Genomic DNA, 144,179 nt, shown 5'->3' with positions numbered 1-144,179 from the left:
AATTTAAGATGCTTGGCAACTGACTCATGTTTATGACGGTTATAGTGTCCCGGGGTCACGCAATCCACCTTTTGTGACTTTCTGACAAGCAAAGTCAATGGGGAGGCCAGATTCACTTGATACTCAATAGTAGTAACTGTGAGAGGGATCTTGGAGTCCTAGTGGACAACTATTTAAATATGAGCCAGCCGTGTGCAGCAGCTGCCAAAAAAGCCAACACAGTTCTAGGCTGCATCAACAGAGGGATAGAATCAAGATCACGTGAAGTGTTAATACCACTTTATAATGCCTTGGTAAGGCCACACTTGGAATACTGCATTCAGTTTTGGTTGCCACGATGTAGAAAAGATGTGGAGACTCTAGAAAGAGTGGAGAGAAGAGCAACAAAGATGATTAGGGGACTGGAGACTAAAACATATGAAGAATGGTTGCAGGAACTGGGTATGTTTAGCTTAAGAGAAAGAAGGACTAGGGGAGACATGATAGCATTGTTCCAATATCTCAGGGGTTGCCACAAAGAAGAGGGAGTCAAACTATTCTCCAAGGCACCTGAGGGAAGGACAAGAAGCAATGGGTGGAAACTAATCAAGGAGAAAAGCAACTTAGAACTGAGGAGAAACTTCCTGACAGTTAGAACAATTAATCAGTGGAACAGCTTGCCTCCACAAGTTGTGAATGCCCCAACACTGGAAGTCTTTAAGAAGATGTTGGAAAGCCATCTGTCTGAAACGGTATAGGGTTTTCTGCCTAGGCAGGGGGTTGGACTAGAAGACCTCCAAGGTCCCTTCCAACTCTACTATTGTATTGTATTGTATACCTGTGTTACTAACTTTAAAAAACTGCTGCGATTCATTTAACAGCTGTGACAAGAAAAGTGATAAAATGGGGCAAAACTTAACAGTTGTATTGCTTAACAACAGAAATATGGGTCTCATCAGAGTTAGCCATAATTAGGAAAAATTTGGCCTATGCAGAAGCAGATAGGCTCACCCTTGAATTAAAAAACAAAGGGGAATCAGAATATTATGAAGTTTGCAATAGATTTTATTATTGGTATAAGACAAAGTGACAAGACTGGAACAAATTGTAAATAATATGATTGGATAGAAGGATAGATAATGTATTAAGCTAATGGATGAGATTATCTGTATATAATGTGATTGTATGTCATAACGGCTTCACTGTGTTGCACTATTTTAAATGTAAAAACAATAAAAATATATTTTAAAAAAGAAAGAAATGTGGGTCTCAATTGTGGTCATAGGTTGACGACTACCTGTACTTTTTTTTTTTAATAAATTTTTTATTTTTATTTTTTTTCTTTTCAAAACAAACACAACACATAACATCTTTTTTTTTGCATACTGTAGAAAGTGTATCAGTTGGTTACAAAGGGCTTTCGTGCTTCTCTTCCACAGTCATCAAGCATAATTCATATTAACTCAAGTGTTTTAACTCAGATATTTATACATGTTACCATCATCATACCTCCATTTACATTTGACTATAATTATTTAAACGCCCTTCATCATAAAATATACAAAAATTTAATACATAACCACATACTAGCATTTCATTTGCTATTTCTAAAATCCTCCAATAACACTGAATCTTTGTATCCTATTCTAGCTAAACATCCATAATATTCAATAACAAAATTTTCTAATCCTTCTTTCCAAATCATTATTTGCAATTTACATTCAATTTCCTTATGTTGTACCCATGCCTATATATACCTTGTTATCATTATCCCTCCTTTATTTAACTATATCATATATCATTACATTTCCCCCCTAATATTCAAAACTTAACTATATCTAACTTAGTTCTTTTTATTAACCTTTATATATAATCCAAGACAGTTTCTAATCTTCCTTTCATGGGTACCATTCAATATTCATATCCCATTATTACTTATCATGACACTACACATAGTATACATTATTATCATTATCAATTATTTGTTTAACTATATCTATTGTCACTAAATTTCACTAAGTTTAGCTAGTTTTAAGTTATATTCTTCCATCTATCAACCTGTATCTTTCCAATAACGAGGTAATCTCATATCTTCTGCTGTTTGTGGTATCAGTCCTCTTATCTTCTCTTTAATCAACTTTGTATGGACTCCTCTTAGCAGCTCTTTGCTTATACAGTCTCTCTTGTAATTTTGATGCCCTTCTTCTGTTTCTTCAATCAGCTTATCTATAATTGTCAGTGGTGTTATCAAAACTATTGCTGAAAAGATTTCTCTCTTTAGGTCCATAAATTCTTTTATTTTTTCTTCTTCTGTAACTTGCCATCTGGAGTAAGTTTCCCCTCCATTTAATTCCTCTTTCAATATTCCACTCTTCCCATTTTCAGAGATGAACTCATCATCATAAATATCAGCAATTTTAATTTCTTTATAATCATTTTCCTCTTCATTTTTTTGAATTTTAACTGCCACTTTCTCCATTTGATGAACGTCTTCAACTTCCCCGTCATATTTTGCTGTTAAATGGACTAAATCATCCAACTTCTGCTCAATCCTCTTGCATGTATTTGATAGTTTCTGTATTTCTGAAAATATCTTTTGCAGACTTAAAGCCTCTTTCTCCTGCTGTAATGGCACCGTTGTTTTTAACTATGTAAACACTGTTATTCTCATTTAGTAGCTTTTAATCACCTCTCTCTGGTTAGAAATACCTCAAAGGAACATCTGTTTCTTCTTATCTCTCTGTGTAAACATGCAATAAGACCTTGAGGTACCAGCCGAGATAGTCCGTGAAAAAAAGTAAAGGTGTTTTGTTTCCAATACACAAAGCCTAACTTCCGCAGTGTTAGTCACAATGCCGCAAATTCTTTCCTTTTTAAAAAGAAAGTGTCTTTTCTATATTTCAAGTTGAAGAGAAAGTCCAATTCTTAAATGAGTTAAAAAAATCTCCACAGAAATGACAGATGAGAGTTTTAGACCATAGGTTACAGAGAGTAATGAAAAAAAGGAAAATAGAAGAGAGAAAGCTTAGTTCGTTCATTTTAAAGGTCTTACATAAATTCCGTCCGTGAAGATAGCATTGAGAAAGAAAAAAGATAACCCCCTGTCAAAAACCATTCCAAATTTAATTCCGCCGCTTATTTCTTCTGTTCTCCAATTTAAATTTATTTTAAGTTTTTTATAGGCAGTCACTCTTAAAACAATAAAATTTCCTCACCAGCTGGAAACACTTTCTCTTTCCATATCCTCCCATTTTGGAGCCGCCCCGACTTCGTCAACCAAATGGCTGGATTATTTGTCACCAGCTTGAAGACTTTCTCTTGGATCAATCAGGGACTTTGCAATGTCCCTGAGATCAGCAAGACATATTCTTCCTGTTCACCATCTCTGCGGGATGGTTTAGCTCCATTTGGAACCCCCCCCCCCCCAGTGGCAAAAGTGTCAACTGCGATCTCAGAGCATTGAGATCACATGCTGTATCGTCGTGACTTCGGCCCCGCCTCCCTGTACTTTTATACTCTATATACATCAAATCTTGTTTCTGTAGTAAATACAGGTGGATTAGACATTCCATAAGCATTCCCTGAAAGAGTTAAAATTAGTTTCTCTTTTGACACTGAAAAGTCCATTGTTAAAAAATTCAAAAGATAATTTACCTGATTTAACAGAAAATATATGCACCCCTTTTTTTGGCATCAAACAAGATACCTAAAGAAAACTTCAGGAGGAATTGTGTTTATTTTATATTTTAAATTGAGAGTCACTGTAGGCTAGTTTTTTGTAGTAACTAAGTCGCATGTCAAAAAGTTCTTCATGGGGAAAGCAAAGCTATGAAGAGGGAACATTCTTGAGCTAGAAGGCAAACTTTGCTCATTAATGGCTTGTGACTTCTTCCTTGAGCAAGTACAGGTAATCCTAATTTAGTGACCACAGTTGAGACTGACTACTTGGTTGCTAAGCTAAGCAGTCACTAAATGAAACTGTGATTGTGCTTATGATCAGCTAGTTCAAGTAAGACAGGCAGAAACTATTAGTGAAAGGTGGATACCCAAGCCCTAGCCTAGCCAAATACAAACCATCACCTTAAATTGCATTCAGAAACTTATTGTCACTTGTGAAGCAGATGTAAAACGTGGCAGAACTACCAATGACCAATATGTACGCATGCCATTGAATTCTTGCAGTCTCATGTAGATCAAACTATAGTAATTGAGAGATGATGAGCAACTGCCAGCGGGCCTGTGGATGGAGCCCATTAAATGGCTCGTGTGATGTGGGGGTTATTATATTTTATTATATGATTATTCTCTTTTATTAGTTCTATTGTGTTAGATATGAGGTTTTTATATTCCTGTAAGCTGCCTTGAGTCGCCATGTGCGAATAGGCAGCAATATACATTTCCTAAAATAAAGTAAATAAACTGCTTTCGGTCTATCCTGTTAAGAATGCAGCTGGCACAATAACAACAACTGTGCAAAAGACCTGGGCCCCGGCCTGCTCTTTATGCAGGAGTTGTGAGTCCAAGAGCACCCCCAAATTGCTTGCCTGCTCTTTGGAGAAGCACAATCCCATCAAGAGCTACTGATGGTACAGTCATAGAGTGAGTCTGCTTCTGAATCCACCGCCATGTGTCTAGTTTGGATTGAGCCTGATTCCGTATTCTTATGGCTTCTGGATACTCAGTCTTCCACCACATTTGACAGAGGATCCAGGGTAGAGATATATCATCACATATTAATGTCACTTCATTCTAAACTGGTGCATGCCATCTCCCAGCAATTTTGTGTCAGCATTCAGCAGGAGAGGGGAAAAGACTGAATCATGAGGCACTCATTCCAACCTCTCTCCTGGCTCCCACTACCCTCTTGATTTTCAAGTGGAAGTGAAACCACCATAACAACTGGCTTCCACTTTCCAATCCATGCAGGCAGTCTAGAAGGATACTGTGGTTGACAGTATCAAAAGCTGCTGAAAGATTTAAGGGGACCAAAATGGTTGTGCCATCTGCTACAGGTCTTGACATGCCCAGAGTCAGATAATCTGCATCCTTTTGAATCCCTTATTGTTTCTTACCTTTTCATACTCATATTTTGTCCCATATTTCATATTACATTAAGAAATGTAATTAGGAGAATATGTAAGCTGTAAGGAGATAGCTACGGTATATAATTAATGGACAGTTTTTCAGATTACTCTTGGAAATTTACTTCTCAAACGAAGCAGTTTTTAAAATTTGGTATAAGTGAAGTAGAAGGACCTATTCCTCTTCTCCCCTCCCCTCCTCCATTATCCTTTGTTGAAATAATGAGACTAGCCCACATCATCCAGTGAGCTTCTGTGGCTGAGGGTAAATTAGAATCTCGGTCTCTTTAGTGTCAATCTATCATATTAACCACTGTCCCAAAGTGTCACAGAAACCTTTGTGGCTGAGGTGGGAAGAGAACCTGGGCCTCTTTAGTCCTAGCACATGACCTTACCAGTGTATTCACTCATTTGCAGATTCAGTTGCAAAAATCATGGCTGCAATGAACCCTGAAAACACATTGTTGGACTGACAGATTCAACATATTTGTTTCCTGGAGTCATGAAAGAAAGTAGAAAAAAAGACAAACTCTTCCAGTCCCCTAGTCACCAAATTGGAAGGTTCTTCTCTGTTCTGGGAAAGAAAGCCAGTTTACTATCAGAGGCAAACTGTGTAAATACTTCTCTACATAATTGCTTTTATTTGACCGGATATGTTCTTGGTTCACTGTAGACCATGGGTGATCAACCTTTTGGCTTGCTTGGGCCACATTGAATGAAGAAGAATTGTCTTGGGCCACATATAAATATATATAATACAGTCTATCTCCCCCTCTAAATGTATTTTAAATGTATTTTATTGTTATGACTGTATTTTATTTGCATTGACTGTACACCGCCCCGAGTCCCTTTTTGGGAGAGGGGGCGGTCTAAAAATCTAAGAAATAAATAAATAAATAAATAAAGAATATATAAAAATATTCCTAAAAATCAAATAATAGTGTTCAAAAGTTTAAGATCTTGTGGGGCCGCATTACTAACTGTCCGGGGCTACATGCAGCCTGAAACCCATGGTTTGGACATGCCCGGCGTAGACTTCACAAAAAGTTTATGAAAGTCTGGCATGATAAGAGGAATCTCTCTCACAAAAAATAGAAATGCTGTTCTTCAAATCTGCCAAATATTAAACAACTGATCCCCAAGAATAAAACTTGTTGATAAAAGAAGGAATGGGTGATGCATGCTTTTCTTCCATCATGGAAGGGAAGTTAATGGATTTACAGCAGTGGTACCCAATCTTTCTGGCTCCACAAATTGGCGGCAATGGCAGCAGGGGTGGTATTGGGGATGGTTTCACATGCACAACCTAGATTCCACACATGCCCAAATGAAGCGTTTCATGGCTACCAACCACTTCGCGCAGCCCAGTTCCCAACAGACCGTGGACCAGTACTGGTCCGTAGACCAGGGATTCGGAACTCCTGATTTACACGAAAGAGAAAAAAATGTTTCCCACCTCTTTCTATCAGTGAGATCATTAGAAGTGCATAAATTATCTGCTTTCTGTTTTGTTTTGTTTTAACCCAATGACTTGTGTTTCTATGGTTGCAGATGAGGAAGAAAGCAAAAAGATAAAAGCAGTGGACAAAGGAATACAGGCAGACCCTGAGTCTATACCAGAATGCAAGGAGGATTGTGAATGTTGTTTGGAAGATAAGTCTGAGTCTGCTGATGAAGAAGATGAGTCCCTGGATGAATATGAGCCCTATGATAGATGGAACAGTCCCTGCAGGGGATACGAAGCTGGGAAGCAGGAGGAGCAGGAGGAGGAGCAGGAGGAGGAGCCTTATGAATATCCTTCCTCTTCCCTATATGACTCTCAGTATGGCTCTAGTCCCTCCACTGTTTATGGCATGACTTCTACAAGTACATCACCCCAGTACTATGTAAAGAAATATGGGTCACATTATACATATATCGCCTCTCCTATATATGAGCCCACGAAAGCTTATGAACTGTATGATCCACAATATGGCTACGGATATTCCCCCGGCGATGACTCACAATATGAATATGAATTATCTCCTCCACCTGAGTCACAATATATATATGAAACTTCCTTGGGGCACAAGTCTCGATATAGCTACGATGGCCATTCTCCATATGAATGGCACTATGAATATGAGACTCCTCCAATATATGAAACGCAAGATGAGGACAAAACCTCCCCAGAATACGAGTCACCCTATGAATGTGATTGTTCTCCTACATATGACTGGCCCACACAGCAGAATGAGTCAGAGACCAAAGATGCTTCAACTCCTGAATATGAGATCCCCGCTAATTGGAACAAACTGCAGAAGAATTGCACATCTCCTCTAGGGAACACTGGTTTAGAAGACAAACAAGACCCTTCTTTTAGAAGTAACGATACTCCCCAAACACTGAAGGGATTATCAGATGGGCCTTGCCCAGTAGTTGAAAGTAAGCACAGTGAAGGAACACCCAACTCAAGTAGAGGCACTCCTCCAAATTCTCCCACATCTTCTGAGGAGCAAGGCAACAACCCACAGACCCAGCCACCAAATGGAGTAAGCAAACTATCACCGGATAATACTGATGGGATCCTCAGTGGCGTGAGGAAATTTTTGGATGGAACAAGGAAGCTCTTAGGTAGAGGGAACCATCTTCCAAAAGATCAATCACCAGAAGGAACCAAATGGGCCAGCCAACTTCCAAGCATAAACAGCGCACCCCATAGGGGGATGAGGCCATTGCATGGCAGTGGAGGTTGTCTTCTGCGTGGGAACAACCTGTTTTTAGATAATCTCAGCAAGCCCAGAAGGCAGAGGAGCCCAGGTATGGGCCAAGGAATCCCACCACTTCTCTCAAGAAGAGGCTATTGTACACGAGCTGGAATGACACCTCGTCTTCCAGATATTTCAAGCAGGTTCCCGGGCTCTGTAAATAGGTTTCCAGGCAGGGGCAAGTTCTCTCCCCTGACTCCCCATTCCAGCTCTACCTATAACTCCTAAACTCAGGAGTCTATTATAAACCTTGGAGATCTGGATAGGTGCTTAATAAAGGGTGGAAGTAGAAGTCTTCCTTCCAGTCCGCATTTACTGTAATTTCATGAAAGACTAGGCTCATAGAAATACTGTAAGCCAGCAACCCAGGAAGTTTTGACCAAGTTACTTAGAGTAGTAAAAAAAAAGTTGCATGATCTGTATACCTGTATGTATCTGTATTAGTAGTTAATATTGTATTTCAGATTCTGTGAGCAGATGCTGTTTGAAGAGCATTTCCAAACGGAACACATGGGCAGTGTGTCTGTCTGTCTGTCTGTCTGTCTGTCTGTGGGACATTTCTGTTTGAAAACTGCTTAGTTCAGAAATTGATATTGAAGCAGAGGATCATAAGAAATTATTGGTACTATGAGCAAGCATTTCTCCATCTTTATTTGGACCAGAGTTCCTAGAATCCTGAGGTGTAAAGATTACTACGATAGAATGATAACCACTGATATCCGTTGGTAATCTGCCTTTTGAGATTGGGGTAAAAAGCAGTAATGAAAGCAACAAAGACTTTTGCGGGGAACCACAAGGGTTACGAGTAGAACTGTGATCCAAAGTTAAGTGTTGTGTAGCTTGAGCTCAGGTATGTTTATGCAACAGAAAAAATCCACTAAATTCAAAAGAATTTACTTCAAGGTAAGTGAGTTTCCATAACATAGCAATTTTTAAAATCCCACACAACTTAATTGGAGAAAATCAAAAACATCTTAACTCTCTCAAGATTAACAGGACATAAGAGTACTTAATGTTACCAAATTATTTTTTATATGAAAGTCAAAATACTCAGGATTCAGTTTTAAAGAAATGCAGTTTGCAAGTTGCATCCTATTCTTCCTTGGCACCAGCATATTGACAGGAGATCCTCCATCTTTTCAGGAATTGCACAAGAATGTGCACTTAGGAACCACATAAAACATATTTTTGTAATCAAGGTTTAAGGTTTAAGTTACCTGGCTTTATTATCCTCATAAAGAACTACTGCGATGGACAGTAGGAGAGCGTGTTTGGATAGATTTGTCTGAATTGTATTTTCAATCTGTTATTTTCTGAGCCATAACTGGTTGTCTGCCTAGGTCTTGATGCAGATTAGAGGGAAAATGATGCATTATTAAATATTAAATAGTCATTTGAAAGAAGCGGGGACATGTGTCGATACTTTTCCACATTTAAATCAAAGATCAAGAACATCCATGTAACTTATCTCTAGAAGATATCAGCTGACAGCAATTCCTCCCGTCATAAAAATTTCACTGTAAACAAATGCTTCACTGGTTTATTGAAATAGCAATGGCACTTAGACTTATATATCACTGTTTTACAGCTCTCTCTAAGCGGGTTACAGATATCAGCATATTACCCCCAACAATCTGGGTTCTTATTTTACCAACCTCAGAAGGATGCAAGGCTGAGTCAACTTTGAACCAGTGAGATTTGAACTGCCGAACTGCTGGCAATCAGTAGTCAGCAGAATTAGCCTGCAATTCTGCATTTTAATCACTACACCATCACGACTCTTTGAAATCCCCGATTTTTAATCCTATCATTTTCATATCTTTATATTATCTACATAGATTATGAGAGTAGTGGTTTCTTTTGTTTTTGGTTTCTAATACTTTTTCTCATAACTTTCTCACCTACCCATTCAATGATTTTCCTCTTAATATACAGACCATTTTGTTCATTTTACTGTGCATGGAACTGTAGCACTTAATGGCTGATGGAACCAAGAGTTAAAGAGACTAATTTTAATGCATATTTAAATAAGAGACTTGTTTTAACAAACATTTATTTTAAACAAAGTGGGAAGGCCTGAAGTCCAGGAGACTCCAGATTTCAATATGGGATTGTTCCTAAGGTTTTCCATTTTCCTTCTATTTATAGCAAATAGGAGTTTATTTGCTTTTAGAAAAAAGAAAAAGACATTCTCTTCTTCATAGTAAGTGTTACTAAACATACAGCTCTCTTAAGAAGGCACTTCTCCCTCTGAAAAATGGGACACAAGATACTTGGAAACTGCTTCTGGATTTTGTGCTTGAGGTGGAAAAAAACAAAAATTTGAATTGGGATTTTGCTGATTAGATAAGATTAAATAAACCAGCACATATTAAGAATGTAAAATTAAAAAATTGAGACTGCAGTGATGTTATTCTACTCTATTGCACTAAAAAGAGTCAGAAGTCAATGCTTTTTTTCCCTTTCACCCTTTACTCTGCACTTATCTATCTCCCCCTTTCATTTTCCCACTATTTTCATTTTCATTTGTATTTATACTTTGATAAGTGTAAGAACATAATTTTAAAAATAGAACACACAGGCATTCACTTCATTATAGTTCAGATGGATGGCTCTTCTACTAGCAGACATCCTCTTTTGTTCATGGGAATAAATTTTAGGGAGGCCACAAGGCCAATGCTACTTCAGACTGAGCCCTCATGTTGGGTTAGACTGCCAAGCTAACTGAAATAATCACATGTGGTGATAAAAAAGGTAAAACAGCAGTACTTTTCCTCTTCCAAGCATTGGGATATTCAATGGGTGTCAAACCGGTGGCCTGCAGGCCATATGCATCACGTATAAGCCACACCCACTCCAGCTCTGTGAAGAGGAAAAATGCCACAATACATCACGTGACAGCAACACGACGACGCGAGTTTGACACCTGTGGGATATTGTTATCCAGCAGCTCTGAATTAGTCAATTCTCTCTAGGGAAGAACCAACATCAAGAGCCCCTACCTAGGGGGCTGTGATCAACTTCTGCAACATTTTGTTGAAAAATGCCCTCTGGAACATCATTCCACGCGCCCTCCCAATAAATTTGGCTATGTCGAAAAGAGCATTGAAAACCTGGCTGTTTTCCCAGATTGTGGGTTAAAATGGGTTAGTTAATCCTCTGTGTCTGATAGTTTCTTTTCATGGTTGTCTTTCTCTAGGATTTGGAGTTTTTATTTATCTTTTATGATTGTTTTTGCTGTGGGCCAGTTGGAGGCATTGTACAGTTGGACAGCTTATTAAATTTCTAACAAAGAAAACAAAAACAAAGTCATGCTCCCTATGTTGTTCTCCAAGCAAAGATAATCCATCAAGTTTAAAAAGGGAGACTTAACCTCACAGCTCCGTCTGAAGTCAGTGTGAAGTAGGCTGAGATAATTTGATTTCTCCAGAACTAGAGGAAGCCCTGCTGACTTCAGTGAGACATAACTCTTGTAATTAAATTAAAGTTGAATGAAACAGAAGCAATATGGGCCTTAACACATTTTTCTTCTCACTTTCCCCGCCTTGAGATCTATGGTTAGTTTATAATGTCCCATATGAAAAATACAAAGAGGTGACATCATAATCAGGTCAAACTTCCCATTGGTTCTTGTTTCTACTGCTGCTTTGCAAAAGAAAAGGAATTGAGTGATTGGCTATTGCTGAGTTCCTTTCCCTTTACCTTCTGATCAGTCAGCAACTGTGTGTGTGTGCAGGTGTGAGCTGACACCTGCAAGATCTCAGAACTGGGCCCAACATGCAGCCAGGACAGTTTTTTCCTCTACAATAAGGTACTCAACTGCTTTGGGTTTTGATAGATGGACAGCAAATGCGAAACTAGCCCATAAGAGAAAAAGGAAATCCAGTGGCAGGACTGTATGGAGAATTTTACATGTACTCAGCTGTGTGGATTTTTATTTTTCTCAAAGTGAAAGTAATTGTGAGAAATTTTACTTTCCTCAAAGTGTTCAATCCTCTCCCTTACAGAGACTAGTAGAAAAGTGCCCCCTATAATTGAGATCCAGAGTGACAGTTCTTTCTAGATGACTTTATAGAACATTGTATTAAGTAGGACTAGATACTTTTACAATATATATTGTTAAATGGAGTAAATAAATAAATATTAGAATAAATAAATACTTGAAAAAGAAAAAGAAACCAATAATTCAAATTCTCCTTTTCTTGGAGGTGTGTTGCTAGCATGATAAAGATTATCTTTGGTTTGTTTCATTGCGGCTTAGATTATATATTCAAATCGCGTGATTCATTGTATTGTGTGACCCCAGGGAAATCAATTTAGAAGCCAAGTTGTGCGGACTCAGCTCCGGTGTGACTGTGGAGATTAAGCAACGAAAATCTAACATGCTTTGTCCAACTGTTAATTACCCCCTTTTTCTCAGCCACACAAAAACATGAAAATCTGAAGCAGCAAATTCAATTAGGCGCTGTTCTTATCTGAAATTAATACTTCAAAATGGGCAGAAGGACCAAATAGTAATAGAACTGAACTGCTGACAGGTACAAGAGAATGAAGGGTGCTAAAAATTAATGGATTTTTTTTTAAAAAAAGTTTAATGTCCCAATAAAGACTCACAGAAAGGGTGGAGAGTGAAATGGCAGAGGATCCAGTTCATGCTGGAAATAGAAACACCACCCTACATGTGGATGGGAACCTTTGTTTTCTTCAAATGTATCTTGATTTTCCCCCCTCACTCTTCCCTTAGTCTAAGAGATTAGCTCTAGGATAGGTGTGGTATCAGCAGTTTTGTAATTACCTTTGCTCTATCTGCAGACCTTCTGTCTTTCTATCTGATAATAAAAATACTAACATTAACAGGGGACACTTAGGTTCATTCCCCCAACCCCCATGACTTTGGAGAAGCTAATATATATTTGAGTCTCATGACACTTTCTTCTCTGTGTTGTAGGATCAACTATCCAACCATTTGCTTCTCCCTATGAGCCTGCCCAACCTGGTGAATGGCCATGACCACCTGTAACTTCAGTTGAAAACTCAAAGATTTTGGTTGAATATCTAGAGACTTCTAATACATATCTGTTTGACTGTGTTTACATCCTCACCGGTTCTGCAGAAAACATCTCTTCAACATGGTGGAGTACTATGAAGCCCTGGGCCTTCCCAAGACTGCTTCTTTAGATGATATTAAAAAAGCGTAAGTACTTTTGATTTAATCAAAAATTGATTTCATCAATAACCTCTGTGGTTACCTTATTTCTAAGGGGATGTTATCCTCCAGCCAATCGACTAATGTAGGTACTTTGACAAGCAAGAAATTAGTTTTTAGTGAACCTCTTCCTGTAACCGATATTTCACTATTTAAGGCAAGAAGAGATAGGTGTGCTTTAACACTGTAGAGTTTAATTACTTTTTTGAAAATATTTCAGATATACATTTTAAGAACACTGTAGCAAGTCCAGGAATCTTATTAATCACACTAATCACCTTAAAAAAATTGACCCACTAAAAATATGTCCTAGTTTGCTAGATGGCAGATATGGGGTGTTAATAGGCAATTTTTTTTTTTTTTAAATCTCCTCTAAACAAATACAATACACATACCCATTCAGTTAACATTATCTTAATTGTATAATAGTCCTTGTGTGTAGGTTAAAAGGGAAGAAAGGCAATATCTCTGAGTTTTGTAAAGCTAATTTCAGATAGTTTGGTGCCATAAGCAAAGTATGAGATAAACTCTCCTTCCATTAAGAGTCAACAAGATAGCAGGTAGAATTTTACTTGTAGGTAAAATTGGTATTAGGGGAGCATCTTCCATCACATCCAAGAGCAGCAGGATAATTTAGGGGAAATAGAACAACTAAGTAGGACACACAACTCTGTCCTAAAGGATGGCCAACAAGGCCACAAAGAAGGCTTGAATTTTGTTACATCACCGACTGTTAGCAACTTCACTCTGAAGCAGCCCCTAATTGTGCCCTGTACAGAGAGTCCTTGATTTACGACCATGTGTTTAATGTCCATTCCAAGTTACAATGATGCTCAAAAAAGTGATTTTCATTTGGTCCTCACACCTACAACAATTCTGATTAACTTAAAAATCATGGCAAAAAAGGTAGCAAAATCAGACAGGATTTAACAACCACATTGCTTAGTCACAGATGTTTACAACCCAATTATGGTCGTAAGTCAAGGACTACCTGTAGAGGCCACCCTTAATTTGCCATACTATCATTGTGTCACCAGAGGAGCTCGCAAATCTATGCAGGAGATTTTCTTTCCTCCTTTTACTTCTGCTGCAGAAATATTTAAGGCCCGAAGTGTATAGAGATGTTGCTACCTTATTATAATAAAATGTTTACTAATTAGCCTGCTGCAAATTTCAAAATTATCTTTGTAAAATCTAATAATGCATTTGCTTAATGCACTGTAATAATACTCAACATACTGCTCTAACTGTATGCCAGACTCAAAACCACTGGAGAGAGATAGCTTCAAACAGTCCGAAGTGAGTCTACCTACTTGACCACTCCTCATCTAGTAAGGTCAGACTAGTGGAGAGGTTGTTGAAGCCTACTTAAAAGAAATAGGGGGTAAAAATCCCGTGGAGCAGTAATCTGTTCCCTTCTTTGTCCCAAAACACGAGGATTGCACAAATCCTTTGTACTTAAGAACTGCTGCCCACTTTAGCAGCTTTGTAATTTATTCTCTCTCTCTGTTTACCTACCTACCTACCTACCTACCTACCTACCTACCTACCTACCTACCTACCTACCTACCTACCTACTGTGTGTGTGTGTGCCAGAACACATACACGGATGCTAACTAATTTTGTATCTGTATCTCTGTGTGCACATGCACATTAAAGGTACAGGAAGAAAGCTCTCAGGTGGCACCCAGATAAAAATCCAGAAAATAAACAATTTGCAGAACAGAGATTCAAGGAGATTGCAGAAGCATACGAAGTACTTTCAGATAGTAAGTATTCAAGCTCTTTTCATGACTGAAACAGTGCCTCTTATGGCCTCTTGTATATTTATCTCCCCCCCCAACACCCCCCCCCACAATGTTTGGCATGTTATTATGTTCAACCAAATTCATTTAGTGCCTTTAATGTATTTGTCTGAACAATGAAGGGGGGCATTGTGACATATTGCCATAGTTACTTGTAAGTAGGTGCCTCAAGACTTTATTTCTTGTAATACTAGTGCCCTAAATCCTTAAAGAAGGGTTCATTTTTTCCCACTGAAATCTGGAAGATAAATTCCGTCAGTATCGGCAGTGGGAGGTACAATTTGATATTTGTTGCACAAACTTGAGCTTCTTAAACGTAGTTGTTAAGATTTCTTTAAAAAGTTCCTGATCAAGAGACAAACCTCTAATAATAGAAAGATGGTGAAATTTTACAGTGAGAATCTTATATGCACAAAGATAGATAATACCCACAGTGGAAGAATGAATGGAAAAGGTGAGTTAGTGGGGGATGGCAAAAATGATTGCTTTAATTAAAGAAAATAAGTTATTCATTTTTTCTGCTTGTAAATTGTCTATGGACTTTTTGCTCAAAATTGAAAAAAAAACGAGATGTTGATTTTAGGTTTGGATAATTAGAATGATTTCATAATTATAGAAATCATTTGAAATGTTATGAAAAAGTAAAATAAAATATTGCAGTTGTATTCTTTTTGCATTCTACTGCACCAAAGAAAGTCAGAAGTCATTACTTTTTCCTCTCTTGTTTTTCTAACTTTACCTTGTAATGAAACTTCATAAAAAAACTATTTTAAAAATTGTGAATGTTGTTCTCTCTTTCTCTTTCATGTACCCCTATCAAGTTCTTGTGGAACCTTTTTGAAATGCCCTTTTAAAATCTTAGATCTTACACCTGTTTCTCCTTAGTACACTTACACAAGGCCTATAGGAGAGGTTTCCAAATGCATACAATCGCATGGCCTTTCTGTCTCCCATACCTGGAATTTAAGCGGTGACATTTTCAGATTCTTTCTTGGATTCCATCCATTTGGCACATCACCTTCTTTAGATGTGGGAAGCCAATGATAGCTAATCCTATCATTTATTCCACATCTTTCAATACTTGTTCATTTCATAGAAGCTGGTGCCATTTACCCACATTCTGGAAGGTCATTCATTCATTCAACTGATCCCTGCACTGAACTCCATTTGATCAGATTCTTTATTTTTCCTTAAGACTAAGCCTCTGAGCTCAGCATGCAGGCGGCGGTTGCATTCTTTGTAGCAAAGACAGTCTGTTCAATGTGTCATTGCCCTGCACATTCATTCTTATGTGCTTTATTTATCTTGGTTCTTATGGTACTTATCAATTCTCAAGTTTAGCTGAGGATGGTGGAATACTGACAGAAAGGCGAGTCTTTCTGCATTCATTTACTATTCCACATAGGTACGGTGGTAAGGGATACAATGGCTCAGTGGCTAAGATGCTGAGCTTGTCGATGGCAGTTCAGTGGTTCGAATCCCTAGCACCGTGTAACTGAGTGAGCTCCCGTTGTCCCAGATTCTGCCAACCTAGCAGTTCAAAAGCATGTAAAAATGCAAGTAGAAAAATAGGAACCACATTTGGTGGGAAGGTAACAGTGTTCCATGCGCCTTCGTCATTTAGTCATGCTAGCCACATGACCACGGAGACGTCTTTGGAAAGCGCTGGCTCTTCGGCTTTGAAACGGAGATGAGCAACCCCCCCCCCCAGAATCAGGAATGACCAGTACATATGTGTGAGGGGAACCTTTACCTTTACCTTATAAGTATGGTGACTAGATGAGACTGTGAAATAAAGCAAGCCAACAAAAAACAGGGTTTCTGAAAACAGATGAAGAGCTAGATAAGGTCCTACTTTTCAACATGGTTGCACAATGCTAAGCCGTAATATAGTTTGGATGAATTTAATTTAGCATGGAGCAAGAATCAAGCTTGGGTTATTTGCAAACCACCGTCAATGTTATATAAACCCAGTCCAGCAATCTAGCTTAGTGTATATGTTAAACAAAGTCTTCTTTTTTACAGAGAACAAACGTGATGTCTATGACCTCTATGGTAAGGATGGACTCATGGAAAGAGGTAAGTGACATTGCAAAGAAAGCAAATGCAGTCACAATTCTAAAAGACAACACAACTGGAGATGCATTTCTTTCTCAACCTTAGGAGTGTTGTGGCCCACCAGCAACCAGTGGAGCTGGCAGCAGATTCAGACAGTGAGGAGGTTGGGGAGGAACATGGGCCAGTCCTGGAGTCTGGGGAAGGCTCTGATGAGGGCTCTGTGTTGGAGGCAGAGAGGGGGCCATTTATCAACTGCCTTCAGAGTCAGACATCAGTGAGGCAGACAAGCAGCTAGAACCTGTTCCCAGTGTGCACATGCGCAAAGCTGCTAGATGAAGGGAACAGCTAAAGAACAGGGCTCGACTTGGGAGTAAGGCCAAAGGTGGACGATGAATGGCCCTTTTAGAGGAAATAAAAGAGGAGCAAAAGGGGAGTGGAGTTTGCAGGAGACAATTAGTTTGCTTAATTGGTTCGTGACTCTCTGAGACTCCTTGCCAAGTTTTGCAGATATTGGCCTGTGAGCTCTCCAGGCCAGATAAGGTCTGTGACTGTAAATCCTCCCATGAAACACTCTGCAGGATGTGAATGAGAAGAATTCACAGTAAATTAATAAAAGGGTTTTTTGTCAGGACAAGGAGTTTGCTTCATGCTCTTGGGAAGCCTAGGTCAGAACAAAGAGTGCCCAGGAGACATGAACTTGAGAAGGGTATGGAAGTAATGATTTTAAGGCCAAACATCCATTAGAGATGTAAGGGATCCACAGTCCAAAGAGGGGGAGGGGGGGAACCACAAAGCACCAACTGTGAACTTCACGGAGTTTCAATTTTGCAGTCAGAAAGATTGGTGGGATTTTTTAGTGTTGGAATACACTGCAGCTGAATCAGAAATAAACAACTTAAACCAGGGGTGTCCAAACTTGGGAATTTTAAGACTTGTGGACTTCAACTCAGCATGGCTGGCTGGGGAATTCTGGGAGTTGAAGTCCACAAGTCTTAAAGTTCCCAAGTTTGGACACCCATGACTTAAACTGTCAGAGTCACCCAACATAGAAGTCTGGAGTTGATTCTGGAGTGATATGATATGAAAAACGTGTGCAGAAATGCCCTTTAAAAAGAGTTTCAAGAGACAGATATTCTAGTACAGCACTGGGATTTCATAATTATTAATATTCAGAACTTTGTTTAAAAAAAGAGAGCTTCCCCTGCCTTGTGTTCCCTATCCATCACTTCTTATAGCCTAGACATCTTTTTTAAAATACAAGTTTATTAAATTTCAAGAAAATGTAAAGTACAAGATAACTACAAAAAAAGGGAAGGAAGTTCAAAGGGGGGGAAGAGTTAAGAAGGGGAAATGCCTCAAATTTTCCTCAGTAGAGACAGAAATATTTAACCAGGTAATCTCTTATTTTAAGTTAAATATAATATAACTTATATCTCTAAATTTAATTATTCTGAATATCTTTTCTGGGATGGAACATGTCTCAAACATGTTTCGAAATGTGTACCTCAATCTCACATGACCTGGCAGTTCTCTGCTGTTCGTTAAAACATGCCATCTTTTACTCGGGTCACCGAGACTTTCAGCAGGATTATCGCTTTTTCCAGGTTTGTGCAGAAAAAGTAAGATGACTTTAATGAACAGCAAAGAAGCACTCTGGAGCACTTCTGAATTATTTTTGAAGTCTGCACCACCCTGATCTTTTCGTTCTTTAACATCTTTCAGGTAGGCCAGGAGGATCTGCTGGGAGCAATATTAGTTCTGAATATATGTTCCATTTCCGCAGTGCCCATGATGTCTTTCGGGAATTTTTTGGGGGAAGGGACCCTTTTTTTGGTAAGTAGTAATCCTGTTTAGTATTCAGAGAAACTCAAAGCCATCTTATCCATTTGTACATATATATAATACAGCCCAGGTTCAAATCCCAGTAAGGGTATGGCTAGCTGATGAGAGCTAATTAGCTCGAAATAGATCTATACTAATCTCCCTTTATTTATTTATCAGTACAAATACAACATATATATATATATATATATATATATATATATATATATATATATATATATATATATATATATATATATATATATATACATACATACATACATACATACATACACACACACACACACAGACAGATAGATGATATAGATATAGATATAGATATAGATATAGATATAGATAGATCAGGACTCTGCAATCTTAAACACTCAAAGAGCCATTTAGACCCGTTTCCCACGGGTCCAAATGTGTGTGTGTGGTCAACTCGACATCACTCACTCCCACCTAGTCACATGACCCCCCCAGGCCATGTCTACCCAGTGTGTTTGTGTCTGTCTGTCTGTCTGTCTGTCTGTCTGTCTGTCTGTCTATCTTTCTCTTTCTCTTTCTGTGTGCCTGTCTGTGTCTCTCTTTCTCATCTCTCTCAGGCCAGGTGAGGAGTGACTGGAAGGAGAGGGTGAGGGGCGGGGCCAGCCAGTGGTGGTTCAGCCGACAGGGAGCCAAAGCAGGGGGACAAAAGAGTCACATGCGGCTCCGGAACCGTTGGTTGCTGACACCCGATGTAGATGTATATGGAATTATACATATGTGTATGATTCATATATAGATAGCCCTTGACTTGCAACCACAACTGAGCCAAAAACTTCTGACAAGACAGTTATTAAGTGAGTTCTGCCCCATTTTGTGACCTTTCTTGCCACAAATATTAAGTCAATCACTGTAGATGTTAAGTTAGTAACATGGTTGTTAACTGAATATGGCTTCCCCATTGACTTTGCTTGTTAGAAGTTTGCAAAAGGAGATCACGTGACTGTAGGACACTGCAGCCATCATAAATATGGGTCAATTGCCCAACGTCTGGATTTTGATCAACATGACCCTGGGGATGCTGCAACAGTCATGTGTAAAATAGTCACAAGTCCCTTTTTTCAATAACTTTGAAAACATTGTAACTTTGAATGGTGAACTAAATGAATTGTGATAAGTTGAGGACTACTTGTAAGCTGCCTGTCCAACAATATACCAGAAACAAGAATGTGCTGTAATTTAGAGGAATTTTAAATTTTTGGAAAAAATATCTTGGAATTGGCACGGGCACTGTTATTATAATAACTCTTTAAAAAAAACAGTGTCTTTGTTATGTTTCCATGGTGGCTGTCCAGTCCCAGGAAAAAAACGGATTTGGTGGATTGGATTTCTTCAAAGAAATAAAGGCACAACATTGGAATTGGAATTGCCAAAACATTCAGGGGTCAAATCAACTACAGTTTTAGTTGAAGGAGGATGACAAATCTCCATTGAATATGTTGATATTTCGTTGTATTTAAGTACAATGACAATAAAGAATATACTTACTTATATAAATTTCTGCTGCTTGCTGCTCTACTTGGATCAGCCCTATTCCAACTACTGCTTTCCAATGAGCAGTTGGTTTCAGAGTCTGACATAAGCATTTATTTATTTAACCAAGATTTTTTTCACTAAGCCACAATTGGCTGGGTTGATACGGAACAATAAGTTTCAGATTCCAAACATAACAGTTAATAAAACATGGTATAAAGCCCAAACAACCAACTATATTATGGCTTTCATAGTATATCAACCCAGCTCCTAACTGCTTAGTATGGCAGACCATATCACATTGAAGCCTATCACTGTATAAAACAGCCAGAACCTCTGATCCATCACATTTTTATTGATATAAAGTACTTCAGTAGGCTTTTCTGCTTGAGATGCTAAATAATTTGGTCCTTCCTTCCTTCCTTCCTTCCTTCCTTCCTTCCTTCCTTCCTTCCTTCCTTCCTTCCTTCCTTCCTTCCTTCCTTCCTTCCTTCCTTCCTTCCTCATGTCAAATATCCAAGACCTAAATTTACTAATTTATATTTTAGGAGATCCTATGGCTTTCACTGGCTGCGTTGGAGGAAAAGGATTCAGTTTTTATTCTTCCTCAACTAACTTCTTCAATGGCAAACAAATCACTACCAAAAGGTGAGGAAGGGATTATTCCAAGAACTAACCAGAAGCTCCATATGTGCCATAACTATTTCTTTTCCTCAAATAGCTTTCAGTAGTACACAGTGGTTATAAACGATTTATGGTAAAAACCATTTCCCCCAAACTTTCTGCTACGGCTGCCACAGCTCAGCAGGAAAATCCCCCACTCCACTTGTTTCTGATTTTGCTTCTTATCACTTTGTTCAAAGTGAAAGCAACTACTTTTCTCAAAAATAAGGCGTTATTTACAAGCTCTTAAAAAAAACCTGGAACGGAGAATCTGATTTTCATCTCTGAAAAAGTATTATTTATTTCCCAGAATTATTAAGGACGGGCAGGAGCGAGTGGAAGTTGAAGAAAATGGACATCTTAAATCTGTTGTTGTTAATGGTAAGAAACTGAAACATAGAATCTTGCTTTGATCCAGCAGGACTTTTAAAAGGAGCTGTAGCCCAGACAGTTTGAAAATTTTATGCAGTTTGGAGAAGAGCTGCTGTTGCTTTGAGTAATGGAGTTTATTTCAGATACAGTATTGAAATTCTGCTTCTACTCATTAAATTAAATTCTATGTATCCACACCAAGAAGATGTTCCCACCAGTGTTGGGTTGCCACTTTTTATTATCGGTTCGGGTGGGCGCACACCACTTCTGTGTATGCGCAGAAGCGTCTGTGCAGGTGGGTGGAGCCTCCCGCCACTGCTACTATCAGTTCGCCCAATCCGGGCCGAATTGGGAGCAACCCACCTCTAGTTCCCATATATTTATTGCTTGCATACTGTCCAACATTTAGGAAGTACTACATTCCATGAAACTGTAACATGGATCCACTTAGCTCTTTTTTGCATTAATTCACAACAGATTGCCAAGATTTTAGGCTTAGACCTGGAGAGGTTGAAGGTTGAAGCTGATGGGCTTTCATTGAGCTATGTTCTATTCCCACATGGACAAACATCTCATATATTGTTTCCATTTAGTGTATAAGAAATACATTACCTTAAAGACATGAGTGTAATACATATGAATGGGCAAAAAAGAAGAGTTCTGACACAGAAAATCCAAGATGCAGGATTGGCCCAGTGGAAAATACTCCAGAGTGTTTTAGCACAAAGATTCTTTAATTGAGCTGTTTGGGTTTTTCATATGCTTGGAATAAATATTCATAAATGTATACCTGAATCACAGAAGATTTCTCCTAAAATAGTAGCCTACAATGTTAAAAAATATATATTAAACTTATTTTTTTGGGAACTGCTAAATTAAAAAAGAACAATAATCCCATGATGAAAGTAAAATAAATATATCTAAATTAAGGCTAAAATCAGTAATGGTGATCATAACAGAATAGCAAAGTTGGAAGAGACCTAGGAGGTCTTCTAGTCCAACCCCCTGCTTAGGCAGGAAACCCTATACCATTTCAAACAAATGGTTGTCCATTCAATCTTCTTAAAAACATCCAATGTTGGAACATTCACAACTTCTGGAGGCAATTTGTTCCACTGATTAATTGTTCTGTCAAGAGATTTCTCCTTAGTTATAGGTTGCCTCCCTCCTTGATTATTTCCCATCCATTGCTTTTTGTCCTGCCTTCAAGTGCTTTGGAGAATAGCTTGACTCCCTCTTTTTTGTGCCATAATAAACCACATGCTCTCTAATGCTGCAACCTGACTTGGGGTGGGTGGTTCGATTCCTGGCATTAATAGAAAAAATAGAGTTTTTGGAAAGAGTAGACTGTTTTATGCCAGAAGACCCAATAGTCTGGCTCAGGCCAAAGCAAGTAACTGTGTTCCAACTGACATTTTAAAAAATGGGGCATTTGAATGTTAACGTCAGAACTCCCTTCCTTTTTGCAGGTGTGCCAGCTGACAGAACACCCATTAGGGAAACTGGAGGGCATTTTATTCGTAGTAAGCCCACCAGGTACAGGTCTTTACCTCAGTTTACTTATGATGACTATGACTCTGATCCTAACCGCAAGGTTCTTAAGGTGAGGCGCATCTTCCCTATTAAAAATACAAACAACACAGTGAGAAGTGAATCTCCTGAAGAGGACAGTAATTGTCACACAGATAGTGAGTCTCACCAAGACGATGAGTTCCAGTCTGAGGATGATGAATCCCATATTGATGAATTCTAGCAGTAACCTCCATATAAATCAGATCTCGTATGCTGGCGGTTAGTCAGGAGGAACATATCATGCGCCGGATGTGAATACTGAGAAGACCCAGATGAGAAGAACTAATCAACGAGTAGATACCATGTGGACTCCAGGTGAAAATAGGCACCAGTGTGCTGGGGGAGACTGGCTAGTAAGAAGATGGTCCTTGAAAGAGAGGGAGAAAGAAGAAGAAGAAGAAGAGGAGCAGAATACTGAAGGATTAATGAAACCCTTAATCAGAGAAAAAGAGTTCTTTGCCAAAGGGAACATGATCACCCTCATATGTAACAAATCAACTCCACTATGGCTGATGAAGATTCTTGGGCGAAATCAAGTTCCTCTAAGTTTACTTAGCTACCAGTATAGGGAGAACATAAAATTATGGGATCCATTAGGAAGGAGACAAGCAAAGGGCAATGGGCTGTTTAATAAAGGTTGGGAACAGTGATTTTGTTTTCAGTATTCTTAATTACTTCATGTTGGAAGAGATACCTACGTTTTTTTCAGAAGAAAAAAAGAAGGTAATCATGATATTTGAGTGGGAGTTTTTTTATAATATCAAAAATAATGTCAGTAAAGCAAAATATTGTATTTGCTTGTAAGGTAAGCCTCTAGATCAGGGTCCCCAACCTCCCCAACTGGTTGTGGACCAGTACTACTCTGTGGCTGTCAGGAAGCAGGCCACAAAGTGAGCAAAGTTCCATTTGTGTACATGCAGGATCCATGCAGCTCACAAAACCACACACCCTGATCTGAGGAAAACCCACCCTCCACAGAACTGGTTGCCAGTGCCCAAAATATTGGGGGCACTGTTCTAGGTTAAAGATCATGATTGCATGGAATAGTGTGAGCATGCTTGGGATAAAACTGTCCATAATGTGCTTGTGGCATACTTGCCAAAACATGCCAAACTGACTGGGACTGCCTCCTTCATAAGCAGGGAATGCTGCATGTGGCATGGGCATAATCAAGCTTAATAATTTAGTTTACTCTTTATTATTAAAAATGTTATATGAAAGTTTTGATTGATTAAAGCTATGATAAGTGGTGGAAGTCAATACCTTATGGACCCTATTGATGTCAGTCATGGCATATGGAAGATTGAAATCTGGAATGTAAGAGGAATAAATGTTAAAGTGTTAACAAATGAAATAAAAACAAAAGTAATCTCATTGTATATTTATGGTGTGTGTGTGTATACAACATCAGTGTGTGTGTATATATGTGACTATATATATATATAGTCTTGTTGTATTCGGGTCTTCGGGTCTTTTCCCATGTAAGATCAATCTTACATGGGAAAAGATCTGAATACAACAAGACCAGCATACTTACACCCGTGAAAATCTACGATATATATATATATATATATATATATATATATATATATATATATATATATATATATATATATATATATATATATATATATATATATATATATATATATATATATATATATATATATATATATATATATATATATATATATATATATATATAAAATCAATCATATTATAGAGAGAGAATGAAAAGAGTTCCATAGAATTGTGTTGGCTTAATCAGGAATATAAGAACAAATATGTACATTTATGCTTGATGGAATGATGAAGTGGAAACAGCTGTGGATGATAAAAATATAAGAAATTACTACTGTGAAAAGAAATGACCGAAAGCTATTGTATAATGTATATGTATAGAAAAATATAATTCTAAAGAAAGAAGCAGAACACTTCCAGAGTCTTTTGTTTCCATGAAGCTGAACTATCCTTCCTTGCTACAAATTTTCCATGCAGCTGCAAAAGACTGTGAGATTCATAGAATAACTTCTCTAGTGCTTTGGATAATGTAACATCAGAGCGATGACCATACTAGAAGCAAAAAAAATTAAAAGAACGGATCTGTGTTAGTGTAAAAAGAGATAAGGCAGGTAGGGTTGGTGGGGCAGAGAGTGAAGACATCCATGCCTGCAAACGTCTGGAAAAGCAAAGGTAGGCACAGGGATTAATGAGAAGAGATAAAGCCCTAAAAAGGGAAAAATCAGCCTTGATGTTCACACAGGAACTAGCTAGCAAGTCTACTCTACCTCACATGGACGGAAAAGAAAGAAGCAGAGGAATGATCCATCAGGTCTCATGGTAGCTATAGTTTGGACTGAGTCCCAGTCCAACTTCATTGGCAGTCTGGGGCAATGCAGAGTGGACTTTCTGAAGCTGGCTTAAGAAACAGGTAGGAGCAGGACAGGAGATGATCAATTGTGTGGAATTTCCCTTACACTGTGTTTATTACTTGTGGACAACCAATCACAAAACCTGAATGCGAGTGATAGTGCCCCTGACATCACAATTAACCACTCCCTGTCATACCCCAGGTAAGAAGCCTTCAGAGATTATAACTCTGCCTACATGGGAAAAAGATAATACACAGGAAAATCTTTTTAGCACCCCAAGGTAGGACACAAGCTTCATCAGTTTGGTTGTGTAATTTTTGGAACTATCTAAAAAGGTCAGTCCTAGATTTTATTACATCACCTTGAATTGGCTGAATCGTTTTTGGGCTATTTAAAACACTGGCCTTTTAATAAGGCTATAATCACTGTTTCTGTTGGAGAGGGCCTTAATACTCATTTGAAAACAAGGCAAGCTTCATTTACAACATGTGCAGGGCTGTGAGATTCTCTGTTCAGCTTTTCTATTGGATTAGAGTGGGAAATGGATCACTGATTTCCTATTGCCACTAATGGTTAGAAATCAAGTAAACTGATCTCCACCTGCAAGTCGATCACCTGACTAGGAACCAGATCCTTCGTTTCTCTTTGACTATTGCATTTCTATCCGCTTTGCAGTCGCTCTGAGTATGGATCAGCTGCAGCTAAATGAATGAGCCAAGCTGATTCAAGAAGTTCAGAATTTTGATAAGTCTTTGAGCTTTGTCCACCTATACCTAACATGGCACAGATATGCCCTTATAATAATACTTTTTTCTGTATCTTCCAGATTTTTTTAAATTTGCAGGACTGCTCATCTTAAACACCTCTGGGTGGCTCACAACGATAAATCCAAAATCATAAAATTATAAAAACTTACAAAAACCTGGTGCCTCCATCATCCCTTTGAGATGTCTCACAACAAGCCTCAATTATTCTCGTTCTATCCAGCATCTGGTTTCTATGGTCTTCAGAAAGGTTAAGAGCAGTGGTGAAATTCAATTTTTTTTACTACCGGTTCTGTGGGCGTGGTTCTGTGGATGTGGCAGGGGAAGGATACTGCAAAATCTCCATTCCCACCCCACTCCTGGGGGAAAGATATTGCACAATCTCCATTCCCACCCCACTCTGGGGCCAGTCAGAGGTAGTATTTGCCGGTTCTCTAAACTACTCAAATTTCCGCTACCAATTCTCCAGAACCTGTCAAAACCTGCTGAACTTCACCTCTGGTTAAGAGGGTGGGGACCAGCTGATCACCAGAAAGTGGTTGTTCCATAAGATAAAAGCAGCTACATAAAAGGCATACTTCTAAGGTCCTACTAAGATTCTCCCTTATGATTTCAGGAATAGGACTCGCAATGTGCCTACCTCTCCAATTTGGTAGGAAGGGCAGATATTCTCAGAGACAGATAGTCCCATAGATAACCTTGCTTCATGCCATGTAGGGCTTAAAAGGTGATAACTAGTACTTTGCATTCACCTGGGAAGAAACTGGGACCATGAACAGGACATGGGTAACTGTTTTCTGCTGTATTCTGGACCAGTTGTAGCTTCCGGGTGATCTTCAAGGACACTCCCATGTAAAGCACTTGGCAGTAATCCAAGCAGATTGGATTTTGCCTTTATCTTGTCCCAGTCTGTGAATGGGACAAGCTTAAATCTTCCTTAACTGTACAGGTATTAATACTTTAGAAATAAAAAAAAAAGTTCTGTTTTGAGCCAGGACTTAAAGAATGCAGAAAGTAGACAGTCACTTAAAACAGAGGACTTTATTTCTGAGAGCAATTAGCTGTCAAAAGTGGCCACAAGTCAATTTTCTGGGATGGATTATTTTGTAGGAAAAATTTTCCTTTGTTCCTCAAAAGCCCACCCTCTAGGAACTTTTTGGAAACTTCAATTGGCTGGACAACCAAGAGGGAGCGCTCTGAGGTTGGGCACCTTGGAACATAGAATAATAGAGTTGGAAGGGACCTTGGAGGGCTTCTAGTCCAACCTCCTCCTCAAGCGGGAGATCCTATACCATTTCAGACAAATGGTTGTCCAATCTCTGTTTAAAAGTCTATAGTGATGGAGCACCCACAACTTCTGAAGGCATTGGATTCCTTTGGCTGGTCGCTATCACCATTAGGAATTTTCTCCTTAGTTCTAGATTGTTTCTTTTTTGGGTTAGTTCCCATCAATTGTTTCTTGTCTTGCCTTTTGGTGCTTTGGAAAATAGTTTGATCCCCTTGTTTTTGTAGGAACTGCTCAAATACGATATCATGTCACCTCCAGTCCTTCTTTTCATTAAACTAGACATACTGAATTTCTGTAACCATTTCATGTTTTATCCTCCAGCCCCTAATCACTCTTGTTGCTGTTCTCTGCACTCTTTCCAGAGTCTCAACATTTTTTTATATTGTGGAAAACTGGATGCAGTATTCCAAGTGTGGTCTTACTAAAGCGGTATAATAAAGCTGTACTAGAACTTCACGTGATCTTGATTTTATCCCTCTATTAATGCACTCTAGAATGTTGTGCTCTTTCTCCCCCTCTTATTTACCATTTCAACTGGCTTCCTGTTTAATTAACATTGCAGATAAAAGTGGCAGTCAACGTAGGGACTATAAATTAACAATGTCAACTGCATGCAAAGAAAATTTGTACAAGTTGTTTTATAGATGGCATTTTGCACCAGCGAGGTTGGCTAAGATGTTTAAAGATAAGCTGGCGAAATGCTGAAAGTGCCACCAGATACCTGGGTCATATTATCATATGTGGTGGACATGTTCAAAAGCAAAAAAAAATATTGGACAAAAATACATATGTGGCTGCAAAAAAAAGATAAAGCAGCATATTGATTTAAAGCCAGAAATGTTCTTGTTGGGATTTTTACACGAAAAATATAGTAAGGGGAAATGCATATCTAATTATTCATACATTAACTGCAGCTAGAATTGTATTTGCACAAAATTGGTCCCAATCAAGGAGAAAGAACAAACTGAATATTATATGACATGGGACTTGTTTTATCAATGATTAGATAATAAATATGGAAGTTAGAAACAGGGAAACAAAAGAAAAAGATTTGTGAAATAAAGATATCTTAAGAGAAAGAAGCAAATATTATGATTATGTTTGATATTATCATTTTAATATTATAGAATGAATGCTAATGTAATGAATATTGTTGTAAATATTTATTATTATTTTACAAATATATTTGTACACAAATGACCCACTGTTTAATTGAAGATGGAATTATTATATTAAAAAATAAAAAATTCAAAAAAAAGTGGCAGTTACATAGAAGGAAGAATCATCTGTTCATTAGGGGTGAAATCTCTATAAGGAACATTTACCTGAATGGGTTGCTACTTCTGGCCAATTTCAACCTTTTTGTCAAGTTTATTACTTTTGTTTTAGTTTAAATTCTCACCTTTTGCCCTAGAAATGGCTATGGGGTTGAGATGTGAGGAACAAGGCAAGATTGAGTGGCAGGGAAAGTTGGGCTTCCTTTTCACATTAAATTTGTTGCCCATTGCCTTGAGACAAGGCAGTAATCACATTAACTTGAGGCAGATACGATAGGAACAAAATACACCGTATTATTATAATGTTATATTAACTTCAGGATAGGTGGATATCACTTAAAGTTCAGCAGTGGGAAAAGGCCTTTTGGATTAACTGACGCAAAGCATGCCCATTCATTCAAAGACTAGCTAACTGTTATTTTCTTTTTCTTCTTTAGGGCCAGGTATTTCCAGCCACTACCTGTTCCCAGCTTGCATGAGTTTGCCAAGACATTCCAGGGTGCCTTCTGTCCTCTTCACAGGATGGATAAAAGATGGAATAGACTATTACAAGATCCTGGGGGTCGCTCCAAATGCCTCCCCTGATGAAATTAAAATGGCGTAAGTCGGTCTTCCACATGCTCAGCCTTCCAGCTTTTAGTGCCTATTGTGAGCCTGTGGACGATTCTCAAAGCCACCAAGTTTCACTATGTGGGCAGGTAGAATTTCTCTGTACTTTCTGGGATATTCTGTTTTTTATCAAGAAAATTAATCAAGTGTGTTCAATTTAATTTGTTTCAATTTCAGTAGGCATATATTTATCTATACCTTTTAATAGATTTTATTCTCTGGGTTTTTTTTTTCCTTCTTTAAATTAAAATTAGAGGGTGGGAAGGAAATTAATTTGAGGATTAAGCTTCTTAATCCAAATCAGCCAAAAGTCTGAAACATCCTTTTAAAAAAGGATCAGCAGTCTTGATTTGCCATATACAGTACTGTCAACCAACACCCATTATTCCTTATCAAAATGGCCATTGATGAGACATTGTGGGAATTACAAGCAGTAAATCCAGAATACGAAGTCTTGTGAATCCTTGTTTTTAAAACTTCAGTTTAGCAAGTTTCTTGGCAAGATCATCTTGTTAAATTAGTCATTGAAGCTGATTAAGAATTAGGCTTTTTTCTCTCAAGTGTACATCATCACTATTAAATAGTAGGGTACAATAGTAGTAGCAATCCACTAGCACAGGGGACATCATGGGAAAATCTACATGGTTTCTAAGAATCAATAATGATTTGATGGCAGATAATCAAACTACAGAGGAAAGGATAAAATAAAACAGGAAATACTGGTAGGTTTTGAGAAGCATAACAATGGTTTTTAAACAATGCTAAACCCAAATAACCAACACTCCCCCAAAAAAACCAGTCTTGGAGTGACAATGTTTATGATACCTTGTTTAGGGTGTTTAGTGTAGGTAGTCCTTGTTTAGCCACCACATTTGGATCTGGCATCTCAGTTGTTAAGTGAGATGGACCCTAAATGAAACCATGACTGTGTTTATAATTTTACTTCAGCTTTTCTTTACACATCTGTGAAGGTCATAAATGGAAGGATTGGTTAAGTTACTTCTTCATCACCATTGCAATGACAAATGGTTTCTAAAATGAGGCAATCGCTAAGCAACTACCTATATATCCTGATAACGAACCTATGGTACATGTGTTTTACCACGCATGCGCGCGCACCTCACACCTGTCAGCTGGTTTTTGGGTCTTGCATGTGCAGGGGGAGCATGCGGGAGGTGCTCCCGCTCTGCCCATTTTTGGTCCCAGGAGGCTGCAGGGAGACCTGCTAGGCCAAAAACAGGGTGTGTGGGGGGAACATGGGGGTGTCACGCACACATTGCATTATGGGTTCAGGCATGTTGGCACATGCGCTGTCGTGCGCATACACGCTTTCGGCACGCCATGACAAAAAGGTTAGCCATCACTGATCTATACTGTCCTTGGTACTAGTGAGTACCAGTATCTGTCCAATATGCTTGCTTCTGATTCTTTGAGATGTATTCCAGAATGAAAGAAAGCTTAGGATGGAATTTATAATATGCTTAAGAGACTTATTACTTGCAGCCTTCCCTCTAACTGCATAGGTACAGAATGCAGCTGAAGAAGTGGCATCCTGACAAAAACCCAGATAACAAAAAAGAGGCTGAAGAGAAGTCAAAGGAGATAATGGAAGCATACAAAGTGCTGTCAAATGGTAAAGAGCTAGCATTTTCATCCTTCCTAGATTAAACTCCCTTCAGGGGTGCCCTTACTTAGCTTTATCAACACATTGATTGAACATCATATCTCTTCCAACTTATTACTATAACAATGTTGCTTGTATCTTTCCATTTATATTGTTTTTATTTGTTTCCTAATATGTTTTGATAGCTTATTGTAACCTTGACTATCACTAAGTGTTGCATCTTTTTATTCTTGATGACTGTATTTTATTCTCCTTATGTGCACTGAGAGCATATGCACCAAAGACAAATTCCTTGTGTGTCCAATCATACTTGGCCAATAAAAAATTCTATTCTATTCTATTCTATTCTATTCTATTCTATTCTATCATTCCAAATGGATAAGTCCTAGCAATAACTGCAATGACACCTTTTACATGTAATGAGGTTTTTTCCCCCCCAATGGAAATGAGAAAGATAGAACTTTTAGGAAAATGCAAAGGCTTGCAAAGACATTATGTTTGCATGTACATAAGATGACAGCATGAGAATATGATGCGTGAGAATATGATGAGAATATATGACAGTGTGTTACTGTCCTCCATTTCTTCTTAATGCTGTTCATGGATTAGAGTGGGGAAGATATTCTTTTTTATCCTATGATATGCCTTGGCCACTCACATCAGTTGCCTTCATTTTAAAAAAATAATTCCTAAATTCCTCCTTAATTGCAGTTTTCTCTCACCAAGTACATGTATACATCCAAATTAGACTGTGTTGTTTCTCCATGTCATATATTATATGTGCATAATTATGTATGTATGTATGTATGTATGTATGTATGTATGTATGTATGTATGTATTCATTCATTCATTCATTCATTTTGTCATGTTTATGTAGTGTATATTAGAGATGGTGATCCTTTGAGAGCTGTATGCAATGAAATTTCATATTAATGTATGCTGATTAGTGTACATTCAAAGTGACAATAAAATTATTGCAAGTTTTAAGTGCTAAATTATCTCCATTTTGAAATGGCAGGTATTATTTTTCTTGATATACAGTAAACTCCTATGTTTCTCTGGTGTGTATGCGTTACTTTAATAATATAGTTTTAAAATCTTGCAAGAGAAATTCAGAAAGTAAGTCACACACCGTGAAGTTTTATTCACATGAACTTTTAGGGAGACTCGTGGTTGACCTGGATTGCCCTTTTGGGCTGTGTACTTTGAGTTTTCTTTTTGATTTTAGTCTTTTCAGTGGATATTTATGGGATGATATCATATAGAGCATATTCAGTTTGATGTTTTATGATCTCATAGGATGCAAATGTATGAATTAAATATATGACATTTGACAATACACTGAAATACATGGTTTGCCTGTAATATAAGTGAAACAATGAAAGCCTTGTAATTTGCTAGACAATATGCAGCTTAGCACGATATCACTCTATTATCCAAGAATAGAAAGGAGGATTGTGGGAAAAAGGAACAGAAGCAGGAAGAGCTCTGAGAACATCCGTCTAATCCAGTGCTTCTCCACCTTGGCAACTTTAAGTCCCGTGGACTTCAACTCCCAGATTCTGGGAGTTGAAGTCCACAGGACTTAAAGTTGCCAAGGTGGAGAAACACTAGTCTAGTCAAATAAGAGGCATGCTAGGCAGTATCAAAGAAGGAATGAGGAGTCAAAGCAGGGAAGCAGATTTTCCATCACATTTGCTGATTAATTGATCTAACTCTATCAAGAGTGCAAATGAAATGGAAAGTATGTTTTGTTTTGAAACTGGAAAAAAAACATTCCGGTCCAGAATTTCTGCTGATTCAGATTGGCATGGTCCAACAGGAAAACAAATCTGAATGTTTGGGCAGTTCTGGATTTTGAATGAAGTTACATGCAGAGAGAGCCCTGAAGGACCCTGGAATGAATAGGGTGGAACTAATGCACATCTCTCCCTCCCTCCTGCCCTCTTCAGTGCAGCCTCCCCAATTGGCCTGCTTCCTAATTTTTTAGCATCTTCTCTTCCTTCCCTTTTCTTGGCTGCTATGGCTGTTCATGTGTGACATCTCTGTACTTAAAATCCTAGTTCAGTGACGGCAAACCTTTTAGACACTGGGTGCCCAAACTGCACGTGTGCACATGCCCAATCCAAAAGGTGTGTGCGTGCAGAAACCTGTGCATGCGCGGACATGTGTGCATATGCAGCAAAGACCCAAAGACTAGCTGGCCGGGGGAGGCAAGGGCATCCCAACACTGGCAGCATGGCAAGAGGTAAGATCTTTTTCTTCCATGAGCTTCTCTTTCATCATTTGCGGTGAAACAGAAGCTCACAAAAGAAACGCCACGGAGATCTGACCTGGGGTGACGGCTCACATGCCAGCAGAGAGGGCTCTGTGTGCCACCTCTGGCACGCATGTCATAGGTTGCCATCACGGTCCTAGTTCATTCAAGAAAGAATACTATTAAATCACTATACCTTCTCTAATTCCAAACACCAACAAATAAAACACTTCACTTAAATATAACTGTTAGTCATGTATGACAGTGGCTAAGTCATTTTGGTGCTATATGTTTATGTGTTGCTAACTTTCTTAGTATTATGTTTAACTATCACAGCCAGTGATTCTTCCTATTTGTCATTAATTCTACTGAAGAATTATCCTGTAGATTGTATCAATTTCATCTCCTTTATTGTTTTTTTTTCCTGCACAAAGCTCCCTAATTCAAGAATGTGGAACAACCTGCCCAGTTGCTACTGTTTCAATTATTCCAGTATTTGCTTTTATACAGTCACTGACGTTCAATTGTGGTGAGACTTTTAGTGCATTGTCATCATACATTTTCCTCTTTCATGCCACTTTGTTTTTCCTTATTCATTTAAACCCGGCATGCGATGGCAATCTTATAGAAAGTGTTCCACTGAAAAACAACTTTGCAGAAAGTTACTTTAGTCTAGATCAGTGGTTCTCAACCTGTGGGTCGGGACCCCTTTGGGGGTCGAACGACCCTTTCACAGGGGTCGCCTAAGACCATCGGAAAACACGTATTTTTGAAAAAATACAGAAAACATAAAATAATTTTATGGTTGGGGGTCAGCACAACATGAGGAACTGTATTAAAGGGTCGTGGCATTAGGAAGGTTGAGACCCATTGTTCTAGATATGCTAACCCGGCAGTCATTCATTTTAAACAAAACTTTGCTTCTTTAGCATCTACAATGCAAGTTTAATCATTTTCATTTCTGTTCCATTCTGCTAGCCATTATTATTACAACAATTACTGTACTCTACTGTATTATTATTCAATCATTATTATGATTACAATGCCACACTCCATAGTAATATTAGTTAGCAATGTTTTCTTTATGTGAACATTGTAATTGTCTTAATTCCTCTCGCTGGAATTTCTTCTTTTTATTACTGTCCAGCATCTACAGTACTTATAACTTTCCACATTGAGCTTTTTATATTTGCACTTTTCCTTGCTGTCCCTCTGTACTGCTTTTCCTTTTGACCATTTACTCAGTTTGAAGGAAATATACCTTATTTTATTTGGCTGCTTTACTCGGTTTGCTGGTGGCTCTAAAAACAATGTCGTCTCTATTGTCCTCTTATGCCTGTTTCAAAATTGCAGCCTTATTGGCAATTCTGCCCTGCTAATTCTGGGGAGAAAGTTCAAATACAGGTAGTCCTTGACTTACGACCACAACTGAGCCCAAAACTTATGTTCTTAAGTGAGACCTTTGTTAAGTGAGTTTTACTGCATTTTACAACTTTTCTTGCCACAGTTGTTAAGTGAATCACTGCAGTTGATAAGTTAGTAACACGGTTGTTAAGTGAATCCAGCTTCTCAGATGATTTTGCTTTGTGAGAAGGTCGCAAAAGGTGATCATGTGACCTTGGGACACAGCAACCATCATAAACCGCCAAGCATCTGAATTTTGATCAGATGATCGTGGGGATGCTGCAAAGGTCGTAATTGTAAAAAATTGTCATAAGTCACATTCTTCAGTACCGTTGTAACTTTGAATGGTCACTAAATGAACTGTTGTAAATCGAGGACTACTTGTAGGAGGGGAAGAAGGCTGCAGTTTTTCCAAACAGCCTGTTCTTCTACATTCCTATCTTCAAAAAGAAAAAAAAAGAGGAAAAAAGAGGATACAAGGAATTAGAGCCCAGTGAGTTAGGCACTGGTATCTGAGAAGCTTCCAGAGAAACTCTTAAAGTTCATAAACATCTTGAAGACAATGTTTTCAATTACCAGGGGCCAAAGTCACCTTAGTTTTATGAAGAACAAGTCTTGTCAGGGTAATTTTTTGAGAGGATAATTTCCATAATGGATTGTGGGGAGGCTGTCAACATAATGTATCCTGACTTCAGCAAAACATTTGACAAAGTACCTCATGATCTGCTAATTAGCAAGCCTGTTAAATATGGGCTGAACAGCATCACAATGAAGTAGAGGCATTGTTATTGTTTGAAATGTGGTTCTCATCAAATTCAAACCTTTCTACTCTTCTATAAATTTAATAATGGTGGGTGAAGAGTCGAGAAAATAATGTATTAAGTTTCCAGATGACAAAAACTTAGATGTCTCATTGGTAATTGAGCAGCATATAAATTTAATACATTATGGCTGGTCATGCAGTCAGCCAGATGTTTATACTGAATTTGGCATTTTTGTCCATTGAGACCTTCCTAAGGACCTGGGATAGGCAGATGTTGTTGTTTAATAGTATTAAAGATATTAAAGATATTGTGCAGGATATAAGGTGTTCCAAGTAAAGCTGCCTTTTGTAATTGCTTGATGGTGATTTTATTGATGCTGATAGTGTTCAAGTGTTGCTTCAGATTTTTTGGGATTGCACCCAAGGTGCCTATTACTGTTAATACTATCTTTGCTTTCTTTTGCCACAGTTGTTCTACTTCTGTTTGCAAGTCTTTATATCTTACTATTTTCTCCAGTTCTTTCTATTTTCTTCTGCTGTCTCCAGATATTGTAGTGTTCACTATCCAGACTATTTTGTCTGGATTGTTAAATTTGGGATGCTGTGAGGCAGATGCTTGTCTGTTTGAATTCTAAAGTCCCAGAGCATTGTAGATTCATTTTCTATTACTTTGCATACATATTTTGTGGCCTCACAATTCTTGCTTCAGGTAGCGAAACTATCAAAATTGGTACTAGCGAATACCAATATTGAAAATTGTTGTGTTCCCGTTCACTAGGTGTGTTCAAGAAGAGGCCAGCTGTTGGGATACTTTAATTTGGATTTCTTTACTGAGCAGGGAGCTGGACTTGATGGCTTAAAAATATCTCTTTCAATTTTACAAGTTTGTGCTTAAATTGATAAAAGATTCAAATTGCTTGTCTTTTGGCAATCAATAAGAGATCTATTAATTAATTAAAACTAGTTTTATTCTGTAAATAACTAATTTAGTATTCAGTATAGCCCACACATTTCTGGTTAATGAATCTAAATCTAATCTAAAACTAATAAATATTGTTGCCTCTTATATTCAAATTAATCTACGGCAACTTTAAACCAAGAGCTCAACAAATTCTTTATAGATGAGTTAGATTTAGATTTCATTGTCTCTCTTTGGGATGCCTTATACAATTGTTTCTCTTTTGATTGATATCAGAGTAATAAATGACAGTGTGAGCATACCGTTAGCATTTTTAAATAATTAATCGACCCTCGGGAATGCACTGCAGATATATCCTTTGCTCAATGAATGATTTTCTCATGTTATATCTGAAGTGTAACTTCTATTACATCTGTTATAAACCTCTTGTACATACTTTCTCCTATGATCACATTATATCCTGAAAAATCTTGTCCATTTTGTTGAGATATTTGCTCCAACAACTGATCATGAGCTGGAATTAATGTATTCCATTCATAAACATGAGTCTGATTTTTTTTTGTCAGTACCACCATTCCCTCTAAAGAATGATGAGAACAGAGTATCATCTATGATTAACTTTTGTAGACAGACAGATCTTTATTTCATTCATTGACCAATAAGCGTGCAAGCAATAAAATAAACAACACAAAACTATTCTCTAATAGCAAGAACTATTAACAATCATTTGTTGGCAAAGCTTCCACATAATGTAGCCAAGTTTTGTTACTTGATTTTGATTATTTAACAGTGCAAATAAAAGCTATTCTTGGAAATTTAAATAAAAGAGGAGTAATCAACCGTTGGTGAATGACCCTGTAGACTGGCAATACAGAAGAACATGAGCTGTGGTTTCTATGGTATCCATCAGAGATGGACCAAACCGGTAGTGGCATTCAGGCCTGGGTCACAGAACCAGCAGCGACCCAGGCCCGCCACGCCCCCGAATCAGTTCCCTCGCCGCTGCTGGGCCACCGCCATTTTGGTTTTTAGTGACTGCATGTGCGCAGTTCACTGTAAATTGTTCTGCACATGCGCGAAGAACAATTTACATTGAACAGCACACGTATGGGTTGCACACAGGTTGCAAACCAATAGTAAAACTGGCAGCAACCCATCCCTGGTATCCATATCACAGGAGCAGGACCGTCTCAGGTTTCATATGGGGTTTTCTATATTTCCCGTCCAAGAGAGCTATGAAGAGGACATTAACTGGAGCTAAAGAAAAGGCTAAAGAAAAGGATTTACTTATTTGGTTATAGTCTTTGTGAACGTAGAAGCCCATATATGAATTGGGTCTTCTTTAAACACCAGCCCGAAGCTTATGATTCATTTCTGCAGCAACCAACTAGAAACATATGCAGGGCGTTTTTTGTATTTTGTGGCAATGCTGTTCCTAACTGAATCAGAATTAGAATAGAGTTGGACAGGCCTTGGAGATCTTCTAGTCCAGCCCCCTGTTCAAGCAGGAGATCCTATACCTCTTTTCCCATCGTGTGCCAAAAGCGGGGGGAGCGTAGGGGGGTTGTGGGCAAGCATGCCCACACCTATAATGCTATGTGCATGCAACCCTGTGCACGTGCATGTGCATGCAGCCCCCGCCTTCCCCTTTTGGTGCATGATGGACCTGTTTTTCACATTCCCCAGACTCCAGAGGCTTTCTAGGAGCCTGGGGAGGGTAAAAACAGCCCCCCCGGAGGCCTTCCGGAGGCTTCCCTGAAGCCTCTGGAGGGTGAAAAACAGCCGAAAAAGAAGGCCAAAGTCAGCTTGCCAGCACATGGAGCTGACAGGGCGACGCCTCACATGCTCTAACAAATGGCTCCGCGTGCCACCTATGGCACGCATGCTATAGGTTCACCATCACGGTCCTATACCATTTCAGACAAGTGACTGTCCAGTCTCTTCTTAAAAACCTCCAGTGATCAACATCTGAAGGCAAAAGCTGTTCCACTGGTTCATTGTCCTCACTGTTAGGAACTTCTCCTTAATGCCAGGTTGCTTCTCTCCTTGATTAGTTTCCATCCATTGTTTTTTGTCCTGCCTTCTGGTGCTTTAGAAAATAAATTGACCCCCTCTTCTTTGTGGCAGCCTCTCAAACACTGGAATACTACTATCATGTCCCACCCAGTGATGGGTTCCAGATCCCGTTACAACCGGTATGGTGCAACGGGGCCCAGCATCCCCCTTAGCTCCACGATGCCGCCGTGACGCTCCAGCTGCTCGGCGGAGCACTGTGCAGGCACTGTGTGCTTCATGTGCGGACACCATGCACTCTGTGCACAGGTGCCATACGCGCCGTGTGCATGCACAGAAGTGCCAAAGAGCTCAAATACAGGTTTAAGGAGCTTGGGCGGGTGGGTGGGCCCTATGGAGCACCGTACCAGAATGGTACCTGGTGCTCCCGGCAGGCACTGGTACGCCCATAACGGGGCGTACCGTCTGCAACCCCCCCAGTCCTTCTTTATATCAAATGATGTTGATGCATTTGATATTGATACAACTGATATTTGATATTGATATAACTATATCATTTAGTTATCATCAGTTCGATGATATCAAAATGTTATCATCAAATAACATTGAGTATTGATATAACTGATTTGTTATTCTTTGCATTTAATAAATTTTGCAGCATCAATGTGTTTGAACATTTAAATAATTACTGTTGCTTTGTATAAACACATGGTATTGTTCAGAATCTTGAATAACTCTACTAATTTCACCACTTTTGCACCAGGTAACTTCACGGTACATTTTTCCTTTCAGAGAACAAACGTAACCTTCCCTGTTCCCTCAGCGATAACCAGAATGAAACTGGTGAGTAATTAGCAACTTAGCTGCCTGTTGTCCAAGTCTAACTGGAGGAACACTAAACTCATAAGTGTCTCTGTGGCACTTCTCCTGATTTACAGAGTCATACCTGAGGATAAATATCAGAGGATACTTATGAGGAACAGCTGGTCACCAAAGAGATATGTTTCCTTATCACAACATGGTATAGCAACATTTAGTTAAAGAAGATATGAATGATATCATTCTGGTCAGTTTTACAATCCCCATTCCACTCTGTTGTCTTCTTTTAGGGATGTTGAAGAATGCAATAACAATACACACTACCCATCATGAAAAAAATATATATTGTGAGGGAGATGCAGGTCAGTGTCTGACAGTTTATCTTCATAGCCAACATTTTAGCCCTGAAGCAGAACTGAAATGGCAAAGTAGCTTTCATGCTTGGATCCAGCCTTGTCTTACTCCCTTGAGAATTTGAGGCATTGATAGACTGTGGAGTCCTGGATCATCAAGCCAGCAGCAAAACAATTAAAATACAGATGTGTTTTGCTTTCAAGTGACCTGGCAGATATTGATACAAAGATAAAGTGGTATGTTAATATTTTGAGCTTATCAGTTTGACTAGAGCAGTGATTGATTATAATCTGAGTATTCCAAAAGTTCCTACTTAATAAACTGTGCCCTCTGTGTCGTATTTGTGATGATTTCATGACTATGAGCTATAATATCTAACGAAGTTGTACACAGAATATCATTCCTGATCCTCCAGGCTGTAAACAATTCCTTCTGAATCCTTAACATTTTAAGGCATTATCTTGACTCTGAATATTTTTGTGAGGGCATTTATGTTTGATTTTAGAAGCAACAGGAAGAAATTGGGGTACAGATGTTTCTCGACTTACAACATTTCATTTAGGGACCATTCAACGTTTTACAATGGCCCTGACAAAAGGGACTTAAGACAGTTTTTCACACTTACAACTGTTGCAGCATCCCCATGGTCATGTGATCAAAGTTTGTATGCGTGGCAACTGGCTCATATTTGTGACGGTTGTAGTGTCCTGGGCTCACATGATCACCTTTTCACTTTTTATGAATGGGGAAGCCAAATTTACTTAACAACCATGTTACTAACTTAACATTTGAGAAACGAGATCACTTAACAAGCAGATTACTGATTTATCAACTGCAGTGATTCACTTAACAATTGTGGCAAGGAAGGATGTAAAATGAGACAAAACTCACTTAACAACTGTTTCACTTAGCATGGGAAATTTTGGGCTCAGTTGCCATAAGTTGAGCTTTATCTGCATTATCCGCATTGTGTATTTATCTAGCTAGCTCTGTTTCCTACACTGAACGTCCAAAGTAAAACATAATAAATGAAATGCCTTGAATTATCCTAATGTTTTTGTGCAATATTATACTTCCCCACTTAGGCCTTTAGGTATGGAATTCCTTCAGGGGTATACATGAGTAGGTAGACAGATGTGGTCAGGAAGAACACCACAAATATTTGCACCTGGATGGCAGGAATTTAAATGTCCTGGATTGCCCAATTTGTTCTTTAATTAGATTAAAAATCTAGTTTCTTTCAGGTGTGCTGCCTGTTCATGAGAAACCCAAGAACAGTAGCCCAAGAAAAGAGGAATCCCACACAAAATTGGATAAACAAAGCACTCGAGGAACTGAGTCCGCTTCAGAGAATGACAGCGGCTCTTGTTATGATTATGAAGATTCAACCTTTGAATCTACCAATGTGTCATCCCATTCAGAGGATAATCTCAGTGTTGAATCTGAGGAGGAGTCACACAGTGAATCAAAATCTGAATCCAGTTCTGAAATTAGTGAGTCCAGTGAACTTAGTGCAGACTCAGAATCTGAGTTTCACTATTCAGAACCTTCCAAGTCCCTTCTTATATCTGCGCGGGAGAAGTCCCAGCCAAAGACAAACCAAAGTACATTATCAATCAAAGAAGAAGATTTTCAGGCCAGGAATTATCTCAGCCAGAGGCCCGATAGAAGAAATGGATTGCAGACGGAGGTGAAAACAGGGCCTGGTGTGAAAAGCGAGCTGCATACTAAGAACAGGAAGTTCAGCCGAGAGCCTCTTAGTGAGAATAGTGAGAATTGCAATGGGAAGAGGAAGGCTCTGGCAGAAAAAAATAGGCCGTACAAAGAAAAAATTAAACAGGATGAACATCTAGCAATCCAGATTGGGAGCCCCAAGCTCCCAGAATTAGAAACCGAAGAATACAGTGGGGAGAGAAAGAGACTTGCCATTAAGAAAAAAGAGCAAAATGAGACATTTGAACAACACAGCAAGAAAAAATTTCAGAAAGGGAAGACTGACGGTCTTCCTGGAAAGCTGCAAATTAGGAAGCCTCCAACACAGAAGAGCAGATCTTGCCCCAAAGAGGAGCTGGACACCAGAACTGGGCATCCAACTGGGCAGAAACAAAGATTTGACCAACCCGATTCTTGTCCTGGATATATGAGACCTCTCAGAAAGAACACTGTTTCATTGTCCCCCCAAAGGGGAGGCCGGAATGGGAAGGCAGATGTAGTGCAATCACAAAAAAGCGAGCTGAAAGTTGGTAAGGCAAGATATCCTCAAAAGAAAGAGATTCAGACAAGGAGAAGCAAGTTGCATACCGGGAAGAGCAAGGTAAACATCCAGAAAAATGATTTACATGCTATAAAGAACGGCCAAAAAAGACAACCACCAGCTGGGAAGACCAAGATAAATGTCGGCAAAAGTGGATGGCCTGATGGGAGAGTGAAAAAACCAGCCCCTGAGGCCAGAGAGAGAGATGTGGAGAACAGCAGACCTGCTTACACATGGAAAGTACCAGCTACTGTCTGGTTTGGCCCAGCAGAAAATGCAAGCGGCTTTCCATTCGGCGAGATGACTGAGTTATTGTATGGCCAAACAGCTTTATCAGATAAAAGAAAACCATATGGAGCAAATCCAACTTTGCGTAGTAACCAGGAGCCAAACATCCAGCCATGGAGTAAAATAAACCCATTACATCTGAAGAAAAACTACCTTCCACACATTGGTGTCTCATTTCAGGAGAGGAAGACTTGGCCGCCACATATAAACAATCCCACTGAAATATGTACATCAGATGTCTCATCTTCCTGCCCAAGATGTACCCAGTGCTGGTGCAAGTGGTTTCACCATAGTCTGTGAAAATATGCCCAAGTGCTGGACACTTGTTGCAGAGAACAGAAGTTTCCACGTACAGCAGCTTTTCAATAAAGAATGGTTTGAAAGTCAAGTTTGGTTTCTATTACATGTTCCTACTCCAGGAGATAGAACAGGTGCAGCAAGGGAGCTTCTGGTACTTAGAATAATGTGAAAGAGAGAGAATGAATGCCATGTTTGAGTGTCCCTGTTTTCCTTGCTACTTAAACTAAGATTAAAACAATGCTGCATTTTTTAGATGTGGGGTTCACACGGAATGCTTATGTCTTTAATTACCCCTAAGGACATGCTCCTGTAAAAAGAACTAGAGAAGTGGTTGGGTTGATGGGCCTGGATCTTCTCACTCTCGATCACCAATCAGAAATCCCCAGCCGAGTCTCCTGTTCCCCCATCTCTATTCATTGTATTACAGACTGCCTTTGAATGTGGGTTAAGGATTTAGTTGTGAGTGGATATATTTCATATCACAAGTTAGAAATATGCATTTTGCTATATTTCCTGAGACTTTGAATGGGGGTAACAGAACAGAGCAGAAATGATTGTTCAAATTAATAATAAGAGCTCCCTCAAGATCTATTAGGTTCTCATACAGAAGGGAATGATATCCTGCCTTCAGAAATAACTCATGTAATCCAATAGGTTCACACTATATTCTGTCTTTCTAGTCTTCTAAATTGTATTCTGCTTTGAGAGGCAATAGCTCTGAAAAGCAGATGATAATGCATTCATTTTTGGTCTGAGAATAAGCCCAACATTGGCCAGAATGCTTATTTGCATTTTAAATCTGTCTTCTGCTAAGTATCTTTTTGGTGATCCAAGATCAGTATATTTTGCATAAGAAAGATTGAATGGTTAATTTAGTTCCCCATCTGGAAATGATGTATGACAAATTAATGAATGCTATACAGGTAAGTCACAATTAGTGCAAGTTTGAATAGTGTGGTATTCAGTTTAGTACAAATTATAAATTGATAGGTTGTGTTTAATGTGAACCCAAATTTAGTTAACATGAGGTGCAGTTGAGGTTCATGCATGTACAGGTGTTATTGGGGTTCTAATTGTGTGTGCAATACAGAGAAAAGGTTCTATTTGAGGAAAGCTCCAAAAAGAAGTTCATTTTGAAGAACTACAGCAGAATATAGGAGATAGTAGGTATTTTTATTTATTTATTTATTTATTAAATTTATACACCACCCTTCCCACTATCCAAAGTTACTTTTGGCAGTTTACAAAAAGTATGCTTTGGATATGAGTTTATTCTCTTTTATTGTTTTAAAAAATATATTAATAAATTATTAAAATTATGTTTAAAGAGCGTAATTGCCTATTTCCATCAAGCTGGAACTAATTACCCCATGGTCGATAGAAATATTATTCAATAGTGCAAAATTGAATAGTGCAGCCATTTTCTGGGAATCATTAATCACTCTAACCGAGGCATACCTGCATATTAGTCTTACACTCTAAGTAAAAGCAAGAGATGCTTTAAGTATTGTACTTGACAGGACACATGCAATTCAGCAACATTAAAACTTAAAAGAAACAATTATTAGTTTAATCAACAAGGATGGTGCAGCTATATTTTTTATAAGACAAGCAATGAGGATTTAGCTCCTTTAATTTTGTAATTGATGCTTAGAAGTACCATTTGTATTTATTCTTGTCATGATGTCCCTTATATTTTCCCCATCTTCTTCTATAACATTTTGAAATCTAAGATAATAGGACATTCTCTCAAATTCTAATTTCATCTGTTGGATGTCAAGATCTTTGTTCCCTTTCTGCACAGCTTCCACCACCCCCCTCACCTCCTCCACCCCCCCTTCCACAAGATTCAGTCTTTGTGAGTTCTTATATATTTGGGCTTGATTTTCTTTAATTTCATCTTTCATTTCCCTTAACTGTTTCTTGATTTCCTCCTGGCCCTGTAGAATTTGTTGAAGCATTTGTTGAAAGTCCATCTCTGTAGTCTTATGTTGCATCAGTTCTGTTATCTTTGACTGTGTGGCTGGACTGGATGTTGCGGATGTTGGAGCAGAAGTGGCAAAGCCAGGTTTTCCAGGAGGGGGTCTTTTAGATGCCATCCTTTATAACGTTAAAAGTTCAGTCCAAATATGGAGTAAGCAATTAGAAAAGAAGGGTAGCCAGGTGAATCCGGGAGCAGAATAACCAGGCAGAAGAGAATCTCTCCAATAAGTCTGGCAATAGATAGAAAATTTCCCCTAGAAGGTTAAAAAAATACCAATCCACAAGAGGTTCCTCTGGGAGACACGGAGACAAAGACCGGAAGCCTGAATTTTAAAGGTGGAGTCAGGTTTCAGAGTTCATAAAGACAACGGAAGTGTGCCATCTTGCCCTGCCAGTTTTGGGCACAGAGGCGTAACAAAGTTTTAAAAAGTTCCAAAAGTCCTCAAATCATTGTAATATGTAAAATTAAATTGAAAAGAAAATCATCTCAGCCTAAGTGAGGCTTCATTCGTTGGCTCTCCCCCCTCCTCCTTCCCCGGGGGCTGAGAGCAAAATTGTTTCTTGCCGCTTGTCCAAGGGGGGGGGGGGAAACCCCCCTCCCTCCAGCCGCACCTCCAAAATGCTCCGAAAGTTGTTTTAAAGTTTTAAAAGCTGAATCAAATCTTCATGCAAAGTAAGGGATGAAGAGAGAGGCAACCTCACCGCACCGCAGCTGCTTCCTTCAATTGTAGCATTCTCCAGTCGGCTTGTAGCGAGGCGCGAGGCGTGGAAACGCGATGCGCCCTCCGAGCTTGCTCCCCGGTGCCTTGGGCGCGCGAGAGAGCCCCCGCCGGCTGCCGCCGCTGCAGGAGACCTCCGCGATGCCGCCCCTCCGGCAGGACCCCTCTGCGGGGTGTCCTGTGCCCCCCAAGGAGTGGGGAAGCCCACCGGGGAGCCGGAGCGGGCAAAGAGCTGCCCGTCGCCGCCGCCGCCGGAACCGGAACTCCCCATTTGTATTTATTCTTATGTCTCATTTAGTATTAGACTAATTCTGAGTTAAAAAAAAGAAATATTGACCACCTGGTCATAAAATCCTTTGAACCACTGAGCAACATTTTGAGCAAGTTGATTTTGCCATGCTAGTGAAAGGACTGACATATTTAGTGCATGTTCGGAAGGGAAGTAGAAAAACTCAAATAAAAAAGAAAACAATTGTGCAAAAATCGGATAAGTGGACACTACACCTGAAATTTGTGCCATAATTTAATAGACAAGTAATTACTGTCATATTCCCACCCTATAATCATGCACATGGATAGAAAATATATACAGTCATGGATGTATGCCTCTGGCATTGCTACTTAGATAATATCTATGACTACTCTCTAGCAATGATCAAAACCAAAATAACACAACATAAAGTAACATGTCAAGAAAAGAAAGCATTCAATGCATTGCCCATTTTACTTAACTGATACTCTTGCCAAGTGCTTGCAAAGTACACACAGCTCTCTTTTGATAGAAATTCAAGACTTATTCAGGAAGGAGAAGATTCTTCATAAGCAGCCAAAGGAAGGGAAGGCACTGAAACATGCGATGTATGCAGGGATGGGCTGCTGAGGGGCTGCAGGGGTTCGGGAGAACCTCTAGCTAAGATTCTGTGCAGTTTGGACAACCCCCAAATCCCATTCCTGGCTGGCCATGCCCACCCCTCCCCTCCCAGGAGTCCCCACTTGGCCCATTTTGTATGCAGGTAAGTGAGGGACATGCACGGAGGATTGGGGAGGATGAAAAACGGGCCTACCGGAAATTATTTTCTCCTTCGCTAAACTGGACGTGAATGTGGCCAGCGCGTGATGCATCTGGCCTGCGGGCCGCAAGTTTGACAGCCCGGACCTACACAAACACACAAGGGTGCTTTGTCTTTGCTTTGACCACAACATTTCAGCCATTTTGCTACAGTTCAGAGCCAGTGGATATGGTCTGCCAAGGGGTTTGCTTGAAAAATGCTGCTCTTAATGGAATGGGTTCTTACTTAAATCCTAAACCTCTTTACTGCATGCAGTATTAAGTATAATTTTGTATCCCCTACTTTACATGTGAATCTATTTTTGCTTAACATTGGTTTTTTTATTTAAAAAATGACTTTTTATGGTATTACCACCATAATTTCAATGGATTGTAATTTAAGAGCATTGTTTATAATTTTTGCAGTAACCTCTATTTTTAAAAGAAAGTAGAACATTATTCTCTTATCACAATATCATTGTTTTCTTAGTCTATTGTTCCATTAGTTTACTTCTGTCATGTTTACACTTCTTTTCATTTGTCCGTTTTTGTTGCAAGCTGCCTAGAGTAGCTTCACGGCGAGATAGGTGGTAAATATACTTAACAAATAAATAAAATAAGTAACATCTTTTGTGGATAATAAAGCAGGGGTGTCAAACTGAAGGCCCAGAGGACAGATCTGGCCCATGGGGTACTTAGATCTGGCCCATGGGGTCACCATGGAAATAATGAAGGACCAGCTTGCAGTGCCTCTGCCAGCTAAAACATCCGTTTTTACTGGCAGAGGGTTGTAGGAGGCTGTACTAGTCGAAAACAGAGCTCAGGAACCTGTTTTCTCTGACAGAGCACTTGGGCCACAGGGGCCCCCAACACGAGTGATGTCAAGCTGGCCACACCCACCCCAGCCCCCAAAGTCAAACACAACCCTGATGAGGCCCTCAATGAAATCAAGTTTGACACCCTTGCAATAAAGTATATAAACTGAGTGAATAAACTCAGAGTGTCCGTGTGTTATTTTGCATGCAGAAACTAAGCAGGGCATCTTTATGATGTCTTTGTTAATTATAATTCTTATACCTTCACTACAGAAATTAGTAGTCAAAGCACACACTACCTATTCATTATATTCTCCTATTCATTACATGATAATCATCACTTATTAACATCTAAATCTACAGTTTGGCTTATGAATATTTATATGTTTTCAACCAAGACATGTTTTGCTCTTGCTTAATTTGTTGTTACATCAGCTGTTACCCACACAAACAGGAAAGACTTGTCTGATTCCTATCCAAACTTAGTTCTCTGTCGCTCACATTGATTCACTGTCTATATACTTATTTTGGAGACAGACATCCCTAAAGGAATGACTATTACTGTGGCTTCTCACCTTTTGGCAAATTTATTAATTTATGAATGAAACTCTCCAGCTATTGTGTTCTATCAGAGCATGCATAAAATATTCATTTAAAAATCCAGAGGGCAGGGATCAGATCCGGCCTTGAAGCTGCTTACTGAAAAGACTTGCCCCATAATTCCAAGGGGTTGTACCTCAATTCAAAGAAAATACTACACAGTGCAGGCTGCAAGACAGCTGAAGTCCAAGTCAGGTTTAAGCTGCTCTGAATCCTAGCCAGCAGTGCCCAAAATTGCATCTCTCAATGGCACATAATAAATGTTCCCCAGTTTTGAATATTTTACAGTTTCATTCATTCTTTTTGTTTTGTTTTGTTACAGAGCATCACCTATTTCTAGTTACACTTCTAAGAGAGTTATTAACTCCTGAATATAAACTTTAATGAATGCAAGTTTGGGTAATGCAATATTAAGTTTAGAGTGAACTGTAAATCGATACCGGGTCATATTAAGTGCAATTCAAAGTTCATTAATGAGAAGCTAGTTTGTACGCTGTTGTGGTCGCGTATTTAGATGCTGCTATTCTTGGACAACAGGAAGATTCCATCAGAGGAAAACAATACAAGCTCAAAGAACAAGAGGCTCATTACTAATCAGAGCAAAAATGTGATGTAAATAAATGACATGAAGGTGGTCCTAACAAAGGTAAAATAGGACAAGATCTCGGAGTGCCTGAATTTATGAGGTGCAATGTTATACAACTCAGAGAGGAAATAAAAGAAACAAATAACGTTACATCACCTTTTTGTCGCTTTGCAAACATCTTCAAGATGTTTTTGTTTGTGTGAGTTTATCGTTAGAAGGAAAAAACTCTGTCCTTTGTAAACAATAAATGTAAACAGTAAGTATATTCTTTTCGTCCCTTATTGTAATATTTCATTAATCTACATATACAAATTTATGTTTAAATATTTTCATAGGCGTCTAAAGCTCTATGTCAGTGAGGACCACGCCAGGGTTGCGTTTAACCTGAGGGGCCAGGGTGGTCCTGACTAGGGTGACCGTGGCCAGCTTGAAGTCATTCGTCTCAGGGGAGCCTGTGGGGAGCACTCTGCCAGTGAAAACAGGCTCCTGAGCTCCATTTTCTGGTGTGGCGGCTTCCTACAACCCTCAGCCAGAGAAAATGTTGCTCAGAAGGGCCGCGGGTGGCACCGCAGGCTAGTCCTTTGCTGTTTCCAGAGCCATATCTAAGCACCCCGGGGGCCAGATCTGACCCCTGGGCCTTGAGCTTGATACCCCTGGCCTATTGGTTCCCTCAAGTTGGGACTCCATTTTCTATAGATATATCATGATGAATTTGAATAATGTGACCATTTTGTGAGATTCATTAACTGCACTTGCTGACCTGGAGATCCCCCCTCTACTCCCATCTCCCTGGACCATGACCAGAAACCCTGGCTCAAACCCCTGACATCATAATCTGCACAAACTTGCCATTGGCTGCAGCACCTGCTGAGCAAAAGAGGATAAAGGTAAAAGGATGATGGAGGGCTCCCACTGTCCTTTCCTGTATTCAAGGCAGTCAAGAGGCAGAAACAGAGGCCTTTACAGGTAGGAAGAGCCCAATGCATATGGCACAATTTCATTTGTTCTTGCTCTCCTGAAACAATAAATACATTGAACACGGGTGTCTATAGAAACAAGTTCAGCTATTTTTAAGCCATGGCTTAAATATCTGGGGCAATAAATGGGAAAAAAAGTAAGAATTAGAGGCATTAGAAGGCAGAGTGGAAAAGGAAGTTTTAGTTTGGTTTGATTCTTAACAACTACATTATTTCACTTTATATTTAGCCGTGCTGTGATAATAAATCCAGATGTTTGTGAATTGTACAGATCTACAAGGCATATCTTTGATATTTTATAACTCAGCTTGCACACATTTATGTGAAAGAAAACCTCACTGATTTAAATGAAATTTACTTCACCGAAAAGAATATGTGTAATCAGTGCATTAATTAATTAATTAATAAGAACTCCTAGCTAACTTTGCAGAGATTCTAAACCTATTGTAATACAATATCCTACCCCCTCTGACTCAGTTCTTTTAGCACAAACTTATAGGGCAAATGATCTAGCTCAGTGATAGATCACATGTTTTATTAGAAAATCCCAGTCCTCAGTATTTCCAGGTGGGACTGGAAAATTTCCTGCCCCTGCAACCAGTCAGTGTTTATAATGCAGCATTAGATGAATCAACCTGATTCAGTGTGAGACAGCGTCCTATGGTGCATGAATTCTTATTGCCAATTATGGACCTGTGACAGAGGTAGAATAGACATGTGCTACATGACTGCTACCAGCAAAATAGAATGTAGAGATCAGCAATGATATTTCCCTATTTTGCAAAAGGTGGCAGATCTCTTCGTCCAGGTCTCATGAGATTGCAGTGTGTTTTCTGGCCATTGTTTTGAATTCAGAACGGGGTTTCCTACAAACGAAGAACTCTTGTAGAATGGTGAGAACAGCTTGTTCTGAACTCAAAGTAACCATTTCAAACTCAAAACTAAGAATTTTTAAATGTTTCCAATTCAAAATGTTTTCTCCACCTCTAGTGGAGCTTCAAGATAGTGGTGTGGTGCTTCAGGAAGGAAGGCTCGAAGGTGGTGGTGCTTGCCCCAATTTTTAGCTAAAAGGAGTGTGGAGGTTCAGGTGGTTAGAATGCTGGGCTGACAATCAGTAGAGACCCAGTTGCCGCCTCATGGTAGGGTGAGCTCCCATCACTTGCTCTAACTCCTGCTGATCCATCAGTTCAAAAGCGGACGACCAGGAGGAGATAGATGGGTACTACTTTGGTGGGCACCTTAACAGGGACATGAAAAGAGTCCTCAACTGGACACCCCCAGTCAACAATGATGTCACTGTTCAATCCTTTCAACCTGTTAGCACAGTGATGGCGAACCTTTTTTGGCTGGCGTGCCACAAGTGGGGGGAGCACAGGGGGGGTCGAGTGCGGGCGTGCCGCACCCACAATGCAATGCGTGACCCCCCCCAGTGCGCATGCGTGCAAAACGTGCGACCCCCCCATTTTTACATTTTTTTTTGCCCTCCCCATGCTCCAGGGGCTTTATAGGAGCCTGGGGAGGGCGAAAAGAGCTCTCAGGAGGCTTCAGGGACTGAAGTGACTTCCGGGTTGCTCGGAGGGTCGTTTTAAGCGCTCCGAAGGCATCAGGGAAGCCTCGGACCATCCCTGAAGCCTTCGGAATGCTTAAAACCACCCTCCGAGCAACCCGGAAGTCACTTCAGGGACCGTCCCTGAAGCCTCCAGGGGGGTGGGGGAGGCTCTTTTCACCCTCCCCAGGCTCCTATAAAGCCTCTGGAGCCTGGGGAAGGTGAAAAATAGCTTTTAAAAAGGTGAACTCAGCTGGCCAGCGCACGCATGCGTAATGGCCAGCTGACAGGGCAGCGCCTCGCATGCCCTGACAAATGGTTCCGCGTGCCACTTGTGGCACGCGCGCCATAGGTTCGCCATCACTGTGTTAGCACTTTAGTGCAGCGGTCACCAACCTTTCGGATCTCAGCGACCACTAAATTCATAATTTAAAATCCCGCGGACCACTAATATGAATCCAGCGTGCCACTCGCTGAAGCACCTGGACTCCCAATGACGGGATGGCGTCTTTCAGGCACTTAGCTTGGCTGCCAGTTTCTGTAACATTGAACACTCAAAGAGCCATTTGGACCCGTTTCCCACAGAAAACAAAACATCAGTATCTCTCATCTCTCTCTCTCTCCCCCTCTCATATATATCTCTTTCTCTCATCTCTCTCATCTCCTTCTCTCTCTCGCTCTCATCTTTCTCTCTCTTTCTCTCTCGCTCTCTTATCTCACGGGCCAGCCAGTGTCTTGGAGTGGAGAGGAAGTTGTGCATCTCCCAGTCACGCAGCACCAACAAGGGCCGGAAGAATCTGTGAGATCCTGTGAGATCCGCCAAAAGATGAAGCTTTGCTCCCGCTCTAGAATATGGAGCAAATCTCCATCCCCCACCCCTCCCTTCTCAAACCAGGAGAGGAGTGACTGGGAGAGGAGAGTGAGAAGCAGGGCTCAGTCAACAGGAAGCCACAGCAAGGGGACGAAAGAGTCATGGATTGCTGACACCCGTTGCTTCGGCCTGCCTGTGCCACAAACACCCCCAAAACCACAATTTTTATTTTATTTATTTATTTTCTTCGAATTTCTAGACCGCCCCCTCTCCTGAAAAGGACTCGGGGCGGTGACAACAGCAACATTACCTCATTTTGGCAGGCGAGGGCTGCACTACTCCTTGCACGTTGGACCTCCTGCAAAGTTGCAAGTTGCACGTACCTCCCTGTATGGGGGAGATTTCCAGCTCCACCACGAGCTGCCTGGCCGGTCCCATATTTCAGAGAGAGAAAGAGAGTCATCCCAGAACAGCTCCTCCACCTGAGTGACCTCTGCTTTAGTGCTCCCGACACAACAGTACTACTACTACTAGTAAATCCCTTCGGGGAGAGAGGGCGGTCTAGAAATCAAATAAAATAAATAAATAAAATAAAATGAAAAATAGTACCATATTTTGAGTGTCTTTGCTGCAGAATTCTTTTACATCTGGTGACTTACTGTTCTTCTGCAAGTTCAATTTCCCTTTCATCTTCCTCAGGAAAGTAACTGATATTTTTGGTATAGTCTCCCAGTACTGAGACCTATTTATTTAGAGCATGTGAATACTTGTGTACCTGAATGGCCAGACAGCAGTGCAAATCTATAGCGCATATCACAGTCAATTCATTTTCTCTCTTGATTTTCAGCCGGCCTCACCGAAAAGAAATAACACCATGGTGGATTACTACCAAGCACTCAACGTCCCACAAACTGCCTCTTCAAATGATATTAAAAAAGCGTAAGTAACCCTTTGCCTAGCTGTAAAGCTAAAACTATCTTCCATTTGTGTTCGGCTGCACAGTTACAGCTTTCATGACTTAAAGTCAATGCATATCACCAGTGGTGGGATTCAAATAATTTAACAACCAGTTCTCTGCCCAAATGACCATCTGGGAAGGCGTGGCTCGGTGGTCATGTGACTGGGTGAGCGTGGCCAACTCAACGTCACTCAGATCGATGGGCGCTTCGCCTTAGCTGTTATAATGTAATAAGGGTTAATCAGAGAGGCAGTTTCTGTAAACAGGGCAATAAAGATTAGGATAGAAACAACACCAGAATGTTTCCTTCCTGCCTTCCTTACAGGATTAGCCTTGTAAAGTGGGAAAATAAACAAGATTTCTTCCAACAATTGGTTCTCCCAACTGCTTAGAAAGTTAACAAACGGCTCTCCCGAATAGGTGCGAACTGGCTGAATCCCACCACTACATATCACTGTTTGCACTGTGTATGTTGAAGGTGGTTGGAATTCAACACCTTTGGGAAAGTTCCAGTTTGGAGAAGACTGTGCCAAAAACTTGTCACTTCTAAACATTCTGAACTGAAAGCTTGAATATACACCCATTTTGAATATTTGACTGTGCATCCATTTCAACTGCGTAATAGGTATCTTTGAATTTTTTGGAAGTGTTTTGAGATTAAAATGGGGATGTTTCAACCTCAAACACTTTGAAAATGATCTAAATGGCTGGTCAGGCATACGAACTAGCACTCCGAGTAAGGTGTAGTGTTTCAAATTCCAAAATGTTCAGATTCAAAACAGTTTGTGCACTCCTGCTACATATTGTATGAGACAGACAGGATCTACAGCATACAGTTAAGCATTCTTTAGTGTTCTTACTGACATTTGGACTGAGCCCAGCAGTGAAATCCTCCGAAGTCTGCTACCGGTTCAGTGAGTCTGCTACCAAATGTGCGGTTTGTGCGTGTGTGCGTGCCTGAGGTGCACCCGTGCAGTGCTAAAAAAGGAACATTTTGAAGACTTTCAAGTCTGCAAAGGTAAGTAGAACAGTGAGGGGAGGGGAGGAATCCATTGTGCCACGCGATTTAGATTAGCTAGAAAGCAGGCAATCCGACGATTCTAGCTAATATAAATTGCACATCTTAGCTGATTGTCGTGCAGCTGATTGTTGGGAATACCGAACCGGTAACATTTTTTACTACCAGTTTGGGTGAACCAGTCCGAATCGGTAGCATTTCACCCCTGAGTGAGATGCAAGAGAGGCTAATGTTTGACTTTTTGTGAGAATGCAGAGAAATTGGCTTGTAAGCACCAAGAAACACTGTTTAGCCATACATATGAAATAATAGGTACAATGGGATTACTTTTTGTAGGGATTTTGCTTGCTGTATTGCAATAGTAAGCATCTTTAACAAATGTATACATTCAGTTAAAGGGACAATTAAAATGGATGTAGTTGTGAGCCATTAGTACCTTCTGGAGAAAATTATTATCAGAGAGGCTTTTCAAGTTTCATTTATTTGGTTGCCAATTGATGGTTATCACACTGTCTGAGGTTAAAGATCTCATTGTTGGTTTAGCATGAAATGGTTTATCATAATCAGCGCTCTCTCCCTGGAATGTTCTAGGTACAGGAAAAATGCACTGAAATGGCACCCGGATAAGAACCCAGGGAAGAAGGAATATGCTGAAAGAAAATTCAAAGAGATAGCAGAAGCATATGAGGTGCTGTCAGATGGTAAGAGATCAGGAACCTTTTATGTGCTCCATTTTGTTTTCAATAGAGCTCTTCTCTGATTTACTTTACTTTAGGATGGCTTCTAGTTTTCCCTCCTTGTGTGACACAATAGTAGAACAGTACTCCACATACACAATAATTTATTATGTACTAGCCATAGCCCAGCATTGTCCGGGTATTTATTTATAGGGGGAAAATATCCAGACCAAACATAATTTCTAATATTGGATTTTTTCCCTCTTACCAGAGGCAGCCCCCTTGTGGAGTACTGTGAAGTCGTTACCATGGCAACTCCACTGCGCTGTACAGTAGAAGCCATTTTACAGCAGTACAGTAGAAGCCATTTTAAGACACAATAGGCTGTATCTTAACAGAACACACACCCCGAGGGCTTTTAGGCGTGTCTTGCCCCACAGTATTTTTCTGCAGAGGGTAAGTCATCTGTGTACCAAGTTTGGTTGAAATTGCTCGAGGCATTCCAGAGTTATGCTGGAACACACACACACACACACACACACACACAACCCATGGAGCTTTCCTTGGGTTTCCTCTCTACCCTTTGGTTCTTGCTAAGGAAGAAACAGAGAACAATATCAAGGAACTAAAAGTGATGTTGAATGTTAGCTTCTGACTACAGTCATTGGGCCTCAGTGTTGAAGGGTTGTAGAAAGGTTAGATATTCAGATGGTATTGTACAACTAGTGTAGTGAAAGGTGAATGTGCTTAAAATGGGAATTTTGACCCCTTCCATTGTCTTTGTTCCAGATTATAAGCGTGACCTTTATGACCTCTATGGAGTTGAGGGTCTTCTAAATCTAAGTACAGGTAAGCATCCTATTCTGAATGGAAGTGGGAGAGAGATCATATTCTCTGTGCATGCATTGAAGTCTTTGGTGCTTTAGTCATGGTGCTTGTTGCACAATTAGCCTCTTACGGAACCTAGTCTTCCCCATGCCACTCTTTAAGGATGTGAGTCCATTTAGCACCCCAGGGCAATATCCATCCTGTACATGACATTCTATGTTTGCATCCAGGCAATTTCTATTCTATCAGGAAATAGAAATTGAATATGTAGTTTCATGAACATTCATGTGTCAAAAAGGCCAAACTGTTCAAAATGAAGAGGATTTAATATTTAATTAGTACTTCTACAATTGCCCCCTTTGTTTCTCCCCCCCCCCCCCCCGTGTGTATGTGCGTGTGTGTGCGCGCTTGCAGGCGCATGTGATGCCCTTATTTTACAGCATCTTAAAGATGCACTCCTTTGTAGTTAGGGTTTTTCTTCCCGTCCTCCAATTCAGCATAGAATTCTCTCCGTGCTTATTCTGGCTCTCTGTTCTGACCTAGGCTTTCCCAGCAGCACAAAGCCGAATCCGATAAACCCCTTTTATTTAATTTGCAGTGAATTCCTCTCCAGCAAAGTCCCGGCCCACAGTCTTTCAAGATAGTTCACAATTACGAAACTTTTATCAGGCTTGGAGACTGGCTAGGCCAATATTTTTCAGACGCCGCAATACTTGGCAAGAATGCAGGAATGAACTAATTGTCTCCTGCAAACACTCCTCCCTTTTCGCTCCTCTTTTATTCCCAATGGGAGGGGCCATTCACCGTCCACCTGTGGCCTTACTCCCAAGTCGACCCTTGTTACTTAGCTGTTCCCTTCATCTGGCAACTCTGCGCATGCGCACACTGGGAACAGGCTCCAGCTGTTCGTCTGCCTCACTGATGTCTGACTCCGAAGGCAGCTGATAACTGTCAGATGGCCTTGGCCCCATCTCTGTCTTCGATGCAGAGCACTCATCAGAGCCTTCCCCAGACTCCAGGACTGGCCCACGTTCTTCCCAAACCTCCTCACTGTCTGAATATGCTGCCAACTCTGCTGGCCACTGGTGGGCCACAACACTCTGCTTGCAACCTGCTATGGGCAAAGGGATCATTCCCATCCCCAGCTGTCTTTAGCAAATCATCTCCTTCCTTTGGGAAAGTTGGCATTTATAATGGGTGGGTGTCTGATTTGTTTTCTGCAAGGAACGGGAGCATGCCCGAGCTCAACAGGGACCCCTGATCTGTTCACATTTCGAGATGCGGATGAGGTCTTCAGAGAATTTTTTGAAGGACAAGATCCCTTCACTGACATCCTGGGTAAGTACAGCGAGTGCATAGCGGATGTGACATTGAAACCGGCTGCCTTGGAAATTGCACTTCTAGCTCAGTATTGTCATTGTTGATGGGCACCAGGTCTTCCAAATTTCAGTGGTGAGGTCTTGGCCAGCCCTACCAGCACACAGGCATCCACGGTGTGTATAGGTAATGGATAACTTGTGCATAATGATGTTATCATGCAAATGCTACTCCTTAGATAATTGTATAAGATGTCATGACATAAGTAGATAAATATAGCATTTGTGTGATGTCATCGTTATATATTTGTCATTTTGATGTCACAAATTTGTTATGGGTGCCCTTGATTATCTTAAACAAACAGGAATTATCCTAAACTGTAAACATTCTTCACCCAATGCCCCATATTTACCAAAGGAAGAGATTTAAAAGTGGACATGCAAAATGAAGTTAATTAGGCAAAAGTCTTACTAACTACAAATAGTCACATACTAAGTACAAGAACAAGTCTCATTAGTTAGAAAATAGCTTCGAATGAGCAGTTGCTGGGGTGGGCAGGAGGGGATTTGTGGTATGAGTATCCCATAGCCTAAGCCTACTCTCCACTCAAGGCAAAATTCTGTTGAAAAAGCTACCTTGCCATCAATTTTTAAGCAGGAATCAGTTTGGTATGGTAGCAATGCTTCTTTCAACCTTGGTGCCAGACGTGGGTTCCTAATGGTTCCGAACCGGTAATGGTATGGTGGCCTGGGTTGCCAAAACCGGCAGCGACCCAGGCCTGCCATGCCCCTGAAATGGTTCCCTGGTCGCCGCCGTCACCATCGCCATCTTGTTTTTGAGTTCTGCGCAAGCACAGAACAATTTTAATTGAATTGCGCATGCGTGTGCAGCGTGTATCCAGTGCATGCAGCGTGCATCCAGCGCGCACACACAAAGTGCACACACGAGCAAACCAGCAGTAAAGCTGGCCAGAACCCACCCCTGCTTGGTGCCACTCAAATACAGTATGTGCATTTCAATTCTTAGTAATAGTCTTAGTAATAGTCATGCTGACTAGGAAGCCTGGAAGTCAAAAGCCACTTTGAAGGAGTATTGGACTAACCCTGAAGAAATCTAGCTTAAAATCCATGTATAGCCAAAGAAGGTCATGATCCTGCAGCACAATATCTTCCACAATACTGTTAGCATAAAAATTAATGAGTGTTGTATGGGCCCTGAGCTTGAAAGAAAGATGGAGTATAAATATAACCATTGAATAATTAAACATATCAACAATCAGTCCAGTCTACCTATGCATATGGGTGGGAAATGGGAAGCTCCAATTTGCCATTTGCCTCTCTGGCAACAAAAGATTTAGAGCTGCCTTGGAACTCAAGCACGTAACAATCAACAGACAAGTTGGAATTTTAGTTAGAATTAATCACATAGCAGGAAATCTCCCTGCTGAACAGAACTGGAGGATGGTAATCTTTTGCTTCAGAAAAACTTTTGGACAGTGTCCAGCCGCTGCATGTGATTTACAGCCTGGGACTCAAGAAAATTATTTAAAACATTAAAACACAAAGAAAAATCAAACAGGAGATAATGCAGTGGCATTCCTCCTTCAGTTATGTTCTTTTCCTAAAGAAAGAAAAGGAGGAAAAAATCGCTGCTTCTTCTCTACTGCAGGAAAAGGGAAAAGAAGCCAGAATATTGACAGAAGAGTAGGGGGTGTCAAACTCAAGTCCCAGGGGCCGGATCCAGCCCACGGGGTGCTTAGATCTGGCCCGCGGGGCCGCCCTGGAAGCAGTGAAGGACTGGCACGTGGCACCTCTACCAGCAAAATGGAGCTTGGGAGGGCCACGTGTTTTCACTGGCAGTGGGTTGCAGGAGGCCGTCACAGCTGAAAACGGAACTTGGGAACCTGTTTTTGCTGGCAGAATGCTTGGGTCACCATAGATGCCCCCAACATGAGTGACATTGAGCTGGCCACGCCCACCCTAGTCACGCCTACCCTGGCTCCCTGAGGTCAAACACAACCCGGATGCAGCCCTCAATGAAATCCAGTTGGACACCCCTGATGTAGAGACTCAGGAACAAGAGCAACAAAAAATCTGGCCATTGAAGCAACAAACCTTTCTCGTTACAGCATGGTTGCCCAAAGCTGTCAATATCCATGGTTGTTGTTGTCACTGTTGTTATTCATAGTTCTATTAGTCAAAATAGCAGTTATTAAATTATTTTCATATAATAAATATTTGAGCCTTAACAAACATTCAGAAACTTAATGAAGGCATCAATGAGCTGAAGAATTCAGGGGGTCCTGGATACAACCTATTATTTTGTAGAGGTTACAATGAAGGTAGCACTAATAATTAAAATACAATACAAATTGTTTACACATTAATGAAAAACACAAGACAAGGTTGAAGATAAGCAAGTTTCAATTGCAGCCAGCTATTAATAAAAAAATCCAAACTGTGCCAAGTGCAGGAAATTACAACCACATTATTTCCAGCTGCCAATGTATCAAGTGCTAGATTACAGAATACCATATATAGACATTATGTATCGCACTAAACCACATGAACAGAGGTGGGTTGCTCCCAGTTCAGCCTGGTTTGGGCCAAACTGATAGTGGTGATTTGGCCTGGCAGCAACCCAGGCTGGCCACGCCCCTGAATCAGTTCCCTGGTCTCTTCTACCATTGCCGGCATGTTTCTGCCCATGCACAGAACAATTTACAGTCAACTGCACATGTGTGAGCAATGCATGGCAGGGGCGCACGCATGCGAAGCGAATCGGTACCAACTAATACAGGAAACCATCCCTGCACACAAAAGTTTATAAGTAATGTTTTGTTAATCCGAGGAGTTATTTTGTAAATCATGTTGTGTGAACTCACCCAAATTCTAGTTTATTTCCTAGACCATGTATGAACATAGTTGTTGTTTGGGCCATTCCCAAATGGAAGTTCACCTGAATAGGCTTTTACAACCAACCAGGCCCCACCTTATCTGGGGTTCCATCAGGCCTCTTTTTAATTAACAGACATTCCAATGTTAGAAAAAGGCTTATTGTATTGCGATGTATGTTGCAACTAGCACCTGCAAACAAGATCTTTGAAGTATGTGATGTCATGCACTCTTGCAACAGTCAACATTGCCCTACGATAGCTGAGCAACAAAAGTTTAGCGAAGGTGCCTTGTCTAGAAACTGTTCTCATCTTTAGTATGTAAGCTTAAAACCAGGTCTTTCATTTAGTGGACCACTAAAGTTCAACTTTCTATTACCAGAAATCTCTTTTCATTGCAATGTACCTGTTAAAGAAATTGTTAAAGAACAAGGACCGCAAGCCCTGAGGATTCTTTTTTCTAATGTGACTTTTCAATTTGTGCCAAATTGTGTCTGGGTTACTTTGCACAAACTGTACTTGTGTTTCAGAACACGCCCAATAGTCTTTAGAAGTTGTAGGCTGCAGTTGGAGTCCAATTAAAAACAGACAAACTGTTGGGCCGTTTGATTAACTTTTGGGGTCTCTACTGCTTGGGTGAATCCAGATAGTGACATGTCATCCAAACAGTTCCAGATAGTCAAGAGCTGGAAAAAAGTGAACCTTTCTGGAAATATCCTTGATCAGTTCTTGCAAAAATGGGAGTGCCTCTCTTACAAAAGTCAACCTCCTGGATTCAAGGTTGTTAAATTTTGACATTGTTTATCTCTAAATAAAAGTCCTCAAGAGGCATTTGGGAACCAAAAAGGTAGCATACAAAATACCTGATACCTAGTAGCTGAAACCTATTTTTCCCCTTTCAGCATTGTTAATCACAACTTAATTTACTTTGAGTACAGTATTTGATCTCCTAGCTATAGGCTTTTTATCTGAATCTCAAGCCTTCATTGAAGGATGTGTTTTATCAATAACAACTTTCATTATCTGTTCAAGCTTATTTAATATAATTGCAGATTTTTATTATTTATACATCATCCAGAATCCTGAGAGCTGGATGGAATAAAGTCATAGTAATAGTATAAATCTAATGCTTGAAACAACCACATCTACCATGTCCTCATGATATCTTCAATTTATTAATTTTCTTTCTTTCTTTCTAGAAGACTTTTCATCTTATACTGATGGACCTGGAGGAATATCTACCTGGACCATGCCAGGAAGTGCTACTTTCTCCTATTGCTCCTATAATGCTCCAGGCCAGACAGGTAAGGCTCTGCATTCTCCCTTCCCTTGTTTTCTCATATGCAGAATAGTCTTTGTGCCCTAGTTGTTGTGTATGATAATTGCACAGTTTTCAGAACGCATCATTGGAGGATGGCTTCATACTGTATATTGCACCAGGCTTGAGTTTGCTCAACATGGGTTGTGGAAATAATTTATAGCTGATTAAATTTATACATCACAGTAATCCACGAACTATGCTTTCAAAACCACAATGGCTGGGTTCATATAATATGCTGAGGCAAGGCTGAGAAACCACATTATGGCTTTGAAAACGAGTTTCTGCTTTTTAAAGCCTGGTCTGGCTCTATCTACCCTTAGGGACTTATGCTATTTTTCAAATGCTTGAGTTTTTAAAATAAAATAAATTAATAAATAAATCTAATTCCCCCATTACATTTGTATTCCTCTTTGTCTTGTTCCTTGTTCACCAAAATATATTTCCCATTGACCTGGGAAAACTTCTATAATCTCTTAGGGGATTATTCAACATTTTAATTAATGACCTAGATGAAGGGATTGATGAATTAATCAGGTTATGCAGAATAAAAAAGTGAGAGGTTTGGGCAACACCCCAAATGATAAAACAAGATGCCGTTTAATAGAAAGAACTGTAAAGTGTTACATTTAGGAAGAGAAATGTAAGGTACACCTACAGGATGGGGAATATACGGCTATGAAACACTACATTTAACAACTTGGGTATGATTACAGACAATAAGCTGAACATGAATCAAAAATATGAAGCGTCTGTTAGTTGGGCTAACATAGTTCTGGAGTACACCAGAAGATGCATCATATCTAAGACAGATAAAGCCATTACCCCTCGGTACTCTATTCCGATACACATGGAAAACTGTGAGATTCTAGGCACCACATTTCCAGAAGGATTTCGGCAGATAGGAGAAAGTACAGAGTAAGGTAGCAAGAATGATCCAGGGAACTGAAGATTTATGTAATGAGAATAAGCTGAAGAAACGTAGGATGTTCAACCTACAGAAAAGACCAAACGGACCATGTTCAGCCCAGTGGTGGGTTGCTGCCAGTCCTGACCAGTTCAGCCGTACCGGTAGTGGCCTGGAGCAGCTGAGAGTGTACCAGTACAGTGGCTCGTTTTGCCCACCCACCCGCCTGCACTCTATAGCTGTATTTATGCCAAAAGGCACACTGCGCACTGGCGCACAGCATGCGGAGCCTGCGCACCCCCACCAAGCAGCTGGGTGTCGCAGGGACGGTGGATTGCGCATGCATGCGCAGTGCACGTCAGGCTTGTGCACGGACAGACCGCGATCAGCGTACCAATAGCGACGGTAAGAGCAACCCACCACTGGTTCAGCAGATACATAAAGAAAAGATAAACAAGAATATTTTCCAGGGCCCAAAAAGCTTGAACCAGAAATAACAAATAAAAAGTGCAGCTATCTACATTTTGTTTAGGTTTATTTCATTTTAAAAATATGTTTAGTAATAAGAGTGGAACAGTTTATCCTTGGAGGCCATAGGTTCTCCAGCTCTGAAGATTTTAAAGAAGTGGCTGGACAGGTTGGTTTAATTGGTCGTCCTGCACCTTGCAGAGGGCTGGACTAGATGATGTTTGTGGTGTCATCGTGACAATTCTGTGATTCTATATCTTCTATCTCTGTTTCTGTCTCTCCCCTCAGCAATAAATGTTGACTTTCCTCCGCCTCCGCCTCCTCCTCCTTCTCCTCTTTTTCCCTTTTCAGATTTCTATACTACTTTTGGCCCTGGTGCTGAATTGGGAATAGGATTTCGCTCCATCTCCACTTCTACAAAGTATGTCAATGGCAAACGGATAACCACCAAAAGGTGAGGTGATGAGGATGATCATGTAATTCTTGGGGATAGCTTGTTCCCTCAATCATTTCCACTAAAGCGAAGCAACTTTTCCAAAAAATAATAGTAGATGATATAATGCTAGAGATTAGAAGCACCAAAATACTTCCTGCTTACAGGGAAGACGTTAATACTACTGTTTAACTTAAAGCAGCTTTCTTCCAAAGGATCACTACTTTTGCCTTGCTTATACCCATATCTTTTTTTAAATGATATGTTTTGTAAAAAAAATATTGAAGTTATCCAGGAAGCTTTTCTAAATGAATATTCTCCCACTGCAACTTATTTTCTTTTAGTTTCGGTGAAGATTTCTGGTTGTCAATCTGTTTATTTGTTAATAGCCAAAAGGAGTTCTTCAGATGTTTAGTTTTATCCTTGTTCATTTTCATATTTTTCAATTAGGGATGAATAGAACTTTACCATTTATTATATTCTTTTCCCACGATCAAATTATTTGTTTAGATTAAAGTTCATCCATCAATTCTTGGGAATTTTATATAGTTGTAAGCTATAGACATGAATTAAAACCTATTTATATGTGATTATGAATACATTAAAGCCTTATACACTGGACCATATTACTATAGTCCCTTTCTGGGAGAGGGGCGGTCTAAAAATCTAATAAATAAATAAATAAATATAGCCAAGTCAAACTAATAAGCTGAACCAGGTGTGGGATTCAATTTTTTTCCCTACCAGTTCTGTAGGCGTGGCTTGGTGGGCGTGGCTTGGTGGGCATGGGAGGGTAATGTGGCTGAGTGGGCATGGCCAACTCGACATCACTCATGGCAAGGTGGGGCGGCACCACCCCACGAAGTCATGCCCACCCAACACCATTCCCACAGAACCCACAGAAAAGATTACCAAGTCTTCTAGCATTCAACCTGGCTGCCTCTCACCTCCTTCTCATGCATGCTCTGTGTGTATGAGCCTGAGAAGGAGGAGCCACATTGAATGCTGCAGAGAGAAGCCAAACCTTTCTGCCTCCTTTTGTAGCAGAACTGCTCGGAAGGCAGCTCCTCTGGTTGCCTGTCCCTTTATGGTCTCCCCTCCCTCCCGCAGTGAAGTACCTTAAAGGTTGGGGCTGGTGGCTGCCTTCTAAGCAGCTCTGCTGTGACGCCATCCCTCCGGTGCAGCAGGCCGTTCTTCTGGCTGGGTCCGGAGGCTGGCGGAAAGCGGCACCGGCAGCTGATGGGGGGCACGTGCATGGCTGACGTGAACAGGGCGGCAATGGCAGCGATGGTCATGGGACTTGTCACTGCCGTCCTGTTCTTTGTGCCGGCCGCACAAGTGCACCCCATTGCCTGCCTGTGCCACTTGCAACTGGACCCATCCAGGAGAGTGGCCTGCTATGCCGGATGCACGGTGTCACAGTGGAGCTGCTCAGAAGGCAGCCAAAAACAACCGGCAGCTGGAGGCTTCCCGCGAAAGTGTCCCTTCCCACCAAGGCGACTGGAACAAAAGGTAGGTGAGCGAGGGGGAGATCGAGCGGGTAACAAGTAGGCGGTGGCTCCAAGGCAAGGCCGAAGCCGGGGAATGGTGTGTTCCCCTGCCGAGGCAGACAGTGAGCGTGTGGTGGCTCCAGGGGGCAGGCGAGTGGCGACCAGGCGACCGGGTGGGGGGTGAGTTCAGCCAACGGTTGCTACTGGTTCGGCGATCCAGGCCAAATTTCCCCTACTGGTTTATGGGAACTGGTGCGAACCAGCTGAATACCACCTTCAAGCTGAACACTTCTGAAGAATGTGATGTATTGGCTGATAGTTCTTAGATGGAGAAAGCTACAGATGAAATCACCAATGTTGCCCCTCTGCAAGGACAGACTCGGGGGTGGGGGCAGGACTGATGGTAAGTGGCCAAAATATTCTGGGGTTGATGTTTCAGTTCCTACAAAAAAGGAAATTGGGCTGTTTTGCAGGATTCTTGAACATGGACAGGAGAAGTTAGAAATTGATGAGAATGGTTTGCTCAAAGTGGAAGACGCCCAAGGTAAGATATCTGTTCTGGAGAAAACCATTGGATATATATGTACTAGGAAGGAAGATGAAAGGGTTTTGGTGCAAATACTTGCAACAGGGGGAAAGAAGTTACATAACTCACTCTAGTTAAGGAAATTTATGGAGACAAGAGGGTACATCACCTCATTATCCAGTGGCAACTATGCAAGCACTAGATCAAAAGTGGGCCACATTCTAATCTGCGGCTCCATTCTGCTCCATGTTCTCCTGCCTTTCTCTCTCTGAATCATCATATTTGTTAGATTTTCATATCCCTGCCTGAATCTGGACGGATGGATACACACACACACACACACACACACACGGCTCAATGCTCATATTTCCCCCACAAACTGGAAGTGTAAGAAATGTTGAAATCTAACAAATAGACTTGAAAACCATAGGCTACACATTTCTGGATTAGACTGCCACGAGCCAGCTTTCCTTTATACATTTCTTTCTTGCCACCAGCATCAAGACATCCTGTAACGGGTGTTATAGGCTTCCCAAGAGCATGAAGCAACTCCTTGTCCCGACAAAAACCCCTTTTATTAATTTACTGTGAATTCTTTTCATTCATATCCAACGAAGTCTTTCAAGGGAGGATTTACAGTCACAGACCTTATCTGGCTTGGAGGGCTGCCAGGCTGATATCTGCAAAATTTGGCAAGAAATCTCGGAGAGTCACAAACCAATTAAGGGAACTAATTGTCTCCCGCAAACTCCACTCCCCTTTCGCTCCTCTTTTATTTCCTCTGGGAGGGGCCATTTATTGTCCACCTGTGGCCTTACTCCCAAGTCTGCCCTTGTTTTTAGCTGTTCCCTTCATCTGGCAACTCTGCGCATGCACATACTGGGAATAGGCTCCAGCTGTTCATCTGCCTCACTGATGTCTGATTCTGAAGACAGCTGATAACTGGCATACGGCCCTGGCCCCCCCTCTGCCTCTGACACAGAGCCCTCAGAGCCTTCCCCAGACTCCAGGGCTGGCTCATGTTCCTCCCCAACCTCCTCACTGTCCGAATCGGCTGCCAGCTCCACTGGCAGGCCACAACAACAGGAAGTGTATCCTTCCCATTTGTTCTAAAGACCAGCTTTGGATTTTTCACACTTGGCTTCTTGTGGGAAGAGAGAGCCCCTTCCCTAGTTCTGTTCCTACCCGGCTCTGAATAGTATATTTATTTGCAAGGTAGGCCAGCCTTCAATGTTGTTCAGCCAAACGATAGAGTCGATGGGCAGGCTAGGAAAAGGAATCTCAATCTCTCACATTTTTATACAAATGCTATTTCTGCAATCCCCTGTGGCTCAGGAAATCCTTCCCCTCCCCCCATTTAATACTGTAATGTGGAGTCAGTGTTAGGGGGAAGGGCTTCCTGAACCACATAGGGCAGGGGTGTCCAAACTTGGGAACTTTAAGACTTGTGGACTTCAACTCCCAGAATTCCCCAGCCAGCTGGCTGGGGAATTCTGGGAGTTGAAGTCCACAAGTCTTAAAGTTCCCAAGTTTGGACACCCCTGACATAGGGTAACATTGAAGGGAATATGAAGGGATATTGTTCTTGGCGTCCTCTTATTTTCCTCTTTCAGATCCCAGCAGCAACCTGACAGCCACAATTGAACCTATCCAGCAGGAGCAACCTGAGGTCTTGAGCTCTGCAGCAGACATGTGGGCTCTACCACGATCGCAGAGTGCTGACTTCTCTTATGCCTACCCCAGCAACGAAGACAAACAATTGCATCGGGCCATGGCCTGCAGCCTGTCTGAAATGGAGAATGTGGGGCAGTACTTAGCACTTGCCCAGGGCTCAAAGAAGAGACGGAGTACCACTCGGCGACCACACACAAGAACTCTGGGACCCGGTGAAGAAGTGGCATCTGCTCCATTGGCCATCAGAGCCAAGAGTCCAGGAGCAGGAGACAACATTGAGAAACAGAGGAAGCACAAGCCACCTGAAGTGCCAAAAGTAGAAATCATTGTTGACGTACCAAAGAGCCCAGCAGTGAAGGACCGTGCTGCCCCTAATGATGTACAGTATGTCTTTCCTGAAATTGTTCCTTCCCGCAGAGAGAGGGAATCAATCATGTGCGCCATTCTCTGAATTCAAGAACGCAGGAAGGGAACAACCTATGTCCATTAAATGTAACAATCTGGCTATTGGTATCCATAATTTCATTATTCCCTGGAGATGTTCTCCAGATGTTCCTCTGCTAAGGTCCTTCTAATTGGGAGCTACAAGAAATGTCCAAGATCAGTGAAATGTATAAATTGAATCTGGATAATTTGTCCAGAACATAGATTTTAGCATTGCACAATGTACATATCTAAAGAATTCTCAAAGAAAATGTTTTAGAGAGAATTAAGTTAAATCATGGAAGAGTCTGGTTTTCTGAAAAAAAATCCTTCTACAAAAAACAAAAAAAAGACACAACCCCCTTCTGCTGGATGAAACCAAAAGCCTGCCATATCCAGCATTTTAATCTCCCCCCAATTTATAAAAGGAGAGACATAATTCCAAAGTATTAGCATTTACCCCAAAGTACATTTTTCCACCAATATTTTAAATAAACAGGTTGTTTTAGATCCGCAGAGAATATGGTAGTGAAACCAGGCAATTAGTTTTCTGTTTGATGTCCCTTTTGCAGGGGTCTTAAAATCAGGCTTACCATCTTTTTTGCATTAAATGCTGTAATTAAATGATGGCGCAGAAGGTGTGCCTGTGACTAGAAACGGGCTGAATAAAAATTCAATAAAACTAAGGAAGCTAGCTGAACTTCTCAGCTAGAGTCTGGCCTTCCATCACCATCAAATTCTTTCACAAATAAGTATTGACAGAGTTTATGGACCACCACAGATAGCAAGTGTACAATTGGGCACATTTCTGCTTTTTTAAATAGTTGGTTAGAAAAGAAGTAAATTAAGGTATGATACGGTAACCATGCATGTGGAACTTGTTCTACACAATCATTGAAAATGCAGACTCCTTTTTATTCTAATCATCCTAGAAACATACAGGATGAGTAATTTCAAATTCTCATATATAAGAAATTCCACTATAGAACATAAGGTAATACTGTAGATGCAGACTAAAACCACACACACAAAAAATCTGTATAAAGAGTGTATAAACTACAAAGTATGGTTTCTATTGTGCTATGCATTATAAAGGGGAAATCTGATATTTTATCCATCTGCTTGAAAGAAGGCAATAGCAACCCATTTCCATATTATCAAAAACCCAGAAGTTGAATTCACCTTTTACTTTTTATCCACTTGTAAGACACCATAGTTTATTTAGAACAGGACCATAATTAAGGGCCAAGGACATTTATCTTGAAAACCATAAGATTTGTTTTAGAGAGATTGTTCTAAAAAATAAAAAGAGGAGTATTCGTTTATATGCTACTGAACGTCACATTCTTTTACTAGGTACATGGAAAAATTGTCAGTGATACAAAGCTTGATCCTGTACATGTGCAATTACTTTTCCATTCAAATTATTAATTCAAAGGAAGTTGTCCCTATTGACATACGATACATTGGTTCAGTGAAAGATATATCTGATGAATGAGCTGATACTTAATTTCTGTATTCCATTATATTCTGGAACGAAAAAACAACTATGAAGGCAGTGGTCCAGCAGACTTGAGAGTTTCTAATTATCTGTAGTAACCATGCAAGGCAATTTTGCACTGGGAGGGATCTATAATTTATGAGAGACTTTCCAATTGTCTCAACATGCAGGTCAGACTGCTGATTGAATAAAGCACCATTGACACAATTGACATATGAAGCCATAGCTGGTTTCACAGAACACATTAAACTGTCAACAACCAAATTATCTTGTTTCTGTGAATCCAGGCACTTTTTTTTTCTCAGCTCCCCAAATATCTGGGGCATCACAATTTAGTCCTCCTATTGCTGATATCAATCTTTCTGCCGCACAAACTCCCCATATTTTTTTAACCTTTTAAGATTGGGAACTCTGAAGTGTTTGGTCTGACAATACTATAATCAATAAAAACTAGTTTGGTGTTCTGGTGAAAATGCTGTCTTAGAAACCAGGAAACTGACTTGTACTCCCATTTTAGGCATGAAAGCCAGTTGGGTGACCTTGGGCAACTCATCTCTCTCTCTAGTCTAGGCCATCCCACCTCACAGAAGTGGAGGGAAACAAAAGAGGAATTTTTTTGGTCAAGTTTTTATTTTATTTTATATTGCTTATACATATCAATGCATGAACAGTGTGATACCTGGGTATCATACATTTTAGTACACATAAACATAGTATTACTTATAGTTATTACATTTCATTTTCATTTTATATTGCTTAAACATATCTACTACTACCACCATTCAATTTCTAAATCTCCCTCTTATTATTACATATATAATTTGTTCCCCTCTTATTTCTATTTCTATTCCAACTTTTATGCATGTCACCGTTGTATTCAAAGACATTTTTTCCTGTCTTCCATCTTTTACCTGCTTTATTATTCATAATAAAGAGGAGGGAGATTAGGTATGATTGTCACTTTGAGTTGTATATGAAAAAAAGGGAGGATACAATTTGAAAAACAACAACAGTAACGGCAGTGGCAGGAACCCCAAAAGCTGACTCACTGTTGCCTATTTCTGCCATCCAATCTACAGTGTATTCATATACTATGCAAGCAGACCTGCAGGTTTTCCTACAATTCTATTTATAGTCATAAGATCTTTTAAGGAAAAAGTTTAAGGACTCTGTTAAAAACGTCACTCTCTTGATTCAGTGTGGGAGATTATACTGCAGGGCTGTTTTGAGTGCAGGGGTGCTATAAACGCGCCCTAAACCCTTCTTCCTATTCCTACTTCGCATTCATGAAATCTAGTGGACAGACTTTGGCCCTGGGCAGCAAAAAATTCAGGGGAGAAAAAAAAAAAGCTAAAATCGAGATCCGTGACCGCACCCCATCAATTTGAAAAAATGGAGGGGAGGGGGCGACCTAATCAAATCTTGACCATTGGGCAGACATTTCAATCGTGCTCCCCACCCCCCACCCCCAAAAAAGAGGCAGGGCGGCTTTCTGGCTGCAAATGCTTAGACACGGTGATGCAGCAAGGATGCCCGCGTGCGGCGCTAGGTGGGGCTCCGCGTGCCCAGCCCGGAGAGGGATCTTAAAACCAGTTGCTTGTCTGGGTCGGCTTGCCTTTACCTCACCAGTTCAAAGGGCGACGCTCTGACGTTACAATGGGGCTGCGCGCGTTCTATTGGTGGCGGGCCCCGCCAATCGTCGGGCGGGCCCAGGCAGGAGCCGCCCTCCCTTCTCACTCACTTGACAGCAGAAGACCGACCGAGGCCGGAGCGTAGGTGGGGGGGAAAAGGAGGAAAAAAAAACCGCGTTGGGCCGCGCGTAAGAACTGCTGGTGGCCATGGTGGAATCCGGACGGAGCCTCCTCCGGTGGTAAGGTACGTCCCCGGCGTTGGTGAAAGATGGGCTTAGCAACCCACCCGCTGCATCCCTCTGCCCCCCGAACGGTTGACCGTGCGGTAGCATTAGACGGGGCGCCCCCTGGAAATGCAGATCTGCTTCCCCACCCCACCCCGCCCCAAGATAGGAAAGCAATCGCAGCAGCGCTCATCCGTCCAGAGATCGGGGGAAACAGTGGCTCCTACTTGCAAATCTATTGGCGATGTGAATCCCTCCTCCCAAAATCACAAATTCTTGGTGACTGAAATGGTGATGATGACGACTCGCCTTCCTCCCCTTTCGGAACAAGTAGTCTTAGGGATGGCTCGATTCGGCCCCATTCGATATGTGCGCTCAGGGGATGGTTACTATTCCCAGTGCACTAAAACGCGCTTCGTCCTCCTGGACGTACTAAAGGGGGCCGTTCTGAGCTGGGGGAAAGAAAAAGGAGCTGCGGGCCCAAGACAGACGGTGCCTGGGGCTGCATTGATTTCCAAATGCATCGACGAGAAACCTCGGCAGCTCCAAAGTAAATGACGGGATGGTTGTTTATTTTGCCACCCGGACAATCGGGTGCACGGCGCCCGGCCTGGCTAGAGAGGAGATTCCATTGGAATCCATTAGAATCCTCGAGAAGCTGAAACGCGATCCGCCCCTAAGGCCGGATGTTGTCTCTCGGTCCGCTGAAGCAAACAAAACCAAAACAAAAGCAGAGCGAGATCCGCAAACATCCCCCCTCTCTTTTCTTTATTTTAAAAAAAGCGAAATATTCCACATTTGTCACGCGGGAAAGCGATGCAAGTTCCCCGCGGGAGAGCGCAGGCAGTCCGGGCTCTTTCCGTCCCGAACGCAGCAGGTTGCTACTCCGTGTTGTAAACTGGCCTGAGCACGATGGAGCTGCTGCGGAGTATTGGGGTAAAAACAACAACAACAACACACATCCCTGAAATGAAGAGTTAATTAGAAAAATTAACCGGGAGAAATTGGGGCATGCTTACATGATTTGGAACATAGGCTTGGTGAGACTATGGTAGAAGGATTTAATTTCCAGAATAGTAATCTGATAAAATTTGATTAGATCATGATGACTGGTGAAAAGTGACATTTTAAAATTGATATACCAGGGAATGGCATTTTTATTATGCCTTTCTGGGAAGGCAAGGTTAGAGAAGCTGACAGTTCAGCATTTCCACATATTTCACCCCGAAAAGTATGACTAGATTTTTTTTCTTTTTCTTTTTTCTTTCCTGCTATAATTTTGCGCCAGTGAGACTAACACCAATTTTGATGTATTTATTTTGTACAATGACAATAAAGACTATATTATATTTGAGCCTGGGAAACCATTCTTAGAGCAAAGTATGTGTCTGGCATGTCATTAGAGCTAAAATATCTATGGACAGAGACAAGAGAGATCCTAATAGCATTTATTTGCACACTGCAGGCAACTGGTCATGAGTTCTGAAGGTCCAATTTAATTAGAGTGGACCATTGATGTGTTTGTGGGGGGAGGCATCATCAAGAATTTACAGTGCATAGGGATGCTGAAGGAGCAATAAAGGATGGGGTTGTTTCTGCTTCTTTTCCAGAGGAGGAAGCCCCCTTTCTGTTGTTGAAGCTGTTTCTGCCTCTGTTACTTCATCTCAACAGAGACAAGAAGGTAAGGAAGGAAGGAACATTTTTGGGAAAGATTGTTTGGTTATTGATTACCGGTATCACCATCAGATAACAAAAGACTTCTACATCTTTATATGTGATGGGAAAGAAAAGAGTCACATTCCTTCCCCCCCCCCCCAGATACTTAAAAGTCCCAGAGTGCAATCTGCTTTAAACTATTCTATGAGGAAGAGTGAATGCAAAATCTAGGACTAGACTGAAATGTAGGATGGGAGCATTTTTGCTTGTTGCCCCATCTATCCAATCTTTGCTTATTTTGTAGATCAGTGATGGACAACCTTTCTTGACTCGCGTGCCATAAATGGGGGGAGCGCAGGGGGGGTCGTGTGCAGGCGTGCCGCACCCATAATGCAATGCGCGACCCCCCCCAGTGCGCATGCGTGCACTACAGGCGCTCCCCCCATTTTTACATGCTTTTTTCGCCCTCCCCAGGCTCCAGAGGCTTTATAGGGAGGGGATATTATATATCCTTCCCCCCCGACGCCTTCCGGAGACTTCAGGGACCTTCAGGAGGCTTCCCTGATGCCTTCAGAGCGCTCAAAATGACACTCCAAGCAAACCGGAAGTGACTTCCTGTTTGCTCGGAGGGTCGTTTTGAGCGCTCCAAAGGCTTCAGGGACCGTCCGGAGGCCTCCCAGACGCCTTTGGAGCGCTCAAAACGACCCTCCGAGCAAACCAGAAGTCACCTATTAAAGCCTCTCGAGCCTGGGGAGGGCGAAAAATGGCTTTAAAAAAGGATGAACTCAGCTGGCCAGCATGCGCATGCGCGCTGGCCAGCTGACAGGGCAGCGCCTCGCGTGCCCTGACAAATGATTCCGCGTGCCACCTGTGGCACGCATGCCATAGGTTCGCCATCACTGTTGTAGATGAAACATGGATGGAAGAGTGGGAAATCATAAAGGAAATACCAGCAAAGAGGAAACAACGTATCTTGTGTCGGATGTATTAACAAAGATGCAAATGAACTAACTCTGGTCATTTTGTTAAGTCCAAGAGACCATCTTAGTATCTGTACTGCAAGGAGTATGAAGTGAATATTCTGAATTCAGGAGCAATCAGTTGGGTCCATATGACATTTCATTGTAGGGTGTAACTCCTTTGCAGTCTTCTGATTGTGAGTTTGAATGAACTAGAAGACTTTAAACTGAGCTGAACTCCAGAACGAGGCTGCAACATTGCTGGGTCAATAGAGGTAGTTCTCATTTAGTGACTGCAATTTGGACCTGCAACTTGGTTGGCAAGCACAGCATTTGCTAAGTGAAATTGCAGCTGACCTTATGACCTTCAACTTTTCTTACAGACCCGTGGAAGGCCATAAATAAGAGGATTGGTCCTAAAATTACTTTTTCATCACTGCAAATGGTTGCTAAATGAGGCAGTTGCTAAACAAGGACTACCTGTATTCTCCTTCCAAAAGCAAATTTTGGTCTAGTATTGACAGAGCAGCTGTTCTTGCTCTTCCTGCAACCTTCTATCTCTTAAAGATCTAGGCATACTTCTCATGACTTTATGGACACATCCAGGTAGTAATTTCTTCCAGGAGTTTTGACTTCCCAATTTAGCCTGTAGCCCTGGGATTTCCTGAAAGCCTTCTATCCCAAGTATTAAAAAAGCCCAGCCCTGCTTAGCTCACAAGGTCAGCCAGGTGCTGCCATCTGTTGAGACATAATAATTGTTAAACTACTTAATGATACTTAGTGCAGAAGATCTGAGCCAAAGGCAACCTTTGAGTGATGGAGACTGGGTCATCTTGCGTGCTTCCCTGTTCTGCCTTTGAGTTGGAAGGGGTCACAGTGAGATCTGGGATTACCCATCTCTGAGACTCAAGGCAAAATTCGATCGGGAAATGTGGGTGATTTTTTTGAAAGGAACTCCCCATTAGTTGCGATAATTCTGTGGAATAGATGGCAGTGGCTGAAGTAAACAGAAGCAGCTCCCCAGATGGTGCTAAGTAACCCCATGTTGTTGGGTGTCAAGGAGTAAATGATTGCATGTCTGAATTGGGCTCAAGGGGCCAAATTGCAGGTAGAAAAAACCAGGTGCTAAACAGAGGAAGTTGTACGTGCTTCCAGAGGGATCAGAGAGGATTGTTATAGAAACAAAAGGTAGATTTAGAACTTGATGTGGGCTAAGCCGAACCATTCAAACGTCCTCTGTGATATACATCATTTTGCCAATACAGGTAGCCCTCAACTTACAACAGTTCATTTAGTGACTGTTCAACATTACAGCAGTACTGAAAAAAGTGACTTACGACTGCTTTTCACACTTATGAACTGTAGCTGCATCCTCATGGTCACATGATCAAAATTAAGATCCTTGGCAACTGGTTCATACTTACGATGTTTGTAGTGTCCCAGGGTCATGTGATCACCTTTTGCGACCTTCCGACAAGCAACGTCAATGGAGAAGCCAGATTCACTCAACAACTGTGTTACTAACTTAGCAACTGCAGTGATTCACTTAACAACTGTGGCAAGAAAAATCATAACATGGGACAAAATTCACTTAACAAATGCCTCACTTAGCAATAGAAATTTTGGGCTCAATTGTGGTCGTAAATTGAGGACTGCCTGTGTTAATTTGCACAAGTTTGTCAGAGCCATTTGTTCTGCAAATTAGGGCTGATCTGCACTTCCTCCTTGGCACACATAAGGCCAAGCCACCTATTATTTAAGGAGGGAAAGACAGGTGATGTGGTGTCAGCCTTCCCCTTAGGGGAAACCTTTTCTCCATGTCAGAAGTGGTGTTTCCTCCTCCTGCTCATGTGAGCTTCCTATTGTCCTACACAAATCCCTCCATTCCTGTTGGCATACCCCCCCATCCCAGCCCACCCTTCCTTTCCCACTGTCTGTCTTTGACGTCCACTGCTTGCTGGGCTGCCTGCTTTAAAAGACTAGTTGTTGCTCAATGGTGTTTTTCCCTTTCTTTGACCTGATGGAAATTGACAAGAGTTCTACCAGGTTTCCCTTTCTAGGGAAAGGAAGAACTGAAAAATTGTGATATTTGTTCCATTCTAATGATATGCACAGGTTTCAAGCACCTGAAGGCTGCAGAGTGGAAAAAAACCATCTTTTTCTTAAAAAAAGAGGAAGCATTACATTAACCAGAGGCAGTGTTATATGTTTTTCCTTTAGAAAAGCAACAACTTTTGAAGATATCATGTTATCCTCTCCCTAAACCATTAATCCCTTGTAAAGTAGATCTTGGCCCTATAAGAAATAATATTTCTTTCTTTTTACTGGCCAGATCCAGATGGCAAAGGAAGAGATATAGGAAAGGAGTTGGCTCAGGTTTGGTTTCATTGATGCATTTAGGTTGTTATATGAGAAATAGTTACTTACGAGTGCTATATAATGTATTCAGTGAAGTTCAGCTCTGTAGATACTTATGGCTGATATAGGCAATTGAATACAGGTGGACCTCGCCTTACAACCACAATTGAGCCCAACATTTCTGTTGCTAAACGAAAGCGTTGATTTTGCCCCATTTTACGACCTTTCTTGCCACAGCTGTTAAATGAACCACTGCAGCTGTTAAGTTACTAACACGGTTGTTAAGTGAATCCGGCTTCTCCCTTGACTTTGCTTGACAGAAGGTCCCAAAAGGTGATCACATGATCCTGGGACACTGCAACCGACATAAATATGAGTCAATTGCCAAGGGTCTGAATTTTGATCAAGTGACCATGGGGATGCTGCAACGGTTATAAATGTGAAAAAAATGGTCATAAGTTGCTTTTTTCAATGACGTTGTGACTTCACTAAATGAACTGTTGTAAGTTGAGGACTACTAGCGTTAAGTATGGGTTGCATCTGAACCACTGAGTCTTCTGGAGGGTTTCATGGCAGGGATGAAATGCTACCGGTTCGGACCGGCTTGCTCAAACCGGAAGTATAAAATGCTACAGGTTTGCCCGAACCGGAAGTAAAAAAAATGCTACTGGTTCGGGCGAACCAGTATTTCCGACGATCAGCTGTGATGCACGATTTAGATTAGCTAGAATCGTTGGATTTCCTGCTTTCTAGCTAATCTAAATTGCGTGGCACAGCAGATTCCCCCCCCCCCCCGCTGTTCTATGTACCTTTGCAGACTTGGAAGACTTCAAAATAATCCTTTTTTAACATTGCGCAGGCACGCAAAGCGTACATATGCATACACTCACCAAACCAGTAGCAGACTTCAGAGCAGGGACGTGCGGTCAGGGGAGGCAGGGGAGGCAGAGCCTCACCGCTCTAATCATGAAAATTAAAAAAAAAGGGGAAAGGCGCTGAGGAGCCTTCTGCACACGTGGTCGGGAATGGGAGCGCTCTGTGGTCCCCTTCATGTTGACTCAGGAGTCAGGAAGGAGGGGAATGGGACCACGTTTGCAGGAGAATCCTCTAGCCTCAGCCTCCCTCCTGCGCACGTCCCATTCCCCGCCTTCCTAAGTCAACATGAAGGGGATCGCGGAGCGTGAGCCGCGGTCCCGCGGAGCACGCTCCGTGGTCCCCTTCATGTTGACTCAGAAGTCAGGAAGGAGGGGAATTCCCTTCCTTCCTGACTCCTGAGTCAACATGAAGGGGACCGTGGAGCACGAGCCGCGGGTCCGCGGCTCACGCTCCGCAGTCCCCTTCATGTTGACTTAGGAAGGCGGGGAATGGGACGTGCGCAGGAGGGAGGCTGACGTGGTCCCATTCCCCTCCTTCCTGAGTCAACATGAAGGGGACTGCGGCTCACGCTGATGATGTCACCAGCCTCACCAGCCATAAACCTCACCGCACGTCACTGCTTCAGAGGATTTCACTGCTGCTTCACAGGCAATCTCGTGACTCTGGACCATCACCCCAAAAATGGCGTGGCTGACATTTCAAAACTTTTGTGGCAGTTCTGAGAGGGTGGGGATTGGAGTGTACTTGCTTTGCCCTTTAAAGCCACCCTTGAGCCACAAACTGCTTTTCAGCTTCTGGGTGAGTTTTATGGGGATAATGGAAACCGGCGGCATGCCAGAGGCAAACTGTTCTCATTCCCAAGTTTGGGATTCCTGTCCTCTTGTATCTCATCATCTTATTTCACATGTGACAAGTCATTCACTATTGAGGCGTTCTCTTTGATTCTACTTATAATGTGAAAGGAAGTGAAAGAGAAACATTGATACAGAAATAAACATCTCAAATACATGGTTTCATTTTTACTTTGCGAATGGTCAAACTATTTTCTTTTTAAGTAAAGCTTCCTGTGAAAATAGCTAAATATTGCTGGCTGATTTAATGGTTTTGGAACTGATCCGTTGGCCTGTGTTGCCTTCTCCATATCTGGTCATCAGCATTAGGCTTGTTAGACTAAAGCTTTTGTCACCCATGAGATTTATGAGAGTTGTGACACTCACATCTGGTAGCTGTGGGCTGGGGAATGCTAGCCCAAAAGGGAAGAGTGCCATCCCTGGGACAACAGATCCTGCTTAAAGAGCATACTGTACTTGCTAGTGCTGAATTGCTAACTTAAAATGGATGCATTACAGTCCAGTCTATTGAAGACTACAATATTTCCTTTAGGTTGATTAAGTATTGGGGATGTAAACACTTCTTAATACTTAAGAACCATTTTGGTAGAGGAATTATATCCTGTTAGAGTAGAGTTGAGAGTAATAGAGACGTGTAAGAGTTTGAATTATTTGAAAGTCTAATATAAAAAACTTCAATTTATAAAGTATTTTTAGGAGGATCTCAAGTTTTTAAGTTTAGAACAAGATGTTTAGTTTAGAACAATCCTGCAAACAGACGGAATTATTTTTTTCCACATAGTGGATAACATGAAATTCAGTATAATTTTAAAAATTCCTTTTAGATTAAAAGTTAAAATAACCTTGAAATCTAGGCTTATCTCTAGTGTATTTTTTGCAATACACTAATTTTATGAAAAATTATATACAATTATAGTGCACAATAATTAAAATATACAATCAAATAAATAAATAATTGAGCCAGATGGGTGGTTAGGAAATGCAAAATATAAATAAATAAAAATAAAAGCAGTTTGTACGGTAATTAAAATGCTTCAAAAGTACCATAAGTTAATATATGAATTGATTAAGATTACTGAAACAATACAGTAATCCTCACTTACGGACTGCCTCACTTAGTGACCATTCAAAATTATGATGGTATAAAAGATAGCTTTGTGACCGCTCTTCAAATTTGTAACCATCGCAGCATCCTGTGATCACATGATTGCCATTTACATGCTTCCCAATTTACTTGTGACAAGCACAGTTAATGCAGAACATGAATGTAAAATCGTAAGTTGTGGTCACAAATTATTTCACATAATGATCCTGATAATGCGTAATTGACTGGGTTGTGAGCCTGTTGCGGTCAAGTCATTTTTCCGCTTAGTGGCCACGGTGCTTAACAATGGAGTTACCAATCCTAATTTTAGTTGTTAAGCAAGGAGTACCTGTAGAAAGATCTGAACTCAAAAAGCCAACGTAATTCACTAATAGCAAGGTTTCTTGAGAGGGTTAGAATTGGCAAGAGGGCAGATAAAACATTGCAATACAAGCCCCACCCAGTTTGAAGGCAGATGTAATGCACATGCAAAGGGGAAGGGAAAAGCTTGCATTGTAATTCCCTGTTCTCCATTTCCCTAATATGGATACAACCATGCATCCCAGTACTGCCATTGCTCAGAGAGAAGGCATTCCAATAAGGAGGGGGGAGGGGGGGGAATCCCATAGAAAAGGCCTGTTTCCAAGCAGCCACTCATTACAATGCATAATATGAGAGGACCTGGTGCAGGGCTTCCAAATATGATGTTAGGTGAGAACATCTGGGGAAAGAAGCTTTACTAGTTCCATGTTGTCTTGGGCCATCAAAGATTTTATAAATTGAATTCAGATTGGATGCCCAGTCAGTGAAAAAAACAGGCTGAAAAGAGACCCGATATTTCAGCAAGTCCAAAACATACTTTCCTGGAAAGAAAGATAAAGGTTTTATAAAGCCTTCACAATTCCTAGACATGAATTTTACTGAAAACCAGTAAGGAGATCTCAAACATGCACTGCATGCAAGGAAATCCAAGACGGTTTCTAAGCTAGAAAGGTACTGCAAGGAAGAGTAGGGAAAAATTCAGGACTCTTAGCTGGATATAGGATACATTGGACAGTTTTCATTTTTGCCAAAGGAGGAGTTTCAAATAGTCCCACCAGCCGTAGCCACTGTTTTCGTATTTGAATTGTAAGCAAATCCAGATAAATAATGCATACACTTTCATGTTTCCAGAAAGGGGTTGTCTTTGTTTCACGTAGAGGTTTGTATCACCTTCCATGCCCTTTGGGATTCATTTAAGCAATCAATTTCTTCAGACTGCCTAAACCAGAGGTCTTCAAACTTGGCAACTTTAAGACTTGTGGACTTCCAGAATTCTCCAGGCAGCTATTCTGGGAATTGAAGTCCACAAGTCTTAAGTTGCCAAGTTTAGAGACCCCTGGCCTAAACTTTTGCATACCACTGTATGTGGTGGGTGTACATAAATGAAGCCCTTATTCCCATTTTAAGTGTATGTACACACACGACATAATTGATATATACATACTACCAAGCTATTTTTTAACTTGTGAAGAAGCTCTGAGATAAATTGGTTAGAGAAACAAACTGCAGTGCCAAAATGAGTATAATTCCATATGCTGCTTTTAGGTTATTCACAGAATTTCCTCTTGCATGGCTTTCTGGTCTTTGGTGGGAGAGTTGTCAATTAGTCTGTATGAAGTGCAGAATGGGCTGTGAGCTACATTGGGTGATATTGTGTTAGAGAGAGAGATAATATTGTTTGGGGTGTTTCTCTGACTTGGTGTGTTTCTGAAAAAGTCTGATGTGATAACTCATTCTCCTTGGCTTGTTGCAAATTATGAAAGTTATTCTCTAGGTTATCCTACTGCACACTGTTAAGAAATGCCTTGTATTCTTGTATTCTCTGTGCCCAGAGGCTGTTAGGGGATGGATGGGGAGCAACGGGTTGAAACTAAACCCTTACAAGACCGAGTGGTTCTGGGTTTGGGGTTCGTTGGCTCACAAAGAATTTGCTACCTTTGGTCTTGGATGGGGGTACGCCTGTGCGTAATCTAGGAGTTCTCTTGGACTCACAACTCCTGCTTGAAGAGCAGGTGGCGGTTGTGGCCAGGAGGACCTTTGCGCAACTGCGGGTTATGTGCTGTGGTGGGATTCAAATAATTTAACATCCAGTTCTCTGCCCTAATAACAACCAGTTCACCAAACTTCTCAGAAAGTTAACAACCGGTTCTCCCAGAGTGGTGCGAACTGCCTGAATCCCTCCACTGGTTGTGTGCCAGTTACGCCCTTTCCTGGACCAACAGTCCCTATTCGCAGTCACTTATGCCCTAGTACAGCGATTGCGAACCTTTTTTGGCTCACGTGTCATAAGCGGGGGGAGCGCAGGGGGATTGTGCGTGGGCGTGGTGCACCCATAATGCAATGCGCGACATCCCCCCAGTGCACATGCGTGATTGACAGGCGCTCCCCCCCATTTTTTGCATACTTTTTTCTCCCTCCCCAGGCTCCAGAGGCTTTATAGGAGCCTGGGAAGGGCAAAATCAGCCTCCCCTCCCCCCCGGAGGCCCTCCGGAGGCTTCAGGAGCTTCCCTGAAGCCTCCGGAGCACAAAACAAACTGCCCAAGGGCAAACCAGAAGTTCGGGAACGGACTTCCTATTTGCTCATAGGGCTGGATTAAGCCCTTCGGAGTCTTCAGGGGCCTTTCGGAGGCTTCCCTGAAGGCTCCGGAGGACTAAAAACAGCCCTAAGAGCAAACCGGAAGTGACTCAGGGAAGCTCCTGAAGCTTCCGGAGGGCCTCCGGGGGGGGGGGAGGCTGTTATCACCCTCCCCAGGCTCCTATAAAGCCTTGGAGCCTGGGGAGGTCGAAAAATGGCTTTTAAAAAGGCTGAACTCAGCTGGCCAGCGTGCACATGCGCGCTGGCCAGCTGACAGGGCAACGCCTCGTGTGCCCTGACAAATGGTTCCACTGTCACCTGTGGCATGCATGCCATAGGTTTGCCATCCCGGCCTAGTCACTTCCCGTTTTGACTATTGCAACACGCTCTACATGGGGACTGCCCTTGAAGAACATCCAGAAGCTCCAATTGGTACAAAATGCAGCGGCCCACATGGTTTTATGCAGATCCCGGAGTACACATGTATCACTTCTCCTACCAGAGCTGCATTGGTTGCCGATTTGCTTCCGGGTGCAATTCAAGGTGCTGGTTGTCACCTTTAAAGCCCTTCATGGCTTGGGACCAGGTTATCTGAGGGACCATCTCTTGCTGGTCACATCTATCCGACCCATCAGAGCGGGAGGCAGGGAATGTTGCGGGTCCCATCCCTGAGGGAGATACATCTGGCGAGACCCAGAAGAAGGCCCTTCTCTATGGTGGCTCCCTCTCTCTGGAACATCATTTCCCCAGAGATTAGAATGTCCCCCACTCTAACACTCTTCCGGAAGGCGCTGAAGACCTGGTTCTGCCAGCGGGCTTGGGGAACCCAGAGTGGGATGGAGCCCATTAAATGGCTCATGTAATCTGCTGAAGCGGGCCGGGGGGGGGGGAGAGGTGGGGGATGATTTTGTTATATTGTACCATTTTAATTTATTTGATTCTTTTGTTAGTTTGTATTGTTTTAAATGTGGTTTTATATTCTGTAAGCCGCCCTGAGTCGCCATGGGCAAACAGGCGGCAATATAAATTAAATAAACAAATAAATAAATAAATTCTCCTCTGTTTTCTAATGTAGTTTCCCTGCATAACATAGGTGGACACAATGGTGGATTACTACGAAGCGCTTGGGGTGCCCCGCAATTCCTCTCCAGATGACATAAAAAAGGCGTGAGTTGCATTCTTTCTATTTCTACCAGAGACCATCCACATGCGTGCCAAGATAACGCTTTTCACAATCTTGTGCCTAGCGGGTCCCTTCATAGCCCGGAATCTCATGGAATGTGATTCCCGCACAGGTATATACTACCCTCTGTGTTGTTATCCACAGGTACAGAAAGAAAGCCCTGCAATGGCACCCAGATAAAAACCCCGATAACAAGGAACATGCTGAGCAGAAGTTTAAGGAGATAGCAGAGGCCTACGAGGTTCTGTCTGACAGTAAGCAAATGCTTTTGGCTTTTCCCCTTCATCCCTCAGCCATTTTGACTGCTTTGGTCTCTATTGAAGATACTGACCAAGTAGGTGGGACTATTTACTTACTTATTTGACTTTTTTGCTGCCTTTATAGTTTTCATAAATAACTTAAAGGAGCCACCTTACCTATTTCCTTCTCCTATGTTCCCCACACCAACTGTGTAAATTGGGCTGATGGAGAATTATCTAATCGGGACCTGGTTTTTAGGCTGCTGCCTTAACTACCAGACCAAACTGGTCCTCATTTCTGCAGCCTAAGGAGATCTCTTCTTAATGTTAATTTTATCCAGGAAAAGCAAGTTAGAAGAGAATACAGCATGTTCCCACATCCAGTTTGGGGACTTAACAGTTAAATGAAAGAAGCAAGTGTGCTGAGGTTTTGAAGGAGAAAAATTCCCCATGACTCAATTTACGAGTGGAGCACACAAATCTACTTAACATATTTTTCGGAGTATAAGACTCCCTGGAGTATAAGACGCACCAAGATTTTGAAGAGGCAAATTAAAAAAAAGAGTTTTTGCATTCTGCAGATCTTCCAAAAACGGCCGGTTTTTGCGAAAATGTCAAAAAAAGGGCATTTATAAACTTTAGGAGGCTTATAACAGGGATGTCCAAACTTGGGAACTTTAAGACTTGTGGACTTCAACTCCCAGAATTCCCCAGCCAGCTGGGGAATTCTGGGAGTTGAAGTCCACAAGTCTTAAAGTTCCCAAGTTTGGACATCCCTGGCTTATAAAGTACTTCTGGGGGCTGAGGGGCGGGGCAAAAATGAACAAAAAACGGCCTGTTTTTCGCTCATTTTTGACCTTCCCAGCCCCTAGGAGGACTCTGGAAGCCTCCTAAAGATTATGCACGGCCATTTTTGCAAAGGGGTCGGGGTTTGGGGATGCCAAAAATGCTGTATTCAGTGTATAAGATGCACCCAGATTTTCACCCTCTTTTTTGAGGGAAAAAGGTGCGTTTTATACTCCGAAAAATACGGTAAATCAAGTTTATTTGAACAGCACTGGGGACAACCATAGGATTTCTGCTCCCCAAAGGAGGGTACAGACAACATTAAATAATTGTATAATAAATGCTGATCAGTAATTATGTCAAATGCCAATCAAAACATGGCTTAGATTTTCTGCTTATAGAGGGATAAGCTTATAGAGAGATAAATGGAGGTCGGCACTAGTTAATTTTTGTGGTTACTTTCTAGTTCCTGTTGCAAGTGCTGATTTAAGATAACTTATGAGCCAGGATCTGCAAAGCCTACGCATGCTATTAGAGAGGCTTATTTTTGTTCAGGGACCTTAGTAGCTTGGAGATCTTGGTCCAGGTATCTGTTTTACGCCTTCATATGTGCTCATATTCTAGAAGACCTCTGTCTTTGGGGCAAGTTGTTCAAACAATTTTTTAATTTGTTTAAAAATGTAAACAAGTTTTTAAATGGAGTTCTTTTAAGATTAAAACTCATTTGACCAATTTCTCTCAGTTTCATTTCTCAGCTGCACTATAGTTCTAACTTGGGCTGGATGAAATGATGCAAACATTAAGGCAGTATCAATTATCTGAGCACTTTGTGAAAAAATCATGATTACTTAAAACAACTTGGCTTTTTACTACAGGTAGTTCTCAAGTTAAAGGGTGGCTCAGTGGCTAAGATGCTGAGCTTGTCGATCAGAAAGGTCGGCAGTTCAGCAGTTTGAATCCCTAGTGCCGTGTAACGGAGTGAGCTCCCATTACTTGTCCCAGCTTCTGCCAACCTAGCAGTTCGAAAGCATGTAAAAATGCAAGTAGAAAAATAGGAACCACTTTGGTGGGAAGGTAACAGGGTTCTGTTCGCCTTTGGCGTTTAGTCATTTTGGCCACATGACCACGGAGACGTCTTCGGACAGTGCTGGCTATTTGGTTTGGAAATGGAGATGAACACCACCTTCTAGAGTCAGGAACAACCAGCATATATGTGAGGAGAATCTTTACCTTTACCTAGTCCTCAAGTTATGACCACAATTGAGCCCACATTTATGTTGTCAAGTGAGAAATTTGTTAAGTGAGTTTTGCCCCATTTTATGACTTTTTTTGCTACACTTGTTAAGTGAATCACTGCAGTTGTTAAGTTAGTAACACGGTTGTTAAGTGAATCAAGTTTCCCCATTAACTTTGCTTGTCAGAGGGTTGCAAATGTTTCACGTAACCTCGGGACACTTCAACCGTCATAAATGTCAGTCAGTTGTCAAGCATCTGAATGTAAATCATGTGACCATGGGATGCTGCAGTGGTCATCAGCATGAAAAACGGTCATAAGTCACTTTTTCAGTGCCGTTGTAACTTTGAAACAGTCACTAAGTGAACTGTTTTAAGTTGAGGACTACCTGTGTTTCTTGAATGGATATCTGGGCTTTAGCAAGCGCTCAGACCCATTTAATCTCAATAATACTTCTTGTGTTGAAATTGATGCGTTTGACTAATGCTCCTATTAAAAGAAGAAATGCTTGTTTCAGACCCACACATTTCTAAAGGGGTAATTATTAATTCAAGTGGTTTCTTCTTTCAGAGAGCAAGCGTGAAGTCTACGACCGATATGGCAAAGAAGGGCTTGTTGGTGCAGGTGAGGATTAGGGTTTTGTTGAACTAACTTGAAGGTAAACTGGGTGCTTCAGGCTGGGTGATGAAAAGAAACATAATAATCTGTACTGCCAAGAAGGGTGGGGATTGATGGGATGAGTGCTCAACAAATGTTGAAAGAAGGAAGTCATTAGCCTCTACTAGTGTACAAAATGTTTCAAATCCAGAATGTTTGGAACTCAAAACATTGCGTTTTAAGTTTGAAATGGCTGTTTGGATCTTATTGTAAGTGGCCAAATGTTGTTCTGACAATTTTGGGATGCCTATTTCACACACGCACACACACGCATGCGCGCGCACACACGCGCGCGCACACACACAGAGGGAGAGTGGAGAGAGAATAGACGTATGACAAACAGTTATTCATGGGCAGATATGTGGAGACAACTGGGGAAAATCTTCAAAGCAGTTGCACACACCTTTCAAATGCCTTGCATAGTGCAGAGGTGAGTTGTCAATTTTTCTATTACTGGTTCGGGCACGCTTGCTTGCCGCTTCTGCACCTGCGTTGAAGCATCTGGGCAAATGGGAGGAGCCTCCCGCCGCTGCTACTACCAGTTTGCCCGATCTGGGCCGAACCAGGAGCAACCCACCTCTGGCATAGTGGTTCTACACAGACCTAGCAAGGTGGAGAACAATTTGTGTGTGAATTTGAGACTTGAGAAGAGAACATGAGAGAGGTCTTCTTTTATTGTGGAACGAAGCCATTGGATCTTCTGTGCAAATCCAGCTTTGTAAGTTTGACTAACTAAAATCTCATCGTGTCCAGGAGGTTGCTCTGATTAATTAGCTCTCCATTTTTATTTTTATTTTTTGTAAATGGGTTTATCCAACATTAAGGCTTTTGCCTTGTTTTTGGCTTACCAGCTACAATGCAGTGTTTTTACAATTTGCCTGGGCCTGAAAAAATGGCTAGCTGCAGTCCACTGCTACGTAGCAAATTTATGAGCCACGGTGTAATTTTGCAATATTTCAGCATCTTTGCTTTCTTACACCTACAATACATATCACAGCTATGTCATAGTTCATAGTCTTTCTTTGCTTTTTAAGCAGGCATGTTAATATTGTTTTTCACTTGTCCTAGCTGGTTCTGCTGGTTCCAGGCCTCATCCAGGACCGGAGTTCACTTTCACTTTCCGTAGTGCCCATGATGTCTTCCGAGAGTTTTTTGGAGGGCGAGATCCATTTGTTGACTTCTTTGGTAAGTGGCTATTTGTAATATTCAAGCTGGGGTTTGTTTTGTTTTTTTCCTGGGAGAAGAATGGGAAAGAAAAAGGCTCAGATGTAATTTTCTTTTGATGCAAAACAGCCAGTTCTGAAAGAAGATAAGCGATAGCACTTAGACTTCTATACCGCTTCACAGTGCTTTACAGCCCTCTCTAAGTGGTTTACAGAGTCAGCATGTTGCCCCCAACAATCTGGGTCCTCATTTTACCTACCTCGGAAGGATGGAAGGCTGAGTCAACCTTGAGCCAATGAGGATCAAACTCTTGGCAGTGAGCTGAATTAGCCTGCAATACCCCTGCACCACCATAGCTCATCAAGAAAAGAAAAAGTACTTGACTAAGATTAGACCAAAAGCATTAAGAATATTTTTCTTGTTTCCCTTCTTGGAAACTCTAATCATTTAGATTACTTTTTCCTATAATGTGGAAGAATCTTCTCACTCACCTTAACTCCTATAAGGACTGAGCAGTTAATTCCAGGAAACGCAGGTTAGACCTGGATACAACTTGAGAAGGTTGCTCTGTGGTGGAATATCTTGGGAGCTATGGATGTTTCCACCTCTTTGTTTCATTCCAGATGATCCATTTGCAGACTTACGCGGACCTGTACCCCGGCATCCTGCAGCAGGGCCTTTCTTTTCCCCTTTCCCTGCATCATCGGGTAAGAAAAGAACAGTTGGAACGTAGGTAGTCCTCAATGCATGATCACTTATCAAGATTTCCATTGCTAAACAAGTCGGTTGTTAAACGAATGGCATCCAATTTTGTGACCCGTTTTGCCACTGTGTTAAGTGAATCATTTAACACGACTTCGTACACAGCTTCTCCCACTGATTTTGCTTGTCAGAAGTCAGCTGGGAAGATCACACATGGGGATCACATGACTATGGGACACTACAACTGTTGTAAATGCACGCCAGTCACCAAGCACCCACGTTTTGATCATGTGACAGTGGGGATGGTGCGAGGAGCAGTCATAAGTCACAATTTTAGTGCCATGGTAACGTTGAATGGTCACAAAATGAATGGTTGTAAGTCAAGGACTATTGGTAGTTTCTTCCTCCTTATCATCTCACGGGTTTGGCCAGTTGTTACTTAATGGTTTTAAGTCCTCTTTTGTCTTTGTAACAGCCCCAACCTTCCTGTTTGCCTATTCTGGAATCTCAAAATAAAGCTTTGTGTATCAAGTAACAATTCCCTTGCTGGAGTACCTCCTTTTCCCTGGTCCCAGGGATGGCGATGCTGTCCCTTGCAAATTATTGTGGTCGGGGTGGGCTTTGCCCAGTTGCTGGATGGGCGTGGCCATGGTAGGCATGGCCTGGTTGGCCTCCTGCACCATGGGGGGCAGGGGCATTTTCTCCTTCCCTAGCTCCAGAGGCTTTCCTCAAACCTCTGGGAGGGTGAAAACTGCCTCCCCCGGGCTCCTGAGGCCCTTTGGAGGCCGGAAACGGTCCTGTTTCTGGCCTTCTGGAACTTCCAGGAGGCCTGTTTTTCCCCCTCCCCGAGCGTCCGTGCGGGCCCTACACTTACCTTGCATCCAAAACGGACCGCCTGGAAATTCCTGGGAGGGGCGGGGTAGGGTGGGTGGGGCAGGGCGGGATGGGATGGGTGTGGCCAGCCAGGGGTGGGATTTGGAGGTTCTCAGAACTGGCCATACTGTTAGCTATGGGTTCTCACGGACCTGGGCAAACCCGTAGCAGCCCACCCCTGATTCTGGTTCTCTCTCTTGTAGAGTTCTTTGCATCTTCACTTGGTCCAGGGCTCAATGCAGGGATGGGCTTCCGCTCCGTCTCCACTTCAACAAGGTTCATCAATGGCAAGCGCATCACTACCAAGAGGTAAGTTTAACTTACTATTTATTTATTTGTCACGTTGCTCACCCATTCTGGACAGTGAATCTCTTTGTGTCTTAGTGTTTGATGGGCATTTTGATCTGATTTGTTCTTTGTTCACCTCTCTGTCAACTTGTAGGTCTTGTAGGACAGATTTGGGATCCCCTTCAAGGATGTTCAGGCCCATTCCTTCACCCATGTTTCTGGAGCCTGACCAATTTTTGCTTCATTTCTACTGTTTTATTTCTGCTTCTTCTTATATGAGCCTCATATTATGTAACTCATGTGTGTCAAACTCACGGCGTCACGTAGCTGTCACGTGACGTATTGTGACTTCCCCCCCTTCGCGGAACTGGGGGGGGGCATGGCCTGCACATGATGCATTCAGCCTGCAGGCCGCCAGTTTGACACCCCTAATGTAACTCATGCCTTTTCCATAGTGGAGGCTTGTTGCCACCCAGTATAAAAAACCTGCAGTGAGATGCAGACTTGTGCACTCATTCTGGTAAAAAAAAACCAACAATGTGGTTTGTTTTGTTTGGGGCCCAAACAATTGTAAGTTTAGGATGCTTTGTGCTCTCAGCCAACCATACTCGACATTTTAAGTAATGATTAAATAAACTATGGTTTAGTGCAGTATGGCATCAGGTAGAGTTTGTTGCGGAAATCAAATCCAGAAAGCACACACAGATAACTGATTCAGCAGTATTCATTAACTTCTCTTTATATATAACATAACACATAAGTAACAGTGGAAGGGTTCTTGCCGGTTTGGCTCCGTTTGGATCGCAGAACCAGCAGCAACCCAGGCTGGCCACGCCTCCAAACCGGCTTCCCCAGTTGCCATCTTGTCTTTGAGTTCTGCGCATGCGCAAAACAATTTCTATTGAACTGCGCATGTGCATGAAGCGTGCCCATGAGCAAACCAGCAATAACGCCGGCTAGTACCCACCCCTGGTAAGTAAATGTACAATACCAACAGGCAGAGGAGAAAACAGTTTCAGTTCAGAGAACAGACCAGTTTAGTTTTGTTTCTCAGCACAGACTTACAGTTTTAGTACAGAACAGTTGGTCTAAGCCACACCCAAGCCCCAAGCCGTCTGGCATGGCTCTCAGTCACCAAATAGTTCCCATTGGCTGACCCAGTTGCCGTGCCTATACATTGGTTGACCTTGTTACCATGTCCTATTCCAGCCAGTCCCCAATGGCTGACCTGTTGCTATGTCCTATTCCAGTTCATGAATAGTCTGACATCAGGACATCAGTAGTGGGTTCCTACTGGTTCGGCTGAACCGGTAGTGGCATGCCGGCCTGGGTAACCGGCAGCGACCCAGGATGACCACGCCTCCGAACTGGTTCCCCAGTCGTCGCAGTCGCATCTTGTCTTTGAGTTCTGCGCCTGCGCAGAACAATTTCTATTGAATTGTGCATGCGCATGTAGCATACATCTAGCGCATGTGCACATGAAGTGCGCCCACAAGAGAACTGGCAATAACGCCGGCTTGAACCCACTCCTGATCAGGTCGTACTGTACATATTGATTTGCCCAATATCTATCTAGCCCAATCCTGTTGAATACTGGGATATAGCTGTATTTCAGTTGGGTGGGACAATTGCCTTGAGCAAGGACTGTCCTGCAAATATTTTACTTTTTTAATATCAATATTTTGGAAATTAAAGCTTATGGAGTGTAGGGAATGGAGAGACGAGAAAAGCGATGGGAGACCTGAATTGCGCATAGCTTCTTGCTTAGGTGCATCCATTTATATATAATGTTTACTTAGAGGTGTGCAGCATTCAAATTCAACATACCAAGTGTTTGGATGTGGAATGGATCCGCTCCTGTGAGTTGCTCCATAAAGGAGCCATGCTCAAAACACAGCTACATGAGCTGAGGAAGAAGTGCACTTGAGTTGAGACCCTTGTCCTGTTTTAGATCTGAATACTGCATTTCTCTAACACAAGTGCGATGTGCTGTAACAGTTTCCCCACGGTGCCTGGGAATTCCATTTTGTATTGGGCTGCAATTGCTCTTGAAAAAAAAAACATGACATTTACAGTTCAGGCGTGCTTCTGAATGCTGACATGACAGATTTTTGCCCCGCCTACCTTTCCTTACGGCATCATTGTTTGTTTGTTTTTTCTTTTTCAATAACCACTGTAAGGCTCATTAGATCAGAAAGCACATTTTTAACCAGCAATTAGAAGTTTTTGAATCTTGTGGGGCAGGGCTGTCAAACCCGTGGCCCGCAAGCTGGATGCGTCACACGCTGACCACGCCCATGCCCGGTTTAGCGAAGGAGGAAAAAAAGCCCCGATATGTCACGTGACGACGCAGATTTGACACCCCTGTTGTAGGGTTTCAATGGTATGCTGTGCCGCTGGTGTTAGAGCTGCTTCTTTAATCTGAGCAGAGAGAAAGGAGTAATCCCTCTGAATGATTGGTAAATCAAGATCTATTGCGCTTTTATTTTTATATTGGATACCTTGCATGTTTTTTTCTGTGTAAGCTGCTGAGAGTCCCTTCGATTGCAGTGACACAGATGTGTTTTATTTAACTTTATTACCAGTTTTACTCTTTACTAGTTTAATCATTAGAAATGAAGTTACTTCATGAAGATCGCACAACAATCAGCTTTGAGCCACGTTGAGTTGGTTTTATTTATTACATGGACTCAAAGTAAGCAGATATGCTGTCCCATGAAATAACTTCCGTTTTTAACCTTTCTCTTTTTTATTAGGATCATTGAAAATGGACAAGAGAGGGTAGAAGTGGAAGAAGATGGAGAGCTGAAATCCATCCAGATTAATGGTGAGTAGCTTAGGAGGAAGAGAACTCGGAATACCTTATAACTTCTTTATAGAAGTGCAGAATATTTTTGGCCTCCTGGGTGACAGAGTGTTGATGGATATGACTACCCATATCACAGCGGTGATTCTGGGCTGTGTACAAAGTTAAAATAAAACAACCCCAATAATAAATGTCTGAACTTATAAACAACTTGCATTAAAACAAATAGCTGGCTCAGCAAACTTAACCTCTTGATTGTCCCAAATGCCTGGGGGAACAGCCACGACATCACCAAAGTGAGCAGGACTGGAATTGGTCTTTTGGGATAATTTGCATGGGGCAAAAAGCATGCATAAAACTTTTATGTGCCTGTTTTGCCCCTTATAGTAGCCCCCTCTAAAATCAGTCCTTTTTATTCATTTATTTATAATCCTGCCTTTTTACATACAGTATAATTCAATATCACATCCAGGTTTTATTTTCCCGACAACAACCCTGTGAGATGAGTTGGGTTGAGAGAAAGAGAGAATGGCTGGGCCAAAGTCACTCAGCTGGTTTCATGGTTAAGGCAGGACTTGAACCCAGTGTCTCTTGCTTTCTAGCCTGGTGCCTTAACCGCTAGATCAGAGGTGTCAAACTCGTGTCATCATGGCAGCATCATGTGATGTATCACAACTTTTTCTCCCTTTGCTAAACGGGGCATGGCTGTGGCCACCGTGTGACGCATGCGGCCTGTGGGCTGGGAGTTTGACACCCCTGCACTAGATCAAACTTTTTGCCTATGTATTTGGGACTGTGTGCTAGAGGACACCTGGGGAGCATAGCACATGTGCTGGGAAACTACTGGAGTAGCCACCTGTACCGGTGGTGGGTGGTGGGTGGGGTGTTGCTGCCAGTTTTACTACCCACTCGCAACCCATGCGCAATGTGTGTGCATGTGCGCTGTTCAATGCAAACTCTTCTTCGTGCATGCCGCAGAACAATTTTCAGTTTTCAGTGAACTGCGCACATGCAGTCATTAAAAACCAAAATGGCGGCGGCCCAGTGGTGGCGAGGGAATCGGTTTGGGGGAGTGGCAGGCTTGGGTCACTGCTGGTTCTGCAACCGAGCCCTGAATTACACTGCCAGTTCAGCTGAACCGGGAGCAACCTGCCTCTGACCCATACAGCTGCCACAGCAGATTCCGCAGATCATATAATCCAAGCCTGCCTGCTACCTGCAGAAATCTGGGGTCTGACAGATTGGATGTCAGCACACATCACCTCACATAGCTATACTTGCTGGGGAATTTCAGGCATTGTAATCCAGCAAAAGTTTCCTGGGCTGCTTACTTTCTGGTTAATGCTGTGTCAAGGTGGGTGTATGCACATATGCAGTCATATATGCTGGCGGGGGTGGGGGGGAAGGGATACTGGAGGATTACTTCCCAGCTATTGGCTGAAACATGCCCCTTGCAGGGATCCCAGACGACTTGGCCTTAGGCTTGGAACTGAGCCGGCGTGAGCAGCAAGCGCTACCAAACCACGGGCCAGCAGCATCTCCTCCAGTGACACCACCTCAACGCCCAGCACCCAAGCGCCCATCCCCGAGCTCCTCCCCAGTGATCCTGTACACAGACAGCGATGACGAGGATGAGGATCTTCAGCTTGCTATGGCCTACAGCCTATCTGAGATGGAGGCCAAGAGCCAGCACAGAGCAGGTGCGAGAAGCCCCACGAAAAAGCAATCCAAAGGAAAGTCACACTTGCCACAAGGGAATCTTGTCTTGGACAGCCAAGCGGGTGGCCCATCCAAAAACCCCGCAGGGTCCAAGGGAGGGGAGGGAAAGGGGAGGGGCAAAACCAGAGACCCTTCACCTAAGAAGAAGAAGGACACTCAGTGCAAACTCCTGTGAGCCCACCAAGACTGTGTTTCATTGGCTGGTACGTTCCGGACCTTGGCCAATGGAGGGTGGGACCTTGAGGGATGGCTCTGATTGGTTACTAAGAGGATAGCCTGCAGGTCCATCCAGTCGTTGAGCTGGTACCACCGAGTAAAGGGCAGGAGCAGATTCTGTAACTTGGTATGTGTAATTTGGCACGAAGCGGGTGGGTGGGGTTGTCTAGGCATCTCCTGGGCTATAGAGCCCTGGTTCCTTGTACAAATTCAGGTTGCACCCTCTATTTTGCTGTTTTATTGCATGGCTTAACTGCATGGTCTGAATGCGTGGCCCTGCCGTTCTGCTGTACCAGAGAGATTGTCCTGGGGAATTGTTATTGGCTGCTGCTCCTTGATTATGTTATAGTTGAGCCCTGGGTAATATGAGAAGAAAATGTGATATTTAAAACCCAGGGATTTAAAAAAAATATTTGAAGGAAGTGATTCAGTTTGGGCCCGTCCTAAATGAGGATGATTCTAGGGCATACTTAGGGGTTGGGGGCCTTTTTCTGCCACCTTCTCCTCACCCTTACTACCAACACTGTGCCTTCCTTAGCTAACAACTGTCGGATTATCTTTGCACAAAATGCTTAACCAGATCAGTTAAGGACCTAGTGGCTGCAGTAGCAAACAATAGACTCGATTAATTCTAATTGTGTGTTTTTTTTTAGTGTGTTATGTGTGAGCCCAGCACATTTCATTAGCTCATTATGTGAATCCTAAAAATGGATTAAATTTCTCATCAAGTTAAGCATATTGTGCAGACAAAGTTGTAATGTCCAGTATAGAGGAGATTAAAAACTCAACAGGATTTTGCTTCAAAGACGATCCATGATGTTATAAAATCAGAGCAGCTGTTCTCTGTGGGCAGTTTTCAGTCTTCCAATAGCCCAGTTTGTGAATGTTTTGTCGTGAACAACCGAAAGGTGGGGGGGGGGGGAGCCAAAGCAAGAAATTTGCCATGCAGATCCATTCGTTGCTAGTATCTCCTACTGTGGGTCACAGTCCCATATTTTATCTGTACGGGGGGCAAGGAATCATTGATAACTACACTGCTTACACAACCCTTGTCCTCAAATTGTGGTCTTCAAATCAAATCACTAGTTGAAAGAGGCTGTACTGCATCTTTTTATTTATTGGCATGGCACTTTCTCCTACAGACACCACTCACTCACGATAACTATTGCTTGTGGGTTTCCTTTCCCCGCCCCCCCCTCCTCCTCCTCCGGTCTTCTTCTGCCTAAGGGTCAGGGTTTGGGGGGTGGGGTGTGAGGGCACGGGATCTGGTGGGTTTGCAGTCCTTTGCCTTTCTCTTTCCTTTTGTCTACCCTTGGTGGCAGGCCCTGGAAAAGGCTTCGGTGGATGCTTGATGTAGGAATGTAACTTGTTGGTGCCCTCTTTCTTTCTCTACTGCTGCCGCCGCTTGTCTGCTCACCTGCCCATCCCTCCCTTCCGTGCTTCCCATGCCACAGACCCTGAAGGACAGGCATATTCTGTCTGACACCCCTCCATGCTGCCTCCCTGCAGGTAACCCTCAAATGTTTATTTTAGCCGATCAGTTGAAACAGCATTCATCAGCAGGGCTGTGTATATTTCTAATACTCTTGGCTTTGACTAGGCACAAAGGCCAAGATGATCCATTCCTCACAAAACATTGAAAGAAAATCCAAGTTGCAGCACCTCTTATCAGCTTTCCTTCCACTTTTGTTTTATTGACCTCCATTTATGATTTTAAAGTTTATTTTTTTAAAAATGCCTTGTAAAGGCAAGAATGAAGAACGTTTACAACTATCTGTATTATTCTGGTTGCAGATACATGTATTTTCTTGGGGGAAATATAAGAATATACACAACCCTGGTCTTTTGGAGTGATGGGCCTCAGCCTACCATTTAACTTGCTTGTTTCTGTGCAACTACCCTATGCTTGTGTTCCTATTTTCTTTGCTTTCCACCCTGACCAAGAGGCAAGAGGTTGGGGGAGGATGACAGAGAAAGAAAAAAGTGTTCATGAGGGATCTATTTGGCTGGGTTATCCTTCGCTCTGTTAGGCCAATTCACAAAATCCAGACAGTATTATATGAAGGCAAAACTAGAATGTACGAGGGTAGCAAAGTGCAGGCAAAATAAACATTTAATTAAATGTTGCTGATACAGAAAGTAAATCAGGATTTAGCAAGTGAAGGCATTTGCTGTAAATAGGGGAAGATTTTTTGACACCTCTTCCAAAATGTCAATATTGGCATGGCTAAGTTATATAGCCAAGATTGGGTGGGTGGGGAGGGAAGCTTGAGATGAATAGCGAGTAGGTGGTGTGTGTGTGTGTGTGTGCGCGCAAGTGTGCAGACAAATTGTGAGCTCTATGCAAAGGCAGTAGATCAATAGGGGTGAGGTGGAGTGAATCTGTTTCACTGGTACGCTCTTTACAAGGCTCCTCTCCACAAAAGCTCTTATCTCTGTTTTGCATCTAAATGTAAACTGCATCTCTAATTTCCTTCTTCATTTTGGAGAAAGCCAATTTGCAGGATTTGGAGGCCTTGCTGTCTTCTTTCCACCACCACCACCACCACCCACTCCCTTTGCAATAGTGTCTTGGTGGTGGTGGTGGAAAGAAGACAGCAAGGCCTCCAATAGTGACACAATAGTGTCTTGGTGGAACAAATATTATGATCAAATAATAAGCAAGGGTTACTAGAAAGAGGTGGGAATCTTCTTTACCACAAGTAGTTCATTAATAGCAACCCTTCTGGGGCTCACATTCCTTATTTTGCATGCTCCAATGCATTCTTCCTTTGCCATACCAAGGTTGAAACAGAGTGGTTCTTGCATGATCTCAGGGATTTGCAACAACTGCCTTGATGCTAAAGTACTCGCCCTCCCTTTCTTTGGGGAATATGTCATAGCTAAGACACTGCCGGCTGCTGCCCACTTTTCACTGTGGTCTAATTCACTTGGTATCTGTATTTTTCTCTCCCTTCCCCTCCTGCTGTCTCCTTGCTTCTTTCCCCAGGTGTGTTCTGAGTCTGGAAGAGCCATGGGGATTGCCTCTCCAGCATTCGCTCTCGTTGAAGGCTGCTCAGGCCTGGACTTCACTTTCTGTTCTCTCCCTGAATCTGCGGGGGGGACTGGCAAGTGCCGAGTGTGTTTTTCCCCCCTTCGTTCTTTCTGCTGCGTAACATGTCGCACTCACTGACTCAGGCAGGCTACAGCCTCTTTGCTGTGGAAGTAGCTGTCTTGCTGCTCCATAGAGCCAAGGCCTTTTATACTTGTGAGCCCTCTTCACTGGTGCTCATTGCCCTCTTTAAGAGTGCCTGGCTGAAGAGCGGTGGGTAGTCTTAAATGGTCTGTCCAGAGGGGCAGTGGTGGGTCGAGAAAGCCAGAAGCTCTTCATAGGCATGGGCTGCAGCATCATCTTCAGCTGCCCAGGGAAACATGGATCCCAAGACAAACACTATTTGTGTTTGGAGAGTCACGTGAATGGGAACAAAGTTTTGTTCAAGCACCAGAGTAGACTCTCATGTTGTGCAAAAGGCAGCCTTGGCACCTTCCCTAACCCGCAATCATATACAGAATGATACCTGAACTCCCAGAATTCCTAGCTAGCACGATGGCCCTGCTACGAGAGAACTGTGGGAGTTGCAGTCCCAGCACATGGCAAGGCTGCTCTAAAGCCGGGGGCTGGACATCAAGTTTCTCCCTTAGAGCAGCAAGGACTCTTCCAGACCAGTCCCTGCAAAGAGAGTAAGTCGGACTCTCTTGGTAGCAAGGAAAGGGCTAGGTCTGTGGCTCACCCTGCCCCCACCTCCCTCCGGCCCTTCTAAGCAAAATTCTCATGAAATAATGGCTACAGATAACACAACCCCCGTTCAACATGTCTGTAACTTGGAGTGGATCTGGTCTCTTTTGTAATGCAGAGTGCTGGCCTGTTATAAAATGGAAGACATTTATCAATAAACTTATTTGCAATTAATGCTGTCTCAGAAATGTTTGCAAAGAGGTTAGGAAGGAATTATTTTGCCCTTTCTGGAATTCGATAAAAAGGCAATCAATGACAGGTAATTCAAAGAACAATTTCTCCCATTTGGTATCCTGCCTGCTTCCACACAGGATGAGCGTAGCATTTCACCAAATTGCAGTAGTATTTAGGCCTTTTTTTAAAAAACCTCCTCTAATTTATTATCCTCCTAACAGAAGATAAAATCAAGCCTGGGTTGGATACTTTAAAAGATTGCTTCCATGGTGTTTAAGGTTATTGTCTCCTATACACTTGCCTTTAGATACACTTTAAGAGCTACTTACAGCTTCATGGTTAAAGAATAAAACTGCCTTGTGAAATTATATGAAACAGCTTAAATATTTTTTTTTTTAAAAAGCAACTGATAATATCCAGAATGCTCAGAAAACGAAGTGGTATCCTTGAAGTGGTATCCTTGAAACCCATGGCTTGCTATGGCAAAATAGGGCTCGTAGAGAGCCTGGCAGTTAAGGGTCAGAACCAATCCACCTATTTCCCAAAAGGCCGTCCGCCATCTCCCACCCGCCCACCCAGATTCCTCCCCACAGGTATCCTTCCCCAAGGTTATAATCCTATGGTTGCAGATGGGGGTGGTGGTGGTGATGGGTTCGTTACAATATTTCTCATTGGATCTACTTGAAACTGTGGTGCACCTTTTCCTGTAGACCCAAGATAACCATGACTATTCAGACAATGGGTGTCCCTGCCTATGTATTTCAGGGGTGTGGGGAATCAAGCCAAGGGGACAGGAAAAGATGGCAAGGCTATTGCTGAGATGGGATAAAGTGTGAGCAGAAAAGGCTTAGGCATAAGACAGAACCTGCTTGCTGTTCCTTCTGCGTGTGAAAGGGCAGCAGACAGAAAGGCAGGAAATGTTGTATTTTTAAGAATTTCAAAATTAGATATGTGTTTGTACATATGTATATATACCCACACCCGTTCCCAGGGACACGTATAACAAGGATTGGGATAGCACTGTACCATTTGACACCACGTGGGCAAGTCTCTGACTCCTTTACATGCCATCCCCTTGGAGCTAATTCTTCTACCACCTGACACTCCCAGTTGTTATCTATAAAGCTTTTTGGCATGAGCAGACAATGCATTTTCCTGCCTGGTTATACACAAGATGGGGAGGCTGAGCTGCAGCTGCACAAACGCGACACAAAACCTTTATTCACATCAAATACAAAATTAGATTCTCTAGAAATGTCTCTTTGTGATAAGTAACACCCAGGAGAAAGTAGGGAGACAACACAGCAATTAGCAGCTGTGGGGCCATCTCCCTGTGACGTTCCCTTCCTCCATTTAGGGAAGGGAGCAAATGGCTGTGACTAGGCTTGGCTCCAGGCCTGCAGGAAACAGAGGAGGAGGACAACAATGGGACAACAATGAGCGCAGAAGCAGTGTTACGTTCTTCCCCTGCTGTGGGCACAGGATCAGGCGGTGAAATTTAGAGAGGGAAGAATGGAAGAAGGATGAAAACTGGCAATAGATGTAACCTAGCTTCTGCTAAGGCATTACCATTTCTATTCATTCATGTGGGCACTAGGGCTAAGCAGGACACTGAAGAGAAAATAGAAATGGGCCCACAGCCCTCCCATTGCAAATCTACTTGCTTTGACCAATGCCCGCAAACATAAAGTAGGCACTTCAGAAAACTGGTCTTTAATGCATCTCACAAGGAGGGGCTAACTCTTCTTTGGACTGCAGCCCCTGTATTGCTCCATGGCACATCCTTTCACACTAGAGGTGACCTGGCTGTCTAGAAAGGGACCCAACTCTTCTGTCCACCAAGGGCTGCTTCCAGAGAGACCAGGGTGGAGTAGGCCTTAGCAGCATGAGGAGGGTTATAGAATGTTGGATGGATGAGACCCAATTGGGCAGGTAGGCAAGGGGCCAACATTTCCACAGGGCAATTAAATGCAGCCATGGTGAACCACATGGAGATGACACATGGTAAAGGGAAAACACCCCAGGCAAGAACACGGCAACAGCAGAGGCAAAGAGTCAGGTTGGGGAATCACCAAGTTGGGCTATGCTGGATAGAGGCTTCATTGGGGCAGAGCCTTCAGGATGGCATTCACTTCCTCTGCCACGGCTGTCAGTGCAAATTCAAACTGGTCCTGGGAATACAAAAGCCAAGTGTATAAAGTAGCATGGGCATAGTCAAGAGTACCAAGAATTTGGGTCCCCCCCTTTTTTTTTTCCTTTTCTGTACTCCCTTCTTAGAAGGGAGAAACACTACCACCTCTAATAATATAACTATATAACTATTCTAAAATAAAAAGCAGTCTCTTTTAAACTTTAGTTTGAACCCTTCAAACATAAGTACAGTCTCTCTTAATGTCTATGGAGATTCTCAGTCATCCAGGTCATGGTTGTCCCAAAGGTGCTTTTTTCAAGAAGCAACTGGACTTTCTGGTTTTTTTCTTTGAAGACGTTTCGCTTCTCATCCGAGAAGCTTCTTCAGCTCTGACCGTCCATTCCCCACCATCCAATCGGAGCTGAAGAATCTTCTTGGATGAGAAGTGAAGTGTTTTCATAGGAAAACCCAAAAGTCCAGTTGCCTCTTGGAAAAAGCACCTTTGGGACAAACCTCTCTCTTCTTTTTTGGTTGAGAACCTCCTTCTTCCCCCAGACTAGTATGATGCACTTAAAGATAATATTTGATATTTACAAATAGCCAGGACATTGATTTGTTGTCTTGGACTACATTCCCTTAAATACTCAGCTCTTCCATCAAGAGGACTGCATAGAATTCTTGTGAGCAAGGAAGCATTGAGACATACCTTAGTCTGTACCACACCTGGTCTCTGGTCCCTCACATGCTCCAAAGTGGCTGCAATATCTATCTCCTTCACACCTAGGATAGAGGTGAAGAGGTAAAAATCAGAAATTGGTGAATAAGGAATGTTCTATGGGGGCATTGGGGATATTTGTATCTGTGCATTAACCCCACATTCAAAACACAGAAAAAGTTAAAACAAATGTAGGGTAGATGACAGAAAAGATGTGGCCTTCAAAGCATAATTTGAAGGGATCTGATCATTTAATGAGGGCGATGTACAGTATTACATTTGCACTCTTGTGGAATTGGCATGATAAACTAGGGAAAAAGAATCACAGTAACAAGAACTTCAGCTAATATATAACTCCATATATTTACTAAGTACTGTAGGTAGTAAGTAACTTTTGATTTAATAGTAAATGTAATTTAATAATTAGTAAATAATCAGCTACATAAATCAATAAATACCTACTTTATAAAGATAGTAAAGAGAGTACAGCAGCTATCCAATATATGGAATGGGGCATTATTTTGTCTGCTGGACAAAATGTATGCATGATCTCTAAAAGAACGAATTCATTTCTTCAAGTTTGTTTGACAGCAAAAAGTTGAAAGATGCAGAGAGGCTTTTGACAGATGCCTTCTAAAAATCTTTAGAAAGTTAACTTGCAGCTACACAGAATTAGCCTCTTGTGGAAAAAAAGATATTAGTTGGAGAAAAAGGAAAATAAACAATATGGAAGGAATCAACATCATGGGAAATGAACTATGAAAGGAATATTAAAGAACATGTTTCTATTTCAAGAGCATTATATCAAAATATACATTTTTTAAAAGGGCAGATTCTTCCCAGGAAGAAATCTGATGTGGACTCCAAAAAAATCATTGCTGTTACTGCTCAGGTTGCTCTTATATTTATTTTATGTATTTATTAATATTAGAACATTTTAAGGACAATGAAAACAAAATGTTCTCCAGAGACACATGCTTACGAGGTGATTTCAAGTATTTTCAAATAGACTGAAAAAGCTATTCTGATTGTGACAAGTTGTATTGCTGAATATCCTAAATTAAGGTTGTACAATTTTCTTTGGATTGAGGGTTTGGACTTGACCTTAAATAGTACACCAGGAGCTGCAAAAAGGGATGGAGTTAAGGAAAAAGATTAAATTCATGAAATATTTGTTTAAAGAGTACATTAATATTCTCCATGCAGTATGACAATTTTCTAATTCCGTCAAATTAAAAATGCCAGGTTTTGAAGGGCCAAAATTTTCACTGAGACATTCATTGTGTGGCTAATTGGACATAGAATCAATTAGTGGGAATGTAATCTTTTCTTGTCAAAATAATACCTCTACTGAGGCATTCGAACATAGTATTATGAATGTTTTAGACTTTATATGACTAATGCTTGGTATTAAAAAGAATTTAAGAGGATTCAGAAATGTTTTGCATAGCTACCCAAACCCTAATCCAACCTGAACAGTATGCATTATTAAATAAAATATTATTTGTTCTTTCACAGTGTATATAGATAGGGAGGAAAAAGTTATTAATTGAATTTTCAAATGTTGACTTTTCATTTTTGATTTTTGCTAATATTCCTCACTAACGTTTCCTGAGCAAAATTAGCAATTAAAGAATAAGGGGATGGTCAGTTATGGATGAGCAACTGGGCGTGCAAAAATAAACACAGACTAAGAATAATGACCAGTGTTTGTGATTCAAGGATCTCAAAGGATCTATGGTGAAGTTCATGCTGATTGGTTAATCTTAAATAACCAAATGTAAAATAATGAGCAGTGAGGTTGTAAATTTTTAACTAACAGATTATTCAGGATGACTGAGAGAAAAGAAAGCTCTGGAGTAATATACTGCATTTGTGATGTCAGCAAAGGAAGATTTTAAGCTTAGACAAGCTTCCATTTTTCTAAATGGAAAGTATGATGGAAACATACGTACATATATTATGTGAAGGAAAATACAGAAGGAAAGCTTTTTGACTCTTATAATAACTAGAATCTGGGATCATCACTAAAGTTAGGTAATGGGTGGATAAGTAAATAGAAATATTTCTTTACATAGTTAAACTACCCACTACAGCAGGATGCAGTAACTCCATTAATTGGAGTAGCTTTAAGAAGGCAGGATACGGCTATCAACAGCAGGAATTAGTAATTTTGCTTCAGATTTCTCTAAAGCCTGTTGCTATGGGAACACTAGCTAGGACATTTTCCTGCTGCACCAGACTGGACTTTCTTATGTTGAATTTGCAGACAATTTGCAGAAAATGGGTTTATATAAGTCTCTTCCTTCCACCGTCTCACCTTTTGCCATTCGGTTTAAAACCATGTCAATAAGAATGTATGTTCCAGTCCTTCCTGCGCCATCACTGTAAAAGATAAGGAAACACACTTATGGTTTCAAACAACAGCAGGCTACCTAATCTTCACTGTTCAATGCGAGGAAGGTGTGGCTCACAGAAATCTTCTGATCTGCTGTAACTTCATTGATCAGCCTTCCGTTTTGACAGTGCTATTTAGTTCTTGGAAGGATATCTATGAATCTGAATGGCAGGTTAACCTGCTATCCTTTTCCTGACCAGATTTTCTGAACTTGTGGAATGCATTTGCTATGAGGGACAAGATGCTGGCTCTTTGTCCTGCTTTGCCACACTTCTTTTCATAACTTATTTATTTGAATGCATCAGCTCCCAACTCTAATGGACTCATATTCTTGTCACACACCCCTGGCAAAAGATCTCACATTCCTTGTCTGCTTGAAAAAGGCCACCAAAGGAGAGCATTAATTTTCTCATGACATTTGTTCAATCCTCTTCAGTTTCTCCTAGTTGCTGTCCCCCATTATTCCCCCTGACCAGGTGATTACCTGCAGTGCACGACGATTGGGCATGAGCGGCCCCGGTAGCATTTGTTCACCTTCCTGCCGGAATAATGAGAGGATGGGATCAGATAGGTGAACTCTCAGGGAGAAGTCATGTGGATTAAGCCACCCCCTTTTATCCCTGAACAACCAAGCAGGAACAAGCATCAAGGAAAACATTCAGGAGATGAATAGTATTTCACTTACAGCTGGTAGGTTGCAATCTAACATATGAAAATTGCATGTGTGGGGAACATTATAAAATCACCTGGAAAACATTCACGCATCACCCAGAGCAACCAGAACAATACCAAAAATAGCCAAATTATGTGTACGGTTGAAATCCAACAGGAGGCTAAGGAACTAAGGCAAAATATACCATATACTAGTGTTCAGTTTATTTCCAACTAAACCAAGTGTGGATTTTCAGTTGAGTTTATCCCACAGGTACCCATTTTTGTTTTACACATTGGAAATATTTGAAAATGCCAAATTGTTAACTGAATCAAGAGTATATAATCTATGGTGAGTCAATCTTATTTTTATGAACTCTCTGAAATTTGTCAACAAGCCAAATGGATTGTTACTTCCCATTCATTCTTGGAGGAAAACAAAACATACATAGGAAAAATATGTGTGTGCTTCTTCATATGGTTTAGGTTTAGGTTTATTGGAATTATATGCTGCCCTTCTCCCAAAGGACTCAGGGCGGCGTACAACATAAAAACACATATTACAAAAGTTAAAAGAAAGATTAAATAGAATATCCAAAAAACCTCAATAGACATTTACAATTAGATTTAGAAATTAAATTAAAATTAACAATTAAAATAATTAATAATTTATTTTATTCAGGCCAGGGCGGCTTGCTGGAAAAGCCAACTTTTTAGGGCGCGCCGGAAGGACCGGAGGTCGGGAATTATGCGAAGCTCCAGGGGCAGCTCATTCCAAAGGGAAGGCACTCCCACAGAGAAGGCTCTCCCCCTCGGGGTCACCAGCCGACACTGCCTGGCCGACAGCACCCTGAGGAGGCCAACTCTGTGGGATCGTACTGGACGGTGGGAGGCTACCGGTGGCAGTAGGTGGTCTCGCAAGTACCCTGGGCCTAAATCATGGAGCGTTTTAAAGATCATAATTAACACCTTGAATCGCACCCGGAAAACAACTGGCAACCAGTGCAGGCCACCTAAAAGGGGTGTAACATGGGAGCACCTAGGTACCCCCATGACAACCCGCGCAGCCACATTCTGGACCAGCTGAAGCCTCCAGGTGCTCTTCAAGGGCAGCCCCATGTAGAGAGCATTACAGTAGTCCAGGCAAGAAAGGACAAGGGCATGAGTAACTGTGCATAGGGCATCCCGATCCAGGACGGGGCACAACTGGCATACCAGGCGAACCTGGTGGAAGGCCCCCCTGATCACAGCCATCAGATGTTCTTCTAAACTAAGCCGCGTATCTAGGAGGACTCCCAGATTGCAGGCCCTCTCTGAGGGGGCTAAAATTTCTCCCCCTATCATCAAAGATGGAACAAGATGCACAAATCGGGATGACGGGAACCACAGCCACTCAGTCTTGGAGGGATTGAGCTTGAGCCTGTTCGTCCCCATCCAGATCTGTACAACCTCCAGGCATCGGAACATCACGTCCAGGGCATCGTTTGGGTGGTTTGGGGTAGAGATGAAAAGTTGGGTATCATCAACATATTGATGATACCGTAGCCCAAAACCACGGATTATCTCACCCAGCGGTTTCATGTATATGTTGAACAGGAGGGGTGAGAGAACTGACCCCTGGGGCACCCCACAAGTGAGGCACCTCGGGATCGATCTCTGCCCTCCAGTCAACACGAACTGCGATCAATCTGACAGGTAGGAAGAGAACCACCGCAAAACGGTGCCCCCCCACTCCCAACCCCCCGAGTCGTCGCAGTAGGATACCATGGTCGATGGTATAGGAAACCGCCGAGAGGTCTAATAGGACCAGGACAGAGGAATAACCCCTGTCCCGGGCCCACCAAAGATCATCAACCAACGTGACCAATGCCATGTCCGTGCTGTACCCGGGCCTGAAACTTGACTAAAACGGATCCAGATAGGCAGTTTCATCCAGGTACTGGGGAAACTGATGTGCTACCACGCTCTCAACAACCTTCACTACAAAGTGAAGGTTGGAGACTGGACGATAGTTGGCTAAAGAGGCTGGGTCCAGGGAAGGCTTCTTAAGGAGGGGCCTCACCACCGCCTCCTTCAAGGCGGTGGGAAAGAATCCCTCTCTCAATGAAGCATTGGTAATCGCCTGGAGCCAGCCTCGTGTCACCTCCCGGGAAGCCAAAACTAACCAAGAGGGACACGGGTCCAGCACACAAGTGGCAGCACTGTATGACTATCTAATGGAGAGAAAAGGTTGATGATACAGATCCCTTCCCTTATGATGATACCATTATGTTACATCTTGTTTGCAAGCTTTGGTTACCAATCATATTAGAAAGAAAATATTGCTCTTGACTATCAATATGTAATTTGTTCCTGTATTAAATGACACAATCTGCAGTAAAACACACTGTTACTTGGTCTACCTGTCATTCTATCCACCAATCATCTTTTGTTATAAATTCCTATTTTGGGGCAGGGCACCATGGTGTCCCCTAAATAATCCAGCAAACTGACTTCATGCCAAAAAGTCTAAAAAGAAAGAAGTCATCCATTATTTCTCTGAAATCTGATATGTTTAATCCTTTCCATTCAATAGCCTAACTAGTGAAACCTGACAATGCCTTCCACAGGGTGGGGAGGTGTTAACCCATGGAATATTTCTCTTGGTTGACTGTTGTATTGATCCATGTTCCAAAGAAACCCTCCACATTCTATAATATTGGAAGGCAAAAGAGGCAAAGAAGAAAAACCTGCCAAATGACATTCAAACAGAAACCTATTTTATTTTAGTTGGAATTTGGTTATCTGGCTGCTTGTTTTCCCTTATTTTTTCCTGTACTCCCTCGCCCTAAATAACCTCATTTTCCTATCTGGAGAGTAGGCTTCTTTAGTGAAAAGGTTTCACTGTGTCTTATGAAAAGCTTTCTTTAATGGAAAACTGCATGGGTGAATAATTCCATCTGCTTTTCATAATGTTCTCACAATTCAGATCTGAACTAAACCAGTTTCCCTGGAGCTGGGCTGAATGGAGGTCTTTGGAGGAAGAGCTAAGAACTTCCCTACTGAATGGACTACAAATGCATGCATCAGGAAGGATTTAATCTGACAGATGACAGTTTATTGTACTTTCTGTGTGCGCAAAACATGATGCAATTATTTTGGAAGAGGTTTATTCACCATTCCTCCTAACATACAGTATGTAGCAAGTGAAAACTAATACATACAAATTGTTCAGAAGACCAGTGAGGTTGTTGGCATGAACTTCGCTAAATGTTTTCTTTATTATGAACACAATTTAAGTGAGTGGTGTTCCATTTCAATATCAGAGTGCTGATGATGGTGCTAATGATTTATTTGTGGACTACTCCGCAGGCTGTCAGAATATCTAAAAGCTCAGTGGGTGTAATCAGGCGTATGTAAAACCTTTTACAGTTGAATCACTTCCAGAATGCTCAACATTGCTTGTTCCAAGACCAGAAGGGCCCATTGTGAAGTCAGAACATTCTCTGACAGAACATTCTGCTCACCCCCGGGTGACTCCGCTGATACCACACACCCTATATTTCTATCGTGTTCTCTGCTAGCAGGCTGAAAAAAATTCTTCACCTACTCAGAAGAATCTTCCCCGCATGTATCGCCTGGCTATTGTCCATTCACCCATATCAAGTCATATGATATTTATTAAATGGAACTCTAAAAAAATATTTGAAAGTGATATTTAAGTTGTTTGGCTGGGACAGTGAGGTCTAGGATGAGAAAGGGAGGCTTAGTTCTACTGTACATTGTTCAAGAGTTGTGACATCTTTTGGGCACTGTTGATGTAGAAATACTTAAATTCTGGTGCAGCATGCCAATTTCAAATTCAAAGGTGGTCTTTTGAGTGATTTGTAGACCTACCATCCAAATAAGCAGTGAATAGCTGGAAATACATGCATGTTTTTGAAATACCCATGCTGCTAATTGGTAGGTTATAAGAGCAATCAACCAACTCCACTTTTATAGGGATTGACAGCTGGGTTGGTCAGGATTCTTTGCCCACAAACCCATTTAAGGCTTTCAGGGTACCTCTTGCTCTATGGCTTTGAACCTTCATTCATCCCTAACTATTATCCAGTGAAAATCTGTATAAGGGGAGAGTACCAGGATCTCCCCTTTAGGTCCAGTAGGACAAGAGAGCAGCTAATGGACACAACAGTAACCCAGGCTCTCTCCTGTTCCATGCCGCTGGCACAGCAGCCAATGATCACTTTTGTGACTATGCAACTGGGCCAGGATTACTAGCTGCAAATCACAAAAATGACACTGGCAGCTGTGAGGAAGAGAGGAAAGAGAGAGGAAGAGGAGGAGAAGAGGTGGTGAAAGGGAGAGAGCATGGTACAACGCAGTCAGAAAGACCTAAGATTGCTCCATAGTGTATGTTCCACAAACCAAGACTTAAGAGGAAGAGGTACCAAGAGCGATAAACAGGAGTTAAATGAAGATCCTCTGGTTTTAATTTGCTGAGTATGTGCCCCGGGCTCCTCAAATGCTCAGAAGGAGCCGTTCTACCTCCATGCTGTGAGGTCCTTGCCTGCCCATTGATTTCCAAGCCTTGGAAGTCACATACACACGGAACGGCACATTTTAAAGTCGTCGCAATGCACAGATGTGACGTTATGTTCCAGAGTTCTTCTTTTAACAGCTGCCTGATAGAACAACCCTAAGCCTCACCCAGTCCCAACTGCCCCCTGCATAGGTACTGAGCCAATTGCTGGCAGAGAGGGGAGGGGGGGAACAGGTGAATCCAAGAAGAGAAGGAGCTTATGAGAGTACCTGGAAAGGACAAGATAGGGAATAAAAGAGATTAGAATAGTTTTGAAAACAGGAAACTAATGAGAGACCAATCACGCCATCATTTTGTTCTAGGTTAAAAAAAAAAAAGAATAAACTCTTGATTCCTGATCATGTTTTTTCAGCTTCTTTTGTATGTTTCTCAAAGTTAGCCTAATCAGAGGCTTCTGCAGCAATTGGGACAACTATTGCTACTCTAGTGAGCTTGTAGGAATCCTGAATGGTATTGCAACCTACTATCTCTACCTTACCCTTCCCTGTCCCCAGAATCTTCTAAATAACATTCAAATTATGCCTCCCCACATGAAGGTTTTTCTGAGGTTACATTATTGTGGTGGTATAGCATCCTACATGATGTAGAGCACTTTGAGTTGTGTTACTGAGTCTTGTTATGTAGTGTCTTTGTTTAGTATGGTGCTTTGTGATGCGTAACAGCAGTAGCGTAAACACTATACAACTGAGCAGTGAAAAGTTCTGCATCTGTGAAAAACAACAACAGCACCAGCTTTATCCTCTACCTCCATCTCCCTAGCATGGGGGGCCATACATCTATCCAGCCTCCAGGGCTCCAGGTTGGATTTTGCTCAGTTCTACAGCAATTGCTACTTCCAAGCAGAACTGAATGAACTGCAATATGCATAGTCTCAGGGGGCCTAAATGTCCTAGCTATTGAAGGGGCTTCCAGCATAACTAGTGCCCAGCTACTCAAAAGCCTTTTTTTTTACAGCAAGGATCAGGTTATTATTTCAGCGGCTGATAGTTAAAAGGAAATCCCACCCGGAGCTTCCATGGCAATCTGTGATTGAAAGAGACGTCAGCGATGAGAGTGAGGTCTTTCATGGCTCTAGAAAGATTACTGAAAGGGCCTTTGATGGAGGTCTCTGGGAAGCAAGCAATAGAGGGGGCCGGGGTGAAGCAAAATCAGCATCAAACTATGGTAATATTGTGGGTGGGGAGAGAATAAACCTTCACCTTATATTAGGTGAAGAGAGCCCCAAATCCATATCACCATACTCTCTCCAAAGCTCAGTGAAGCATGCCTGCCTCAGAAGAAAGGACTCAGCTTCTTTTCCTGGTTAAAGGTAAAGGTTCCCCTCGCACATATGTGCTAGTCGTTCCTGACTCTAGGGGGCGGTGCTCATCTCCGTTTCAAAGCCGAAGAGCCAGCACTGTCCGAAGATGTCTCTGTGGTCATGTGGCTGGCATGACTAAATGCTGAAGGCGCATAAAACACTGTTACCTTCCCACCAAAAGTGGTCCTATTTTTCTACTTGCATTTCTTACGTGCTTTCGAACTGCTAGGTAGCAGTAACTTCCTGGTTACTTGTTTGCAATTAGTCAGAATACACCGGCCTCATTGTTGCCTATTGTGGGCCAATCTTTGGATTTTCTGTCTCTCAGCCAGCTTTCATTTTATAGCAAGACTCCTAATACTGCCCAGGACCCTTTCCCTGACTGTGTTTTGCAAAAGGAAATAAGTGATGGGGTCTGGAGTATCTTCTGAAGCTCAGCCATTAAATCCCTCCCCCCACAAATCATGTCCCCCTCCCCCAGTTCTCAATAGGAAGACAATATTCCCTACCTGCGGAAGTCAAGAAGAGGCCGAGTGGTGGTAGGGATGCCCTCTCCTGGCCAGCTCAGGAAGTGAAATTGCGTCAGAGTCCGTGTCTCCTGTGACTGCACATTCTTCAAGTAGAAACTGCGCACCAGGAAATCCTCGCACCAGATGTGCTCTGAGACGAGGTTCACCTGAATGGAGATATCAGGATTTGGAAAGGGAGAGAAGAAGCATGGGTAACTTGCAGCAAGCAGTCTCCTTTACATAATAAATCCTGCCATTTATACACAACCTATTAATTCCCCAACTTGTTTTCCTGTTTTTCTCTAAATACGTGATAATGTATTGGGTCTGTTAAACTGCCTTTTTCTGCCTTTCTTTTCATAAGCAAAATAGATGCAACCTGTGTCCATAATTTCGCTGCCCACAATCAGAATTCACTATGGCTTATCTATATCATTATCCAGATGCTGTCTTTCAATTCGTGGCGGGCCATTCAGTGTGCCATTTTGAATCAATCCCCCTCGTCTACAGAATGGGAATTCCAGTCACTGCGATTCGATAACCACGTAATGTCAAATAATATAAACATTGTCCTGATTTCTTCATATCACGAGTAGCACTTTCACAATTCGATACATTATCCCACTTCCGGCTCCCAACACTGTATTGCTCAGGAAAGCTTCACAGTTTGCATAGATGGTGGTGGGGGCCCAGGGAGAAAGAGAAAGAAAGGATATTTCCATGTTTTTTTTTTTTGTGGACTGCCTGAAAATAAAGTATTCACAAGAATGAGGAGATTTCATTAATCTTCCACAGGAGTTTAATTTGCACATCCGGCTGTGTTTAGCCCAAATGCAGAATGCTCACACTGCTTGGGGATGCATCAAAAAAGGACATCATTACCACCTCAGCTATGACCCTCTTCTCAGTGACTTCCCCACAGTGAAAGAGGAACAACCCTTGCCACTTGTTGCTCAGCATTCCAAAGACATAATTGGTCAGCCTTACCTCATAGATGTGGTAAAGTGAGGATCCTTCATCGGGCCAATAGCGGTCACACTGCTTGACGCCATCTTCCACGAGTGGGGTAAGCATGACAATGACCGTGCAACCATTTTCCCATACCATCTACATAGACAGGATAGGCGGGAGATTCAGGAATTATAGTACTGTACATTCCGACGTCTCCACATTGAAGGAAGTACAAATGCCATCCCACATGTGGAAAGAGGCAAATGGGGAGAGTGTGAAGAGACTAGTTCATGGAATGTCTCTGCCTCCAATTAAAACAAAGCAAACACAGACATTTAAATTTGCCTGGGCTGCAAAGTCAGTGTGGAAATGTATTGGGTAATAGAGAAGGACTCACTAGAGTATTGGGTAGGTCTAATAAAGAAGGACTCACTAGAGAAGAGCCTAATGCTGGGAAAGATTGAGGCAAAAGAAGAAGGGGACGACAGAGAATGAGGTGGCTGGATGGAGACACTGAAGCAGTCGGTTGTGAGCTTAAATGGACTCTGGGGGATGGTTGAGGACAGGAAGTCCTGGAGGAACATTGTCCATCGGGTCGCAATGGGTTGGACATGACTTCGCAACTAACAAGATCTAATACAATTCTAAATGGGAAGAGAGGAACTCAGCAGCTTCTCAGCATCAAGTGTGGCAATCTATCTTTCTGATGCCTTGCTTATTATTCATTCATAACATAATTCAAATAAAACTGTATATTCATACATTCATGCTTTGAGGAGTTTGCCACTGGAGATGATCTAGCCAGAGTATTTCAATATGTTGATATGGCACACAAACCTGTCCTTGTTTCAGAATGGGAAGAGAGACTCCATGCTCTCTATTGTCTATTTGCCTCTCTTCTAAAGGCTTTGAATATATTGCCAGGGATTATAAAAACCCCTGTGCCAAAGAAATATCAGTCCAAATGTCTATGGAGATTCTCAGTCATCCAAGTCATTGTTCTCCCAAAGGTGCTTTTTTCAAAAGACAACCAGACATTGTTCTGAAGCTTCTTGGATGAGAAGCAAAACATCTTCAAGGAAAAACAAAGTCCGGTTGCCTTTGGAAAAAAGCCAAATTTCAGTCCAAATACCCTATCAGGAAGCACAAGAATGCAATCCCTTTAGAATAAACATCTCCACGGCCCTCTTACCTGCCAAAAATCAGCAATGGTGTGGGACAATGGACCTTGCGTTGCAATGTATGCTGGCATCCGTGGATCATGGTCAATCTGCAAAGAAACAGAGTATGAGGTAAAACAGCTTTCCTCCTCCCCAGTGTTCTGTGAATGAGCATGGACTCCAATTCCTAGTTCTTCTATGCTAGCTGGGGATTCTAAAAGGGGAGGGACAGAAGAGAATTAGACTTGATAATGTAGGCTCAAGAGGATGAGTTGTAAATGAATCTACATTAAAGATCTGTTATCACCACGTAGGTGTTTGGGCACACCCCCAGTAATCTCTTGAGAGCTATAGAAGGTGATATAGAACACATCTGGTTAATAGTTATGTTCTGACCGAGGCTTCCCAAGAGCATGAAACAAACTCCTTGTCCCAACAAAAAACACTTTTATTAATTTACTGTGAATTCTGCTCATTCACAGTTGGCAAAGTCTTTCAAAGGAGGATTTACAGTCACAGACCTTATCTGGCTTGGAGAGCTGACAGGCCGATATCTGCAAAACTTTGCAAGGAGTCTTGGAGAGTCACGAGCCAATTAAGCGAACAAATTGTCTCCTGCAAACTCCACTCCCCTTTCGCTCCTCTTTTATTTCCTCTCGGAGGGGCCATTGTCTGGCCTTATTCCCAAGTCGACCCCCGTTCTTTAGTTGTTCCCTTCATCTGGCAACTCTGCGCATGCACATACTGGGAACAGGCTCCAGCTATTTGTCTGCCTCACCGATGTCTGACTCTGAAGGCAGTTGATAGCTGGTGTACGGCCCTGGCCCCATCTCTGCCTCTGACACAGAGCCCTCATCAGAGCCTTCCCCAGACTCCAGGCCTGGCCTATGTTCCTCCCCAACCTCCTCACTGTCTGAATCTGGTGGACCACAATAAGTTATTTGACTTTGCTCATTCTGGATAAAGATACTGCAATGCATTCACAGAGCAATCAAACTTGACTTTATTAGAAGTGCAATGTATTACTAACGAAATGGTATTTCCTACAGTTAAATTATCCACAAGCAGCAAACTAGATGATCAAGATGAACTTGAATGAATTGAGACTGAAAAATAAATATTCATGGCCAGCTTGGAGAGGATAAAGAGAGAGAAAAACATCAGATCCAGAGAAAAAGATGCTGTCCTATAGCACCCACCTATTGCTTTTAACAGAACACTGCTTTTAGAGAGACACTGCTTAAATATTATATCCTTGATGGAAGGTAGGAAGAACGAGACACAGAATATCTTTCTAAAGTGAGAAAATATGCAGACAGATTGAAAAAGGAGAGACTAGCTTAATGGATCAGTTGTCCAATTGGGAACAGCAAGACTTCACACCAAGAAGTGAGAAAGTCTATCTGCTTCTAAAAGGCAGGTGAGAGACAATTGTGAGACCTGGCTAACAAATACATCCTGGGAACAGAAGGTAGAGCTGATGGCTGAAGAACAGATGGCACCTTCAAAAAAAAAAAAAGATGAGTGTGGCACATTTAATCCAAAGTGACAGGGCTGAGGGGGCTTTGGGAGTGTCCTTTCTAGCTGAGCAATGGCTGCTCTTCAACTTGGCGAGAAAGGTGGCACAGGCAAGCCTCTTAAAAATGGGCCGGTGAGGCAGCATTTGCTTGGATACGGAGTGCAATAGCAAGGGGAGGAACATGGGTGTCTGTCACTCACAATGGGGCTGGCATTAATGAAGTCACTCCGCGATGGGTTGCATTCCATTTTCAACTTGATGCGTGTGTGATCATCTGGGAACAACAGAAAAAGAAACAAGGAGCCGATGGTCTAGTCTGGCTGGAGTAGCAGGAAGCTGGAATTCATGTGAAGCTACAGTGCCATCTCCCCAACGCTGAACTGCTGATGCATCTCTAGACCAGCGGTAGGGAATCCATAACCCTAGAATTGCATGTGATTTGCAAATTCTTTCCAAAATAAGATTGAATTTCTGGGTTGGGATTTCTTTAAAAAATCAGTAATATGGCTGCAGCTTCCCTCTATTTGTAGATTGGAAGCTTATGAAAAGAGCTTTATTACCCTTTAAATAGGTTGAACATATTTAAGGGGAAAAAACAACCCACCCCAAGTCAGAGAATGTCAGAAAATATGCCTCTATCTGCTCTTTGATATGACACTACTCACTTTAATGTACTGCCCTTTTTATACTGGTGTCCCATGTACCAAAGTCCTGCTGCACTTCCCTCCCCAATGCCCAGTTAAGCGTGGGCCTATAGCCACCGCAGTAGAACCATGCACCGGCTACACTCCAAGCCTTCTACTAAGCTAGCAAGGAGCAGGAATAAAATGGGACAGTCACATCCCTTAGTGCCCATAGGCAGTGCTTGTAGGGACTCACAGGGCACATAATCTGGGTTGCGATTCTTCTTGACATTGGCTTCACGCTGGGCAGCATCACAAGTGTTTGGTTCTGCTTGGTATGTACACAGTGCTTGCCACTCCTTAGCCAACCTATCACGATTACGTAGATGGTCCTCCATATATGCCTGTGGGGGCAACAGAACAGTTGTCACATCCTGGACGTAAAAATATACCTCTCCTTCTCCCTCCCTCCAAAAAGATTACTGAGATCTGTTGAAAGCATTCTCTGACTTGATACCTTCTAGATATTTGGGAACTGAATTCCCAGAATTGACAATCTCAATACATCTTATGACTGTCACATTGCTGTCAAAATCTAGGGCACTGTTTTTTAACTCAGCATCTTTAAGATGTTTGGGCTTCAACTCCCAGAATTCCCCAGCCAGCCATGTTGAACTGACTATAAGTTTACTTACCAGGTTTTGATTTCACTAAAAAAAAAAAAAGGAAATAAGTAAAGCCTCTGAAAGTCAAACTTAATTTCTGATGATCTTACGTAGGCAACTATGCAATCACCAGGCAGCAATATGGAACTACTTTGCTCTGGCCATCGCCTCCTCTCTCTAGAATTCCCTCATGGTCTCCAATCAAATCTATCCTCAGATCCAATCTTGTTTAGCTTTTGAGGACAGCTGTGGTTGATTAAGTGGGGCCACTTAGTTGGTGTTTCCTTTCAAAAATGACACCTAGCATCTATGTCTTCTGTAAAGCTCTGTCTGGCAAGCTTGCAAACCTCTGCCAAGCTGCCCAAACGGCACAAACATGTAGGGCGTGGATGCTCCTCACCAGAATCATGTGCCCAGTGGAGATATCCATGTTGGATTGCACAGGCTCTTCACACCAAGATGGCGTGCTGCTGTGGGAGCTGGGACTGGCCTGGGGTGCATCGCTGAATTGCGAGGAGACACTGCTGACACGAGAATTTTCAGCAGGAGCAGGGGGTGGAGGGGTTTCTGCACGGCCAAAGAGGGACTTGGTAGCCATGTGCTGTCGGCAGAGTTCCTGTGGGAAAGACGACCCAGCTATAACAACCAGGTACACTGGTCACTCAGAGCAGACAAAAGATAGGAAAAGCAGAGAGTTTGACAGAGCCAAAAGAATTCCAATCATCCAAATATCCTTCATTCTTCCACTCAAGAGATGCAAAAGCAGTAGGAAAATAAAGATGTAACTGAGTTCACCTCAGTCCAATCCTCCCCAAGGAGCTAGGAGCCATGCCTAGCAGCCATCTGTCCAGGAAACTCGCGTTTGTATTCTGGCACTCAATGAGAGGCTGGAGCCTTTCAGTTTTAGGAATGTGCTTGCCCAACACTCTTAATCACACCAGTTAAAGCCTTCGTGGCTACCGCTGCATAATATGCTAAGCTGGGGCCCTTTGGGACCCTTGTGCAATCTCACACAACTTGGAGGAACTCCAGAAATGGCTTCAGTAACTAAACGGAGGGTGCTGGGCATCCCAGCCTATGATTTCTGGTGAACAATGGTGCTACATGTAGCGTGATCTTGGCAGACTCAGGGATGTCAGAGTTCTCCCCTGCCGTCAATCCCACTGGTACCTGGTATTCATAGGTGCTGTCAGTCGCTCCCTCTGGCCCCAGCCCTGCCAACCGCTCTTTCTCCCGCTGCTTGGCATGCTGGCGCAGACAGAAGACCACAACAGCAGCAATGACGATGCCGGCCACACAGGCCAGTAACACAAAGGTGAGCAGCACCGAGCGGAAAGTGTTGCCAAAATGGGCAGGATGGGGGTAGGTTGCAGCCTCATTGCGCTGTAGAAAAACAGGCATAGAACAGGTGAGCTTGGGGATAAATAAGGAAACACCTCCGCCAAAGGCAGATGGTGCACAGTCCAAGATGGGAGATCGGAGCCCTTCAAATGTTACTAGTGTCTAGTTCTCAGTTCTGCCTCTGCCACAGCATGGCCAAGGGCAAAAGGGGAGTGGCCGTTGTAGTCCCACCCCATTTGAATAGTCACAGCCACCACTGGTTTAAGCTAGATGCTTTGCTATTAGTTGCCATTCCATCATCCTGGCATTGTGGAGCCTTATCAAAACTGCTACTGCTCACTGCTGACCTGCTCTCCTCAGGCTCTGTGCCATCCCATGACTAAAACCTGGAGCCTTTGCTGAATTCTCATTCTATTCTTTCCATATTTTGCAGCCAATGTCTTTCTTCTTCTTTCATGCTGGGAGCTGAACAATTTATTTAGGCCCATCTCTTCTCCTGGTTCCAAGTCTTCCTTAACTCAAAAGCAGACTTTCCAAACAGGCAACTTGAAGGTTTGGCGTATGAGTCAGAATCCAAAGAACTCTCTCTTGGCCAAACACTATCTGTTAGGGATGTAACCCTAGTTTTGGCTTGGCAATGTATATATAAGCCATGATTGTAACAAATGTATCTGTTACTTTAAATGCTAGAGATGTAATTGGTTGCTATTACCTCAAGCAGCCATAAGAGGGAGCCAGAATGATTGTTAACCCTCTCTGTTTGTTAGATCGGTGTATTGTGAGGTACTGTGTTTTGCTACTGTTAGCTACATTGTGTGCTAAGCTGACTATTTGATAACTAACTGACTGACTGAACCGTGTATGACTTGGACTGTAAACTGAACTCTGAATACCTCTATATTTCCACATAGTAAACTACTATATTTTATACTATTCGGTGTGCCTGTATGCTGGTTTGTGTGTGTTCTTCCATACCACTCTCATTACGCTTCTCTGCACACTCGCTCTCCTAACGGGAAGCTTACTTACTTAACACTATCCAAGCTTTAAAATGCTATAAGGCCAATCACAGGCAAGTCTTACCTGTCCTACACCCATCTGTAGGATCTTTACTCCCACCTCTGATTCCAGCTCGGACTTCACCAGGGCTAGAGGAAGGATAGAAATGAACAAGCCATACTAGAGGTCAAAACTTGGGCACGTGCAAAGCAGTAATTGAGTGAAGAATAGAAACTGGGAGAAACTGAATAGACAGAAGCTATGAGATCTTGACTTCGAGATTGGTCTGTTTCTGTTTGGCATGGTAGGATTATTGCATGAGTAGAAAGGATAATACTATGATAGAGGGAGGTCCTTTGCTCTTTTATGGACCCCAAAGTCATCTTTTGAAAGTGTATTGATTTTTATTGGGGGGAAATCACCATAACAAACAAAGTAAAGCAAAACAACCAAGCAAGCCTTCTGCTGGGTTGAATATACCTTTCCTGAAGAAGAGAACATTCTAAAATAATAACATTGACAGTGATACTGATAATAAAAGTAATAGAAATAATAATGTCATGGCTCCAAGTTCCAAAAAAGCATACTAATGCCCACTTTGGCATAGAAGGTATCCTGCACCTATTAAACAGGATATTTTAGTGTCCCGATAAGTCTAGGACACAGAATTGGTACAATTGTGACTGCTGATTTGCTCTCAACTTACCTGCCCTATTGGCGACATCATTCAGAGACAAATTTTGATGGTTTTGACGGATGCGGAATGTGAGAGCTGGACCCAACACACTGCATAAGGAGAAACTTGAATTTAGGATTCTGCTTTCAGTAACCACATCGTTCAGTCAACAAGCGTGCCTTCTTTGACCATTTCTGCTGGATGTCTCTCTTATATAGCAGCTACCCATCCTAATTCTTTACAATGCCCTTTACGTAAGGATATCTTAGTTTTCTTTTCATTTGTGTTTCTGCTAATGAGCCAGGGGACCCAGAATGACCCAAAGCCCATCAAGTGGTTTGTATGATTGCTCTTGCCAGGGAGATGGGGAAGGTTCAGTGGTGGGATTCAAATAATTTAACAGCCGGTTCTTTGCCCTAATGATTTCTTCCAACAACCAGTTCACCAAACTGCTCAGAAATTTAACAAGCAGTTTTCCCGAAGTTGTGCGAATTGGCGAATTCCACCATTGGGGAGGTTATTGCTTTTTGTGTTATTTTTCTTTTGGGGTTTTATCCTAGTAAGATACCCTGAGTCACCAAGAGTGAGTTGGGAGGCCACATAATATTTTTAGGTAAATAAATAACTCAAGAGTTTGATCGTTTTCACTGAATGTGAAAGATCCCAAGTTGTACTTTAAAGCCCAAACTATGGTAGTTAAAAATCCAGTGCAAATACACAGTTGCTAAAAACGGTCCCTGTTCATATGAACAAGGGTTCATTACTTAAGAAAATAATCTGTCCAATTCTGTTCAGATGTAACGAAGAAAAGACTTTGTGTTAGCCATCCAATAATGAGAACTCACCAGAATAGGAGATATAGCGTAGGAGATTGTATAATTCATTCCAAAGCAATATGGGGACCTACAAGTATGTTGGGGTAGCCAACTGGCTACATATTCTGGAAGTTACAGTCCTAATGTATTGAGGAGCACTAAATTGGGGGATCCAGATCCTGAAGATGAAACTCAAAATACTTTGGCCACTTAATGAGAAGGAAGGACTCACTGGAGAAGAGCCTAATGCTGGGAAAGATTGAGGGCAAAAGAAGAAGGGACGACAGAGAATGAGTGGCTGGATGGAGTCACCAAAGCAGTCAGCGTGAGCTTAAATGGACTCCAGAGGATGGTAGAGGACAGGAAGGCCTGGAGGAACATTGTCCATGGGTCGCGATGGGTCGGACATGACTCCACAACCAACAACAACAAATCGAGGGAAGTTACCTCAAGAGTAAAAGGAAGTCCTTGTAGTCTGTTCATTATGAGAATTGCATCACACTCTGGCTAGCTATGTCACCAGTACTTCCTCAGGTTGTTTCCCATTAGATTCCTTCCTTTCCAGAGCAATTCCAAATAATGGCAGACTTGTGGATTCTTGTGGATCCATAGATCTCAGCTAAGCTACATCACTTACCTGATATTGATGAAGCTGGCAGTAGATAAGTGAACACGTTCAGCCAGCGTCTCAAGGAGATGAATGCCATCAGCAAGACTTAATGGCCTGCAGGTGGTAGAAATGCAGTAGGTCAAGACTTAATGGCAAAGCATGTAGAGAAGAGTTAATAAACAGGAGGTAAAAATATCTTTAAGTAATTAATTTTAAGATGTGTGAACTTCAACTCCCAAAATTCCCCAGCCAGCCATGCCGGCTGGGAAATCCTGGAAGTGAAGTCTACATATCTTAAATTTGCCATAGTTGGGAATCCTTGCTTTGGATGTTCCATCTTGGATATTAACCATCATCTGGCACAAATGTTACATAGTCATAGCTCTTCTGCTGGTAAAAGTACCTTAACCATGTTAGCCATTTTTGGGGGTTCATATCTGATTTATCCAAGTACCACAATAAACAAAAGAAAAATCTGTATAGCTTGTGATAAGTGAATCAAACATATCCGGGTCACCCATTAACCTCTACAACCTTCAATTTTATCATAGTGCTTCCCTGTATGTAGAGAGTAAGGAAGATAATCTTGCAGGAATTGTTACTGAAACAAGAGAGGCTGAAACACTGTTTTAAGTCCAGAAAAATGAGACAACATTTGGAAGTGGCTCAGACAAAGACCTCCCTAAATCACTGAAGGGGTGGAGGGTACAGTACAATCAGACTTCCAAGGGTCTGATATCATAGCCCATCTCAGTCAAAGTAGATTTATCCATCATGTGGATTTGATTTTGTAGCCCAGCCTACCTGGTGGGGCTAACATCCTGGCTTCCAAGACCCCCTATTCCATCTTATTTGCCTGACTTCTCCCAACTATATTAAATATATGTATGTATGTATGTATGTATGTATGTATGTATGTATGTATGTATGTATGTATGTATGTATGTATGTGTATATATATCTAAATCAAGGCATGCTCACCCAGTTCCTACATTTGCTTTCTCAGTCTTTTTCAGTATCTTTTTGAAATAGGTAAAGGTTTGAGTGGAACTAAAACGCTAGCCAAGAATAAGCCAGAAAACCCAACAAAGATTAATAGGTTATATTAATTCACAGCTGCAATTAAACCCAATATGCAACCAGACTTTGATATTGCAGAAGACTACAAACCATAATTTATTCATTGATTCTATTTTCCATGCCATACCAAGTGAAAAATAAACCAACCATAGTATGGCTAAACATGGTGCATGTATCCAATCATTGTGCAGAGGCAAATGAGAATAATTAATATAAGTATCACCCTATTATCTGCTGGATTTTGTCAATGGGCAACTCAGGTTTCTCCAACCTAGCCCACTCCAGATACATTCATTTTTAATTAGGCCCAGACAGCCTGGACTAGCAGCCAGCCTAGCCAAGCATGGCTTTGGGATGATGTAGGATGCACTTGTCTGATCCAAATCCATCTCATACATGTATGAGTCAAATGCATCCACACCTTGAATAAACCAAGCCATATAGATAGCCCTCGACTTACGACCATAATGGAGCTTGCCCACTGTGGCTGTAAGTCATCATCACAGTTGTAGAGGTGAATGACCAATCCAGTTTTTACGACCTTTTTTGCATAGTCGTCCTGAAAAACCACAAGTAAATGCCGGTTTGCCCGCAAAAATGCCACAAAACATGGTCACGTGATTGCGGGATGCGGCAAATGGCTGTGAATGCAGGCCAGATGCCGAGAGCTCAAAATGCAGTCACATGACCATGGGGAGGGGAGGTGGAGATAGCCTTTGGAATGTCAGACCTGGGTAATCTGCAGTAACTCTGAATGGCAGCTAAGTGATAGGTCATATGTTGAGGGCCCACCGGTACAACTTGCCTCTCTGGATTCGCCCATTTGTTTTGCCCCTCCCTCATTTCCCCGGACACTCTCTTTCTCTCACTTCTGGTCTGTGACGACGTAACCATATTCCTCTGCCGCCAATGGCGTCTCTGGCTGTCCCACATCCTTACTGAGTACACCTACTACCATGCGACTCTTCTTCATCATTGCCATCTGCTCCTCAGGGCTGCTGGTATCACTTTCTGCGGGGCTTAAGGGCTTGTGTGAGTCTGGGGGAGATGTTGTCATTGACATAGGGGCCCCAGTTGAGCCAAATGTCTCCCCGTGTGCCTGAATTTGCCCCTCTGTGGGAATGACACTGACAGAGTCTTCTTGAGATAGGAATGGCTCCGGCTCCTCCCCGTGTTGCATTTCTGCTTCTGTCACCTAAATGAAGACGGAAAGGTCACTCATCGGCACTCAACACTTCAACCAACAACCCACAGCTATCTTGATTACTCCTGCTTGTTACTACAGCCAGCCTTGAAAATTCCCTTCTCAAACTCTGCCTCAGGTTGCTGGTTCCATCCTCAAGTTTGAACAATCTGTTTTCTTCCTCTTCACAAGAGCCACCCATGTTAGAATTGACTGGGCATGGTTGGTCTCTGAGGGTGTGGGCAAACTATAGTCTAAACATGACCCCAGTAAATCTCTTGGGTCACTCCAAGTGGCCTTTTTTGGGGGGGGAGGGTATTTCAGGCGGAGATAATGAATAGAGGATTTAGGAAAATGTTTAGATCACAAATATCAGTTGATCTCTTTATACTCTTCCCCAACCTCCTACTAAATTGGGCAGGCCACCCATTCTGGCTATGTTCCATCACCCTCCACATTTCCTGTGGCCTTTGGAGACTAACAGCTCCTCCCCCAACTCACAAAAACAAGTGATTCTGCCCCACGTACATGTAAGTTGCCCAGTTGTGTGCGATGACAGGAGAGAAAAAATCAAGGGCGACTTAGTGGGATCTACTTCTCATATCCAGATGTTGGCTCAAGTACATTGCGTTCCTCCACTGACTAATCAGAAAGCACATTTCAATGTTTTTGGGAGGAGGGATTGTAGAGACCCAGAGATTTCCAGGTATATCAAGAAGCAGGAATAATTGAATAACATGGAATAATTGAATGATGATCGACTATAACCTAATATAAATGTATATACTGATTGGAAATGTGCATTATTCAGTCAATATAAGTTGACTGAATGTAATAATTAGGATTAATTTTATTAGTTTTATTTGTATTAGAATGTATGAAACCCAGGGGCCACACTGTTCACACATTGATTTGATATATATATTTTTTTAAAAATAGAAAACCTGGAGGAAAAAGGTGAACTAACCCGCTTAGATTCCAGAGCCTCCTGTTCAAGTCTTCCAGCTAAGGAAAGAATTAGAGAAGGAAAGTGCTTATTTTCTAAGGTGAGAGGGGGAAAAAACTTTAATGTGCTTATTTTCAAAATAGCGAAGTAGAAATTAACAATCTATAACTTTCTTCATGTTGTCAAGGTCCCATCATCCCCAGCCAGCTTGGCCAATGGTCATGGCAGTCACAGTCCACCATTAGAGAGTTACTAGTTTCCTACCCTTGCACTTAAGGGAAGACATTCTGCGGAGGTTCAAGCAAGTTCTCTGATTGCCATGTCATAGGCTCCAGAGCTAAAATACCAACAGAGGAAAAACACATTCTGAGGTGAAGCCAGCACAAATTTAATCCTGGATTGCATGAGCTAGCACAGGGACAGCACAGAATCTCCTCTCTTCAGATTCAGCCCACCGAGTTCCTATTTTACATCCAGACACACAACCTTCCTCCAATCTCTCTCCTCCAGCTACAAAACCATCCCTCCTGCCTCTTTTCTGTTCCAAGTCCCCATCCCTACTCACCGTGTTTATTGGGACTCTGAAGGAACTGAATTACATCCTGTGGTTTAATCCCATAATTGGCAAATATTGCTGTAAGCCTCTGCACAAGTCTATCTGTGGATAGAAAGGAGGGGAAGGTGTTTTGCTTCTGTTGTCTAATCATCATCAAGGCTTTCAAACCGAGATAAATAAGCTAGATGATTCTTAGAAGGTCACTGAAAAATAAGAAAAGTCTCACCTGGCTCTGTTGAGTGTGCTTGAGACTCTGCTCTGTTTTCAAGGTTGTTACGATTGTCATGAAGAGCATAATCTATCTTGGGATCTTGCTTGTTTTCAGCCCTGTTTCTGGATTTACCTGTCTGTTCCTGGGTTAAGTAAAGTGCCCCCAGGTCTTGGAAAAGTTGACTTCCATCCAACCCTTGCTGTTCCCTATAGAAGGGAGCAGTGCTGGCGGTCATGAAGGCCTTGGAAGGAGCAGCTTGGTCTAGGAAAATGGGAGGCTTTGGGTTGTGACCACCAGAACTGCCCTGGAAAGTGCCATCTGGATAGCTGAACTGAAGCAAGAGCACACAGAAAGGCAATTTAGAAACAAATGAAGCCAGTTGTCTTAAACTGAGTCATAATCCTGGTCAATCTAGCTCATTGGTTCATTTGCAAGGGCTCTCCAGGTTTCTGATATGAAGCTTCCCCAAATTTTCTTGGAGATAGCAAGAGCTATGTGTTAAAGTTTTCTTCACTGAATTTTTCAAGTCGCCAATAAACCCTATTGGCATCACACTGCCACTCTATTCTTTCTCTAAAGTGTCGTCTCTGGCATTCTCCTAGAGCAGTGTTTCTCAACCTTGGTCACCTGAAGATGCGGGGATTTCAACTTCCAGAATCCCCCAGCCAGAAGAGCAGAGCTGGCTGGGGAATTCTGGGAGTTGAAGTCCACGCACCTTTAGGTGGGCCAAGGTTGAGAAGCACTGTCCTAGAGGGTGGTATACTGATTTAGCTGTGCAGGATGTGTTAAGCAAAGTCACTGGAAAAACCCTCTGGTTTTGTTCCTCTCTCCTTTTTCAGTGTCACCACCCAGGAGGAAACCATCTGCCAATCACAACATTGTTGTGATTGGTAAATGGATTTGACAGATAGCTAGACTTTAGCCATCTGTCAAAATCTGGTACTGAGACAGATGATCTATGAGGTGACAGAGGCTGCCTGTTAAAACAGGAGAGGCTTCCCTGGGCAGCCCCCACAGCTGCAGGGTGGCACAGGCTGACACACTTTTCCTGCCTTCCTTGTCAGCCATAGTTAGATGCAAACAGGGAAAGGACCTGACACTGGGTTTTTTCGGGCTTTAGACAGGAATCTTTCTGAGTTTTCCTTGAGAATTTCAGAAACTGAAGTTGGTTTACTGGAGCAACATACCTTAGTTACAGAGTGCCTGGCATTTATAGACCCCATAATCAATTCTATGTTATAAAAGGGGATCTTAGATAATATTAAATTAGAGTATATGAGATAACAATAAGAGCCATGGTGGTGCAGTGGTTAGAAGGCAGTATTACCAGCTAACTCTGCTTACATTGCCAGGAGTTCAATTCCCTCAATCCTGACCAGCTCAAAGTTGACTCAGCCTTCCATTCTTCCGAAATCAGGAAAATGAGGATTCAGATTGTTGGGGGCAATATGCTGGCTTTGTAAACCGCTTAGAGAGGGCTGTAAAGCACTGTGAAGTGGTATGTACATCTGTGCTACATGCTATTGCTACAAAGAACCATGAGATGGTCCAATCAATAGCTTGACTCTTTGTTCCTCCATTCTTCTGGGAAAGAGCTATTATCTTAATTAATGAAACTGTTTTTAAAAAGAAAAAAAAAGTGGATGGGGAATCTATCATCTTCCAAGATGCTGTTCATTTCCAAATCTTATCAACCCCATCCAGCCTGATAATGTGATTGTGTGATTAGGGGAATGATAGTCCAATAACATCTGGAGGGCCACAGGTTATTTCACAACCAATGTGAAATAAGCAAGTCCTACAGCATCATTCCCTATGCTCTCCATGTGCATTGAATCCAATTCATTCACAGCCAGTAAGTGGGCTGAGCAGTGGTGGGATTCAAAACTCTTTACTACTGGTTCTGTGGGTGTGGCATAGTGGCTGGGGCATGGCTTGGTGGCTGTGGCAGAGGAAGGTTACTGCAAAATTCCCATTCCCTCCAGATCAGCTGGAACTCGGGAGGCAGAGAATAGATGGGGCCAATCAGAGGTGGTAATTACTGGTTCTCCGAACTACTCAAAATTTCTGCTACCGGTTCTCCAGAACTGGTCAGAACCTGCTGAATACCACTTCTGGGGCTGAGGCTATTCCCCTAGATTCTCAGTAGGTTTATCGAAATACACACACCTGGTAATGAGGGTAAGGAGACAGGAACGCATTCTTATGACCTAGCTCAGGCTGAGAGGCCAGAAGCAATTCCAGATACCTCTGCAGGAGTGCTGGGGGCAGAGGAGGCTGGTGAGCTCCCTGAGCGGAGGAAGGCTGAGATGACAAAGAGGGTCTCCGGGGAACTAGGTGAAGAGGTGGCAACCTGTAAAGGGAACATTTCAGGGTAAAATCTCTGTCCATCCGCCTACCCATCCATTAACAGCCTTATATGTCACTCCATTTGGGAAGATTCTGTTGTGTTCAGATGTAAACTGGGGGCCAAAAGTTCCCTATTTCTAGTTCAATAATTCGTGCATGGTAACATATGGTCATATCCAATGCCCTGCTCTGCCAGTGTATCTTTCATACAATCAGAGCCAAATTATAACAGGGCCCGTGGAGTCCTTCTACCTAGAGGGCACAATTTCGTTCTGCTTTGTAAGTAGCCAACAAAATGCCTTTGATGCAAGTGTGGGAATTTGAATTGCAAAAGCTGTGCTCCTCCCTCACTGTAATACTGATTAGATTGTGGTCCAGGCGCCAGCAGTGCGTACTGCAAACATCGGCTGAGACAAAAAGATTATTTTCTGGCAGGTGTGGAAGTAGATCACAATAGGGAACAGAATAGAAACTTCCTCTTCTTTCAATCAAATCTTCATCTTGGTAATTCATAACAAAAGTGAAAAGAATGGCTTCCCAGGGGAGATCTGTCCGCCTCCGAAATTGTCTGTCTTCTGGAAAAGTCTGAAGACAGAGCTCGATGCCACATACAGGCAGTCCTCAATTTATGACCACAACCAAGCCCAAAATTTCCATTGCTAAGCAAAACAGTAAAGTGAATTTTGCTTCATTTTATGACCTTCCTTGCCACACTTGTTAAGTGAATCACTGCAAGGGTTAGGTTAGTAAGACGTTTGTTAAGTCACTCTGGTTTCCTCATTAACTCTGCTCATCAGAAGGTTGCAAAAAGTGACCACATGACCCTGGGACATGGCAACCATCATAAATACATGCTGGTGGCCGTGGCCGAATTTTGATCACATGACCATACAGATGCTACAATGGTCGTAGATGTGAACAGTGGTCATAAATCACTTTTTTTCAGTGCCATTGTAAGTTCAAATGGTCACTAAACAAATGGCTGTAGGTCAAGGACTGCTGTATTTTGTTTAGGGTTTATCTTGTCAGCTTCCATATTCATTGCATTTTTATACCTTACTGTCTGCCAAGAACCTCTAACTTTAAGCAGCATATAAATTTGATAAACAAATAAAAAGGAAAAATGTGCACTAAGGCATGATATGAGGTGATTCACACACACACAAACACACACACACACACGATTCACATACACACAACACACACATACACATAGAGATATTTGATTGAGAGAGAGAGATTAGATTAGATTAGAAAAATAGATAGATGATAGATAGATAGATAGATAGAGATAGATAGATAGATGATAGATAGATAGATAGATGATAGATAGATGATAGATAGATAGATAGATGATAGATAGATAGATAGATGATAGATAGATAGATAGATAGATAGATAGATAGATGATAGATAGATAGATAGATAGATAGATAGATGATAGATAGATAGATAGATGATAGATAGATAGATAGATAGATGATAGATAGATAGATAGATGATAGATAGATAGATAGATAGATAGATAGATGATAGATAGATAGCAGATAGATAGATGATAGATAGATAGATGATAGATAGATAGATAGATAGATAGATGATAGATAGATAGATAGATAGATAGATAGATAGAGATAGATATAGATAGATAGATAGATATAGATAGATAGATAGATAGATAGATAGATGATAGATAGATAGATGATAGATAGATAGCAGATAGATAGATGATAGATAGATAGATAGATGATAGATAGATAGATAGATAGATAGATAGATAGATGATAGATAGATAGATAGATAGATAGATAGATAGATAGATATAGATATAGATAGATATAGATAGACAGATAGACAGATAGACAGACAGACAGACACTTACTTACTTCTTGGATAAGTAAAAAGAGCATGAAGAGGGACCTTCCATTTTATAACCCTTGTTCATTCTGTACTGTGTTTTGGTATGTTTTTTCTTTGTTCCATTTTTAAAAAATATTATATCCTCCCCCTCTCATGTCCAGTTGATATTTGATTCACATTTTGGTTGTCTTAACAGTACCATCCAGTACACTCCTACTTTCATCCAACAGAAAACTCTACTGACTTCATTGGACCCTTCTCCCAATTAGCTATTCAGCAGCTTATCCCAAACTAAATGCCTTCAGACTTTCAACTCCCAGAATTCCCCAGCCAGCACTGATGGCCATTGATGAGAATTCTAAGGTTTGAAGTCCAGGCATCTGAAGGGCATATTGGTGAAGGAAGGATATGGAGATGCTTGGTTCTTGGCTTGATGATCAATACACTACAGCAGCTTTTCAAACAATATTTGCATCTCATTTACACATCATTACACATCATTCTGCTGACCAGGCAGGTGGTTGTACTAAAGAAAACAAGGGAGATGGTTTATTGTTGAGTGCAACCTAACACTAAACAGCAGATATTTGATAAGAAGCAGCAGCAGCTACATTCCAAACTATTCTTCCTACCTATCCTCAGCTGCAGAATTCCATGACGATGGAAGGTAAAGCCTAGGGATGTGTTCCATCTCCTGGGCAATCACATACTGTGTTAGGTCATCCTGCCATGATAAACCTGATATGGAAAATAGAAAGTTAAAATAAGTTAGTAGATGGCCACAAAAAGTGAATATTGACTCGAATGCTGAAAAGATACATGTCCTCTGATTCAGGAGCAGGCAGCCCAATAACCTTGAGATGTTTTGCCTTATACCTCTGATCTCTTATGGTTCTCCATGCAGGCCAAGAGTTCAAAACATCTGAGAGAAACTAAATTGTCTATCCCTACTCTAATGACTGAAGAAAGCTGAACTCTAGATATGGTAGATTCTAGCAGCTTGGAATAAACATTTTAATCAATGGCAGACATTCATACGCAAGGTTTAAAATAAGAGAGCTTTCCAAACAAATTGGTAAAAGAGGCACAGTTTGAATATATCTCTGTAGAGAACTGCAGCTCATAAAAGTTAATGCTTTTCATAGCCTTTGTTAGCTTGAAAAGGTGCCACCAGATTCCTCCTGGACTTTGTATTGTGAACCTGACACAGAGAAAAGAAATGTTTCTGACTATAGTATTAAGGATGGAAGGAGGCACCCAAAATCTTGCCTGATGCAGGGATAACTCCCTTCCCTATCCTATCCTTAGCTCTTCTCCTCTAACTGCTGATATTCACCTTGTGCCATAAGATGCCGTAGAATATCTTGCAAACGCTGGAGCATTGGTGTGGTGACTTGAAAGTAGGGCTGGTCTCGCAATGAACTTTCTTGGCACTGGCCAAATAAACCATCTGGAAAGATAACAAATTCACGGGATAGTTGTTTACGTGTACCAGAATAACAGGGGTGGAGTGGGGAGAAGGAGAAAGGAAGCATCCAGTAATTCCAGGCAAACTAGATGCAATTTGCATGGTGAGCTGTATATGGATCTTATACAGTGGATCTGTATATGAGCCACTAAAAACCATTATACACTTCTTCAAGCTCTGAGGATTTGAGGCTGCAGACTTTTCCAGAAGTAAGCCCTCTTGCACTCATAGGGACAAGCATTTAGATCAATGTGCACAATAATGGATAATTAACAATGGGGGGGGGGGGTGTTTCTCAAATTTAATTGCCACTCAAAGGAATGCTGGGATACGTAACCTAGCAATGTGGAGATTGCACTCCCAGTATCTGGTGAAATAGGATAAGGAAAATCATTATGCTTTCAACAGCTAAGCAGGCACTCTTGAACTCTCCTTCGTTTATTTATCCGAGAAGACTGATATTTCTATATAGCTGTATGTAATATAGGTATGTAATATATGTAAAATAATAATGCTAATAACAACTGCCTATATACTCAAGACGTTACCTTAATAGCTCTTAGGTCCTTGATTAGGATTTGAACTGTTTGTTTTTAGTCCCTGACTGTGAATTGAATTGAAGATTAAGTCTTAAATAATAATAATAATAATAATAATAATAATAATAATAATAATAATAATAATAATAATAATAATTATTATTATTATTATTATTATTATTATTATTATTATTATTATTATTATTATTAATAATAATAATATAATATAATTATTATATTATTAATCCAAAGGACAGATTTAATATCAAAGGCATACATCGACACCGAAAGAAGTTGTCTCAATGAATGAGGGGAAGAACAGACCCTACTGTTGACTTCGCCTCTCCCTGCATAAAACATGAATTCATAGGCTCAGAAAAGGCAGCTCACAGTTTTCCCCAGCAACAGGCAGGAGTTACCTTCCCTCCCGCTATTTTAACACTTTTGATTGTCTACTAGCCACAAACCCCCTGTGTTATATTAATTTACCTTGCACACAGACTTCCTGCTGAGAGCATAGCCTCCTGTCAAATAAGCAGCCTGCGGGGGAAAAACACAGAGAGATAGAAAGGGAAAAAAGATAAGAGATTTTCTCTAAAACGTGGATAGTTCATTTAGAAATGAGGTTATCTCAGATGACTACCATATCTTCAGTAAAGGCTGAATTTGGTTAAGCAAGTATCAATTTTAAGCATTAGAATTAACAGTAAAATAAGGTTTTTTGGCTTTTTTGTTTTTGGCACCACTGGTAACTTAGAAATTCAATTTTGTAGTTTTCTGCAATATTGTGATAGAAGTACACAAAAAATCTAGAGTAACCCTAAAATCCCCCAATGTTTTTCTCATACCAATCTATTATTTAATTTTTAGAAATACCCACCGTGGCAGCTAATCTGCACATCCTTGTGATAGCCATGGTCTCTTGAGTATCCACATGTTTTCAAAATGTCAAAAGAGATATTGGCCCTCACAAAATAGGAACCCAAGATATAAGTTCTAAATAAGCTGAACTTAATTTTTAAAAATTATAAAAAAAAGTGCAAGCAATTCTTAAACTCTGGAAAGACCTGGCTTGCCAATAAACAGAACATAGCACCATTAACCTTGGACAATCCCTAGGGAAGTTGTGATTGTATGAAAGCTATCAAAAGTTTCCCTAGCCTTACTTGAACTAATGAAGATCCCAAAACATATATGAACCTAAACAGCATTCTTTTCAATTGTGGAAATGCCTCCATTGTAAAAATCTCTGAGCATTTCTCCAATAAGAAGAGTCAGTTTCAAGCTATTCTGACATTGAAGTACCTGAATTGCGTTCATTGAGGGATAGATAAAAAGATGCTTTGGCAAAATCTCAATAATCATTCAGAAAAAGGATAGGAATTCACACATTAATATCTACCACAAACTAAGTGCCAAACACCACAGAACTGACAGATGAAGCAAGCAGAAGAAATGGACTTGCACTCTCATTTGATGGAAATATATTTTAATGGGAGAATAATGAGACAAAATAAATAAATGTCTACATATGCATACTTACATTTAATTTTTTCTATCTGTTTGATTTCTGGTCCATACAGTACAAAGGCAATGATGTATCTATCAACCCACACAGGGTTGAAGCACATCTAGTTAGTCATGTATATTATTAGTATAGCAAACAACTGACTTAGAAAAAAAAACTATTGCTCATATGTATAAACTTCCTGAGATTTAAAATAGAAGAACAAGTTAAAGAGTAAATACCGTAGGTTGAGAATTTTGGTTATAATATACAGATGGATCAATGGGAAAGAATGTGGTTAAAAACACTGAATTTCATATTGAGTTAAAATGTAAGAGAAAATTTCTATGAAATGATGTTCCACTGGTATATGATACCAGAGAAATTATGTAAGTCTTAAATTCTAAGATGTATAATTCTAATCATTGTTGAAAATATGGAAAGCATGAAGGGATATTTTACCATTCATGGCAGACTTGTGAAAGACTGAAAAAAACTGCAAATACGTATTATGAGGCTATTGGAGTAGAATTCACATCTTAATACAGACGATTCTCAAAGTGAATTTAAAGATAAAACCAGAAATTTTTCTTCTGGATTTAATGGAAAAAGACTTGGGGAAAAATTGGGAATTTTGATGTTATGTATGTTGACTGCAGCAGGATTACTTGACACACAAAAATGGAAGGACATTTTGATTCCTACAATGGATGAATGGTTGCAAAAGTTGATGGAGTTAGCAGAGACAGCCAAATTGACTGCTTTGATCAATGAAAAAAAATACAATTACTTTCGTTTCTACGTACTTGGAAACTGCTTCTGGGCTTATGCTTGAGGTGGGAAAAAAATGAAACTTTGATTTTTGGTTTTACTGATTAATAGGTTATAAAAGTTATAGAAATGGTTAGTTTATAATATTATGTAAAAGTAAAATGTTGAGGTTTGATGTTATTATCTTATTCTACTGCATCAAAAGGAGTCAGAAGTCAATGCCTTTTCTTTCTTTTTTCCCCCTGCTCCACACTTTTCCCTTCCCTTTTTCCTCCCCTATTTTCCTTTGTAGTTTTTATTATATATTATAAACCAATAAATAAATAAGCAAATACATATGATGAGGCAAAGAATTTAAAAAAGTAACTTACTGATGAAACCAGATTTTTTTCCTATTAGGACTTAAGGGTAGTCAATTATAAAAGGTGTTTGAAAGATTGGTTTTATACATGGTAACTGCAGAGGGGCTACCGTATGTGCAAAGGGGGGGAAATACAATAATATAATAATAACCCATTATGAAGGCTTGAACTGTGAAGATGACAAAATAAGAAGAAATGGCAAGAGTGTCCTGTTTGATCAGAGATAAAACAATAAACACTTTCTTAAAATACTAGAAATCCTTTGGTGGCTTTTTGCTGAAAGCAGTCAAAAATAATTTGAAAAAATTGACTTGATTTCTGAATTTGGTTATCGAAAAGGGTTGAATATAGGAAGAAGAATATAATCTTGATGGGGGAGGAATGACAATCAGTATGACTATGGGAGGGAAAATCAAAAGTTGCTTCTTTAAAAATAATTCATTTTCTTCTCTTATCTACTGCACTTTTTATTTTTTAATTTCATTTCTTTCTTTTTTTGTTTACCTTCTTTTAAAAAAAAATCCAATAAAAATAAACAGCAAATAATTGCTTATTGTTAATTTAAAGAAAATATCCTCAGTCCAAATATTCTTTTGTTGTTGTTACTGAAAACAGCAACTTCCAACCCTTAAAAAAAATCCTTATTCAAGGGTCGGGAGAACTAATCTTGCAGAGAATGGAATGTTGGCATGGAAGCATCTGAAATAGTGTATTAAAAATGATAGAAACTGAAACTACATTTTGAGGTTTTGAGGTTTAAGTAATTTTAAAGGAATGAACTAGCACAGTATCTAACTATAGTTCCTAATAAGGTATTGAATTACAAGATGAGTCAACAAATACTTGGCCATCAGAAACCAAAAACAACTTTGCTTTCAAGCTGAAGAAGATGGATAAGTAAAAACTATTCAGGTTTGTCTTCCTGTTATTAAAGCTGGAAAAACAATATAAATCAATTTTAGTAAACAGGTTTCTAAAAATTGCCTCAATCACATGAATAGAGATCAAAGAGAACTTGGCTTGGTACTGGACAAATTACACAATAATTAAAATGACAAAACATTATTTTCCCTTCCTTTATAGCATATATATATCTCATCCTATGTTGGTCAAAAGGAACTTGATTCTAACCTCCACTGAACTATATTGCCACTGCAATTAACCAGGATCAGCAGTTTAGTTCTGCATTTCAAGTTTATTGCATGCTACCTAAACACAAGGATCTGATCTAGTAACTGTTAAGGCAAATTGGCTCTTTATGGGATTAGAGTGAATCAAAACTGAGGATGCGTTTTACCCCGCCCTCGGGCTCAGGCCTAGTCGTCATCTCCTATAGTGTGGACTATAACTCAATTACACTTCTAAATACTCCTAATTGGTTTGGATTTTACTTGAAAAGGTTGTCCTGGCTCTCAAATGTGGAATTTAAACCATTTTTTTTCCAAACTGGGATCTGTCCAGATCTGTCTGGATTTCAATTTTAGAGGGATATATATTATAGCAGGAAGATATACTTTTGGAGAAGAATGTTTATGAATCCAGCAAATTACATATGGCAACTGGATCACTTTTAACCCATTAGGCATCTGAGGGAAGAAAAATTAGCCTTTCTGTACTTAGGTATCAGAGATTTCCAACACAGGAATCCAAAGCAATCAGCCAAATACAAATGTAACACTGGCTCCTTGTGAGTTAGCTGTCTCAAAGCAGCACTAAAGGGTTTTGATTGGGGGGGGGGGGCGAGGGATATAATCCATTTAAATCAGTGTTTCCCCAACTTGGGGAAAGAGCCAGTTTTTTTAAGGGCAGCTTGTATGAGGCTGGGGCCATATAAACCTCTGGAAAGATGCTGACCTATTCTCTCATGATAGAGAGAGAGAGACTTCTGTTTTTGTCTGCTAAAATATCCTTAAAATATATTGGATTAAAATTCCCAGAAGCTTCAACCAGTGATGATAAAGGATGGGGAGAGAGAGAAACAAACTCTCCTGAAAACTTTATGTCAAGGCTGATCTACCTGTTAATTACTTAGTTCATGAAGATGACATTAAACATGGATCCTCTATTACTGAGAAGCTCTTCTTAGGTCCAACCTTTGCAGTCTCAAGCAAACTGCTTCCACAATAGAAGACTTCCACACTGCCGAATGCAGAATTAAGATGATTTTACCACACAGTTCTTAACGTAGCCTTTGATCAAAAGGTGGTAAACTCTTTTTTCTCTTTCCTCCTCCATGCCCATAAGAATCCATAATAAATAACTGAGTGTTCATCCTAGTCCCTCCTGCAAATATCTTCCAATTTGTAGTTTCCCCCCTCTCCCCCCTTCCCCTTTTAAATAAAGTAATTGATTCTTATTTGAGTGATGTGGATATTCTGGGTTGTCCTTAGTTGGTTTTTATTCCCTTTAGGGACAAGAGAGGAGATTATAATTACTGGTTTCCTCTCTTCAACCAAAACATTGCTTTGCCTTGTGGGATCCTTGCAGAATCACCGTTTGCAATCTCATAAATATAATAAAAATAATTTGTAGAAATTGTTCAGGTTTATGTAAGAATAGCTAAAATGTTAGATTCCCTGCTTGCAGGAAACAGGATCAAATTAATTAAAAGCAATTAACAGATATCACAGCAGCAATCACTAAAACCAAACATGAATTATTTATTACCTTTGTTTCTTTTTAAGGGGAATGAGTAGAAATTGGTGTTCTGAAGACAAATAAACATTTGCATAATAGGAAAAACAAAACCACCTAAGAATGAAAATGCCTTGAATGCAACATTTTGGCACCGATGTTATACTTCCTTTTAACACTGAGCAGGGGATAAGAACTTACTCTAAGCTTAATTAACCATACAGTTAAACAAAGCCAGTCACAAGATGACTGCCAGGAGCTAACCGTAGTGCTGAAACGCACCGCAGCCAATCTCTAAACATTGGAGCCGGCAAAGGATGCTCAGTTACAAAGAAAGAGCAGATCCTCCATTCCTAATGATGTAAGAATGAGTCGGAGGTTAGTAAACCTAAGGCAACACTGACATCTTAGCTAGGCCCTAACACTTTTCTTCAAAAGAAAGAAGAAAATGATAAAGGAAGTGTTCACACATCAAAACATCTCTGCAAATTTTCTTGCAAACCCCCCAGAGGAGATGCATCAAGCCCAGAATCAAATACTTTTCAAAGGGATGGAGAAAACAGCTTTTTGTGAAAGTAAAGCCAGATGTAAGGGAGCATTGCAGCGTTGACTGCTGTGTCCTTTTCCTAGGCTAACCTGGCAGTTTCCTACTTTTCTTTCCAAAAGGGTAGCACACTGTTTTATCTATAAAATGTAATGCATGTGAATAGCGATCATGAGAGAAAAGTGGAAGAACACTGAGAAACACGGGGAAAATTCATTTAAGAATAGATGGATATTTCATAGAACAAATAATTGTCAGGTGTGCTATGATGTCTTTTAAATATATCAAAAAATGTAAATAACTCTATCCATCTACTGTTTGCATAGGCACATTATCTTCAGTTTATTGCACTTAGAAGGAGAAAACATGCAATATAACTGACTTACACATTTACTATTTAAAATGCAGACTACTCCCATAGAGGTTTCTGTGTATGATACTGGGTCTGGGAAAAACTGCCACATATACATCAGTCACCCATCCAAGATGTTCTCAAATACTAGTGTTCCATAATCAAAAAACTAACAGCTATAACCATTTAGCCTAGATTGGAAATTTACTGCAATTCTTGCCACTTTTATTTACTCTTTTTGGTTCAAAGGACATAATTGTTCCAAAGCAATTGCTCCATTTTACTCCTTATATTCCCATCACTGTTGAAAACCTTGTTAATTCTAAAGGTACCTAGAGATGTATGTATGCATGTATACATGTGTGTGTGTGCGTGTCCGTGTGTGTGTATGTGTGTATACACACACTCACACATATACAAATACAAATCTATATATATATATATGGTTCAATCAATTACTGCTTGTGGTTTTGTTCTGCTGCATCTCGCTGTTATGTGTAATCTTTTTTCTTTTAATTAGTTTCCTTTTTTATTAATATACTTATGCCTTTTAAATTTGGTAAGTGGCCTTCTTTTTACTAAAAAACCAAAAAAAAATGCTTTAAAACATGAACATTCACAAGATGAGAGACATGGTCAATGTACAAAATAGAATCCAATTCAATTGTAATACACAAAATAATGAACCCAAAAAACAAATGAATCAAAGGATTACAACTAAAAAAGAAAATCAAAATTGTTTCGACTATCAAAAAAGCAACCTCTTGGAAATGCCAGCAAATCCATGGGAACAATATGGATAGTCTTCTACTGAATGCATGGAGGAATATACTCAAACATATTTATAGCATCAGGGTAGAATAATGTCATGTCTGCTCCTATTGTAGTTGCAGGAGAGGCTTTTCCTTGCTTTATCCATCAAATTAAATAAAAAAGATGAGGGACAAGAATCAGGGTCCAGGAACCAAAATAAGGTTTAAAACTACAAACAAACATATTCAGATTCATGTATTCTTTTTCTCCCGAGGGCAGGGAATAAAACCAGTAAGTGGAAACTTCAGAAGCATATTTCAGCCAGAGTAACACTAAACGATACAGAACATTGGGTCATCTCATCTTAAAAGTTGGTAAAGAATTCTGCCTTGTTGTAGGAATGTAATAATAGGTCAGTCTGCTTTCTCTTGGGATGTGGTAGTTACAATAATTCTTGCACTGAATGGGATATTTAAGAGTGAAGGGGCTACCACAGGGTTTCCTGCCATGGATAGATCCTCCCTTTCTCAACTGATATGAATGGGGAAGGAGTCCAGACTGCTCTGAGCGCCTTCCTCTTATATCTCAGACTTCAAAATATCTATTTCTGAGATTTAGAGACAACCATAATTCAAAATGATTCTAAGCAGCTTACATCGAATAAGACATAAAACAATTTAAACAGAGAGCAGTAAAATAAAACAAGTGGATCCAGACAAACCCAGTCCCTCTAAGAAGCATTACCTACAAGGTCCACAAGCCATAAAAGGGCCATCGTTCTCCTATTATACATCATTTGTATCACTTGAACCAGTGGCGGGATTCAGCCAGTTTGCACCCCTTCAGAAGAACCGGTTGGTAAGTTTCTAAGCAGTTTAGTGAACTGGTTTGTTGGAAGAAATCATTAGGGCAGAGAACCGGTTGTTAAATTATTTGAATCCCACCACTGACTTGAACTCAGCTTTGCCAAGCTTAGCCTACAGAAAAATCAAGCAATATCTAAACGGCCAGCTACAACAAAGAAACTCCCATTCCACCAAACTTTTTCATAGTATTCCAAGTGTTATTCTTCACATTGCAAACATTAAGAGGGAATAATGCAAGTATATGACATATCTTGGCTAATAAAGGATAATCTCAGAAAAAAGCCAGCAATGTACATTCATCTAAAATCCTGGACATGTTTAGTTAAGGTAATTATTTCCCGAAATAAAATGTAAACATCCAACTTATCAGATGGTAAATAAAAAAAAAGTTTTCTCATACTAAAAAAGCAGCCGGACAGTAACATGGATTCATTAAGGATGACTTTGTAATGTGCTGTCCTCACTGTTGCTCCACCCCAGCTATTGTGTTGCTACGCAATGCAGGCCTTTGCTGCCTGAATCCCTATCCAGAAATATAATTGTGAATTCATGTTATGTAATTATAACACTTTATTCATACTGATGTCTTCCAAGCAGGTTCTGACAATAGTTTCTTCCTCTCCACAGCATTTTTTCCTTTTAAGAAAACTTACCTTTTTTCCTTTTAAAGCTTCTGCTGTTTTTAAGTCTTTGACTCACCTTTTGTGTATTATTTTAGATTATCGATGGCGGTTTTGAGGAAAGGTGTAAAGATCACCAGCTCCATTGTGAATTCAAAACTAATGCAGGCATAGCTTCTTGGGATTGCTACTTTCTTCTTCTTCTTTTTTGAAAATAAGAAACAGCTTTAAATGCAATTATAAATGTACCTCTTTCTGTAAAGTTACATACTGCATTGAAAAACTGTTGGTGGTATGCTCATGCACACGTTTACAGATACATGAAAACATACTTAGAGGGCTAAATATGCTCTGAAATATTCTAATCTTGATTTCCCTCTTTTACTTCCTCATCATGTAACTTCAGATTATGAATATGGAAGATGTATGTATGTATGTATGTATGTATGTATGTATGTATGTATGTATGTATGTATGTATGTATATTTAAAGCACTACTTCTTTTAGCCTAGCTTTTTCAGTTACTTTAGTAAGACACCTTGTGAAAGCTTGGCAGGAGAGAAACAATTAAAAGGAAAGAATAAGCCATGGTCCCAGAGGTGCTGCCTCAGACTATTCCCATTTATATTAAAAGCTGTCTCAAAGGGAAACTGAAAACTATAGGCAATGTGATTTTATTCATGTTTTTTTTCTAAGCATTTCTAATCAAGAGAAATCAAAATATCTATGAGTCATACATTCAACTGTGTCAGCGCTTTGATATTCCTGTCGTTCCAATGTTTCAAAATCACATAGCCCATATTAGCTGTCAAGGCTTAGATAAAAATCTAAGGCATAATTGAATCTATCAGGATGAAACCAGAATCTCATCAGATTCCACATGTACAAAAGCAGCCCACCCTAGTTGGGAAGGCCAATCTGCTGCTCCTCTAGGAAGCTGTGGATCATGGAAGCAGGCCCTTTAGGTATACAGTCCCAAACACACACACACATATATATATATATATGACTTGGGATTTTTAACCCTGTGAATTTATGATTCCATAAAAATACCGAAAAAGGTAAACTAGAGGATGTCAGAGAATAAAAATAGTAGATTTTTTATCTTCCGCCACCTCCATATGGAATATCACCGTGATCTACTCTGAGTCAGAGTGGGCTAACATAACATACGTTGTACCTCCTCTGACGTCTTTATCAGTATGACTCAGAGGTTTCCAGAGAAGTACTGATAGTATTCTGCAACCAACTATAGCAGCATCTGTGGCCACGTCAACTCACTTATGAGCTGAATTCTACCAACACAGGCAAACAGGATGCCCTGACAAAGGATCAGATATGGCAATGGCCATCACTTGCAGTTTAATCCAAAGTACCAGGAGACATTGGACAATTGGGGACAAATTTCAAATGTTAAAATGATAGATGGATGCAATAACAGTCTTTAAAATCCGTCTGCCCTTCCAGGAAGATTAATTTGGTCAGCCTAAACCAGAACTTAGCTGACTGTTTTTTTAAAAAAATATTATTTTGTTTCACGGGGTTATCAAATTGACTAGTAGCTCAAGACAGATTATAAAGAGGGTTCACATTAATTGACGAAGCAGTAACAAAACAGTAAAACAACTACCTGGCCGGGAGACAGAAAAACTTAAAATACATTCACTCCAGCAGGTTCACAAATTGTTCTTGCCCAGTGCGTGCTGGAAAAGCCAGGTTTTTGAAAGGGGAGCAGGGCTGGAGCCATATGGCCTCGACAGTGGGGGATGCTGTTCCAAAAATCAGGCATGGTGATAGAGGAGATGTACCTCCTGGGTTCTGTAAAATGACCCGCTTATTGATGGGAGCTAGAGCATGCCAACTCTAGATCTTATAAGATGGACGGAGACATTGGAACTCTGCAGTCCCACAAACACCAAGTCCCTCTGCCACAAAAGGCTGCATAGTTGACCATTAGAATCCTGAAATGTTCTTGGAAGCCAACTGACAACCAGTGGAGGATATGGGCATCAAGGCATGCCCATAACTGCGCTGCTACATTCTGCACCACCTACAGCTTTCAAGTGGTGTTAAAATGTACTCCCAGACAGAGTGCATTGCAATAATCCAAATGAGAGATGATTAAGGCCTGAGTGATTAGTTGGGCTTCCAAATTCAGGAGTGGGTGCAATTGGTGCACAAAATTGATTTATGCAAAAGCCCTCCTTCCTGTGGGTGACAGCTAGTATTTGAGTGGGAGCAATAGTCTAGCTCTTTGTCTCTCTCTCTCTCACACACACACACACACTCCTGAGCTGCATGCCAGTTCTCTCTGACCAAGTGTAGGAGAGTCTCCAATGTAGGGTGGTCCCACATGCTTCATTTAAGGAAGGAAACCTCTCTCCAGGGTTGGTAAAATAGCAGGAATTCTATCACAATAGAGCTTTGTTCCAATTAACCCCCATTATTTTCATCTGCCAATTGATCAGGCTGTTTTCAGTTGTGAAATAAGGTGAAAAGACAATGATGTTCCAGTATTATAAAGCAAGTATAAATATTGCGCTTCTATCAAAACAGGCTCCAAGTTTCATGTAGCATCAGTCCTTCATTTTTCATCTTTCCCCAAATTTCCTGTTTATTCACTAATTTCAATTGTGCCATAATTTTTCTCTTGGGATTCCAAGTGCCTGAAGCAAAATTGCAAAATTCAAACAAATCGGAACTGGTATATACTATTTTTGGTATCCCCAAATTCCCGCAGGGAATAACCATGATCATGTTAAAAACATACAAAAGCTTTCCACCAATCAAGACTGTGCTTTGTGGATCCTGTTTATACTTTAAAAAATGAAGCTGTGTATTGCCATTTTTAAAAAAAATTTATATTCTGAATTAATTTGATCTGCCTGACAGGAAGGAAGGAAGGAAGGAAGGAAGGAAGGAAGGAAGGAAGGAAGGAGCGAGCTGTTAGAAAAAGGTTTCCTAAAAAAATGAATGATGGAAAGATGTCCAAATTTCTCAAGAGTCAAAAAACTAAACATGGGATAACTGGACCCAGCTCATTTGAGAACAACATCCTCTTCATTTTTGCTTACCCCAATCCATGTAGGATCTCATAACAGAGCTTGGGTTTCCTCTCTTCAAAGTCTGATATCTACTGGCACAGGGAAAACTCAGGGCTAGAGAAAAAAAGCCTCATGTATACAACACTGAGAATTGGTATATTGCAAGAACTCCTGTTTATTGTATCCCCCATTTCTTTTAGATTGCTTGGAGTCTTTTAAATCACTAATGAAAATATCTATATGCAGCAAGGCTCCAAAAGCCATGGATTGCCGATTGGGGGTCTCCATCTTGAGCCCTATCTTTCTGTGTTGTAAGACAGAACAGCTACTTTAGGAACCCTTCACCGGATCTCTTCTATTTAAGGCATTTTGCTAAAACCTTATGTGCTTAAAAAGTAGGAAGAATTTCCTGTTTTAAATCTAGACTTTTTGCCAGAGACACAATCCACTGAAATGGAATGGAAATCAAAGCAAGGCAAGAACGTAGCAACATAATAATATTGTGCTGCTGTTGATATGTATATTAATGCTCATATTCCTTTATTTCTTAGATTTTTAGACCGCCCCCTCTCCCAAAAAGGGACTCGGGGCGGTGTACAGTCAATGCAAATAAAATACCGTCATAACAATAAAATACATTTAAAATACATTTAGAGGGGGAGATAGACTGTACAAGAAATAAATACCTAAAAACATCCCAATTAAAACCCCAAACCCAATTAAAATAAATCCCCGGGAGGTAAAACTAAGAAAGTGCCAGGCCAGCTGATTGAAATAGGTGAGTCTTTAACTTTTGACGGAAGGAACGGAGGTCGGTGGTAGTTCGAATGTCAGGGGGGAGGTCATTCCAGAGGGTTGGGCCCATCACAGAGAAGGACCTACTCCTAGGTGTCGCCCGCTGGCATTGCCTAGTGGACGGCACCAGGAGGAGCCCATCCCTGTGTGAGCGGATAGGTCGCAGGGACGTGTGTGGTAGGATGCGATCCTGCAGATAACTAGGTCCTAGGCCCTTAGTGGCAATAACATGTAAACACAATAGCATGTTTGTGAATATGTATGTGTGGCATTTCCATAATTTCAGCCAATGGACTGGGGAAAAAATATGGCTTGTAGTCAAAATGTTGGTATTTAGCAATGTTTCATTAAAGCACCAAGGAAAAACACTTGTTCAAGAATTAGTCAAAAGAGGGAAAGCAACTCTTCCATTTTTGGAATCTCAAATGTTTTTTTAATAATGACCCATATTATTTCATCTCATTAACTGTGGCTGCTGTAGCTCATACTATACCACGATATCACTAGAGCTGTTTAAAAATGACTTCTTGTTCCTCTACATCACCAGTGAATGTAATCTGATGATCTGATGATCTACTATGTAATCTACTATTCAGGTCTGGGTTACTCAATTAAGCATGCTGAGGTTCAGGGTTCTCTCTTACATGGGTACCAAGTGTGATACTCTATAGATTATTCTGTTCATCTAGTAGTTATACAGAAATCACAGCAATTGACTCCTTAACAAGCTACTTGCAATTATTATTTTTGCCGAAATCATTCTGTGTAGAATGCAGTTGTCAGATGTAACTGGCTTGGTTAAAGAATAATAATGCCACAAAAATTAACATCAAAGTTTTGTCAATGAGCCATTCCAAAAAATTTACTCAGTAAGAGACCTGGCCTCTCTTTGGGAAAGTATGAAATAATATTTAGAAAAATAAAAAGTTTCTCAGCTATCTTAATCTAGAATAATATGAATGTTGACCATAAATCTTTCAACAAGAATAAAAGGTATGACAATGACACATGTATGCTGTTCTCTCATTTATAACATCTTCCTTTTTTTAAATTTTTGGCTCAATAAAGGTATGCAGAATAAGACTGTGATCAACCATGAAGGTTCATTATCAGCATTACTATTTTTTTTGTTATTGACACTATTACTGCACTCATCGGGCAAGAACATCGGCCAATCTGCCAAAAGCAAAGAAATAATAATGCCCACTTCTTATCCCTGTCATCACTCTCCAATCCAGGCGTTGCCTGTTTTATCAACATCAAAAAGAAGATCATTATTTCTGCAAGAGAAAGTTTGGATGGAAGCATAGGTCAGTTTCTCTGTAGAAAATATAGCCATAGACAATCACCCACCCTGCTGTATTATATCCAAGCTGATAGTTAAACTTCTCGATTTATGGAAGAGAAGAGACCAAATGGGACCCCAATCTTCCCACGAGATCTCCGTAGTCAATATTTATATTAATGATGAATTTCAGCCCTTGTATATTTTATTTTTAGAAGCCTGTTCCTTTTTTTTCTCATATGCCAGCAAACACTTCTGCAAGACTCCATTGGATCTGTTTCATAAGATGCTGTGGAAAGAAAAGTATTTGCTTTTCAACATTTTACTCCATTAATACACTGTTTCCAATATAGTGTTCTTCAAAAAGGAATGTACTTAGCATCGAAGTAGGACTTTAGGGTTACGTATATGTGATTTAGTACATCCTTCCTGAATGTGATGTGGTAGCTTGGGCCCATCCGTTAACATTTTTTTCCTTGGTAGACAAAACCTCGCCCTCTTGCTAATTCTAAAACTGGATTCATAATCAAAAAGGTTTTTGAAATGACGTTTTCTCTGTCGTCTGTACCAGTTTTATAGTGTATAATGGCTCATCCATGACTCTTCAATCACAGTAGTTCCAAGGCAAGGGTAGGGCAACTTGGTCTTTACAAGTATTTTGGACTACAGCTCCCACAATCCTTACCATTGTCTATCCTGGCTGGGGCTCATCACAGCTGGTATTACAAAATCCCTGGAGTGCCCCAAACTGAACAATCCTAAGCCAAAGAACATGGATCTGCTTACACCGACCTCACGCAAAGGTTCTACAGGGCACTTACAAGGTAGCAAAGATGAACAATGAGACATGGTAAAGTACCAATGTCAAAATCCTTCAGTGTTTCATAGGCACTCTGGCATCAGTGAGGAAGGAAAGAGATGCAGAACTAATTCCAAACAGGAATTCCCTCTCAACAACTATTGAGCGATCTCCAGCAGCAGCCAGAGAGAAAGGGAGGGAGGGAGGAAGCTGGGACAGCTGATATTTGCAACAGGCAGCCGGGCCAGGATGGAAAAGTGGAGGGGGATGAAGAGACCATCGAGAATGACGTCAGTGAATTGACCGAGCAGGAAAACACGGCGTATGGGGGGGGGGGGGAGCGCTCGAAGGGATCCGCTCTGTAAATGAATACAGAAAGCTGTGCGTGGAGGGGGCCGTGGGAGACACGCAGCTAGCCCAACCTGACAACGCCGTGACGCGAAAATGACAAGCAGCCACGCAAAATGGTGACAATATGCCTTTTGAAGGGAGGGGGCCCGAATCCGCACTTGGGGAAAACTCGCCCCAAAAGCGGAGGGGAGGGGGAAAGAGAATTTGCCTATGCAACAGCAAAAAAAAAAAAAAAAAAAAGGAGAGGGGAGGGGAGGGGAGATGCAAGAAAGGAAAGGGGGGGGAAGAAAGCTGCGCGGTGTTAACTCGCCTAGCGGGGGAGAAAAAAAAAACCCACCCCAATATTCTCAGGGGCAAAACAAGATGGAAAAGGGGTGGGGAGATAGCGTGGGATTGAGCCCACCGGGGCCGGACAAGTGGTTCGGTTCCGTTTTTAAGGAGCTGGTGCCGGATCTTCTGACGGATGCTCTTTAAAAAAAAAATAGAAGGAAGGTGCCGGTTTGCCGCCGCTTCCAGGAAAAGCAGCAGCCTGCAGAAAAGGGGAGAGGTGGAAGCCTTCCCCGCCCTTCTGCCCAGTGAACCCCCTTTTCCCCAAAACCCCACCATCTTTGGCGCTCAAAGGCACCCTTTTCAATCCCACCCAGCAAAAAGACGCTTCCCTAATCCACCCCACCCCCAAGTTTATTCTGGGGACGCAGATAGAGGAGGGGGAGGGGGGAGAAAATCACCTCTGCCCGGCATGGAATAGAGAAGGGCGTGCAACTCCATCCAACCATATGGAAGCAAAGGCGCTATGGCTGGTCGCTAGAAAGGGCAAAAAGCGGAGACGCTGACCAGGCGTCTGTAGAGAACCCCGGGGGGGGGGGGGAAGCACGATTCGCCCTACCCATTCCAGCTCCGAGCATCCAAACCAAGTCTACCCGGTGCCCTTTTTTTGGCATCTTCCCTCTCCCTCCCGGCAGCTCTTTTCCAAATCGCATCCTCGTCCTCAGTTCTCACCGTGCAGCGCTTGCAGCGGGCGATCTCCAGCAGCGCCGACCGCCAAGAACGGAGGCGGCGGCAACAGCAGCAGCAGCAGCGGAAGGCAGAAACCGTCCAGTGCCCGAAGCAGACTCCGCCACCGCCCCATGCCGGTCGCTGCCCCAGCTCACAGCCCGGGCAGCCGCCACTTCCACGGCCGCTGCACCATCCCTACTCAGCGCCCCCTCCAGACCAACACAGGCACGGCACCGCCCCGCCAGCCGACCAATCTCGAGACCCATGCAAAATGGATTCTCGGGCCCATCAGCCTATCGCAGCCCAGGAAAAGGACACGCCTGAATTCGAAACGCGGGGCTTAACTATCCCTGGCCACGCCCGGCTTTTAGAGTTACGCCTACGAATTAAAAATAAATAAATAAAATGAAGCCTCACCTCTCCCACCTGCTTTTATACCTGGTGCGTTCCCAAGTCCTACCAATGCCTCCTCCAATCAATTGCATTACCATTCTAAGTCGACGCCCTTCTGGTTAATCATGTTTCAGCCCTGCATCAATCACAATGCAGGGAAGATGGTAAATTATACCTCCTGCAGGCAGGCATTAAGCACAGCTCTAGGTTTGGCTCATTTGAAGCTTCAATTGTACTATGCCTCTTACAAACCTGAAGCTCTTCTAAGCTTATGCAGCCTGAAGGTTGACAACTATCTACTTTTTCTCACATGGCCCACAGCTAGAGGGGTGAAAAGTCTTGGTCTTAGGCCCTAAAGCTGGCAAGCCCAGAGCAGCATTATCTCATTTCTTTTCCTCAAATCTTGTAAAGAAGTCCTGATACCTTCATAAATCAAGAGCAAAACTGCAACCCATAGCATCATTTCTTGGAGAGGACATCTCTGTGGTAACTACATCGCATCTGGAAACGTGTTGCGGCACCCATCTCATTCCTGTCTCAATAAATGCTAATGA

General features: G+C 41.5%; 4 protein-coding genes across 8 annotated transcripts; 3 read left to right on the top strand and 1 right to left on the bottom strand.

Moving 5' to 3' along the window:
• The first annotated feature begins 11,519 nt into the window (after nt 1-11,519).
• LOC309384460 (dnaJ homolog subfamily B member 6-like) lies at nt 11,520-24,140 on the top strand. 2 transcript variants are annotated; one of them, XM_081938042.1, is made up of 8 exons: nt 11,520-11,618; nt 12,756-13,001; nt 14,673-14,782; nt 16,844-16,897; nt 18,599-18,709; nt 20,764-20,863; nt 21,189-21,259; nt 22,720-24,140. In XM_081938042.1, the coding sequence occupies exons 2-8, from the start codon at nt 12,937-12,939 to the stop codon at nt 23,001-23,003; spliced, it is 795 nt and encodes a 264-aa protein (XP_081794168.1). In that variant the 5' UTR covers nt 11,520-11,618; nt 12,756-12,936; the 3' UTR covers nt 23,004-24,140. The 2 variants fall into 2 exon arrangements, with proteins under 2 accessions (XP_081794168.1, XP_081794169.1); XM_081938043.1 differs by having other exon boundaries at nt 18,660-18,709; nt 22,720-22,975.
• A 27,889-nt stretch (nt 24,141-52,029) lies between these two features.
• Nucleotides 52,030-66,191, top strand: LOC309384458 (dnaJ homolog subfamily B member 6-like). The gene is made up of 8 exons (XM_081938037.1): nt 52,030-52,152; nt 53,781-53,890; nt 54,656-54,715; nt 55,919-56,032; nt 60,104-60,208; nt 61,949-62,051; nt 63,994-64,064; nt 65,660-66,191. The coding sequence occupies exons 1-8, from the start codon at nt 52,088-52,090 to the stop codon at nt 66,169-66,171; spliced, it is 1,140 nt and encodes a 379-aa protein (XP_081794163.1). The 5' UTR covers nt 52,030-52,087; the 3' UTR covers nt 66,172-66,191.
• A 3,164-nt stretch (nt 66,192-69,355) lies between these two features.
• Nucleotides 69,356-95,716, top strand: DNAJB2 (DnaJ heat shock protein family (Hsp40) member B2). 4 transcript variants are annotated; one of them, XM_081938040.1, is made up of 12 exons: nt 69,357-69,519; nt 71,110-71,180; nt 80,976-81,067; nt 81,228-81,337; nt 83,913-83,966; nt 85,068-85,184; nt 85,787-85,870; nt 86,942-87,047; nt 89,783-89,853; nt 91,290-91,532; nt 93,222-93,276; nt 94,757-95,716. In XM_081938040.1, the coding sequence occupies exons 3-11, from the start codon at nt 81,003-81,005 to the stop codon at nt 93,248-93,250; spliced, it is 879 nt and encodes a 292-aa protein (XP_081794166.1). In that variant the 5' UTR covers nt 69,357-69,519; nt 71,110-71,180; nt 80,976-81,002; the 3' UTR covers nt 93,251-93,276; nt 94,757-95,716. The 4 variants fall into 4 exon arrangements, with proteins under 4 accessions (XP_081794165.1, XP_081794166.1, XP_081794164.1 ...); XM_081938039.1 differs by lacking the exon at nt 94,757-95,716 and having other exon boundaries at nt 69,356-69,519; nt 80,994-81,067; nt 93,090-93,223; XM_081938038.1 differs by lacking the exon at nt 94,757-95,716 and having other exon boundaries at nt 93,090-93,223.
• A 1,189-nt stretch (nt 95,717-96,905) lies between these two features.
• Nucleotides 96,906-143,592, bottom strand: PTPRN (protein tyrosine phosphatase receptor type N). The gene is made up of 23 exons (XM_081970820.1): nt 143,236-143,592; nt 128,043-128,093; nt 126,883-126,996; nt 126,179-126,284; nt 123,507-123,690; nt 121,353-121,668; nt 121,136-121,228; nt 120,592-120,629; nt 119,311-119,636; nt 117,389-117,475; nt 115,967-116,046; nt 115,345-115,409; nt 114,091-114,303; nt 113,321-113,536; nt 112,512-112,659; nt 111,833-111,906; nt 110,146-110,223; nt 108,990-109,109; nt 108,003-108,169; nt 101,445-101,498; nt 100,883-100,947; nt 98,554-98,627; nt 96,906-97,887 (listed from the first exon to the last, which is right to left on the bottom strand). The coding sequence occupies exons 1-23, from the start codon at nt 143,363-143,365 to the stop codon at nt 97,816-97,818; spliced, it is 2,871 nt and encodes a 956-aa protein (XP_081826946.1). The 5' UTR covers nt 143,366-143,592; the 3' UTR covers nt 96,906-97,815.
• Between the last annotated feature and the right edge of the window lie 587 nt (nt 143,593-144,179).

The sequence above is a fragment of the Natrix helvetica genome (genome assembly GCF_964273705.1).
Source record: "Natrix helvetica genome assembly, chromosome: 1".
NCBI classification, from domain to species: domain Eukaryota; kingdom Metazoa; phylum Chordata; class Lepidosauria; order Squamata; family Natricidae; genus Natrix; species Natrix helvetica.
The sequence above is the reverse complement of the archived record's forward strand: the minus strand, read 5'-3'. Positions and strand labels throughout refer to the sequence as shown.

Bases quoted from the DNA above. Each gene is read 5' to 3' on its own strand.
- LOC309384460 (XM_081938042.1), top strand. From the start codon at position 12,937: ATGGTGGAGTACTATGAAGCCCTGGGCCTTCCCAAGACTGCTTCTTTA. The intron at 13,002-14,672 runs GTAAGTACTTTT...TGCACATTAAAG, and splicing joins TTAGATGATATTAAAAAAGC to GTACAGGAAGAAAGCTCTCA. The intron at 14,783-16,843 runs GTAAGTATTCAA...TCTTTTTTACAG, and splicing joins ATACGAAGTACTTTCAGATA to AGAACAAACGTGATGTCTAT.
- LOC309384458 (XM_081938037.1), top strand. From the start codon at position 52,088: ATGGTGGATTACTACCAAGCACTCAACGTCCCACAAACTGCCTCTTCA. The intron at 53,891-54,655 runs GTAAGAGATCAG...TCTTTGTTCCAG, and splicing joins ATATGAGGTGCTGTCAGATG to ATTATAAGCGTGACCTTTAT. The intron at 60,209-61,948 runs GTAAGGCTCTGC...TTCCCTTTTCAG, and splicing joins TAATGCTCCAGGCCAGACAG to ATTTCTATACTACTTTTGGC.
- PTPRN (XM_081970820.1), bottom strand. From the start codon at position 143,365: ATGGGGCGGTGGCGGAGTCTGCTTCGGGCACTGGACGGTTTCTGCCTT. The intron at 119,637-120,591 runs GTTAGTTCACCT...GTCTTCATTTAG, and splicing joins AGGCTCTGGAATCTAAGCGG to GTGACAGAAGCAGAAATGCA. The intron at 114,304-115,344 runs GTAAGACTTGCC...GTTTTTCTACAG, and splicing joins TACAGATGGGTGTAGGACAG to CGCAATGAGGCTGCAACCTA.
- DNAJB2 (XM_081938039.1), top strand. From the start codon at position 81,003: ATGGTGGATTACTACGAAGCGCTTGGGGTGCCCCGCAATTCCTCTCCA. The intron at 83,967-85,067 runs GTGAGGATTAGG...CACTTGTCCTAG, and splicing joins AGAAGGGCTTGTTGGTGCAG to CTGGTTCTGCTGGTTCCAGG. The intron at 91,533-93,089 runs GTGCGAGAAGCC...CCTTGGTGGCAG, and splicing joins CAAGAGCCAGCACAGAGCAG to GCCCTGGAAAAGGCTTCGGT.